Source organism: Ctenocephalides felis, unplaced genomic scaffold, assembly GCF_003426905.1.
Source record: "Ctenocephalides felis isolate EL2017-DRISC unplaced genomic scaffold, ASM342690v1 CF-g0.4_SCAFFOLD_01604, whole genome shotgun sequence".
In the NCBI taxonomy this organism is placed as follows: Eukaryota; Metazoa; Arthropoda; class Insecta; order Siphonaptera; family Pulicidae; genus Ctenocephalides; species Ctenocephalides felis.
The window spans coordinates 27,862,222-28,006,400 of record NW_020537758.1 but is presented as its reverse complement, the minus strand read 5'-3'; the positions used below and the strand labels follow the sequence as shown (position 1 = coordinate 28,006,400).

The window sequence follows — 144,179 nt, the reverse complement described above, 5'->3', positions numbered from 1 at the left end:
ATAAATATCAAAGAAAGCTCGCATAGGTACCTATATAGATATCAAGCCGTGCTGCCACCGCTTTAACTTAAGACTCCGGGATATAACGTCAGAAGAGGAAAAACGCTCGGGATGGGCGCGAACTTGATATAATTCTTTTTTACGAGATCCGGGCGTCTCTGCTAGAGATGGGAAATATTTACGATTTTCAAAGTATATATCGATTTGTAAAATTTTTGAGATAGAAAAAAAAAGTGAAATAATAAGAACCGGATTAAAACTGCTAAAAATGCTGTTTACAAGTTTGAAGAAAGTACCCATTGTAAAACAAATGTGCGCCGAGCAAAAGCAATAACAAAATTTAACAAAGTTTGTATATAAAATAAATTTATAAAATTAGTAAGTTTGCTGATAAAATCAAAAATAATGGAAAAAAAAGTTTTTGGTAACATGTGATATGTAAGTTTTTAGGTTTCGGTATTTGTAAAATGCCTATAAATACAATTATTTTTTTATCAAAGACTTGAGTCTAAATTGCCATAAGCACGCATTAAAATAGTAAACTATATTTACACTCATTATTATCAATTGTAGTAAACTTTTAAAATATAATCGTAATAACTGTTAATACCTACTTGAAGTTATTTTTAGTTCGCAATCATTGTTTTGTATATTCGTACAGAAAATATTGAAAAGTAAGTTATCTAATATAATACGAATACAAGTGAGCTTTAACTAAACCAATTGATATAATAAAACAAGAACATCGATCATTTTACCCTATTTGATCTGCCAACCCTATCTGATGCGCAAAGATTTCAAGCGCCTTAAGAAGTTTCTGCTGCATAAGAAAATACGACAATCACTAGAAACGAGAAAAGATATAGCTTAGAACATTGAATCGTCGCCATCGTTTTAACATAACAAAATTCTTTCAAAACTATCCTATTTACCTACATCTCATAAAGCCAATCCTTAGACTATAAACGGTGTAAGAACACAGAACAACAAATCATATCAACAAAAACAAAGCCAATCAACAATTAAAGTAAGCAATCACCTCGTGACAGCTAGAAGAAGAAATCTAATCAATTTTCCTAAAAAACCAAGATCAAATGAGTTTTTTTAAATTATCTATAATCTGTAATTGAATTTATCTATATAATACAAAGAAAATGCCGGAAGAACCGAACGAGCCTTCTATAACTTCACTACATTTTTGTTAATTTAATATCAACAGCAGTCAGAACACAACATGCTATAAGAAATTTGTGTCAATTCATTCTTTCACAAACATACACTCCAACTTATAACCATATGAAATTATTATGCTAAATCTTACAAGTCAATAGTTGTCACTCCAATGAGTGACCAAGTGATGCACCAATTCAGCTCTGCTCTCCAAAGTTGCAGTAATATTGAATTCCTCGTCTTTTTGATTCTTCTTCAGCCTTCTTGAAACTGGTGTCTTAAGAAGATGAGCGCCTACAGAATCAGTATGATCTTCAACTTGTACGAAATGTTTAACATTGCTTAACTTTATTTTTGTCATTATGAAATTTATATTCAGATAGTCATGTCCTATTAATGACAAACCAAGGAGCATCTATGATCTTTGATAAAATTTTAGACTGGGCGCGCTGCAATACAAAATTTAATTTCATCACAACCGTGTATATTAGTAGTTTGTTATCGGGAGGTAGTATTGATTTGAGTCCTAGAAGCCAGTATAGTTCAGCAGTTCGAATTCTTATAGATTTTCATTGAGGACGAATATGATCCCTCCACGTCTGCGACTAAATACCTAGGTATAAGCTTAAGTTATCTTGTTGGGCGTGAACTTTACATGATTCGACTTGCTCTCGTTGATTTTTATCTGCCAATGTTTTTGCTTCCGTAAAATAGTTGAGGTCACAAATTCATCAGTCCGTTTTGAAAGAACCAAATATATGTAAATCCACATCAAAATTGTCTCTATTTCATAAGCGTCAGAGTAAGTAAAAAGCTTGGAAAACATTCTATTATTGAAAAGATGAAGCTAACTTCATCAATTCAAAAGAACATTACCAAAATCCATCAAACCCGTAGCTCATAAAATAAAATGTTTTGAAAATGAATTTACGTCTGCAAAAAACTCGCACATCTGAAGATATAGCCAAAAAGCAACTGGAGGTTTCCTTATGTAACACAAGTGCTCCTAAAGTTTACGTTCGCGTTTGAAAAACGGATGACATAAAAAAAGTGGTATTTTGTCTTCACTAGCATATTTCCTTGCGCGTCCTAGAAGCCAGTACGATTCAGGGGACGAATTCTTGTAGATTTTCATTTCAGGCACAAAAATAATCCCTCCTGTCGTTTCGCGATCTAGATGAATAACTAAGTATTAGCTGGCCATAAAACTGCATTCCCGAGCATGTTGTTGTCGTGTTGATCGTGAACCTTACATGATTCGACTGGCTCTCGTTGATTTTTATCTGCCAATGTTTTTGTCCATTCTCAATAATTGGTAAGATGCTTCCGTAAAATAGTTGAAGTCATAAATTCATCAGTCCGTTTCGAAAGAACCAAATATATGTAAATTCACATCAAAATTGTCTCGCGCAAAAAACTCGCACATCTGAAGATATAATAGCTGCTTACGATTTCTTGAACTTTATTATCTTTAATAAAAAATAGTGTCCCAAAGTCCAAAAAGTTCACGTTCGCGTTTGAAAGACGGATGACATAACAAATAGTATTTTGGCTTCATTATAAAATGTATTCCAAAGTTTAGTATTATAAAAATACAAACTCTGAAATGACATTTTATAATGACTACATTATGGTTAAAAAACATGCAACTGGACTTACCCTCACGCCCATCTCAGCAACGATATCTTGAGTTGACCTACCTGTAACAAAGAATATAATTATGAAGTAAAAGAATATTATATACATTTTATATAAAAAATTATTAAATAAAATTCAATGGTTCATAGGATTATTTAGTTAATTTTTTTTTTTCAAAATTTATTATGCTTTCAAAATAATTTTTTAATAATTATTATGCAGGAGGAAATGCAAGTTATTCTCATAAATTATCTGACAATTATTTTGATATTGAAAATACTTTATTAATTCAGATAAATCTTCAGCCTCTTTCAAATGCCAATGGAGATGCAATCTTATACACAATCGTGGCAATAGCACTGCGGCGTTATAACCGAAATAGCTTAATAAAACCGATTTCAATCTCAAAAGGAAACAAAATAACACAAACATCGAAAAACTAAAAGCAATTAAGCGGCTCCTTTAGATGCTATCATCTTACACTCAGTAAATCCAAGTCGATATATAGATATACGAAAAGCGCACAAAAGCTCATCTCAGGAATTTCTTAATCCGTGATTCCGTTCGACCATTACATGAAATGAGTTTGAAATTCCCACATACAACTGACCGAGACCACTTAACTTTCCACACACCATTTCAGGAAACAAAACTTTATAATAGCAAAACTGGGCAGACTATAATGTAACGTTAAATGGAGTTATAAACGACTTTGTGGCGATATTGTAATGCAAATCCATGTATAATCAATTTAGTAATGTTATTTCTGTAATATCTATACACATATGCAACCACATATGAGCAGATTCATGCAAATATTCATGCGAGTTACATCAATAAAAAAAAGTATTGTACACATATGAAGTTTTCTGGAAAGTTATTGCTAATTATTATTTTTGAACTTCAGAACTTTTTATCAACATTTAGGGGATATGGATTGTCTTTCTTCAGAAGCTACTGATAAATTATTTACACTTGTTTAGTTATTATAAATATTTAAAAAAAGTCATTATTTACTTTATTGACACATTTAATTCAAATGCTTAACAAGTATTCAAACGCACTTGAAAAGTATGAAAACTCAACAATAAATTAATTTGTTTTTTATTACTTTTTTGAGGCACTACTCAGAAGAGTGACACTACTCACTTTCAATATCAGAAAGTGAAAGTTCATTAAATTACGTACAAACAAAAAAAAAAACCCTATGAAACGAGTTACCAATTTATAATAAATATTATATATATACTTAGTCTGTTTTCCTGATATCCACAAATATGCTACTCATTCCAAAAATCTATTTTGAAAATTTTTGCCCGAGTTCTAAACTCAAGTTGAAATTAATTTAACTCTAATATTGAGTTTGCAATAATCGAATCTAATGGCTTCACATAAAAATATACGATTTATCTGTGGGGTTGTGTATAATGCGGAATAGTGAAGCAAGGAACAAAAAGCTATTACAGGTTGCCATTACAGAGTTTGGAAAACTTTTCAAATTAACCACAAACGACATTTCACAATACGACTTCGGAAGGAGCGTGCGGATTTGTTTCAGTACGCTATGCGGATCCTAATAATTCATTTTGATAGTCTACATTTGATTCATCAAAATTAAGTGCAAAGCATGAAATAAATCCTATGAGAAGATTTTAGTAGTGTCGTGAATTCTCAGCTTAAAAATATACATTTTGCCTTAAGTAAAACGTACAAATGGTAGGGAGTTGTAGTAAAATTGCATTAAGTAAAAAAATATCACGTTAACAAACAGATGTTAGTAGTTGTTTTGTTACAAGAGAGCTTCACAGCTTCATGAAATATGAAGAAAGAAAATATAGTGACACTAAATATTTATGTATGAATTAAGAATATGATTTTTGTAAAATCAATATAGGATTAAAAGGATCTAAACAGAGCAATACCAATCAAATCACATACTACAACAATGTTGGGGATGATCTTGTCAAAAAATTTTAATAAATCGATACATACAAGAATAATACGATAAAAAACATCACCATAGTAAATTATACCCAGATGATTCGGTCATGTAATTGAAGACAGATGTTAATATCCAAAAAATTGCATGAAACATGAATAGTAATAAAATAATATAATTATAAGAAAAAACGATCAAAATAGCATTTAACTAAAGTTTGTAGCAGATCAGTTTAAGGCATATTAATAAGAAGAATATATTTTGCTAAACTATAATAAATAATTGAACTTACTTAAGAAAAATTAAAGAAAAAATTGTGGTAAAATTTAGGTCAAAGTTGTAAATAGTCATCGTTATGAAACGATACTAGAGCTCTGACACTGAAACTTCTTTTCCTAAGTATATTTTTATAATGAAAAAACTCCATATGATAAATCTCAATGCCATTATTAATACCATCACATTAGAATTGATTGAATTGTGTGATACAATTTTCTATCAAAAATCTAATTTGACGTGTTACAATCTATTGCATCAACAAAATAGGATTAATATCTAAATCTTTGAAGAAAAGGCCCAAAGCAATAACAAAAATAAAGAAATAAGATTTAGGCAAAAGTTTTAGACAAATTGATCAGAATAAAACATACTAGTTAATGTACATTTCGCCCAACATTGCAATACGCTTTTTATACAAATGCATTCCAAAGTATATTTTCATATGTAGGTAAAACTAACAAAAAACGTCCATATGACACCCATCAGGTCATTATCAGTATCATCATAATGGAATTGATTTAATTGCGAAATGCATACAATTTTTTACCAAAAGGCCAATTTGACGAGTTACACCCTACCACAGCAGCAATGCAATCGAACGCAGAAATATTAACATCGAATTCGCCTGAAGGGACAGTATAATGCAATTTACATTTTGAAATATAGTAAACGGTTATGGTATTATTGCGAGTCATATTTCAATGAATTTTAGCGAAACACAAAACACAATAGCGATACAGCACGCACAGCTCAAACGGCGTGACAAACGCGCAAAGTGATAAAATCAACCGCTGGACCGCCAGCGATAACCAGGGATGAAGAACATTGAGGATACAATCAATACTTTTAATTTGAACTAATTGAAGTGAAAATATTATTACAAATACTACAGTAGGGATGTCATAGCAAGGATCGCCAGCGTCAAAGCGGCTTTTAAAGAAAGAACACTAAATTGGTAAAACTAAGACTTGATTTGTGGAAAATGATATGTTTCTTAATGAGTTTATTTTGGATTTCATATTAAGTAAAAAATAGTGTTTTAAATATACTAGGAAAGTTTTAAAATGTAGTATTGAAAAGAAAGTAAATATGAAAACGTACAAAGAACGTGCAAAGAAACTAAGGAAAAAGTTCGTCAGAAAGAAAAAAACAACAAATATTAATCAAAAAGAAAACTGAATAGGGTAACTATTTGGAAAGAATGTCTGCTACACAACGTTAAAATTGAAAAACATTCAATAATTATGTATATTAATATCGAAAGGGTCAAAAAAACCAAAACAACTAAGGTTATATATTTAGCAAGCTTATCTTTCAACAAAATCTTAAGAAATCATGGATAGATAGAATTCACCAAAATCTCATCACGCCTTCAACAACAATAAAATATCAACAGAATAATTGCGGAACCCTAGTAAGTATACAACTGAAGTTCTACAATTAGCAATCAACTTATTTTTCAACAAAATCTTACGAAATCATGGATAGATAGAATTCAACAAAATCTTATCACGCCTTCAACAACAATAAAATATCAACAGAATAATTGCGGTCGATTTACAACAGAAGTTCTACCATTAGCAATCGACTTATTTTTAACAAAATCTCTTAAGAAATCATGAATAGATAGAACCTTCACCAAAATCTCATCAGGCCTTCAACAGCCGTAAAATATCAAGAGAATAATTGCGGAACCTTAGTCTAATCTTTGTAGAGAAAAAACATTTAAAAATTATATTGATATAGAAAAGATCAGAGAAAAAACAAAAATATGGACATTGGCATCTGTTAATGTACAACTAAAGTTTTACCATTAGCGATCAACTCGTTTCCCAACAAAATCTTAAGGAATCATGAATAGATAAAAACCTCAACAAAATCTCATTACATCTTCAACAGAACAATTGAACAGAAAAATAGCGGAATCCTAGCCTAATCTTTATAGAGCCTAACAAAATATCAATAAATGGTAATAGTAGAATCAAACAAAATCGCATACTAAAATTGTCCAATAAAAAAGATTTATAAAATAACACTTACCTTTATCGATCTGCCACTATGCTTTATTCTTGCTCGTACCAGCATTCTCAGCAACCAGCAACTAATAATCAGCAATACAGGATTACCAGCAATCAGCAACGCAGCCAATCAACATCAGTAAACCAGGAACATACACCTGTATTCAAATAACTCATTATAATATCTTATAAAAATAAAATAAAAATATTTGTAATGTTTTATTGATCAAATTGAAAATATTGAAAAAACAATAATGTGATTTTTTTTGAATGAGGAAAATTAAATTTTCAACTTAATGTTCCAAAATTGTATATATTTTATGTAATAAATTTTATGACTCAAAAATAATTTTAAAATTATATTACAAATTTTAATTCCATTATAAACTCACTACAACGTTTGAGATAAAAGGTAATATTGGCAATTGACTACAATTGAATTTCATTGTTGGAAAATGGGTACAAATATTTGAAACAATAATTAAAATTGAAACTATTAGAAAATACGAAGAGAAAGATCAATAATTTCGAGGGATCTAAGTATAAAATGCTACAGTCAATCAAATGTAATCATGATCGAATTTAACTCTTTTACATGAAGCATCAATTAGTAAACTGTTGCTTTCCCCTGCATTCAAAGTACTGAATCACATTCATGTTACAATGAAAGAGTGTCGGGGATAGTAGGAGGAGTAAATGTACCATTTGCTGATCAATAGATTAATACTTAATCGACTATGAGTCGTCGATTTGTATACATGCGCGATACAACGACATTGTTCAGTCAATAGTAGTGCATTTAATAGCTTCCAATTACAACACTATGCAATTTGCTGGCTTCCGCAAAATTAGACGTTATATTGGAATCAGAGGTTGATTCCAGGATTAAATGATATTTTACACATCGACTGGAACTATTTTAGATACTAGTAATGATATTTTATTGTAAAAATTGGAAATGTCAACCGCTATGGCAAGGAAAACGAGTTGTTAAGAATAATGTAAATATGAGAAAGACATACAACAAGATAACAAATGAGATAGTTACAAAAAAAAAGTATTTATTAAAATATTATAAATTAAAAAAGAACTTGAATAGGACCTCTTTTGGAAAAGAATGTTCACTACACCGATAAAGAAATCGAAGAATAAACCTCAACCATAAAGCTTAACGTAATCTCATTGTCAGATTTAAGTAGAAAAATTTAAATTGTTCCATTTAAATAATAATTCATACTAAAATTTTAGAATGAAAAAAAGATGATTAAATAACACTAACCTTTTAACAGCAGCAAGTAGCTATCAGTAATGCAGGATTACCTGCAGTCTACAGCCCATCATATCCAAAAGACAAGACCTGTATTAAATAAACTCATTATAATAAGATATAAAAATAGTATATGAAAAAAAATTATAGTTATTTTGATCAAATTGAAAACAGTGAAAAAACTCTAAATATAAAAAATTAATTATAAAAATGTAGGATAATTAGATTTTGACAAATATCTATTACAATAAAGCTATGTAATACTCAAACAAAAATGTGCTACATTCAGCAAAACTTTGAACTCTCAACCGACCAGAGACTAATATAATCTCAGAATGAAATATAACAAAATGAAATTTTTTCCAAGAAATTATTTTAAAATAATAATGCTTACTGAAATTTTCGAATAAAAAAGATTGATTAATTAATACTAACCTTTTATACCCAGCAATACAGGATTACAAACAATCTACAACCTGATACTAACATAGTCAAAAACCAGAACCTATATTAAATAAAATCATTATTATAAGATATGAAAATAATATGAAAAAAATAATTATATTGATCAAATTGAAAAATATGAAAAAAAATCTAAAATGCCAAATTAGTTATAAAAAATATAGGTAATTAAATTTTAACAAATGTATACAAGGTCTATTACAACTACTATATAAAAATAGCAAAATCAAATTCATGAAATAAATCTATTTTAAAACAAAAATATATACTAAAATTTTCAAATAAAGTTTGATAAAATGATACTAACCTTTTTAACCAGCAATACAGGATTACCAGCAATATACAACAGCAGGATCTATCCTAAATAAACTCATAACAAGATATAAAAACAATGATAAAAATATGTGAAAAAAAAATTGCCGAACTAAATAATGAAAATTAAACTGAAATTTAATTGAAGTTAAACTGATTAAAATGTATTATAAAAAAGTAATCATAATTGAAAATTTCGATTATATCCGCACGTAGCTTTGGACTGAGGGACACTTCTTGATATGTTATTCAACACTTCATTCACTATAATACACACTATGCACTGAAAACTTGTTGAATTAAATAAACTTAAAAAAACACCAATTCAAATACTCGAAACAAACTGTTTCAAAAAACGACATAAAATGAATAAAGTTTTGGCTTCATTATAAAATGCATTTCAAACTTTAGTATTAAAAAAATACAAACTTTGAAATAACATTTTATAATGATTTTATTATAATAAAGAAAACATGCAACTGGACTTACCCTCACGCCCATCTCAGCAACAATATCTTGAGTTGACCTACCTGTAACAAAAAAAAATTTGAACTAAAAGAATATTATATACAATTTATATATAATCATTCTAAAATTTTAAGATATTTAGAATATTTTGAGTCTATTCATCAGTAGCGTGTCCGACTTACACGACAGGAATCTCAGAACCGAATCCTGTCATTGACATAGAATTTAAAAAATATAGTTGAATTTTTTTAAAATAAAATTTGAATTGTTGAGTTGATTTTAGAGAAAATTAAAAGGTTGATGAGAATTTGAGAAGATCAGATTTTGAAGAAAAAAAAAGAAAAATTAAGATATCAGTTGTAAAGAGCAAAAAAATGTATAGAATAGGATTTATATATGAAGATAATATAGAATATATAAAAAATAGTGTGGAATATAAATGGATGTTGTATAGAATATAAATAGAAAATGTTGTCGGTGGCTAAATGCTCTAAGAATGCAAGGCCAATTAAAATAAATAAATAATTAAAAATAATAGATACAATTATTTTCTTTTTAGAGGAATGATAACCGCCTCAGTTCTTTTGAGGACAGCTGCTAAGTCTCAGATATTGGTTAGATATATATAACGATTCACGACAATAGTGGTGTGGTCTAAAATACCTTATTCAGCCATATTTCGTACAGAACATGGTTTGCAGTTGTCAGATAATATGCTATAGCTGGCGATACCCCATTATCGTTACTTTACCGGCTTCGGCCTGTAATTCTTGCATGCAATGGATGCAGTGATATCAAATAACGCGAGGTCATCAATTTTGTAAAATTACTACTTTAGTGGGTTTGAAATTTGCTACGATAATTAGAATTGTTCCCCATTGCAACCTAGTACAGAACTTGGATATTTTCAAAAAAGTTTATTTTTGTGGCATTAAATTGCCATAGGAAGTACAGTATTATATGATACAAGTATTGCTAAATTACTCAAGATGCCATAAGATCTCTAATTCTATATGGAAATTATATTTTTAAAACGTGTTATTTTTAGAGTAACTAGTTGAAATCTAAGTGCCTGGTAGAAGTTGTAGTTAAGATATCTAGAAACCTGTTCAAAAGATCGACTAAGAGCCTACGACAAGTGGAACTGGATCGTCGGAATTATTTTAACTATAACTATACATATTGTACATGTATACAACATGTTATAAAATGCTACTTCAAAGTTGCTTTCACCAATATCAAAAATATTAAATACCTGACTGATATTGTTTATAAAGTTTTTTACACATCAAATGTATCAAATAATAAATGTAATATGAAACTGTTTTTTCTACCAATATTCAAATAAATTCATATAAATCGTATAATACTATTCGTATGAAAAATTGTAATTAAAATAATTTAATCAATTATCAATTCAAATGCAATTTAGTAATTCATAAATAATGCTCAAATTGCATAGTTATTTGGGTCTAAAAGAGAATGAAGATTTGCGAAACAATATCGGTCATGGTCATATCATATTTTTCATAAAAATCTTTTGCAGTATCTAATAATATCCTATCACAATGCTGACCATTTTTGCTCATTTGTCATTGCCTTCATTGACAAATTGCCAGAATAAAAAAGTTTTAAAAATGTAAAATATGCATGTATATTTATTCAGCAATATACTCTTACGGTAAAATTGAACAACTATCTATGGGAATCACTTCCATATAGTTTCAGTTCATAAGGAGCTACTACTTATTTTGTCACATTTTACGTAATTTAGTCATAACCAAATTGATACACATCTCGCTAATAAATATATAAATTTACTATATTTTTAGAAGTATTTCCTAAAAGAGGACATTTGCTATCCCTGAGTTCTACCAAGAGGAACGGCGAACCGTGGTAGACGACAGTCTAATGGTCGTTTGCAAAGATGTGGACCATCTTGTAGAAATGTCTCCAAAGGTTATAATATTCTTGTAATATATTCTTAAACTTAATATTTTGTTTGACAGTTATATTTAAACATAATGCTGGACAGCAATAAGTGTTGTAAATAGATAATAAAAAATCATGAAGTGTTTATTTAGCATTTGAGTTTTGTACTGGTAAAATTATTGCTATATTAGTATAGATATAAATTACAAATTGAATGATTGTAAAATGATAAACAAGTTTTTCACAATTTTTTATAGAAACCGATATCAATAGGGTTATTACTAGACTACTCTCAGAATAATACAAAACTCAAGACACAATAAACTATTAAAGATAATTTTTATTGTGTCTTGAGTTTTGTATTATTATGAAAGTATATAAAACTAAACCAAATGAAAGTGATGCGCAAGACATTCTACAAAGCGTTCAAAAGATTTTCGTATTGATATAATCATACACGAATATAATTTAAATAAAACTTGAATGTGCAAATATTTACTTCAAAAGATATATTAAACAAACTATAATTATAGTAAAAGATATTTTGAATTTTACTTAGGATAGAAAAAACATAGAAAGAAGTACCAAATTGAAAAACAACTAATTATAAAATGCGAAAAGACATGGTAATGAAAAAACTTCCAAAACAATAAAGAAATGCAAAGTATAAAAAAATCTTGTAAGAAGACCTTAGTAGTGTCATGAATCCTTAATTTTAAAAATAAAGTAAAACGTATAAATGGTAAGAAGAAGTAGTAAAAATGATCTTATAAACAAGAGCATCCATGATTATGAACAAACGCCGACAGTTTTCTTATTATAACAAAAAACCTCACAACCTCAAGAAATATGCAAAAATGCAATAGAATATTTATGTATGAATTCGTACAGCAAATATTACATTAAATTAATAAAAATTAATAAAAAAAAATGTTAAATTTTGTATGATCATACATATCCAAATTGAGCAATTCAATCAATTCCATATTAATTATTTTACTGTAATCATGTATAATGCCTTTAACAATAGTGGAGCGCTCTTTTGTAATAATTTCATAAATAAAAAATTCCATGCACTCTAAAAAATTTAAAATAACAAAATATTGAACTATACCCTGATGCAACTATGTAATTGAAGACAAATGATATCTAAACAAAAACATGGAATAGCTTCGAATTAAATTACTAGCAGATCAATTTAAATCTTACTATTTAGAAGAATAAATTTACTACATTGTAATAAAAAAATAAATTTACTTCAAGTAAATGAAAGAAAAATATAAAGTGTGAATATAAAAAAAAAATACAAATCATGATGAAACATACTAGCTGAAAACCTATTTTACGCATAATATTGAACTGAAACATCTCCTACAAAGTATATTTGTATTACTAAAATTGACGAAAAAAGTTCATATGACAAAAATTAAGTTATTATCAGAATAATCAACATGGAATTGATTGAATTGCGTAATGCTTAAAATTTTTACCAAGAAGCCAATTTGACGTGCTACAGTCTATTATTAAAATGATTTTTTTTAGGAGAATGCATGAAGCAGTCTAATTTAAAAATATATGAGATTCAAGTCAAAGTTATAGATTGATTAGCTTAAAATATACTAAAATAAAAATGCATATTTCACTAACATATGGTAATGAAAAAACTGATTCACCAAGAAGGTGCAAAGAATAAAATTAATCAATTTCAATATAATCATAATTGAAATGATTTATGTGCGTAATGCATGAAAATGTTCACCAAAAAGTCAATTTCACAAGTTAACAACATTAAATACTCAGTCGATACTTTTGATATGAGCTAACTAAAATAAAATTAATTATAAGGCAGCTAGTACATGAGAGAAGTCAGAGCCTGATCAAAAAGGAAACTAAATAGGACCACTTTTGGACAAGAATGTCAAATTTTAGGTCATTATCATTGACACAATGGTATTAATTGATTTTTACCAAGAAGAAACTTGATACCAGGCTGCAGAAACGCAATCAAATGAACATCCAATTTTATTTTAAAAATGATAATTTGAAAATAAGATTTAGGTCAACGTTATAGATATACTCATCAGAATAAAACATGCTAGAGAAAAATGCATATTTTGCACAACATTGTATTAAACTACTTATACAAATATCCTCCAAAGTATATTACCAAAAAGGCAATTTAACTAATTAAAAACGTTGAATATTAAAATAAAATTAATTATAAGGCACCTAGTACATAAGAGAAGACAGAACGGTGTCTACGAAAATAAAACTGAATAGGACCACTACAGAAAAAGAACGTCAAATATTAAGTCATTATCATTATCACAATGGAATTAATTGATATTTATCAAGAAGCTAATTTGAAAACCCTCCAGCAGAAACGCTATCAAATTAACATCTAATTTTATTTTAAAAATAATAATTTGAAAATAAGTAAAAAATTTAGGTCAAAGTTATAGATATACTGATCAGAATGAAACATACTAGAGAAAAATGCATATTTTGCACAGCATTTTGAACTACTTATACAAATACCTTCCAAAGTATGTTACCAAAAAGCCAATTTAATGAGTTAAAAAGAATCATTATACTCAATCGAAATACATGCTGATTAAAATAAGAATAATTTCAAGGCTGCTAGTAGATAAGAGAAGGCGGAACATTATGCGAAAAAGAAACTGAATAGGACCAATATGAGAATAGAACGTCAAATTTTAAGTCATTATTATCACAATGGAATTAATTGATTTTTACCAAGTAGCCAATTTGACACCCTACTGCAACAACGCAATCGAATTAACATCTAGTTTTAGAAATAATTATTTGAAAATAGGTAAGATTTAAGCCAAAGTTGAAGAAATACTGATGGCAATAAAACATATTAGACAAAATGCATATTTTGCGCAATATTGCGCTAAACTATTTATACAAATGTCATCCAAAGTATATTAACATATTCAAAACTAACAAAAAAGCGTCCTTGTAACAACTCCAAGTCGTTATCAAACTAATCATAATCGAACTGATTTAAGTGCGTAATGCATAAAGCCAATTTGACAAGTTAAAAACATTCAATACTCAATCGGTACTTAATGATTAATGATATGAGCTAATTAAAATAAAATTAATTATAAGGCAGTTAGTACATGAGAAGTCGGAGCCTGATCTGCAAGAAGGAAACTAAATATGACCACTATTGGAAAAGAATGTGAAATTTTTAGTCATTATTATTATCACAATAGAATTAATTGATATTTACCAAGAAGCAATTTGATACCAGACTGCAGAAACGCAATCAAATGAACATCTAATTTTATTTTAAAAATAATCATTTGAAAATAAGTAAAATTTAGGTCAAAGTTATAGACATACTAATCAGAGTAAAACATACTAGAGAAAAATGCATATTTTGCATAACATTTGTATTAAACTACTTATACAAATATAATCCAAAGTATATTACCAAAAAGACAATTTAACGAGTTAAAAACAATGATTATACTCAATCGATATACGTGCTGATTAAAATAAGAATAATTTCAAGGCTGCTAGTAGATAAGAGAAGACGGAACGTTGTATGCGAAAAAGAAACTGAATAGAACCACTATGAGAAAAGAACGTCAAATTTTAAGTCATTATTGTCACAATGGAATTAATTGATTTTTACCAAGTAGACAATTTGACACGCTACTGCAACAACGCAATCGAATTAACATCTAGTTTTCGAAAGAATTATTTGAAAATAGGTAAGATTTAAGTCAAAGTTGAAGAAATACTGATGGCAATAAAACATACTAGACAAAATGCATATTTTGCGCAACATTGCCCTAAACTATTTATACAAATGTCATCCAAAATTATATTAACATATTCAAAACTAATAAAAAAGCGTCCTTGTGACAACTCCAAGTCGTTATCAAACTAATCATAATTGAGCTGATTTAAGTGCGGACCGCATATTTTTTTTTATCAAAACACCAATTTGGCATGTTCAAAACATTGATTATACTCAATCGATATTTTTGATACGACCTAATTAAAATGAAATTGATTTTAATACGGCTAGTACATAAGATAAGTAGTCAGAGCCTGACCTGCGAAACGGAATGTGAATAGGACCACTATTGGAAAAGAACATCAAATCTTAAGTCATTATCATTATCACAATGAAAATAGTTCATTTTTACCAAGAAGCCAATTTGACACCCTACTGCAACAACGTAATCGAATTAACATCTAGTTTTAAAAATAATTTGAAAATAAGTAAGATTTAGGTCAAAGTTGAAGAAATACTGATGGTAATAAAATATGCTAGACAAAATTCATAGTTTACGCAACATTGCCCTAGTTTAGAGATTAAGATATTTTTCATAACACACTAAAATATTACTATTTTTCAACAGAATCCTAATAACCAAATCAGTGATTGCACCTCAACAAAATCTCAATACGCCTCGAACAAAAATAAAATATCAATAGAACAACTGCGGAATCCTAGTGTCATCTTTGTGTAGCTCAACAAAATCTCAGATTAAAATAGCAAAATCAAATTTGTTCCGAAAAATTATTTATACAAATGTCATCCAAAGTATATGAACATATTGAAAACTAACAAAAAAAATGTCCTTGTGACAACTCGTTATCAAAATAATCATAATTGAACTGATATAGGATGCATTTTTTTACCAAAATACCAACTTGACATGTTAAAAACATTGCTTATACTCAATCGATACTTTTGATACAACCTAATTAAAATAAAATTAATTTTTAGTAGTACATAGAAGAAGCCTGCGCGTCGCATGCGCCAGAGCGGCTTAACAAAGAGGAATAACTCCGGACGGAAAGCAGCGCACGAGTTAGCCCGCTACGGTACGCAAAGAACGCGTCACCGTTGAACATTATTGTGAAAAAAGAAAAGAAGATTAAATTTGTGAAATTGAGACTTGATTTGTGAAAATAAAATTTGTGAAATGTAGTTTATTGTGGATTTGATATATTTTCAAAAAAAGTGCCAAAATACCACCATAATAGTTTTGTAATGTAGCATTGGGAATAAATAGTAAATATGAAGAAAAAGTAACAAATCAAAAAATTCTTCAAAATGTGAAACAAAGGAAACTAAATAGGGCTACTTATGGAAAATAATATCTGCTACACAGCATTAACGAAAGAAGATTTAAGAATTCTATTGGTATTGAAAAGATAAAAAAAAACTTAAAAATATTGATAGATATATTTTGATAACACACTAAAACATTACTATTTTTCAACAGAATCCTAATAACCAAATCAGTGAAAGCACCTCAACAAAATCTCGATACGTCTCGAACAAAAATCAATAGAACAACTGCGGAACCCTAGTGTCACCTTTGTGTAGCTCAACAAAATCTCAGATTAAAATAGCAAATTCAGAAAAAATGAACAATGAAAATAACACTAACCTTTATCGATCTGCCACTATGCTTTATTCTTGCTCGTACCAGCTTTCTCAGCAACCAGCAACTAATAATCAGCAATACAGGATTACCAGCAATCAGCAACTCAGTATATACCAGCTAGCATATCCAAAAACCAGGAACATACACCTATATTAAATAAACTCATTATAACAAGATATAAAAAAATTATGATGATTGAAAGTTATAATTTTACTGATTGCATTATAAAAATTAAAAATTTTAAAATGCCAAATTATGTATAAAAATATAGAAAATTAGATTTCAAACAAACATATGCAGGCCTATTACATTTACAGCTATGTACTGGAACAACTATGTGCTAAAATGTTTTAAAGTGCTAAGTTAAATAAAAATTGTAATTCTTAACCGGCCAGAGAAAGGCCGACGGGAGACTCAAATTGGGAAGAAATACACAGTGATATAAGTTCATGAATTGTGGAAAAAGTTAGTCACATCGGATGTATATTATCATAAAAATACCTACTGCACAATGCCATCGAAGGAAAAAAGTAAGACTAAAAGAAGTATGACAAAGTAAAATTATAATACATGTGATTAAAGGCAAAATATAAAATAAATTAAACGAAATTGAGTCTGAAAATTGAAAAGAGATTTTTTGAAAATGAGAGATAAAAATAGTTTACAAAAAATATTATTCAAAATAAAAGACTATGAATAAAACTTTCTACAAAAGTGCGATATATGTACATAACAACTTGTGTTACAACAAATAATAATGTGAATTGTAGCAAAAGATAACACTATTACTAAAGACGGGTTCTTAGATTTATATAATAGGACGTATTGAACAATGCCATAGAATGGCAAATGATAATGATAGACTATGAAATGTAGTTATTTTAAAATAAAGGAATATTAGAACAAAAGTTGGAAGCAGATTTTTGAAATAAGAGACCGAAACAGTTACACAAAAACATCAATATTAAAATAAAAGTACTTCGATTAGAAGACGGAATAATAAAAATTAAGACGTACTTATTAATTAAATAAGAGAGTAATACAACTTGTCTGTAATGTATGTACATGAATAAGTATTATGAAAAATTTGTAATGATGTGAATAGCGGTGAGATAAAATGACAACGAATAAAATAAAAATGTAAGAAATGAGAAATACATTAAAGCTATTATAAAAATTGTAAACATATGTAATAATTAAAAATTCACTGTACGTACCTTTGCACTAAGGGCCTATTGATTTTGGCATCTTAATCAGCCTTACACCCACTGACACTTTACACACTACATTAAAACTTAAACTTTAAAACTTAAAAACTTTAAATTAACTAAACTAAAAAAACACTTCCACCACCACTGGATCATGAATCTGAAAAAGAAACACAAAAATTAACTCTATGCTGTATAGTAATTAAGAGATTTATAAATCATTCACTAATATACTGATTTCATATTAATTAACTCTTACAGATTTTTGGGTATCTCCGCACTTTTGATAAGAAACTTGCATCATTCTCACACAATCAGTGGATCATATAACCTGTTAAAGAAATACTTAGATTAACTCTCTGATTTATGGAAAATTAGATATACTTATAAATCGTTCACAAATTAATATATAAATTTCTTATTGATAAACACTTACAGGCTTTGTGGTAGCACCGCACTTTTGATCCAAGATACGAAATAGATAAAATATATTTCTCATGCTGAAGAAACGCTTCACTATTCTTAGAGTACTGCTTCTCGAGTTTAGACAAGTTTATGCAAGTCTGGACCTGTCCAATATACAGCAATGACAAAATGATTAATTTTTAATATTAACAATAAAATACTTAGATGAAACTAACACATTGCGTGCAGCGTAAGAACTGAAATTTCTGTAAGAGTTGGAGCGATTACTCACTTATTACTTACATACTTACATACAGCTTATCTGAAGGAGAAATCTCACATATAGTTTACTGATAAGCTCGAGACCCTATTGAATTACATTGAATGGCTTAAAAAATAGAAAATCATATTTTCTGGTTGAAAACATGAACTTCTCCTTCGGGACGTTAATAAAAAAAAATCATTTCAAACAATTCAATTAAATCAAATATCTTAAAAGTGATGAGTCATTTTCAGCGAACGCATTGCAATGCCCAAATATGGTCATGTTCGACTCGGCGTCGTTATGATAAAAATGCTACATTTTACACAAAATCGTCGAAATTTTCGGAAAATAATAATCAATCTTTGCAAAATAACTGAATAGAAGCCGAAATAAAGCATTCATATGAGTGGATGCATTATCAGACCTCGGTATGAAATCCGACTTGAAAAATACACTTTTCTGTTGAAAATCTATCTAAAATACGATAAAGCATTAACGAATTAATTAAAATCATGATCATAATTAGATATACGTTGTTATAAATCAAGGATGTATCATGATTGTCTTAAGCGCAAGCAACACGATACGCAAGTTACACAATTTTGGAAAAATAATGTTATATAAATAATATTAAGTAAATAAATGAACAAACTCAGTGATAGTAGCACTCAAAAGCTATTGCAACTCAACACTATTCCATATAAGAACGATTTCAAAAACGCCGAGTCACGCTGAGCGTCTACTGCACGCAAAGCCTTTTCAAGGCGGCGTCATCAGAAAAATGCAAAATTTAACACAAAATCGTCAAAATTGTTGGAAAATAATAATTAATCTTTGTTAAATAAGTAATTAGAAGCCGTAATAAAGCATCCATATGAGCGGATGCATTATCAGACCTCGGTATGGAATATCCGACTTGAAAAATACACTTTTCTGTTGAAAATCTATCTAAAATACAATAAAGCATTAACGAATTAATTAAAATCATGATCATAATTAGTTATATGTTGTTATAAATCAAGGATGTATCATGACTGTCTTAAGCGCAAGCAACACGGCACGCAAGTTACACAATTTTGGAAAAATAATGTTATATAAATAATATTAAGTAAATAAATGAACAAACTCAGTGATAGTAGCACTCAAAAGCTATTGTAACTCAACACTATTCCAGATGAGAACGATTTCAAAAACGCCGAGTCACGCTGAGCGTCTACTGCACGCAAAGCCTTTTCAAGGCGGTGTCATCAGAAAAAGAAAAATGCAAAATTTTACACAAAATCGTCAAAATTGTTGGAAAATAATAATTAATCTTTGTTAAATAGGTAATTAGAAGCCGTAATAAAGCATTCATATGCGTGGATGACTTATATTTAGTCGCCACGTGCACATGGTACCAGATGCTAAAAATACACTTTTTTCTCACAAATATTTCTAAAATACGATAAAACTTTAAATAAATCACTGAAATCATTATTAAAATTAGTTATAAGTCGTTATAAATCAAGGATGCATCACGATTTCTTTTGATGCAAGCGTCGGATGCGTCGGATGCGTCACTTGGTTCACTTTTTCACTTTTCGGATAAATAACTTAATAATTATATTAATTCAAATCAAAATCTAGGTTGAATATATGATTAAACTAATTGATAACATCTAATTATCGAATATAGTTCAAATATATTCATGTATAGATTGATTTATAGTAATTAAAAATCCTACCTTGATAATCCAAAGCACTTTCTTCCATTGTTCTTATCACTGGGGAGGTCCGTCTCATACTAAAGACGATTGATAACTGAGGGTGTTCGGAGGTGGTGGGGGAGTGTTGCCACCACAAAAATTATTAACTAATTTGTGCAATATGTGAGCGAGCGGTGATGTCACATCGCGCGAGTTTTAAATTTGCAATTATACATTGTAAATTTAATTCAATAGGAGTTGATGCAGTGTGAAGTTGCTCAGCGATATGACGCGGCAATTTTAAAACGCTATTTGAACAAATTAGTATAAAGGAAGTTTATTAGCATATTAATTTGATTTGAATTTAATATTTTATCAACAAATATATAAGTTGTGTACTTAATTAAAACATATTAATTCATATAGCGTGGGAATTACGACCTAGTGTTATAATAATATTAAAAATGAGTTAATAATTATAATAATATTGAAAATGAGTTAATATATAATTAAATATAAAAAAAAATTATTGAAGCACATATAGTCAGAATAATTGAGTTAATTAATTAAACAACTTTAAAAACAAAATGGTACAAATGTATTCGAGGAAAAACAGATATTATTAAACGTTTTATCTTCGCTTTTATTATTTTCATCATTTTATCAATTTATTTCAATAGGAGCTAATATAGTATGAAGTTAATCAGTGAAATGACGCGGCAAATCTAAAACATTATTTGAACAAATTAGTAAATAGGTAGTCTATTATCATATAAGTTTGACTTGTGTTCAATATTTTATCAACAAATATGTAAGTTGTATACTTAATTGGTGCACTGAGAATTTTTCTCACTTTTAATTCATATAGCGTGGGAATTACGATCTAGTATTGTAATAATATTAAAAAATGAGTTAATAAGCTAATATAGAACGAAGTTGCTCAGTGATATTACGTGGTAATTTTAAAACATTATTTGAACAAATTAGTATAAAAGAAGTTTATTAGCATATTAATTTGATTTGAATTTAATATTTTATCAACAAATATGTAAGTTGTGTACTTAATTGGTGCACTGAGAATTTTTCGCACTTTTAATTCATATAGCGTGAGAATTACGATCTAGTATCATAATAATATTAAAAATGAGTTAATAAGCTAATATAGAATGAAGTTGCTCAGTGATATTACGTGGTAATTTTAAAACATTATTTGAACAAATTAGTATAAAGGAAGTTTATTAGCATATTAACTTGAATTGAATTTAATATTTTATCAACAAATATGTAAGTTGTATACTTAATTGGTGCACTGAGAATTTTTTTCACTTTTAATTCATATAGCGTGAGAATTACGATCTAGTATCATAATAATATTAAAAATGAGTTAATAAGCTAATATAGAATGAAGTTGCTCAGTGATATTACGTGGTAATTTTAAAACATTATTTGAACAAATTAGTATAAAGGAAGTTTATTAGCATATTAACTTGAATTGAATTTAATATTTTATCAACAAATATGTAAGTTGTATACTTAATTGGTGCACTGAGAATTTTTTTCACTTTTAATTCAAATAGTGTGGGTATTACGATCTTGTATTGTAATAATATTAAAAAATGAGTTAATAATCTAATATAGAATGACGTTGTTCAGTGATATTACGTTGTTATTTTAAAACATTATTTGAACAAATTAGTATAAAGGAAGTTTATTAGCATATTAATTTGATTTGAATTTAATATTTCATCAACAAATATGTAAGTTGTATACTTAATTGGTGCACTGAGAATTTTTCTCACTTTTAATTCAAATAGCGTGGATATTGCGATCTAGTATTGTAATAATATTAAAAAATGAGTTAATAAGCTAATATAGAATGAAGTTGCTCAGTGATATTACGTGGCAATTTTAAAACATTATTTGAACAAATTGGTATGAAGGAAGTCTATTAACATATAAATTGGATTTGAATTTAATATTTTATCAACAAATATGTAAGTTGTGTACTTAATTGGTGCACTGAGAATTTTTCGCACTTTTAATTCATATAGCGTGAGAATTACGATCTAGTATCATAATAATATTAAAAATGAGTTAATAAGCTAATATAGAATGAAGTTGCTCAGTGATATTACGTGGTAATTTTAAAACATTATTTGAACAAATTAGTATAAAGGAAGTTTATTAGCATATTAACTTGAATTGAATTTAATATTTTATCAACAAATATGTAAGTTGTATACTTAATTGGTGCACTGAGAATTTTTCGCACTTTTAATTCATATAGCGTGAGAATTACGATCTAGTATCATAATAATATTAAAAATGAGTTAATAAGCTAATATAGAATGAAGTTGCTCAGTGATATTACGTGGTAATTTTAAAACATTATTTGAACAAATTAGTATAAAGGAAGTTTATTAGCATATTAACTTGAATTGAATTTAATATTTTATCAACAAATATGTAAGTTGTATACTTAATTGGTGCACTGAGAATTTTTTTCACTTTTAATTCAAATAGTGTGGGTATTACGATCTTGTATTGTAATAATATTAAAAAATGAGTTAATAATCTAATATAGAATGACGTTGTTCAGTGATATTACGTTGTTATTTTAAAACATTATTTGAACAAATTAGTATAAAGGAAGTTTATTAGCATATTAATTTGATTTGAATTTAATATTTTATCAACAAATATGTAAGTTGTATACTTAATTGGTGCACTGAGAATTTTTCTCACTTTTAATTCAAATAGCGTGGATATTGCGATCTAGTATTGTAATAATATTAAAAAATGAGTTAATAAGCTAATATAGAATGAAATTGCTCAGTGATATTACGTGGCAATTTTAAAACATTATTTGAACAAATTGGTATGAAGGAAGTCTATTAACATATAAATTGGATTTGAATTTAATATTTTATCAACAAATATGTAAGTTGTGTACTTAATTGGTCCACTGAGAATTTTTCTCACTTTTAATTCATAAAGCGTGGATATTACGACCTCGTATTACAATAATATTAAAAATGAGTTAAATTGTATTCAATATTTTATAAACAAATATGTATTATTTAATTACACGCATTATAATATTATGAGTTCGGTATTACAAACTAGCATTTTATTATATTATAAATAAGTAAATAAATAATTATACAAAAATATAAAAACTAAAATAAAGCACATATAGTCTAAATAATAAAGTTAATTATTGATTAATTAAATCAATAATTAGTTAATTAATAAATAATAGGGATAACATGGTACAAAAGTAGCCGAATAAAAATATAGTTTTATTCAACGTTTTTATCATTTTGATCATCATTTTATGAATTTATTCTAATAATATAGAAATAATTGAATAATTTATAACAAAACATGTTGAATATGATATAATAATTACATTAGAGATCGTAATCTGAACTTATTTGTTAATTGTTGTAAAATCATTGATCATATATAGAGGATTTTGATTACGTCCGTATGAAGATAATAACACCAAATGTCAAATAATGTTATTATTAAACTTCTGGATTTTCTATGGATATTTAATAGTGATGCTGTATGGGCTTATAGTGTTATATATATATATATATATATATATATATATATATAAAGTTGTCAAATACCGTATTTCATTTGCTTTCATAATTTAAAAGTTTTTGTTTTTTAAGTGAGTTAATGTACACCAGAATACCCTAACAATAAGTATTATTAATCACATGACATTAATTTTTATTTCATGACTAAAGCTAGTTGCTGTAGGTTCTTATGATGTTAAAAAAATGTTAATATTATAATAATAAATTCAGAGTAGACCGAGTTACAACATAGTCCGTGTTCAAAAATCTTTTATATGAATATAATTCTACTAAACTGCAATTAATTTGACAGATCCTGTGTATACATGGACATCAATATACAGTCCTGGGAAGAAAGTTAAATAACTTCCTAATAATTGAATAATTCATGACAAAATAAGTTGAATATGATATAATAATTATATTAGAGTTTATATTTTGAAGCTATTTGTCTATTGGAGTAAAATTATTGATCTTTTATAAAGTCTTAATTTGACAGATCCTGTGTGTACATGGACATCAATATACAGTTCTGGGAAGAAAGTTAAATAACTTCCTAATAATTGAATAATTCATGACAAAATATGTCGAATATGATATAATAATTATACTAGAGTTTATATTTTGAAGCTATTTATCAATTGGAGTAAAATTATTGATCTTTTATAGAGGATTTTGATTGCGTCCGTATGACGATAAGTTAATAACACCAAGTGTCAAATAATGAATATTTCTCGTTTAGTTCAACCGGTACAGTAATTATTAAACTTCTGGATTTTCTATGGAAATTTAATAGTAATCCATGATGCTGTATGGGCTTATAATGTTAGATATTATATATATAAAGTTGCCAAGTACCCTATTTTATTTACTTTCATTATTTAAAAGATATAGCTTTTTAGGTGAGTTAATGTACACCAGAATAAACTAACAATGAGTATTATTTATCACATGACATTAATTTTTATTTCATGACTAAAGCTAGTTGCTGTAGGTTCTTATGATGTTAAAAAATGTTAATATTATAAGTCCTGGGAAAAAAGTTAAATAACTTCTAAAGAATGCAATAATTTATAACAAAACAAGTTGAATATATTATAATAATTACATAAAAGTTTATTAACTGAAGTTATTTGTTAATTGAAGTAAAATTATTGATCTTTTATAGAGGATTATTATGACGTCCGTCATTAACACCAAATGTCAAATAATGAATATTTAACGTTTAATTCAATCGGTGTAATAATAATTCAACTTTGAAAGTAGTCCTAATTTATGTATGGCAAAAACACTATTCAAATCCTATAATTAATTCAAATTTTGTGAATCATTTAGTAGATAAATATACTTAGCAGAAAATTTGCACACAAAAGTAACTTAAAGTTCATGTTAAATTAGAATTATTATGAAATATTCAATTTTGTACATATAATACAGCGAGTACACATAATACATTACATAGTTTGTAATTTACACATTATTTAACAAATAAATGTATTTAATTCTATACTATGTTGTAAGAAGAAATACACTATTTTCAACGAATGGTTCAAAAGTTATAAATTATTTGGTGAATAAATGTACTTATCAAGCAATAACCTTGAAACTAGAATAAGATTTATGTAGTGTAGAATATTTACTGTTCTGAAAAGAGCCTGAAATAATATTTAATATAACTGATTAATAGGCATAAATTGCTCATTCATAAGCAATAAGTAAATAAATAAATAAGCCGTATTGATAAATTGAAATTTATAGTAATTGTGAAATAGAATATATAAAAAAATCTAGATTTTGAACTAAAGTAGTGAGAAACTAATGTTATGCTGTGAATATATTATATGAGTAAAATTCCGCCAATGGTACTATTTCAAATAGCGGTATGAATGAATTCAAATATGAATGTAGTGGATTTAAATTTTATGTTTCACATATTCTGGATACAGGATTAGAAAAAATCATTACAGAAAACAAAATCTTCTAATTAAATTAATTACTGTAAAGTCTAAGCTCACGATATTAAGACTAACACTAATATTATAAATTGTTATTCATAATATTCGCTTTTTAAAATTTCAGGCATTAATAGTTTTTCTATGGCCTAGTTATAGAAAGTTCAGTATTCAAAATAGGGAAACGTCTTCAGATTCTTCTGACAATAAAAATTCCAATAAATATCCGTTGCGTTATTTTTTGAAGTCCCAAACCTGAAAATGATAAATCATGTCAGTATCAAGAACAGCATGATGTACGAAAGTAATTAAAATGGTAAAATTCAGAAAGTAGGTATATATAGTTCAAAATTTTGAATTGAGAGAAATAGGAATAAAGAGAAAAAATTGGAACTGCCGAACAAAGTGATATTGTTTGTAGAAACTTTATTAGCAAGATATTGTTTGATACCAAAATCGGCAAAAACCGAAATAACATAAAATCTTTGGGCTTTTATAAGTTGAACGATGATGTTTTGAAATTGAGACGATCGCTCAAGTTTATTTCCTGCAGTGGGAGTAGATGAAAAAGTTGCCATTTATGGTATTAAAAGATATATACATTTCGAACGCAAAATAAAGGCAAATCTGTTCACACTTGCTAATATCTTTTCAAACTCTACTTTCATGTTTCAAGTTTGGATTTAACTTAGTTCACGGACCTTCGGGCATATGTAAGTATGTCCCTATGTATGAATATATTATATATTTATGTAAGAAATAGGTTTGAGGAATGTATATATGTATGAGTGTGTATTTTTGAGCATATATAAATTCGTATATTTCCGCAATGGCAATGGCAATTTGATTGCAAATAAAGAATTGCAGAATTGGCGCAATTCCCATCACGTAGGTTTTACCTCTCCTGGCAAAGAAGCCGGATACTTCCGACCGTTGGTACATGACTAAGTCCGACAGACACCAGAGCAGTTGCCATTTCATCGTGCATGAACTAGAAATAGGTCTGACGTATGAAAAGTCCAACCAAAAGCTGGACCTGCTTGAAAAATACATACTAACCTTTCAAAGTAAATGCACTAAATACCAAAAATTAGGACAATTAATCATCATCAACGGTTTGCTGAATTTCATTTATCCTATATTATACATGTACGAGTATGTTTATGCAATTGGGTTCAAAATGGTTTCAAAATTATTGGCAACAAATTATAAATTTATAAGCATTTCAGGTAAGGCTTAACGGCCTCAGCTAAGCTTTACTTTGAATTAAGTAGTTATGAATTAGTATAGTATAAAAAATAATAGTTCTCAAATGAACTATTACAAAACAGAACCATATGTTTTTTTATTTTCAGAATAAGGTTGTACAGAGCGCAAATCATAGTTGCTTGAATGGTGTTATTTCAAATATATATATATATATATATATATATTATATATTTATATATATAAATATATATATATATATATATATATTATGATAAGGGATACTCTGGCGTATTATTGTATTATGTTTATTATCGACATAGAAAATGCTACATTTTATCTGTATTCACAATATGCCTTTTTATTTTGTTATAAATTTAATTATAATCTGTCATAATAGCATATTCAGTACATTATTCATTTAGTTTTCTGACGTTATTATATAGATTTTTTGAATGGATGGCAACCCAATTGTGACTGTTAAAATGTGCTAAAAGTATTTGTTGACATTTTATGAATTATATGCAGCGTTACCTAGGAGAAGCAATTTTCACTTAAGATTATATTTGGGATCTATTTGTTGTTATACGCGTTGTTTGTAGTTCACATTTCTAGTTCTCAAATTATTATTATCATGCTAGCAGGTTGTTGTAGACAGGTTGTTAAGAAATCTGATCGCTTTTCAGAAATAAAACAATTATTGCCAATACCAAATGTCAAATAATGTTATTATTAAACTTCTGGATTTTCTATGGATATTTAATAGTGATGCTGTATGGGCTTATAGTGTTATATATATATATATATATATATATATATATAAAGTTGTCAAATACCCTATTTCATTTGCTTTCATAATTTAAAAGTTTTTGTTTTTTAAGTGAGTTAATGTACACCAGAATACCCTAACAATAAGTATTATTAATCACATGACATTAATTTTTATTTCATGACTAAAGCTAGTTGCTGTAGGTTCTTATGATGTTAAAAAAATGTTAATATTATAATAATAAATTCAGAGTAGACCGAGTTACAACATAGTCCGTGTTCAAAAATCTTTTATATGAATATAATTCTACTAAACTGCAATTAATTTGACAGATCCTGTGTATACATGGACATCAATATACAGTCCTGGGAAGAAAGTTAAATAACTTCCTAATAATTGAATAATTCATGACAAAATAAGTTGAATATGATATAATAATTATATTAGAGTTTATATTTTGAAGCTATTTGTCTATTGGAGTAAAATTATTGATCTTTTATAAAGTCTTAATTTGACAGATCCTGTGTGTACATGGACATCAATATACAGTTCTGGGAAGAAAGTTAAATAACTTCCTAATAATTGAATAATTCATGACAAAATATGTCGAATATGATATAATAATTATACTAGAGTTTATATTTTGAAGCTATTTATCAATTGGAGTAAAATTATTGATCTTTTATAGAGGATTTTGATTGCGTCCGTATGACGATAAGTTAATAACACCAAGTGTCAAATAATGAATATTTCTCGTTTAGTTCAACCGGTACAGTAATTATTAAACTTCTGGATTTTCTATGGAAATTTAATAGTAATCCATGATGCTGTATGGGCTTATAATGTTAGATATTATATATATAAAGTTGCCAAGTACCCTATTTTATTTACTTTCATTATTTAAAAGATATAGCTTTTTAGGTGAGTTAATGTACACCAGAATAAACTAACAATGAGTATTATTTATCACATGACATTAATTTTTATTTCATGACTAAAGCTAGTTGCTGTAGGTTCTTATGATGTTAAAAAATGTTAATATTATAAGTCCTGGGAAAAAAGTTAAATAACTTCTATAGAATGCAATAATTTATAACAAAACAAGTTGAATATATTATAATAATTACATAAAAGTTTATTAACTGAAGTTATTTGTTAATTGAAGTAAAATTATTGATCTTTTATAGAGGATTATTATGACGTCCGTCATTAACACCAAATGTCAAATAATGAATATTTAACGTTTAATTCAATCGGTGTAATAATAATTCAACTTTGAAAGTAGTCCTAATTTATGTATGGCAAAAACACTATTCAAATCCTATAATTAATACAAATTTTGTGAATCATTTAGTAGATAAATATACTTAGCAGAAAATTTGCACACAAAAGTAACTTAAAGTTCATGTTAAATTAGAATTATTATGAAATATTCAATTTTGTACATATAATACAGCGAGTACACATAATACATTACATAGTTTGTAATTTACACATTATTTAACAAATAAATGTATTTAATTCTATACTATGTTGTAAGAAGAAATACACTATTTTCAACGAATGGTTCAAAAGTTATAAATTATTTGGTGAATAAATGTACTTATCAAGCAATAACCTTGAAACTAGAATAAGATTTATGTAGTGTAGAATATTTACTGTTCTGAAAAGAGCCTGAAATAATATTTAATATAACTGATTAATAGGCATAAATTGCTCATTCATAAGCAATAAGTAAATAAATAAATAAGCCGTATTGATAAATTGAAATTTATAGTAATTGTGAAATAGAATATATAAAAAAATCTAGATTTTGAACTAAAGTAGTGAGAAACTAATGTTATGCTGTGAATATATTATATGAGTAAAATTCCGCCAATGGTACTATTTCAAATAGCGGTATGAATGAATTCAAATATGAATGTAGTGGATTTAAATTTTATGTTTCACATATTCTGGATACAGGATTAGAAAAAATCATTACAGAAAACAAAATCTTCTAATTAAATTAATTACTGTAAAGTCTAAGCTCACGATATTAAGACTAACACTAATATTATAAATTGTTATTCATAATATTCGCTTTTTAAAATTTCAGGCATTAATAGTTTTTCTATGGCCTAGTTATAGAAAGTTCAGTATTCAAAATAGGGAAACGTCTTCAGATTCTTCTGACAATAAAAATTCCAATAAATATCCGTTGCGTTATTTTTTGAAGTCCCAAACCTGAAAATGATAAATCATGTCAGTATCAAGAACAGCATGATGTACGAAAGTAATTAAAATGGTAAAATTCAGAAAGTAGGTATATATAGTTCAAAATTTTGAATTGAGAGAAATAGGAATAAAGAGAAAAAATTGGAACTGCCGAACAAAGTGATATTGTTTGTAGAAACTTTATTAGCAAGATATTGTTTGATACCAAAATCGGCAAAAACCGAAATAACATAAAATCTTTGGGCTTTTATAAGTTGAACGATGATGTTTTGAAATTGAGACGATCGCTCAAGTTTATTTCCTGCAGTGGGAGTAGATGAAAAAGTTGCCATTTATGGTATTAAAAGATATATACATTTCGAACGCAAAATAAAGGCAAATCTGTTTACACTTGCTAATATCTTTTTAAACTCTACTTTCATGTTTCAAGTTTGAATTTAACTTAGTTCACGGACCTTCGGGCATATATAAGTATGTCCCTATGTATGAATATATTATATATTTATGTAAGAAATAGGTTTGAGGAATGCATATATGTGAATGTGTATTTTTGAGCATATATAAATTCGTATATTTCCGCAATGGCAATGGCAATTTGATTGCAAATAAAGAATTGCAGAATTGGCGCAATTCCCATCACGTAGGTTTACCTCTCCTGGCAAAGAAGCCGGATACTTCCGACCGTTGTTGGTACATGACCAAGTCCGACAGACACCAGAGCAGTTGCCGTTTCATCGTGCATAAACTAGAAATAGGTCTGACGTATGAAAAGTCCAACCAAAAGGCACGACCTGCATGGAAAATACATACTAACCTTTCATACTAAATACACTAAATACAAAAAATTAGGACAATTAATCATCATTAACGGTTTGCTGAATTTCATTTATCCTATATTATCCAAAATGGTTTCAAGATTATTGGCAACAAATTATAAATTTATAAGCATTTCAGGTAAGGCTTAACGGGCAAATCAACATCTGCATTGTTCTTAGCTCTGGTCCTATCCTTTCTCCCATTTTTTCTTTGATAAGTACAGACTATATATATGGTATATTTCAACTATGAAACCTAATCCAATTAGGTTCTAATTTTAATCCAAAACTCGTCTAAAATCCCTCCCAGTCATTTATTCAAATAAACATTTAGTAGACGCACGAATGCTCGTGCACAGCAAAAGTGTCACATGGAAGCATTCCGCCTTACTTATGTTCGACTGAAAAAAAAAACTTTAATATAAATAGGGTTGATATTTCATGTTTGAGACAGGTTGTTAAGAAATCTGATCGCTTTTCAGAAATAAAACAATTATAAGTGACATGTATATGCACGCAAATGCACAAAATAAAGTTAGGGTGTTGTACAATTAAATTATTCTCCAGTAAAAAACGAAAGATATTCAAACCGAGTAGTAAATTTTTTGTAAGATAAGGCTAAAATGTATTTAGTATCATAAAAAACTACTTAAGCAACCCAGTATCATAATTACTGCACAAGCTTGTGAAAATATACAAAAGCTTATTACATACTATTTAGGAAAGCTATTGTCTAAACAATAATACGGCTTTTATCAATATTTATAGATGCTTTTATGTTTGAATCTTTATCCACATCATATGAGTTAATACTGAGATTTTTACAAATTTGTTTTTACAAGTCGAGTTAAATGCATGCAATTTTCTGTATATCAAAGCTTTATTAATATTTTTACTTGAATCTTTGAGAATTTTGTATGTGTTAATATATTATGAATAAACAGCAATAAAAATTTCTATGATATACTGTAGAAATTTCACCAAAGTCAAAATACGACATTCGACTACTCTTTCTGAAATCAAATGTAAATTCTGCAGACTGTAAATACATTTTTGGGCGTAAATTAAAAATTAGGAAATAATACCAATTTCTTCCTTTGAGATACATTTACATTAGAATATCCACTAAATATAAGTACAGACATTTGTGCAGAAATTTGAACAGTACAGGATTTATTTTTAAAATGCGTGCTATTTGCAATAGATCATACCCCGACACTCACATATTCTTTAGGATGTATTTATATTTATTTTTGAACCCTTGACTATTTCATATGTGTACAGAGACCATGGGCGTTTGTGCAAATACGTGATGGTGCAAGTTTTCTTGTCACGTCCGCATCACCTTTAAAAATACCGTGTTGATCTAGCGCGATATGTCCGCTGCAATACGCCATATATCTCGACCATTACTCCGGAAGGAAATATATACGTTGGTATTTCGTAATATGACTTGCACAATTCATATTTTGTAAAAAAAATATTGTCAAAGAACAATGTTAGTACCATGAAATTATTTTATTAATTTTGTCCACGGTTAATTAATTATTGCACAGGAAACACTCAACAAGAAATACGAGTACATGTTGGATCCCTGATGTTTTATAATAGGACTTACAATTAATATTCTACAGAAAAAATGGTTGCTATTAGAACACAAGTTGAGTTGTATGATAAATTAAGTTTCTTAAGAAGATAAATATCTTCATAGCATGCGTACATATGAATCATTATTAGTCAAAGAAAACCGATTCATTTTTGTGATTATTTTTCATAAAATATTATATGAAGTAAATATACATTATCTTTTTCTCTCATTTGCTAATTAGATAAAAATGATCGTTTTTACTTTAATTTCATTCTAAATGCTAATAGCAACAGTCATACAATATACGAGATAAAAGCGTATAGTATAAAATCTATTTCGGTGTGTTTATTAATATTATGATTTGATAATCATTGTCATTGATCTAATAAAGTATATTTTACATAATTTTTATAATTTTTGCATGTAATGATTTATCGTGTAAATTAAAACAAGGCGAATCAAGTTGGAATGCAATATAAACATAAATATAAATACAGTTTAAAGAGTTCTAGACAAAACAATTATTTTTTAATATTCAATACCTTAACAATTTGAAAAATGCTAAATTTGAATCGCATAAAATAAAATAACATGAAAAAGATTGTATGAGGTAAGTACTAATTGTGACAAAAGTATAAAATGAAAATTGTTATAGTATAATTAATAGTAATATTTTGGAAATCGATGGCATTGATATAAGATAAAATAGTGATAGATATTAGGTTGTCAAATATCTCCCTTCCGCTTTTTTGCTCTTGGTTTATAATACAAAAAGGCGGAAGGGAGATATTTGACAACCTATTATTTACATAATTTTTATGATTAATACATGAAATGATTTACCGTATAAATCAAAGCAATGTAAATGAATTTAGAGTACGAACATGGTACTTAAGTCTTGCAGAGCACAAAATATAAATCGCATAAAATAATGTAATAAAAGTGAGTTCATAATGTGATATAAATCATGGGCCAAGTAGACTTCTACAAAAAGAACTTTAACGAGCACAACTAAGAACATTACAATAAAACTCCAAAGAGAGGTGTGTTGTGCGCTAAAAAAGTTGCATGCATGGCGACGCCTAATTGTCCCCTTGCTCAGGGGGGTTGGTTGTCAGAAGAGTCTGTTATAAAATCCCTTTGAGTACAATATAAAGTTATATATTTCGGAAAGTTGGTGCACGCTTAAAATTCAACTTGGAAAGCCTGTTGGGAAGATCGTGCTCGGAAACGACAATAACCCATGTAGTATGTGTACCTAACGCCTGTGCGCTCCTCTCCAGACTTCTCCTTTTGGTCCTGGATCGTCGGTAACATAGAAACTCATTTCATAGAGCTCGCGGTAATATGCGAAATGAATTCTGCATCGTGCAACTTTGCATTTGATGTTTTGTTTTACTGCAAATAATAATACCTCAATTCCTGCGATATTGTGTTTTTGCGCTATATTGAAAATACATATGCAGCCAACGTACGTACGTACGACTCGTTGTTCGCAATCGCGCTTTTTATCTGTGTGCCTTATATTGAAATGGAGAACAAAAAAAAATATGAAAGACTTCATTTCGCATATGCGAAAAACGCGGAGATCAAAATGATACAGGGAATGGATATGATGCATCCAGCAAATTTCACAAGACTTTCTACACGTAATCCATATAAATACTATCTACACTAATTTTAACATGATTTAGATTTTAGTGTACGCATTTAATAATACATACATTCATATTATATGTAGTTCTTATTCAATTTATTATTTTATTTAGAAGGTCTCAAGAAGACTAAAAAAGTTTTCAAAAAGACTATAATCGAGACCATTAGCATTACAACATTTTTGGAAAAATGAACATTAAAATTTATTACAATTTTGTGTGTGTTTATGATTATCCTGTATTCAGATTGCTGCTGAAAATGAAGGTACTACAACTTTCAGAATTTAAAATGATATTTATTAAATTTATTTCTATAAAAATTACACAAAAACAAATTACAAACAAAACTCAGCATATTTATCTACGTTATATGACATATTCTTTATAATTACCATATAAATCCTAGGACCGTTAAATATATTTTAAACTCGCCATAAAACTAGAATTTTTCTCGAACTTCTTTTACGAAAAGACATTAACCGTTCCACATAAATTTTCAACTGACTTGCATTGACCATTAATACGATTATCTATAGTTGAAGTTATGTCCGTAATTAATAACAAAATACAAAGAAGAGCAGTCAAGCGATCGTTTCAATGGCTGAAGTAAAAAAAAAGTTTCGACGTTAATATCATTGTAAAAGTATGAGATCGAATGAAATTGCAGTTAGATAGACATAAAAGTCTTGGTGCCAACTTTTGATGTTATGATTCCAAATTTTTCTGTAAATCTTGCAAAATTATTAATGGGTAAATAAAAACATATATATTAACTTAAATATTTATAAATTAAAATTTTAAAACTTCAAAGATAAATACTTAGTACTTGTATTCAGTATTTGTATTAGCAGAATAAATGCATATGTACATGCATTGGAAAATGTAATTAATATTTCAAAAGATTACATACCTAACTACTTCGGTGTTATATTAATTGTAATACTTTATTACCTTTAATTTTATGAAACGTTGATTAGATTTTCAGAATTGTCCCTACATAATTCGTTTAATTAATTCACTATAATAATAAGCGACTAACGTACTAGTTTACAAGGTGAATAAAACAATGAATAAAAAAAAGATGTAGCTACGCTACTCTAAGTGTATGTACCTTGTGTTTGCTTCTCATAAAAAGTTCAAAGAAATTACAAGACGGTTTTCACACATTGTCTAAGATATTCATAATTATAAATTTTTGTTTAACTCAGAAAAGACCTATCCGAATAATTTCTCAGCTCTCTGGAATATCTTGTCGTGTTATGTGAAGCATCGAACATTTACAGCACAGATCTTAATTCCCTGAATTTTCTTAAATCATTATCTAAGCATATTCAATCAATTATTAAACGATAAACTGTGCTAATATTGATGCTAAAATTATGATTTACGATAAATGGTGCTCATAGTTGTGGACAGTAAGGATAAATAAAAGAACTTTATTAGATTCTATTATCAAAATAAAATATTATATAAAAATAATTCCTTTCCTTTCCTCCTTGTTAAATTTGTTTAGAACCTCTGTAAACCATCCCATTGTCCCAGATACCCGTTACACACATTCGTGTACGTGCACTTTTATATTTATTCTCAAAGTTTCCGTGAACTCGCAATTACCGGATTTGGTGGGAGGTCGCCCAAGTAAGGGCGCGCTTTCCTAGGCCAACGCAACGCAGTCCGAACGAGCGCCCGCAGCCGAGTCGATGGTTTGGGTTACGTTGTCGTCGTTCGGGTGCGCGATTTCATAGCCGTGGAATGGGTAGAGTTAAACTTTTTATTTTGCAGAATCGCAGAAAAAGGAGCGAACGAGCAGTGCGAGAGAAAAAATGAGACAGCCGGCATAACGAATTGCCCGAAATAAAGTTAGAGCCAGAAAAACAGAGTAGGGCAATGTGGAGGTAATTCCCTGGGAAGCGCTAATAACGATGAATTCATTGTTATGTTGTAAACCATTAAGAAAATATAGTAGTGTTGAAATTTATTTTTGAAAAATGCATTGTAGTTAAATAAATTAATATAATAATTAATGAATTTTTTTATTATATATAAATCATTAAGTTTACCGATAACAATTTATTGGTAATTGAATAGTTTATATATAATTAAATAACCGGAATAAGTAATAATAATATAAATATTTTATTATATAATATATATATATATAATATATTAATATATAATTAAAAAGATTATTTTACGGAATAATTAAATTTTACATATAAATATATTACTTAATTGAACAACATAAATATAGATTACTAGAAAAAAAGAAAGAATGAATAATATTAATATAATAATGAAATATTTTAATATATATAAATATATATAAATCATTAAGTTCTTTATTTACATATCAATAGCCGATTTTTATAATTCTGAAATGCATTACACAGTTTCACAGTTAATTATATAAAAAATTAGAATAAATAACACACGAGTTTCATAAACATACGCTTTAATTAATGACATCTTAATTATTGTTTTACATAAAAAGTAGGATAACAAAAAACAGTAATGATGACAAAATGACAAAAAAATCTGTTTTTTTTTAACTCGTTTTATTTAGCAATCAGAAATACATAAAGATTCCTATGAGCTAAAATGACAATGTAAGAGCGATGCCTAAGAAGAGCTCCAATGAGATATTCTCAGTTTAACAATTACTATAATAATATTATATTAGACCTAATCTAAGACTAAGTCTAAAGGCCATTGTCGTTTCAATCTCCTTATACCATAAGGTTTAGTAATTTCAACTATAGATGGGTTCGAATGTGAGTTCAGTTTGCGTTTGTATTTTTCCTTGAATTCTTGGAAAGTTAAATGCACTTTTGACTGAGTTCTCTGCATTATAGCTATATTAGATTTGTAAGCACATCCCCAGAGCTCAATTCCGTAGGTCCAGAATCTAAATTTAAATCTGTTTAAACCAATATTTTGGTATTAATGAATTGTGAGACTTTCAAGTCATAGCGGTCTATAAGTTTAATTTAGATTGAAAAGCTTATCAAAGGTCGTGAATATTGATATTGGCTATCTCGACTACACTATAAATTTTTGATTCATGGATCATTTTACAAAAAGGCCATAATTATTTAGAACAATATCGGCAGATACATTAAACGTAGATCCAGTTAAAGAAGTGTCATATGATCTTCTACATAGCAAATATAAGAATTTGTTCTATTTTTGGGATGTTACAATGCAACTCTTTGGCTTAATTCACTTATTTACAATAAATATAAATATTACCTTCAATAATGATTTGTGTTTTTCTTAATAAAAAAGCTTAATAAAAGTTTATTTGTCAAACATCATTAGTATTATTTTCGAGGACACCTATCCGTTATCGGGCGGCGAGGCGCGCGGCTCGGCCGGAACATCTGCGGGTAATTAAGAGATTCCGCGCTAATCTTACTAATCGGGTTGATCCGCACTCACTTCTCAGTCTGAAGATAGATTATGGTCATATATCTGGTTTATTAGAACGAGCCGCCGGGCTTTCGGGTGCGGGAGAGCTTTAAGATCGATTGCCCCAGTGAAATTCGCGCTTTGTTGTTTTGCTTATTGTTATGGGAGGATAAAATGATAAAAGGAGTTCGCTGAAGAGAAGCAGAGATGAAGAGGGTTGTTCATTTGTTCAAGAGAATTACATAAAGACGTTGACGCGTTGTCGGAAATCATTTATTTTATGGCTTTGTTGTTCTCGAGGAAAACACTACAATTCGTACGATTCGAATGTATACTGATGTACTTCATTAGGTGGATATATCTGTAAAAGTGAAAAGTCATATTATTGTTTCATAGTATATTATAAAATAATAAAATTTTAATAGTGATAAATCAAAATTGTAATTGAAAAATAGTATGTAGGTATATGTAATATGTGCCGAACAGAGAAACTGACAAAGAAGGTTGTTGACTCGTTTGAGACAATTTCAAGAGAACCCTACAGATAATACTATATCATTGATACAATTCTTAATGCAAAATATACCATTGAGCCATATTTTATGTAATTAACAATCTTGGGACTGGAATTATGTGCACATATATATGTGGTTGATTACAAACATTTATCTTACCTTAATAAGTATTATAGAAATTGTGAGAATTTTGTTAATATGAACTATGGGTATAGTATCGAAAAAACAATTTGGAAATAAACGCGTTTAAAGTTTTGCGGAAGAGGAAAATCGATGAGAATTATTGTGATCATGTAGCATTCATCTCCGTAAGAAAAATAATTTTTAAAAAATTCATTCATACACATATTCTGAACAAATGAACATTGGAAATATGCAAAGAAACAAACTAATTTTTATCATATTTCTATACCAGAAAACCCTCCAAAAAATTTACGTTATCAAATTCTATTGATATCGTTCAAATGTAGATGTAGCAATTTCAACATCTGACTAGTCAAGAAAAGCAATAATTTTTTTTCAAAATGTATAATTAGTAGGCAAAGTGTGTTGTCATGTCATTTTTTACATATATTTAAACTTCATAAATATTTTAGAATTTAAAAATATTTTTGAAGTGTAAACCTTAATGATATTTGGTTTTCTTTTATTATTTTTCCTACCTATTCAAATACGAATTATAATTAATTTATAATTACTTGGAAGCTTATACAAATGAATATCCTAATAAGTCAGGGGGCAGAGATATTTGTCATCAGGGTACTCGAAATAAGAACAGCAGTTAAATTGTAATTAAGGCTAACGAGAGTGCAATTCAGATAGGATGGTAATGCGGTTTTCTGGGCATCGAATAAGCGGCATATATCACAGGAAGTTTTACCAGCGTTCAGAATCATTCTTGAAGATAATTTACTATCGCTGAGCGACCGAAATTATAGCAAAAAGGTTCATCTCAGAGAAATTTGCGCAAGCCACGTGCATAAACTACAGAAGATTACAATATACCTCGAGATGAAACTAATTTTATTCCAAATAATCAGAATATTGTAGGCAAGAAATGCCTACTTAAAGCATCCCACCTGATATCTGCTATGAGTTTGCAAAACCGTTTTACTACATGAACCAAGTAATTAATTTTAGTATTTGTCAACAACATATTAAGATTATAAAGTTGTACAACTAACATTGTATTCCATACAGCTCGTTAAATGTTTATTGCTTTTGCCACTTATTTGTTTTTTTTTTTTTTAATATGGTTATATAGCAAATCTCGTCATTTAACAAGAGAGCAACCATTATATTTCATTCTACAAAATGTTCATTACAATTTTTATATGAATTGTACCAACATGAGTACAAATAAATATAAGAATTTAATATTGGTAAAACAGTACCAATTAGGTTGTAAATAAGTAAAGTGGCACTTTGCATTGAGAAAAGTTGCTAAAATTTACCGATATGTGTTAATAATGAACATAACTTTATTATCCACACGTATAACTTAAAACAGTCTTCTAAATAAGTAAATTAAGAAATATTGAATAATTAAGAACAAAAATAATTTAATTCAGTGATCCAATTTATCCTCGACCGATATATTTTCATTCATTAAGAGGGAAACGAATTCTAAATTGGACTTGTTAAAAATAAATAAGACGGGTCGTAAATCTGTCAAGATAAGGAAACTTAATATAATTTCGCGATAATAAGAAAATCTTTAGCGTTCCATGATTTATTAATGCCCCACCACCATTCGCGCTGCAGTTACGGCGCCGATATTAGTCTTCGGAGACATATTGTTCGAGTACGTGATAACGAAAAGTATCGACCTGGTCTTATTTTATAATACCGGAAAACGCCATATGGTTACTTTCAGAAAACCACAGAAGCAATGAAGATTTAGGAACAGATATTTCATCTCCGAGTTATGGTATTTGAAGTTAACTTTATTTATAAATTTCATGCAAATTTGCACTTAATATTTAGGTATTATTATTTCGTCTCTAAATTATAGTAGAAAAGTATGGTTGTACGGAAGTGACAATTGTTATAAGAGAAAGATGAAGTATATTTGTTCGAACAAGTTTTGCTGTAAGTTGAACATTAGTAGTTAATTACCAGCAATTAGAATAATTTTATGCGAGATGCATATTTCGTGGCATGTTTTTTTTTAATTTTTTTTCTTACAAAGATTAAAAAGATCAAGAAAAATGTAACGTAAATAAAACAAAATACAAAAGAGAAATAGACAGGAAAACTCAATATAAGAACAAAACACACAAAGATTTCTTGTTTAAGTAATTATGTTATTATTGTTATATTATATTCCATATTATATTCATCAGTTTTGTTTGAATGATTATGTTGTATTGTGCTGTGTTACATAATTTTGACACCAAAAGTTGATGTAAACCATTTTAGTGTTCAAAGCTATTGTTCTTTAATAAATTTTTATGTCTGTCATAACTGGCCTGGGGCGGTTGTGACACTCGCTCTTTTCTTGTATGATTTGACTTTATGACTATCTATCGTATTTAAGGACAATATTTCAGTATTTACACATAAACAAATGCTCAAATTATAATTTAAATTACTTTTCTCACAGCTAACTGGTAAATTGACAAAACTATTGCCGATCGAAAAAAGTGGAACAAACAGGTTCCAGTCTGCTCTTTAATAAATTCGAGCCAATTAGGTATATGTAAATACCTAAAACCATTATTTGCGCTGCCTATTAAATAGATATTTCATCTTATTGTATGGATTTAAAGACATAAATCCCGTTAGTATATTTGTTAATTTGATACGTGTACAACCTGTTTTTGCACTACATATATAAGTATAGGAATTTGATCTCTGAATTATAGTTATGTAAGCATAGGTATTGTTTTGTAGTAGTTAACTACTACAAGAACTAGTTAATTTATAAATTTGATTTATATATACCATGTAGTTGCACATACTTGGGCATAGATATTTCTGCTCAGATATTTAGTATCCAAAATCATTAATTCGATACATAGACTAGTTGTTTAACTCCATATTTAAGGATATTTATTTCATCTCAGTTATTCAGAATAAAAATAAATTATATTTATGAATTGAATACATATATATCCAGCTACATTATCTACTCTTATAGGAAACGATAAAAATATCTTAGCTAATATTTGGGTGAAACCTTAAAAATATCAATGTCAACACTTTGTTAGTATATAAACACAGAATATCAATACTGTCAGTCTTCTTATATCGGTTGTGCACAATCCTGCTCCAACCATCGCGCCGATGTAATCCGCGCAAAACCGCACACTGTGCCAAATTGGCAAAGCTTTGCACTAATAAACTACATCGATATGATACGAAATCTCTATCGGAATACATATATAGTATTGTAATAATAATGGATAATTGTAGTATTGAATTCAATATAAATGCTTTGAGCATCAGCAGTAATTTCAAGAGGGATTTCGATATGAACATCACGTTTAACTTTTGTCGAGCATTTTAATTGATATATTAAATTGTAACTGTTTCATCACAATTTCTCTAACACCGAAATAATAGTAAAGTTACGTAATAGATATGTAAATCATACTCGGACGCCAATCAATGGACTGGCATTTGATTAAGAACTTTAGAGTACCACGAAAAATTTGCTGATATTCAGAATGGAATAGAGCTTAGATAGTATATTCTAACATTACATTTGAAATTTTGCAGCATGACCTTATTTTATTTGACATCATATTTTAGATTTTTAATCTCAAGTAACAATCCGATATCAATGATGTTTGGTGTAAAACTAACCGAAATAAGTATCGAACCCAGTATCAGCATGAAATATACATTGGTATCTGACAAGTGACAAGAAAGTATCTATAAAGTACATATGATAGTAGCTGGTAGTGATCGGGGTAATTAATTTTTGGTACGTTTTATTACTCATATTTAAAAAAAACTAATCGCATAGAGAGTTATCATTATTATTCAATTGAAAAAGTTTCTGAACAAATTGTATTTATTTGCTTAAAAAATACTACAAGCTGCACAAGTGCAAGTAGTTAAATTAAAATTACTCGAACCCATAGTTCAACTTTGTTGATCTTCTCTTAAGACCAAGTTAGTTCCTCGAAAACGTTGCCCGAAGCGTCGGTTAGGAAGAACGCGCCTGTCTGAACCGTCAGAATTCAGGAATAAACATCCTGCTCTGTTCGGACGCCTAACAGGATACGTTGTATTCAGGACACGTGTACGTTGTAATGAAATTAAATAGACGCGTGATCGTTGTATTTCGTCACATTCAAACGAAAAGCCGTAATTCCAGTTGAAAAACATACCCGGAATATATGAAAATGATAGCCATTCCATGTGCCAGAGATAGCGAACTTCAAATATTATTAAACAATTTGATTTGGCATTGTTGCGAGATGTATTCGTGTTTTTATGGAATTAAAAAGCTTATGTGCATGTTATTCTATTGCTTTTGCGTACATATATTAAAAGAATTATATTAATAGCCGAAGCTAACATTGAGAAGCATATTATTGAAGATAAATATTATTACTTTTATAAGTTTAATTGAAATTATCTTATTGAACAAATTATGAGACAGCGAACTATAGTGTGAATTTAAAGCTGTACACATCACATTATTTCACATATCAAAATTTGAAACACCTTATTAATCTGATGTAACTCACTCCGGAGTTATCACTCCGATACAACTCCTCCCTCGGAGTGAATCCGAGTGGAGTTGTCTCACAGGATTTGTCATAACCGACTTCTCTAAACTGGTACTAAATCTGTTAACACGTGCAGATATTTGCTTGAGATTTTTTACTAATACAAAGGTTTGGATTGAAAGAAGTGGTCTTTTTCTCGTCTTACACCCAGTTTTAAGACTTTCCAGATATATAATGTTTCAAAATATTATATATTTTGTATCCTATATTCTGTATATGATAATGTTTGTCCGTAAATGATCTCTTTCAATGGTGTACAATCAGTTAAAAAATATTTCGCATTGTGTTATAACTTTTATAACTTATAACTTAATAAAAATGATTTTATAATTGTTTAAAAGTAATAGTATGCTAATCAAACTACCAGATCTATAATTAATTCTCGAAAAAAAAAAGAATGTGAGGTATGATTATTTTGTGAAAAATATACAGAAAGATTTGTTCTTATTCCATATATAAGGTTCATTGAATTATTTTCATATTAAAATAAATATAATCAAAGAAATCTATATTTTCTCTTTAAAACTAATTACAAAATTGATTTTGATTCCCAAGTTTTTTATTAATTTGACATTTGTATGCATATTGAAATGTTTGAACCATTTGTAAAATATTTCCAAAGTCTTAATAAATCCTTAGATATGTTAACAACATATTAGAGAACACATTTGTGTCAAGTATTATGTTTCAAAGTTGTCGGATTTGTGGAGTTGGTAAGTGGATATAACGCCTCTCTGAAGCGGAGTCAAATCCAAATAATTCAGCAAATGTATCAAAAACGCGAGCCTCAAATATTAAAGTTCAAATTGGCAATTTGTACAATAATTTTGCGAATATGTATTAATCAAAGCTTTGTTTCTATGAAATTTCCCAAGCATCGAACAAAACCATGCATACCGACAAACGAACATGAAATAATATATGGGCTTTAGTAAATATAATCGCATTAGTTTTGTAGATAAAGTGGGATACTACACCGCCCGGGGCGTAAATGCGCACGATAGCAATAAACATAATTCATAAAATTATCTGAAACTATGTGAATTGCGAGAGAATATTTATAAGAGCTCATCCATGCAAATTCTCTATGGAATTATCACTAAATCAAATTAGCGGCAACGGCGCTCAAACTTGTGCGCTGAAATTTCGTGATGAATGAGAATTGTGCGCTGAAGTATTACTGATGGATAGTAATTGCAGTAATTTGAAAATATTGAGATTGCATTATTAGTTTAGATTCATTCTAATTAGCAACAAAATAATATTTTTGACGATTCAATTTTTAACCTAAAACTGATCATAAAGGAAGAGCAGATAACAAATAATAATATAAAAATAACAGCATCATATTTTTTAATTTATTGATATACAAGAGTAAAATTAATCTAAACTATATTACTAGATATTTCAAAATTACTAAAACTCATCACTTATGCATAATTTTAGTCAAAATTTAACCAAACTTTCAATTTACATTTCATTTATTTCACCTGCCAAATTTTTTAAACGTAAATTTATTAACTTCCCGTAGGGTAAGTTATTGTAATGGGCCGAAAATCGGAATTGAAAATTTTTACATTTCTCGACGTTTTGAAGGTTTCTGAACGTTTTGGCATACCTCAGAAAAAATGGATGTGTGTGTGTGTGTGTGTGTGTGTGTATGTATGTATGGATACAAATTTTCGCCCACGTTTTCGGGCGTACGGATTAACCGATTTGAATAATTTAAAAAACATTCGATTCCTATTGATAAGGAGAAGAGCTGATTAGTTTTTGGCCAAGGCAGGTCCAGCAGTTACGGAGATAAGGAGCAAAGAGTGCAGAAAATAGAAATCGAGTTTTTGAAAGAACGGAGCATCCGATTTGAATGATCTAAAAAACATTCAATTAGTAATGATTGGGAGAAGGGGTTATTAGTTTTTCGCAAAGGCAGGCCCAGCCATTTCGGAGATACAGAGCTAAATGTACAAAAAATGGCAGTTTCTGAGAGAATTAAGCGTCCGATTCAATTAATTCAAAGAACTTTCTGCTTGTCTTAACAAAATAATTGATTTTGGAAAAAAAAAATTTGTACCATTTTTTTTTTTTTTTTTTTTTAATTTTTTAAATTTTTTGTATATCGAAAATAATTCAGATTTTATTTTTAATTCTGACTATAGTTCTAATATACTTTAAACAAATAATTTCAACTCTGCAATTCAGTTTATATAATTTTTATAAATATTAGACAATGTTACAATATTTATAATAATCTATTTGAAAACATTCAATATTCCTCGAACATTTCGTTACGGTACGGGAAGTTCCAGCAATTTGCCTTAAGGCACGATGCCATACACCCCACTAGTTTAATAATTAAATCATGTAAAATAGTAGACTATTTGTTATAATAAAGTACAGCTATTTATACATATGCATACATTTATACCCTGAAAGGTCCCGGGCTAAGTGGAAAAAGACCTGGTCAATCATGACCAATTGTAGAGCTTTTGTTTCAAATATTGTGTTTTAAATTAAATATGTAGTCTCACCAATATATGAAAATATTTAATAAACCTTTTCACTGTTGTCTTTCTCGTTGTCAGTATCAGTTCTCAACTTTCGGAATTAACCACCCCGCGTCGTTACCGTTTCATTGTATGCACGTTGAACTTTTAGCTCTCTCTCGTAGTTGCACAACAACAATCTGCTAATTATCATCGGATTAAAATATAAAACACTAATCTCATGCATAAATGTTTGTAATGTATTCAGCATAGCACGTTTAGAGTTGTTTGTCTGCCAGAATAGCGTGAATATCCACTATCCGCCGGACTTACGAGTCAGGGGTAGCAAAGGTAGAATAGAAATCGAGTCATTGTCAATATTGCTTTCAAATATATATAATATATATATACATACATATATACATTTCCTGCAGAAACAGATCATATAATTGAGTTTCTGCTCTCACAATTTCACAACAACAAAATCAGCACATTATTAAATCCATAATGATGCAATGTTTCGCTTTTTAATAACTAGTTTTAATACCAAACGCTCGTATAAGAATACATTATTAAAATAACTATTTGATATGTGACACGTAATTTTAAAATTCGTGTCCTGAAACAAAATGTGCAATAAAAAACAGTGTCAACACAATAACCAGAGAAGTTAATTGGTATCGGGCTATTATAGTTTATTTGCATATAAAACGCACACGTGTATATCGTTTTTACTGACGCACTGCGTAATTCGGATAGATATCAAAATACGTGCCGCATTGTTATTCCGTAATAAAAAAACAACTGATTTTTTTTATCGGAATCAACCGCTACCAGATAAACAAAAACTGATGTGGAAATTGCAGGACAGTCAATGGAATTATAAATAAATTTGTCCAAATGTGCATCGGTTACGGGAACTGCGGATTTTATTTTGAAATGAGTGATTAGAGTACATGTGTTTGAACGTGCTTAAATTTAGCACTAGTACAGATTTTGTACAAATCTGTTAGCTATCTTTCAAGTTCATTATTTTAACAATTGTTATTAAAGTATTTTATAACCAATTTAATTATGAATGTATTCTGCTTCAGCGATTTTCATAGTGCAAAACCACTTGAAAATAACCTTATTTTGAATTTGTTTATATATATATATACTCGTATATATATATATATATATATATATATATATATTATACCATTATGTGGTCAAATATACCTTATATTTCATTTATATTTAAGTTAGTAGTCGAAATGATATCAAATGAATTTTAAAATTATATAGAAAAATAGTGAATTCGTTTGCACCATATATTTATTGACTGACACTGAGTTAAATCAGTGAATTTATTTAGTATTGCTGATTTTGATATTGATAATTTATTGTTCTAATATAAACACATCAATTCTGAAATCAAAATTACTATCACTAAATCAAATTATAATAATGGAATTAAAATTTACTAGTTAGATTGGCATAATTTCGGGCAAATCATAATTTAAATTCGACGCAAAACTCGATGCAAATGACTTGTTTGCATAATATATTATATCAGGCTCTGTTCATGGTGTTTCGCATAAACATAAAACGATTCTGCGTTATACGGATTTTTCAATTTTATTTATTTATTTTACGTGCAGTCGTCGATAATGAAACAAAGCCGAAAGCTTAATTAGATCAAGCGGGCGCTGGCTTGTTTAGATTGCCGATATAAAAATATTCATTTATTGATACTATAAGAGGATTATGTATAAGAATATAATGGTACAGTACAATTGAAGGAAAAATTGATAATATTTATAATTTTTATGACAAGCTGCATTACTAATTGCAAGTAGAAATGTAGTAAAAAAACAAAAAGGCCTATTTAGACCTGAGTGATGAGATAAAGGAAATATTACTTATGATATATATATATATATATATATATATATATATATATATATGTGTGTGTGTGTGTGTGTGTGTGTGTGTGTTATTTTCATAAAGTAAATGAAGACAATTCTATGTTAAGTAGATGCACAAAACTAATTCCTTTTAAGTGTGAAAAATGAATAAAGAACGATTAATAAATGATTCCTGGAACATATATTTATTCACGTTCGAATGTTAATCCAATGAGTATTTTTTTATAAAATGTTATAAGTTAATGACTTTTAGAATGCTTGGTGCATTGTTTTAGCTAACTTAAACATAACTTGTATGCCACCATATCTTATTGAGTGAATGTTCTATTCGGCGAAAAAAAACGTATTCGATAGCGTAAAGGATAAACTCGGTTCGGCATATTGTATCCGCGTTACATTCAAGGAAGTAAAATGTAAGCCCGTGTGTAATATAGCTGACGGGCTAAATAGAAACATTACCGCGTATATTCCCCTTTTATATGGCCAAAACTCAATACAGGCAATCGTGCGTGCAGAGTGCGATATAAGTTATAAGCTTAAATGCTCATGTGGGTTTTGTCGATCAATCCCGTTTTTTGCATACAAGCACATAGAAATAGGCACAAGCTTTCAGTTGAGCTATCAAGCACTTTAAAATATCGTTCGCCCTTGTCTTATTTGCATCGCAGCACTTTGCTAAAATGATTACTTTTCAGCTTCTATATAGAGGGATCTACCCAACTATTATTATTATTGCTTATTATCAGCATGGGATGATAATTTATATTTTCATGCTTTGACTTCAGAACCCATTTTTTTTTTCATTTTCCGCATCCACAATCTCAGCCACTCTTAGTCCTAGATCTATTAATAGTATGAATTAATTGCAATCATTATCTTTTTCTTGAATTATTAACTTATTTTTAAAAATACCTTATAGTCATAATTTAACTTCAAGCGCTTCTTTGTGCGCTTATTAGTTTTAATACATAACATATCAATAAACTAATTAAAAAAATGAGAATAAATTAAAGCATTTGAAAATATGAGTATTTCCAATTATTGTGAAAATCTAGGTCAAACACCATTCACAATTACCATTACCGTGTTTCACTTATAATTAGTAAAGCATACATTAATGAATTTTATGAATTAAAAAATAAAGACGAAATTCACAAGTAGTAAATTTAGCTTGATTTATATTGTTGCCTTGAAAGTTTGTTTCTCTTAATATTATCAAGAAGATTAATATATAATAGTTACATCTTTTAAAATAAACAAATAGTTATTAATATTGAGAAACTTGTAAAAGGTTCCACATTGAAACTGTCCTCCTCATTTAATACCTTAGATGGTCTGGGCATAATGTTTTACAATAAGCTGCCACTAGGTATTAGAGAAGTTGGAAATAGGAAATTTTATAAACTACTCAACACATTTTTTAAAGAGCAAGTTTTAAATCTATTGATAAGTATTTGAGTTATAACTTTCAGTAAATTATTCTGTGAAAATTAGAATAAGATTTTAAGTGAACATTTGTTTTTTTTTAAATCATATATCATTTTTATATTGTATGTATTATTATTTATTAATTTAAGTTTTATCTATAATTTACAATTGTGTATAATATCTATAATTGTACAATTGTGTTGTATAAATATAAATATAGATATAAATATATATAAAAAAAAATCATTTACCAGGTTAAAATTTTGAACTATAAATAACTTTCTATAAGGTCCAACATTTCAAAATAATGAAAGGAAGGTAACTGTAAACCGTCCTGCATATAATATCATGGCTACAGTCCTGAAGGCCTGTGAATTTAAAGAAAGATCAATATAAAAAAACTGTTACAGCAAGCTCTCGTATACCAATGGAGCTTTCACTGAAGTTCATGTTGCCAAAGTCCTACATTTATATTTCATTATTAATTATTTATGAAAACTAAATATTAGCAATTAATACCTATTTATTACAAATATCATGTCGAATATTTAGGCTATTAATAATATTCTGTTAAGTCCAATATGTCGCAATAACCAAACTGAGTTCACTTCAACTTCCTATTGCCTCTGGTTCATTGGCAGTTTATTTCTCTTAGTACATCATGTATCCGTTAGCTCTATATATGCACTGATCCCCAATTTCCAATCAATTTCCCAGGACTGTTATAAATAGGCATCAAGTGTATGCGATCGGGTGAGAGTTGGGGTCGCTATGTTGAAAAGCGATCGCAAACCGATAACCCCTCATCGGCACCTCAAATGCGAATACGCGAACTGGAACAGCCAAATCGAAACGATACAGGAAGCTTTTGTATTTCCTTCCTCTGTAAAATAACGAGCTTTCAGTTTAGGTGTGGATCAACTGTAACAGATATTTTTTCGAGCAGTCATTTAATGTTTTTCGTAGTGCTTGGATAGCTTTTCGACAACTTTTGTTCAATCAGACTATGCTCAGTAAAATTCCCAGTTAACTTCTAATTACCGAAATATTACCGAAATGAGTTTTTAACTAATTTTCAAAATCTTATCTGTCTCCTTCTGCAAGTATGATATTGAATATAACTTAAAAAGAAACAATACATCTTACAAAAGAAATAGCATTTACCTAAAAATTATATTCAAATATCACAAATTATATAGACGAGCTCAAAACCAAGGGCTTATCACAAAAATTCTTTTGGTATGAATATTGATCATTTTTGTTTATCTTCTGAATTAGGCAATATCCGCTAATATATCTTTTGCTTTCTACTTTAACATCCCATCTGAATAACGCTGATTGCTTTAATCCAAAGTTAAATTCGTTAACAATGCATTTTTTCTGTGAATCTCCATGGTATAATTTATTGTCGTTTTAGTATAAATGTAAAATTTATAGCATAATAAAAAATCTCTACAGGATAATCTAATATATATATGCAAATTATGATAATTATAGACCAAAATCAGTCTTGGAAAACATAACTCTTGCACTTGTAAGAAGGTTTTGCAGTAAACATATTAAGTAGGTATTGTGTAGGTTCGTTATGAATGTGTTCAAATAATATTAGTATTAAGTAGAAATAATCGTTATGAATGTGTTCAATATCCTTGTTGCTAATATCTACATCGGTGCATTATCTGAATATCTGATTGTGGGTGTTGGAGAATTCGGTTCGTATTGTATAGAGAATATCGTACAATGGTATGATATACGATGACATGCCTTTACACGTCCATGGCTTGTACGGTTAGGTAAATCACAGGATTAACAATAGATTTGTCTGCGACAATGGGATTTATATGGATCGTGGGTGTTTGTACTGATTAGTCGTACAATATCCGCGTGAAAATTATCGGAATGTGAAATATATATGCTAACTACATGTTGATGTCATTATGCGAGATCATAGCGAACGAGAGATTATCGATTTACTATTGAGTAATTGCAATGTATTATAAATGATTATGCTATCAAAATCTCTTGTAAAGTGTGCGTGTTTGTAAATATAACAATAAAAGAGTCCACAAATAGTTAAAAATCACAAAAAAAATTATAAGTTCGCTTTACTTCATTTGACATGATTTGACCAGTAGTAAATTGGCGATTAGAAGCCTTTACGAAAAATCAAGATTTAGCCCACATACCCACACAGAATTTTCCCAAATTTAGTGTCAAAAAATTCGAAATGACTTTTTTTATTTCATTAATGTGCAAATATACAGTAATCTGTATTAATATATTTCTAAATGCGCAAGCTATCTGTTTGAACATGTGAATTTAGCAAATTTAGAAATTTTAAATTTTTATAAGGAATGTACTAGCATTTGCATATCGTCCTTTGAAAAAAAAAAACAAAGCATATGTTTATTACTCCACATACTATGAAAATAAGGAAACAAAAGTTTTTTCAACATAAACCTATTTGAATAAATTACAACAGTGTACGTCCTCTCAGAGGCGTGTTAGCAGCGTTAAGGGTTGATATATGTGTACTTTACGCGCGAACGCAAATTGTTCAAGATTCACTGTTCGCCGCATTGTCGCATGTATCGATAATAAATTTAAAGATTTTATAATAATTCCCGTCTTTACGCTTTTATCATCATTGAGATGAAATATCTCTAAATAAATAAAAAATAAATATTCAATAGAAATGTTATTGCGTACAATTTTTATTATTGAAATGTTTATCTATATTCATACATACAAAACGGCAAAGATAAAGTATGTAAAGCAAACATATTTTACTCTCCAGTTTAATAATTTTTCAAAAAAAATTCACCGAATTTCATCGTACTGCTTTTTAATTCCCTGTAGTTTAATGCAAGTCGTCAATCATCTAAATCTTCATCATATTAGTATTTCATCTTAAATTTCACTTATGGTATCGTTCAAACTTTGTCAACAATATTCGATATTGAAGTATATACTAGTGACTGATAAGTCAATTTTCAATAATTTCGCATCAAAATTACACATGAGTATTGTTCTGTTAGATATTAGCCTTGTTATTTCGGAAGTGACATTTCCGAAACTAGCTTAAAATATGAAGCATCTGAAGACATTAATGTGCGATTATTCTAGTATGCCAGAGTACAACCGTTAAAATCATTAATTAACTAGATCAACTAACTAATCTAACTATTAAAATTGGGTTCTCCCGTGAAAAATAAGATGTAGAAGCGCCACCTTTTTTGATCTTCTACATTTTTTGTTTGTTTTAGTATATCAAATCCGAAATATAATGACTGTTCGTAGTCTACGGCTGATGAAAAATATTCCTAACTTTGGTCAGTATCTTTGAATCAAATTATTGCATTTTAAAAATTACCTAACGTTCTAGCAACCTTTTATCAAATTTTATCTTCTAAGCGACTCAAGAAAACAAAAACAAAATCTTGCAACAAAAATTTTCTGAGTTAACGAAGTTTTTAGGTTATCGGTATGACTTATCAATAATATTCATAACCGCCAAATTGGTCAGTGCGTTTTGAAAAATTCCTAGCGTTTGCTTCGAGTTTTTCCTCAAATCTTTGCTCGTTACATAAACGCCAAGTGTGCAACATTTGAAACCGTCAAAGTTAGAATATTACTTTTCCTGATCTTTAAGGGGAATTAAATAAATGTAACCATCACCGATGCCGGCGCCCGCTGTGCTATTCGTAGTCGCGCCGCGCCGGCTGTACAATGCGTCGTGTCGGGCGTAATATTACAAAAGTTTAGGCCAGCACATAATTCAGTGTATTGCTCGCCGTTTCTGTTGTGCAATGAATTCAATACCACGGCATCGTATATATAAGGTGCAAACAAACAATGCCAGGCCACAACAATAGTCTCTATAATTTAAATCATGTATATTTATCGATCTGATACCATATACTACGTAAATGAAAAATTTTGTATATTGGAGTCAACAAATAAAGTAAAGTTAGTCTGGATGCTCATTGATAACATTTGACTAGAAACCCACTTTTTTATACCTAAATATCTTATTGAATTCATAGTAATTAAGAGAAACAAAATTGACATAGCTTATCATTTAACATCGAATATATAGGAAAATTTGACCCCTGAAGGTAGACCTTTTTTACTAATGCATTTCTTTGCATTCAAATAAGATATTTAAATAATTTAACATTGATTTCATAAGTATCCTTTTTATAAAAAAATATTGTATCTACAATCCAGGTGATAAGAAAACGAAATTAACATGGCTCATGAAGTAAATTAGTTCAGTTCCGATATGAATGAAAATATATACTTTGAAAGTGACTTCTTTTTCCACCCATATAAAATAAAAGAACATAATTAACTTAAAATTGACATAGCTTATCACTTAACCTCGAATGTATAGGAAAATTTGACCCCTGATGGTGAACTTTTTTAAGAATGCATTTCTTTGTATTTAAATAAGATATTTAAATAATTTAACATTGATTTCATAAGTATCCTTTTATAAAAAAATATTGTATCTACAATCCAGGTGATAAGAAAACGAAATTAACATGGCTCATGAAGTAAATTAGTTCAGTTCCGATATCGATGAAAATATATACTTTGAAAGTGATTTCTTTTTCCACCCATATAAATAAAAGAACATAATTAACTTACAATTAGTACAATATTTCGCCTCTATTATTATTGAAAATATGCATTATGTGCAAAGAGATTCTGGAACAAAATTATTATAGCACATTATTTGGCCTTGAATATTGTTAAAATTATACACTTTTAAAGTGATTCCTCCTTCCAAAAATGTTCTTGCGTTGTATCCATAAAACAATATGAACGAAATTAACTTAGCTGCTTTCATACCAGTTTGCACAGTGTAATTTGTAATAATTATTTATCAGTAGTGGGAAAACAAAGTTAATTGAAAGCTTTGATCAATGCTTTGAATTGAAATAAATTTTGTTCAACTCACTGCCCCAAAGATTTTTTCTTGTATTTTTTTAAATGCTAAAAAAATCGATGTAGTAAACATAAAAAAATGACATATCCACGCCAACAATTCCATTATCTCTGCTCGACTTAAATTTTGATTTTATTTATTAGAGTATAATTAAAACATAAGAAGGTAATTCAGTGAAAATATTTTTCTCAATAACTTAAATATGTTTCAAATGCAATAAAGTTATGCTATGTAGTTTTGAGATATAAAAATAAACGTTTTACTTCGAGCAATAAAATCATCATTACAGTGAGATGATATAAAAAAATGAAATGAGAAACGGTGCCGTAAAAGTAATTTAAATAATGGTTTTCTTTTCAGTGGACACGGATCGATTTAAATATGAGTAACTTTAACGTTTTAAAAGTCAGGATGAGAAATAAAACAAAAACCGAAGTGCTTCAGTCAATAAATCTTGAAATTCGAAGAGTTATTGCTTTCCACATTCTGAGAGATATTTTTTTCAACTCTGGTAGGAATCAAACACTTGTTTTTATTAATTTTTATTTTATAATAAAACAAGTAGTACAATAATTTATGCAATTGTAATAAAATCATTTCAAGATTTAGAAAGCATTTTTAACAATTTTATGACTATTAACGCCTGAAGGTTATTTTTATTTTACCAGGAAGTCAGGAAAACAGTATATGTACATGACATATTTAGTAGAATGTCAAAAAAATATATATTTTCAACAAAATAAATATGGCAATTAAATATTGAATTTTATACAAGTGCTGAAAATATTAGTAGCCAATTTGTATTCAATGCACAATGCAAAAATCTCATCAGTCTGTTTTAAAAATCTTCCAGGGTATTCCCTAAACGAACAATCGACGTTTTATATGGAAGCTCCGGTCATGATGGAATTTTCTGAATGCACCAAAGCAGAAAACTACCATCACAAATCCAATTTTACGCTTTGCTTACTGTTAAGTAAGACATGACCACATATCTCTCGCCAAATACGACCAAGAGCTTCTGAAACAGACCAAACCTTAATCATTTTGACTATTTTATGATAAACTAGTACATAAATCTGATAAAAACTGATAACGGAAGCGATTGTGTATTATATATAAAATAATGAATATAATTGTTCATTAAAATTAATATGATAAAATCGCGTTTCTGATTTAATTTAGTTAATCCCATTACATGTTTAACAGCAGCAGCTATTACTAGCTACAAGATTCTAAACCAGAAAGCATAATATTTTAGGAAATTTTATGAAAAAAAATAATGGTTCCATCATAACCGTATGAGATGGCATTACCAAATAATACATAATGTATAACAAACTAAAATAAATGAATTCATTTTTTATAAACTATCATCTAATCATTTAAGACAAGTGATCCAATTTTACCTCTTATATAGAAATCTTGAAATAGGCCACACAAAATAATTTTTATAGAACCTTTTTGAAAATTTGATGACAAATTTATTGACTCCAATTTAACCAGAAATGATTAATCCTTAACTATCAAAAGATGAAAGAAATTGAATAAAATACTTAGCGTAAAATATACACTGATTGTGAGAATGAATTAAACCTAGTCTCTAAACGTCTGTAAAATTAAAATTATTTAATATATCTGATTGCTAAATAAAACAAGTTAAAAAAAATTAATATATACATAAGTGCAAAAAGGTATATATATATATATTAATACATAAATACATACATCCATAGTAAGTGCATGAAAATCAATATAATCAATTAAAAGGCTAGATTCAACTTGCTATCTATATAATAAGTCCTACAAAGTCTAATTTTCTCAATAGAGCAACAAGAATGAAACCAGTAGGTAATTAATTTTTGATGATAAAATATTACATTACAATGTTGATCACGTTTTCCCACAGTTTAGAAATTACATGGGCTATAAAGTTTAGAACAGTTGCCCGTGACATGAAGCAGCGCCCAACAATTTCTATAATGCAAATTTCATGCATCCATTGTTCAGAATAATGTGACCAAAAATAAAATTTAGAAAAATATTAAATGCAAAAATAAAGCACTAACTTTTGAATGGGTCGTATAAATAAAAAAGTGATAAAGTTATTTTATACGATGGCTAATTGACTAGATAACAAAATCAGAGTTATTCCTTTATTTCAGAAAATTGAGCCATATATATTCAAAATATTATTATAAGATCTATATTAGTTTTAAAATCTAAATATTATACTAAGGTTATATATTGCATTATTGACAACATATCTTTTTTGAGATTTTCTCACTTGGCAATGCAATATTTGAGTTTTATGGTTTTATTATGTCCGAAATGCAATTTCTTAGATATCGTTGACATGTAGTGGTTGAATTTATGCCTCCGTTATATCATAGAGCTTTGTAATATCATCTTTGCTCAAGTACGAGGACCTAATAAATTTGGTAAACACTTCTGGAATGCCTCCAAATGGTATCCAGCTCGCTTGTCAGTTGTTTACGACCTTCTGGAAGTGTTAGTCACAAGCAAACCGCCGCAGATGGCAACTGTATTGAACTTAAAGCTCCGTTCAAGATATACAGCCGGAATAAGATTTTGGATATATATATATATATATATATATACATACATATATATATATATATATATATATATATATATATATCATTGAGAGCGTTTGATTAAAGAAGAACTCGAAATAAAAACAAGTGGCTTTTCAATGATAGATAGATAGATAGATTTGTTTGAGGCGCTTGACAACTATTTATGTTCCATCATTTTTATTAATTTATGATGTGATCCTGGTACATTCAGTGGGTAAAAGAAAGGTTTTTTGAATGTAAGTACATAATTCGCTTGGTTGTGTCGGTGTTCGAATATGAAGTCCAAATAAGTGTTTCGTGTAATCATTAATTTAATTTTGTCTTATCTTCTCATATCGACATCTCAGATGTTTCATGAGGAAATAATTCAAAAACAAATTACCTATATATTGTAAAATACAATATAATAGGAAAAAATAAGAATTAGTTTTATTTATTATTTCCTCAGTTATAAATTATTAATTTCTAAGAAATTTTTCTAATTCCGAAAGTTAGAAAATTAAAACTTTGTTTTTACTTGGAGTATTAGATATACAAGGTGATCCAGACCTTGACTTCCAGTCGAAACAGGGTGATATTGTAGACCTTAACTGTCTTGAGAAAAAAATATAACACGTTGTTCTAAAATTATGAGCTTTTAAGCGCAGCCAAGAGCTGTGGTGAAATTATGACCGTTTCTGTTAATGTGGTTAACTTTTATTAATTTTGTTCATTTAAACTTTGGGACCAAAACCGTGAATAACATTTCTAAGACCACTGTGAAATAAAATACCACAATTGTCTAGAATTGTCAAGTTTTCAAGAATTAAGACTTTTTGTTAAACTATGAATTTTTTATTTTAAATTCGTCGACTTTGAGAAGTCTTTCTTTCTTATCTTTGAAAATATATCATAAAGTCTATTGGCAAGTTTTAGAAAATTTGACTAAATGAATTATTTCTTGACAATTTATATTGGTCAATACTTGGTAAATGTAGAAACAGTAATTATAAATAAATTAATAAAATAGTTTTTGGTTCATTATATGCGAGAATAAAAGTATCATGTTGACAGCCCATAGTCCTTGCAGGGACAAATAGCAATTATCATTAGCTTATGTTATTTATAGCTCTTGTAAAGTTATAACAATATATTAAATGGTTTTCATACTTATGACTTTGTTTTGTTATTTTATTTGGCATGAGAATATGCAACCATCGTGGCATGCATACATAACATATGTAAATGTATTTTTGAATTCGTTTATGCAATTCATATGATATAAAATTTTATCACATAGCGTACAGGTTAATGAAAACTCGAAGCTATTGATTTTATTATTACTTAACAAACAATTAATTATTCAAATCAGAATCCAAGGAACGTATTTCATCCAAATTGTTCTAGACGCAAAATTTCTGTTTTTAATGAAACGTATATTTTAGAACATTGGCAATTCAATTCGTTTGCCAAAAACACTTTGTCTTCCGCAGTACACAGTTGTACTGCCTACATTTGCATTCGAATGTATGCAATTATGCTAATGAACGAATAAAGTTAATGACAGAAAGCTTTTCGTAAAATGGAAATGAATTAAAAATTCTCATTTACCATGGTAAATGATGTAGCACAAATACGATGTAATATTATGAGTAATAATAAATGAAAAAATATAAAATAAATGGTTTTGCGGAAAATTAAAATTTGCGAATAAGCCAATAAAAATTATGTTGTAAAGTTTACGTAAATTAAAAATGATTAAAATGAATGCATGATATCTAAATAAATGATGGAATAGTGCTTGGAAATAAACTTGGTAGCGGTAAAGGCTTTTATAAATATATCTATATTTATAAATTACGTAGTTTTTATATAATAATTGCATCGATTTTAGTCCATGAAAACTATATGTCTTTATCAACGCTCTATTCATACGCTGCAGAAAAAAAATTATACCTAAAACGTATGAAATTTCCAGCTGATGAGATTTATTTAATGGAATCGTGCGGAATACTGAATAGGACTCACTCTAAAACTTAATTAAAAGCAAAAAAGTAACATTAAAACGGCATTATGAATGCGAAATTACATGAATAAATTATACACGCTTGATTCTTTTTTAATATAGCCCAAAAGATAAAAAAGTGTTTGATTAATGTTTGATTTGCTAAATATTCTGTGGGTCTGGAATTTATAAAATAAGATTGCGAAATTATTATAATGATATTTTTAACTAGTTTTTTAAGAGTCACATATTTGTTATTTGAAATAGAGTAGAGTGGGGCTTAAAGGTCCGCGGGTAAAAAAGTTTATCACCATTATCTCAAAAACAAATAAAATTAGAGATTTTTTAACAACAATATTTGAAAGTAGAACTTATAACCAGCCAATACGTTGATTCTGGCGACTTTGTTATCAGAAGATAAACGGGGATGTTTGGAAATCCATCACAAATATATTTTCTTTCGTTGTTAGTTTTTTGGTTGTGAGCACAATTGTTTAATTTACGAGGCTCTTCAATCATCAATTATTTTATTTTAAGGCAGATTCAACAGTTTTTTTATAACCTCTGTAAAAGTTTACTTACTTAAGAATTCACTTAATAATAATAATGCCATTAATTTAATTGATTGATTATACAGCCCAGTAAAAAAATAACTTAAGCAATAATTATAAAACGCTTTTTCTAAATTATATTCTGGGTTAACTCCTTCGTATATTCAGGTTATTAATGTTCAAAGCCATTACAGCTCGGAAAATGTCTCAAAATCTGAATTATTCAGAGCACGGATTTTGATAATCGTCGAAAGATTACAGATGACCCGAAGGAATCGTCAATAACTCTCGCGTACTGAAACATCTCCTGTATACTGATGAACTTACATGGTGTATCAGAATTATACTTCTAGTAACATATTATACTTAGAATGAGAAATAAAAGTATCTATGTAAATTTTGCTCATGACTAATGGTTGTTTCTGTTATGTAATTATCTATCAATTTTAGCATATGTAAATATGTTTACCTTTTATTTAAATTAAAAAAAAGTCTGAAAAAATATTTTAATCAACTATTTGTTTTTTTCTTCATTAACATTAAATTTAGTCGCATTTCGTTTGTGTAACGCGATTTTTTATTTTTAGTTGTTGTTTTATATGTGAGAAAAATTAGAATAATTAAAAATATTTTTGACGATTGTTTAGAATTTTTTTTTCCAATATGTATCATATTCTTTTTTATCATAATATTATTTGTGGATTTATCCACGAAAGATTAGTAAAATTGGGTCCCCAAAACGTATAGAAGTTTTGGGTTAGCATAGAAGTTTTATTTAGAAACGTAATCTAGTTTTATTTCTATTATATTGATAGCTAGCTCAAAAGTATATTTGTTATATATATATATATATATATATATATGTATGTATGTGCATGTGTATTGATATTATAGAATTTATAACAACTAAATAGTGATTTTTAAAAGTACAAACTAGATTAATGCGTTTCAACAGACATTCTTTCACATATTATACCGAAAAACTAAAATAGGGCTATACCTACATATGTTATTTTTTTAAGTTTATAGGCTTCCATACTTTTTGAGTTCAGTTCACAATTTTTCAGTGGGAAAAACACAAATTATTCTAAGAAAAAATCACGAAGTCCATACACATAGAATAAATGACTTGATTAACAGTAGTATTTGTAGAAATAATTCAAAATTTAATTTTGAAAAATTGAGATAAACATAAATCTAATAACCATTTTGCAGTGATATGTGATATAAACCCATGTATGATAGTACTACCATGAACTCATGTATGTAGATATATATATATATATATATATATATATATATATATATATATATACAAGGCCCAAATTGCAATTAATTTATTGTAAGATTTTTTATTTGGTAGTGCTAAAGTTAATTCTAGATCAGTTCGTAATTAATTCTAGCAATGGATTTATAATGAGAATATTAAACTTAACATTAAATAAAGTACATGGTGTTAGACTCATAGTAATAAACAAAACATAAATTTCAAAAAACAAATATCATCGGTAAGACTTCAAATAAAATTGGTTCATCCAAATTCTATGCATATTTAAAGCCTGCTACAAAATTTCAGATATATATTTCATTTAGAGACCTCCTGTGTCTGATAACAAGAAACATGGCCGCTAGTCTAAAGCTTTCGGATACAGGGCGTTCCCGCGAAGATTCGTCTTGAGCCATTATCACAAGCGAAACATTCGGGGCACGCGCGCCTAGGTAACTGCATTTACGTGGCCGTGTGCGTTTTCTTAAGGGTTCTAACATTTCGGGCTCGAACTTCTCCCATAACTCATAACCCTTTGATAGATTGTAATAAAGATTAGAATTCTTATCGCGCAGGAAAATTATAGGTCATTGATGTAAAGGATAGTCATTGACTTTTGCCAACAGGAAGTCGAAAAGAAAAATTAGGTAAAAGTAAATCAGTTTTGCAAAAATTTTCTGAGTTTTTAATACTAAACTAATTAGACGAGTTTTTCATAATATAATAATTTTTGTATTTTTGGTGAATAGCAGTGATAACTTAAAGAGCAAGAAAATATAGATAAAAATTATGTTTCCAATTAAAAATGTGAAATGGAAATCTCATGCTATTCTTCCCTGAATCGAGTTAGTGTTTTTTAACTCAGCTCACAGACCTGCTCTAGTAAAGTACTACCGATTATTTATTATGAGCAATGATGACAATATTCCTTAAGGGAATGCGTTACTAGAAGGCTACCGAATGATTAATCTATTCTTTTTTATTAATATTTTTTGTATTGATAGTTTTAATTCGATGCAGCAATGTCGAGAAAAAACTATTTTATCTTCTAAACCTATTTTTGATCTATATCTTAGTTTCATAAAATCGTCTAACACAATATAGTTTTTTTTAATGTTTATTATTCTCATTATGAATCCATTGCTAGATTTATTTGCGAACTGATTCAGAATCAACTTTAGCACTACCTAATTAAATATTACTATAAATTAATTGCTATTTGTGTTTGTCTGTTTTGATTACAATTATGCATTTAAATGATTCTCATCGTTTGTATATTTATGTACATACATTCGTTTATTATGTACCTGCATACATGAGTTTGTATTAGATTTATGCTTATGTCAATTTTTTTAAATTAGATTTTGAATTATTTTCAACAAATACTAATGTTAAGTGATTTTCTCTACGTGAATGGACTTGGTGTTTTTTTCCTAAAATAAAATCGATATCACTTACCACATTTGGCCAGTATTTTTTTAAACAAAACGGCCATTTTATATTCTTACGATTAAAAAAAAATTACAACTGAACTGATATTACATTGTAGACTTATCTTTGAGAGTGGATCAATTTACCTACTAAATCAATATTTCTATCAGAAACAATGACTATTTTTTTCTATATTGGCAGAATAGACAAGATTTTGCAAGAGAAACTCTTTTATATTTGTGATGACAGAGCAGTTTGCCAATATGGTATACTACGTGTGTGATGCTTCAGTAGATACTCGAGCCATAATAAAGCGCCAAATAAATCATATCCAGAAAAATCATATCCGATCTAAGAGATAATTTAAAATAAAGTTTTGATGCAGAAGATAGAATATTAGATGAGAGAAAAAGAAAGAAGACTGGAGTACATTATGCCGAAGTTTTTTTCATTGAGTATGAGTTTTGTTATGTGGAATATTCATATTAATAAAATATATGATATTATGAAATACGTATCTATAAACAGCATATCTTTAGTTAATATATACGTATATAATTAAATTTTCTGAACAAAAAGCGTTCTATTTTCAAAATCAAGTTATTAATTTAATTTGTATATATTTTAATATACGATTAGAGGATATATTAAGTCGTTTTCTTCAAGATCAACTAGAAACAAATATAATATATTTTATTTATTTATCACTTCTCTAATTACTTCACAATTAAATGAACTGTTTTAGCTATATGATATATATATAATCTATAAATGTATTTTTAAATACAGTGCCTCGATGTTCTTTACATCCGCACTTCCATGAAGTATCTGAAAAAATGACAATTACATATGAATCCATCTAACGAAAGTGAAATTCAATCTGAATATGCAAATATTTATGTCGATGGGGTTTCGATGTGCCAATCTTGAAACGCCGAATTGGAGAATTTACATAATACTGGCGTTATATTATGGATATCTATACATCTCTGTCACATCTCTGCAATATTTTAAAAAGTTATGTCTTACTGTAAAGAGGTTTTTTAAAGCGATTCTCCAAATCAGGTCATTCGAGATTCGCGAAGCGGTAAATAGCACAAGGAGAGGAGAATTCGAAATCGAAGCCGGAGTCGAAAATGTGATGGGAGGAATGATATTGAAGACTGGGAGAACTATATAAATTTAGATTCTAGTACAATTGCTTTTGATATTAGAAATGATCAGTATATCTTATTTTTTTTCATTCACAAAATTTTATATATATGTGAGATACACTAGTATTATACTGTAAGAATCAATCCATCGACCGATTATATAAAAACTGATTTGTCACTACAAAAATGCAATAATTTTATAAATTATTAAATTAGTTATCTGAATAAAACCGAAAGTCAAAAATGTAGTGGGATAATAAATATAATATCAATATCATCGATTGAGACAATAATTTATGCATATATTTTATGTTTTATTCTGTGAAGAATGATAAAAGCAAATAAACGTTAATGTTATTTGTGAGTTCTTTTGATATCCCTCGCTAAACCCATCTGTAATTATACTGGTCAATAGTGATAAGTCTTTAATTGTCATCAAGAAATGTACTATGTAAATTTCAATTTATATACAGCATTTTTTTATTGTATGGCTGTATGATGAAAATATATTATTAAACGCGTTAATTTAATAACTTCAATCAATAAAAAATATAAATTTGTAAACGTAGGTAAACGTTTTGGAAGAAACATTAACACAAACATTGTCTCAACTTCAAGGTTGTACAACTTAAAAATTTAGGTGTTAAGCAACCGATTTGGTAAAAAATATCATTATTACAAATCAACATCTCTTGAACTAGGAAAGCTTCAACTCGACGTTCTTTGGGCGTGCAATAAAGCATCGAAGCTGTCTCAAGCAGGCGTTCCACGAAAGCTCGAAAGCTCAATTCATCGGTCTATGACAGTGGTTTCCAAACTTAAAAAATCAACGATTCATAGTAATTCAATTTATATTTATATATATATATATATATATATATATATATATACATATATGTGTGTGTGTGTGTGTGAGATTAATAAAAATAATTTCAAATAAAGCTTAGTTCTGTACCTTGCATTTTCTCAGTAAACTTAATTTGCATATTAAATCATTGATACAAATTTTCTGTTTTTCTGTCTTAATATTATTTATTAACAACAACTAATTATATTTTACGAAAGGGAACACGGTGAGAGCACTAACTAGAAACTACAAGCAGAAATTTTTCTGGAGAATTGATATGATATATTTTAAAGACTCTTTATACAAAATGATTCTATTATATATATTTTTAATATATTGAACAGAAGGTTCATAGGTATGAACAATTTTAATATAAAAATTGAAGAAACTGTGTATGAATTACTGTATGTCAAGGTTTTCATAAGTAAATTTAATATGTTATTAGATAATTTGATTTGAGATTTATTTGATAATTTTAATAGTGATCAGGGGCAAATCATTCTGAAATGATCAACTAATAAACTCTGATATAACGTTTACTAGGGTTAAAAAATCTGCGCAATTATTAGTGAGTTATTAAATCAATTACAATTGTTGTACTACCATGTTGTACATCAGGTCAATCATTGAAGTAATACTAGCATTAAAAAACAGTTAATGCTAGTAATGCCTACTTTATACGTTATGGAACAACATTAATCACTTACTTTATATAATTTGTTATGATTCTTTGTAAGAAACACGTTATAAATAGTCCCATATTAAATTATATACGCCGTTAATGGAGTTAGAGATGTCTGCATTACGGTTACATTATAAATAATGAAACATATAAAAAATGTTGTTTTCAGAATTTTGAGTCCAGTGCGCAATTTATATATAAGTAATATTTTATCATCATGATTTGCTGTTAAACTGCGTCCCTATATTTGGAAACCTCTGGTCGTCGTCAATTCTGTTATAAATATTCTTTCTCTGCGACGTAGGTGGCGTTGCGGCGCACACACACCAGACTCCGAACATTTCGCACTGTCGGATATAAAGTGTCTGTTTTATTCACGCGATGCTGCACTACATTTACATGAATCCACCGCTTGATCCACAGGTATTAGAGATGTAGGTAACAGTGCATCGTAACGTACATGAAATATTGAATCAGATAAGGATGCACTAGATTAATATTGTATTTACACTCTAAATCAGTAAGGGTTGAATTACAATTTAAAATGAATAAAATTATTTAAGTCCATATACAAGTAATAATCCAAACGTGAAAGCACAAGTTTTTATCAATGTGCAGTTTCATTTTCTAATAGCATAATGTCATTCATCATATGTCACATATAGCATATTAGTAAATATGATAGCTGCATAATTTAAATTTTGGCCACAAATGCGTGCAGGTGATGTATTTGACTACGTTATTAACCAACCATAAATAGTTCATAATGTCCATATTGTGGGCAATGAAATTTTGCTTCAATGTCATTTGTTATTTATGACAAACATTCGGTAATAATAAGTATTATATATATATATATATATATATATATATATATATATATCGGAAACATAAAATAGTTTTTTTTTATCGATTTAAAACAGTATATTTGGCACAATCATAATGACAAAAATATTTCATACTAAACTTAACCAATTTGATTTGGAGTTTACAAACACGGTTTTGTATGGTCTTTATGATATATTAATGATTATTATAATTATGTTAATATTCTTTTTTGTTTAGACATAGCATTTGAAAACTAGTAAATTAATATATAATATACTAGATTAATATATTTTATATAAATTAACTTCATAGAGAAATAATATAGTCAACAAACTTTATTCTCATTGCTGACTATTAATCTGATTAGAGTTTTCAAACGAATATGCATATGCGAATTTTGAACTTAATTTACAAATATACTTTTCAGCAATGAAACGTAATATTAAAATAAACAGCAAAAGTTGTTTATAGATAAATGTATATCTAACGATAACAATAGTGCATTTAAATTGAAGGTATTACTTAAGATCTCATACATGAATTTATTTAAAATATAACCTAGGAAGAAGTATGTTTAGGGATGGGTGACTGATGTATTAGATAAAAAATCCTCGTCTACCATCTTAACAAAACTTGAACCAACTTAAGCCCATTACCTCTAACCTTTTGCAATAATGCGGACACAGATAAATAGCAAAAACCGGATTGTTCGTATCAGACATGACGAAAGATAAAAAAAACTTTCCCGAATACATATACACACGACACAAATTCGTTTTAGGATGAAATGGCAACGCATCACGAATAGCTCGTTTCGTGGACGCGGCCTGAATAATATCGCAAAGTCGTCGAGTCGAGTCGAGTCGATTCCTTTTTCCTTCCTAACCCGTCGTATTTGAAATACAGGACAAAGTCGTAAGAAATAACCAAAGCGAGATTATCCTAGGGCTGGATGATAAAGAAGTAGAAAATCAGCTTTCCGAAAAAAACAAAGCGAATGGAAATGTTCTTCGGACGATTGTTTCCAATTATGTAACCCAAACTCGCCTTCGTATTATTTAAATATATCAGAAAATGCAAATCCAAACAATATAAATATTTTAGGCATTATACATATACAGCGAGTTTTAGAAGTCAACGTAAAATAATGAGCTTTTAAGTGCAACCTGAAGCTTTGGTGAATTTGTGGCTATTTTTTGGTTATAGCGGTTAGTTTTTGTTGTTTTTTCATTCCAACTTTGGAACCGTATCCGTGAATAACGTGTCCAAGATCACAGTCAAAAATAAGTTCATAAATGCCCTTTGAGAGTCCTTTTTTACAAAAGGGAAGCGAACAAAAATGTACTGGAATGTGTTGAACAGTTTCACCAATATTTGGTACATTTAATCAGCATAAAAAATCAATGACTTAGTAGTAATAACATAAAATATAAATACTCATTTGTCACATAATAAAAATTTCGAGTAAATAAATAAAAACCTACAAATACACAAATATATTATTTAAAATGATAATATAATAAAATAATTAAATTTTGTGACAAAAACTTTAACTTATTTTTGTCTAAGTTATACAATAAATAAAATTTAATCAGCTACCGAAATATAATTATAGCAAAAATTGAATTGCATCATCACCATCACCCACACCAAGATCAAATAACACCTATAACCATGAAAATCAACAATAAATTATTATTGCATATAAATAAAATCGTAGTTTTAGTGCATTTATGAGATAGTATTTTATCAATTTCCCAAATTGATCTCACCGAACAACTATCCTAATTCTAAACAATAGCATCGGTAGTTGCTCTATATGATACACTAATCCAGTGCCGGCGCGCTGACGAGATATGTGAGGGGCTTATAACGGATTACAGATCGGACGAATGGGCCCCATTAACGCTAACCCCATGGAACTGTCGAATCGGCGGAGACCGAACGCCGAACGCGGATCGCGTTTTGGCGGTGAGAGCGGAAAACAGGGCGTTGGATAGACATTTTACATATTTGTTATATTCTTGTTGAAACTGGTAGTGCATGGCATCGTGCGTTAAGGCAAGTTTCTAGAACTTTTCGTACCCAAGAAACTAATTATTTCTTCTCACTGTCAACAAACACAATCATTAGAATAGGATTCTACATTTCATCAAAAACTGTAATTTTTAGTTCTATTTGTCGCGTACTAAACCTGCCATTGCCAAAAACTAATCAACACGTCTATTAATAGAATTCGAATATTTTTTAATAATTCAAATCGGTTGATCCGTGCACTTGGAATCAGGTGCAAAGTTGTATCCATACATACGCACATACACACGCACACCAAATGCATGCCAAAGGGTGGGGTAATGTATGCCAAAATGTTCTGAAACCTTCAAATTTAACCTAAAAAACAAAAATACTTTTCTGTTAGATGAAAATCGTTCTAACATTAATACTTTAGGAACAGGATACGCAACAAAAAACAGAACGTGAATGAATATTATACACATTTATAATATATATATATATATATATATATATATATATATATATACGATATAATATTCATTCATTCATCATAATGAATATTATACACATTAATATGTGTATAATATTCATTCATTCATCATAGTGAATATTATACACATTTATAATATATATTATAAATGTGTATAATATTCATTCATTCATAAAAATAATATACAAATATTTATAATGAAAATATTTTCATTATAAATATTTGTATATTATTTTTATAAAAAGTGACGTTGAATAAGCATTGTAGATATCTCTAATATTTAAAAAAAATGACGGATGTACATTCTACATATTTATGGCATTCTACAATAAATAAAACGCTATTTGATTGACATTTCTCATTGTTATAATATTTATGTTATCCACGCTGTTTTATTTTACACATCACTAGATAGTGTATAAAATATCAATCATACTACAACTTTAGAGCAAATACATTTTTGAATAGTATTTGTCTAGGAATAGTTACAATATAAGAGTGTTTTTTTATTTATTATGAATTACATATAGGTACAAATATTTTTTTACATATTTTTTGTTTTTTTTTCAAATATTATCAAAAACATTTTTCAATTTTGATATATTTAATAATTAGGTCAAATGTTAACAAATGTTAACATTTTATTATTATATATATAATAATAACACTTATTACACTTATTACGCTTATGATAAACGATATTAGTAATAAAAATATTACAAAATTCTCTGTAATCATTAAATAAAAACATATATAAGTAACTGAGAAGTGACTAACTGATTTCCCATACGATATAAGCTCTAATTTGACTCATATTTAATATTATATTAATTATGCGTATTTTATTCAGATGTCATAGATTTTGAAGTTTGTGCGACAGTTGGTGTTTAAAACAGTTACAACTTCATTAATACAAAGTATAAAAGTGTACAAATATTTCCTTCCTAAAACTATTATGTCTAAAAATTTTTTTCTGCATTTTAATTTTTTTCTTGGATTAGGAATCAATATAGTTATTTCTTAGAACACCGTCATCATTAAGTAAATATATGTGAATTTAATAAATATAATGATAAAAAAGTTAATAAAAATTTATTGTGATCAACTAAATAATGTTCCCGGCTCGTCTATTAGAATCAAAGCCCATCAGCCAAACGTTCCGCCTAAATCGGCTTAAGATCAGGAAAGAGACCCCTGCGCGCTAGATAATACTAATTAATGTTGTGTGCACAAAATTCTCGTGTGTTCAACGGATCGCAATTGATTTAAGACAAGATTTGATCGGTCAATGCTAGAATTTATTCAATTACAAGCCTGATATATACACAGCTTCTAGTATTGTTTATTATGTGCTTCGGTTCTGCAAGCAAATATAAATTGATTGCGGCGAATGATTAATATGCGCTCTTGTTAGTAAAATCATCCAATTAGTTTTATTTCGCACCATTTTCGGAAAATATTACATAAACTGATATGTCTATATATTTTTATCCATATAGATTTTCAGATATTATTAGAGTTATGCATAAAAAGTCGTGATACAAGTGCCTCAACCATATAGGAATATCATTATAAATAAATAATTTTGTCGTGGTATAAAAAAAAAAATATAATTCCCTGATTGTAATTCTATTCCATTAAAATTATTCTCATATGACATGCGTAATTTGCTCATAAACACGAAGTTGAATCACTTCAATATTATTTGGTTTTTGAAAGAATTATAAATAAAGTATATTAATATAAAGCTAATCGAATGCAATTTTGATGGCTAAAAAATTAATAAAATATGCATATTAATTTGATCTTTATCATATAAATTTGATAACAATAGATAAATTATATATCTAATATTAGTCACAACGAAATTTAATACACTATTCATAACCTCTCGCCAAGTGCATGCTTTGAAATATTCTCCATAATTTGATTATAATAATAACATAGATTGGGTGGCAATAATTTTGATATGATTCATTCATGTTTAGGTATTGATTTTGAATTTGTACGAGTACTTGATAATAAATATTAGATAATTTAAATATTTGCGTTCATTATATGCAAAATATAGAATTTAAATATTTATACAATTCAAAATAAATGTATTATTAAATTACAATTTTGAGCAATTAGTAGTTAAGCTACTACTAACAGATTATTGTGAAGTATCAATTAACAAAGTAATTTTGTCAATGGGTTCAGAAATGTAGTACTTTATTTTTTTATTTTTTATTTAGAAATAAATAATAAATAATTAAAAATGCTATTGTATTTGCCTACCCAATTTGTGAATTAAATTTTAATTAGTTCCTGGCACTCTTTTTATGCATATAAATTTACCTCTGGAAATGCGAGAATAGAATGCCAGTAGATATTTCGCTCACTGTTGCAATGGAATTTTCATTAGCTATAAGATGTGAATAATGATATATGATCAAAGAGAATTAATTTCAGAGCCCCTGTAACACCTAATGCCCAAGTGAAGAGGTAATTCTATCATTCGATTTGCATTTATGAAAAGTCGAAAAAATAAATATAATTTTAAAATGGCTTCAGTTCATGTTACATCAATTTTTATCAGTATAATATGACATAACTTGATATATTACATTAATTACCTTGTTAGTGAATAACTTACTGTGAATTTCAATTATTGAAAGCTTTGATTGAAAACATTTTTAATTCAAGTATTATTATAACGATGCTTACAAAAATGTTCCGTACGTAGATTCACATTTTGGATTAGAGATTCCGACGAGCATTTTGAATTAAATTACAACATTACAAAGGTGTTGTAGTATGTAATAAAATAAGTTCCCGTATCGAAATAAACACATATAGCTAGCAAAACTTGTAGCACAGATCCATTAAACTTATATGACAGTGATGGCTCGCCGACCCTTTCACGTCATGTCGTTTTCAAATAACTTCCGACATATTAAAACAACACCTGGTCCATGCATCGGGGGTGTTTCTCGAACAAGTATATGTATGTACACAACTTGAGAAGTTACTTCAAGAGTTTAGGGTTCGAATGGAAATGCAGGACATGAGCTGATCTTTCTGAATTTTTTCGAGTATTTTGTCAAACATTGCTTGAACTTGACTGTATACTTTGAAGTAAAAACGTTCAACTTATATGCTTCAATGCCGTGTCTTAGATTTCGGTTCCCCACCTTTTTACATTTTTTCATCTTTTCTTCATTACACTTTCAGTGACAAATTTAACTATAATATATAAATGTACTGCAAGATTATAGAAAATTTATCTTTCTTTTCTTTTTTCTAATTTTCCTACATTGTTTTGTTCAGAAATTCAGTAGCTAAATGCCATATTGTTGGTCCACGTCTTCAAAAAAAAAACTGAATTATAAAATTTCTAAAACAGATGAAGAAATATTGTGATATAATTAGTTTTTGGTAAAGACCATTATAAAATGTTAAATAAATGGTGACGTTTTTAACAAAATTAAATAGTACGATATAGCACATAGTCTAAACAAAGATCCTCAAATATTATATTTCTTTAAAATATGGTTAAATTATATAAATTTATTACAATTCCGAATAATTGGCCGTTTTTGTGAATTTTAATTATTGGTATTACATATAATATAAATCTGTTCAAAATATCAATTTTGTGTTATATTTAAATTCACATCTTTATTTTTGAAATTAACCTTGGAAAATTTCTTCCGATTAGCTATACCTTAATTAGCTGCACACATTGGTGTAAATACAATTATTTTAAAATATCGGAAGTTTTTTCTAACTAGCCTTGGCAGAATAACTTCCATAACTAATTTAAAATCTTGATTACTCAATAATTATAGATTTGTTTTCATATTGTTTAATATTATATTATAAATTAATTTGTTTAATCTTGCAAAGTGCAAGTGAATTAAATTAAAAAATATCATGGTAATTAATATAATGCAGTTTTTTCGATTTTAGTATACGGAAGCTGCGTTTACTCTTAGCCAAAAAGTTAACAAATAACGTACGAGAAAACATGAAAATAATATATAGAGAAGTGTTACAAGAAGATATCTACTCCAACCGTTTATCCCTTCTTATATTAACTATCCCTTAATGTTCAATCTCGTACAAAAATCCTTCAATGTCAGCTCATGACACTCAAGAAATACATCTCGGACTTAGCACACTCACAGAGGCAAAAGCTCTCGTCAAGGGTAACACGTTAATGCTTTGTATATGAGAACTCGAGTGAAAGCTGTGGATAGTGGAATAGTAGTAATTAAATAATATTTGTACGATTACAGTAGTCGAAATTATATTACAGTCATAATTTAATTACATGTTTCATAAATATAAATTTCATACACACTTGTTGTATATGCACAGTGCAGATAAATCAATTGTAGTAACTTCACACGGATTGCTGTAGAATATGTCATAAATATGTTTCCAAAAATAATATTTATAATATTTATTTTTACTATTTGCCGAAGGAAATATTGTACTGCTACAACTTTGTTGCAAATTATGACTAAACAACCCTTTAATTTGTACGACTTTTTCCGCATTTCGTCTTCGTAAAATTCGTTCAAGCTCTTTACCTTGATCACCTCAATCAAATCATACGTCATGAATGGCGCATACGTATTTGTCTTTTTGCGGACAGAGTAAGCTCGTAAAAGCACGTAAAACGCATTACGTTACAGAGACCTACCCAGTCATTCGCAATGAAACTCACCGACATTGTAACATATCCCCAAAAGACGTAAACCCTAGAAGGTGTATGAGAAAACTTGTCCTCACAAAAGATGAGAGACAATAACAGGGTTGGATTTCATACTCAGACACAAAAAGACAATAACATATGTACACACAACACATACATGACACTTAAAATAAAATTATTTGCTGGTATTTAATTTGTGGTAATAGTGATCCATCTGTATAGAAGTAATTATTACAGAATTCACACAAAAAACTTACTTTTGTTTTTCTAAAAGCAATGTGGTGTACAGATCATGTTAATGTAGGACGCTAACTCAATGCAATAATAAAAATTTGTTTGACAGAAATACTCATCTTTCTCCTTCTGTACCCTATCTCAAATTCAGTACAGTTTAGTTGTTATGACGACTGTCACTACCGTAACTTGGCACAACTGTGCTCAGTCTCCCCTACATATATTAAGTTAATTTCAAAATTTGAGTTATTGGGTTATTGGAATAAACTTTTAAAAAGCATAACATCATTCCATACGTTCCTAACGTGTTACCCTTATAGACTGCCATTTTTAGGTTTTTATTTTTTTACTCTAAAATTTTGAAAAATAAAATTATCAAATATTATACCATTCTACAATGATTTGCACTTTAGTGTATTTTTTTCGAAGTGGACCGATTTTGGGAAATTTTAATTTATAATTAAATAAGATGTCTTAATTTTTGTAAACTTGAGGCATTTGTGGAATATAGTTTTAGTGTAGTACTGAAAATGTTATTCACCACTACGGTTCCAAAGTTCATTTGAATAAAATTAATAAAAGTTAACCACATTAAGCAAAAAATTGTCATAATCTCATCAAAGCTCTAGGCTGCACTTAAAAGCCTATAATTTTCGAAGGTCTGCAACACTCTGTATATATACACTTACATAAGTAAAAGTATTAATATTTATGAAGTTGCCGCGTAATATTGCCAAGCTAATTAGGTTTATTTTATTAAACGATTATTGGAATATAATAAAACTTATTAATTCTAGAGGAAAACTTTATACATTTTGTTCGAATCTAATTCCGCTCGGCTAGCGGCTCGGAAGAAATACGATAGTTTTCCAACCTCTGGATTAATACTTCCGGCCAGCTGTCGCCGACGGCTTAGAAAAGAAATAACGATGAACACCAAGCCGGAACGCCTCGGCAAAACTCTGTGAAAAAGTTTAAATAAAATCCCAGTAAAATAATAATAAAGTTTTGGAGCTCCAAGTCCGGAGTGCGAGCATGCTGCTGCATTGTCGACCGTCCCTTTTTTGCGGAACATTTAGGGAAAGGTCTAGGACAAAATTTACTCAAATCAACACTATAAACCATAAAATGGACCACTGATGGACTGTTCAAGCAACTGCTATGATTAATATATTTAAATTATTTCTTTAATAGCCAAGAATATTTTCACATATATGGTAGACTGGATACAGTTGTGCCAGAGCGCGGTTTCGATTTGAGATGCACAGTATGTGCAGCATATTCATTCAGCCTGACCCCAACATTAACGTGACCTATAGACTGAAATCCATCGTATTTAAGTAATTTAAATATTTAGTATTTCCAGATAGACAATGTTTGAATTACCATTTTATTTGTAACTTCTCTTCCAGCAATTCGTGAATTAATAAAATTATGGCTAATTTTAAAAAAGTGGCACAACCGTACGCAGTGTCCCATACTCAACACAAATATTTGTAACACACATGTTATAATTATAAGCTTTTGTCCGCAAATTATAGACAAAATTTCGTATCAAACTTTTTTCACTTTGTTAAGTAGTATGCGTAACTTCACCATATTGCAAATTTGATATTAGTTCAAATAACTGAACACATATCGATTTACCGAGAAAAGCATTACAACAAAAGTTGTAAGTTAAAGTTGAACAAGTAATAAAATCTGTAATTGCTTTATGAATTGAGATAATACCAAACTTTTTAGTAAATATATAGTATTATTTAATTGGATAAAAAATAAGCTTATCAATATATAAACCAACACTTTACTAATATATGACATTATTTGTATTATATTGCAACATTACGTTTTGAGTACCATTCAGAAATAAAGAACTAAACTAATTAAAACCTTGATTGTTTCATAAAATGAGATATTAGCAAACTTTTGAAATTAAGTATGCTCGAGATACTTAAAGTTTATTGAATTGTATTGAATGATATAGAATAATAATCATTATAAGATAATTATAATAATAGAAATAAAACCTGAAGAAAAGTAATGGAAATAAAATGTATTATTAATTAATTAGTAGTATCACTATTGCATAAAAATAATTGTTTAAATGCGAAATAAAAGTGTACTGAATTGTAAATTATGGTGAAGACCTTTTAAATAAATATGAATGAATTATAGTTTCTATGCGTAAGAGGTATTATACAAGCGCCCCCTTGTTTCTTAAAATAGTTGGTAGTTTAGAATTTATATAAAAAAGTCCTATAAAAGAACAATGGAATAAATTGTTTTTCCAGCGCCCACTCTATTACTATGAGTGGGCACGTGCGTCGTGCAATCTTTTGTGCTGTCAAAGCTGATGGTTCTCCACGTCCCCGGATGTCGACGACTTTGCAATTTGTCTAATGATTAATATGCCGTAATGATCGTGAGTTCCCAGAGTTCTTAGATTTACTGCAATAAGATGTTTATTTGATTTTCGGATTGCCGAAATAAATTCACAAACAAATTCTTTAGACGTTGGCTAGTAAAAGATATAGTGATAATCCAAATGTTTTTCCATAATTAAGAAAATCAATATTTAAATTGTGCCACTATTTTTTGATCGCCAATAATTTTGTTAATATACCAGTCAGCTGAGAAAAAAAATTAAACGGTAGTTTGAACATTTTTCCACAAGAAAATACTGAAAGCTTATCGGAGCGAATTAGTTCCAATATAAACTAAGTCTGCTATGACTTTTTATACATAAACAGCAAAGTGCAACAAAAATGTTGATGTCTAATCAAATCCGCCGAATTAATGAAAACTAAACCGAAATTAAATTAAAATATTAATAAATGCGTTGCAAGCACAACCGTGAAGTTGAATATAGATATATTTATGAAAAAGCTATCCAACTGTCTTTAAATACGATACGATTAGTCATAAAATCAAATCATACCGAAAAAAGCAAGTGTTACAAGCGCGATCAAACAAAATGATCTATCTATATACAATTAACAACAATATTATTGAAAGAATTCGAACAAGAGCATAGTTTTTCAGGCTCTTCAACAGCAATGGGGTCTACAAATCACGTTAATGTAGGACGCTGACTCGATATAATAATGGAAACTTGTTCAAAGAAACATACGTCATCTTTTTCGTGGCACCTAGACTATTTGAACAGTTATTTATTTAAAATTTCTCAATGCCTATACCAATTTAAAAAAATGATTCTATTACAAAGTAGCATTAATAACAATAATACACTTCTACATGGAAAACAATAATGTCAATACAATATAAGAAGCTATAAGAGACAAGTAAAATTACTCGAGACTTATTAACCGTATATTATTTTTAACTACGGTCTCATAAATTTTATTCGTAGTTGATCAATATTTGATTATTGCCATATGCTCATAATGGATGCGCATTAAATTAAAGATTAAGGAACCACACTATTTATAAAATAATAAATAAATTCAAATAGCCATTTTCCGGAATCATAAAACTAAGTTAAGAAAATAGCGATGATTTATAAGTATTAACAGTATTAACTAACGAATAGAAAATATTACCTTTCACACAAATTGTATAAAGTATAACAAAAGGTAATAATTAATAGCTAGTATGTAAATATTTGACTATTTACTATATATTTTGACTATCATCTAATCATTGTCAATGTGCTCGTATCCTTTGCGCATTTAATTGAACATAAAACAAGCCACCCGTCAAATAATTAACGAATTTGAATGCAAGACGCCGTCTGGCACCAAGCCACTCTACTGTAACGAAGTAACCACAAACGGAACCACATAATTTATACTCGACTAACATGTCTCATGAGCTGTTCTATCTGCAACGTTATTATTCAACGCATTTACAACAAACATCGGGAGGTTTGCCTTGTATAACGTGCACCATCGCTAATTCAAGCACGTTGTGCATCCTCGGATCCTTGTATTAACGCAAGATATTTGAATATATTAGGAGATGTCGGCATCTTCGAGTGCCGATAATACATGGCAGGGATGTCTTTGTACGGAGCCACTTATCTATGAAATATGGGGTTAAACTTGCTATGATAGCGATATCAATTACACCATAATATTGCTCGGATAGACCAAAATAGATATATAATCAATTTCAAGATTAACAATGTTAACTAAAGTCAGAGCATTTACAGGATTTCAACCTAACCTCCAAACGTTTTATTTGCTCAATTAAAACATGCAGTTTGTACGGTATGTGCAAAATCACTAGTATGTGCTGAATAAAAAATATATTAAGAATATTATTTACGAAAATATCTAAAAGTTATGAAATATTGTTTTAATTTTCAAATCACGTGGCTGACTTGATCGCCATAATAATTGGGTGCGTGCAGAACTTTTCATAAAACTATAATTATTATTTCAGAATTGATAGATACACGATACATTTGAATATAACTTTTTATTTTATATTGAATTTTTCAAATTAAAATGGCAAAATAAAATGGAAGTAAGCGGTAAAATTTAAGAAAAAAATCGGAATTGATAGAATTACGATATATTTGAATATCACTTTTTTATTATAAATTTAATTTTTTTAAGTCAAATATTTTTTTTTATTACACAGTTTTATTTAGCAATCAGAAATACAAAGATTCGTATGAGCTAAAATGACAATATTTTAAGAGCGATGCCTAAGAAGAATTCCAATGAGAACTTCTCAGAATTATATGATATTATATTAGACCTAATCGAAGACTAAGTCTAAAGGCCATTGTCGTTTCAATCTCCTCATTCCAAAAGGTTGAGTAATGTCAACTATAGAAGGGTTCGAATGTGAGTCCAGTTTGCGCATGTATTTTTCCTTGAATTCTTTGAACGTTAATTGCACCGTTTTCATATTGAAGTTGTTGTGAATGGTTTCATTTGTCACGTACCACGGAGAATTAAGAATTGTACGTAAAATTTTTGACTGAGTTCTCTGCATTATAGCTATATTAGATTTGTAAGCACATCGCCAGAGCTCAATTCCGTAGGTCCAGATTGGCTTAATAATTGATTTATATAGCAGCAACTTATTTTCGACAGAGAGCTTAGACTTTTTACGCAGTAGCCAATCAAATTCTTTCATTTCGATCATTATTTGCTGCTTTTTTGTTTTTATGTGGCTTTTCCAAGTAAGTCTGCTATCTAAATGGAGACCAAGATATTTCACTATGTTCTGTTTCGGAATATTGACGTTATTTAAATAAATTGGAGGACACGTACCCTCTCTCAGGGTAAATGTGATATGAGCTGATTTGGTTTCATTTGCAAATCTTCCATTTGGCAAGTCAAATATAAATACAAAACTGGCAATCAAATCTTACGAAAAACAAAACCCGTACGTTATTTTTATTTATCTCACTTACGCTTACTTTCATTTTTATTTTACTCTGGCACGACCTGCTAAACTCCCACAATTTCTTGAAGTTTTGGTAAGTAAAATGAGACATAGATCAGTTAAAGTAACGTATTCTGGCAATCGTTTACTATTTATCCTCTGCGTTAGATTAAACAGCGCCCGTGTAACTTTGTTCAATCCCAAGTAGCAAATATCCTACGACGATTTCATTTCATTTCGCGTTCCGGCACATGTACATGTCATCGTGCAAAGCTCGAGATCCACTCCGTCGTCCTGCGGGTGCGTTCCGGCGTGTGATGTCGGGTGCGGTAAGGAGAATATTTAATCCGGGGTGTTTAAGCCGGAGCGGCCCAAATTAAACGGTCCTTAGAGCTCGGCATTCGGCAAATATGCGACAGATACAGGGTGTCGTCGACGCACGGACATTAATTTCAAACGTAATCGCTTGTTACACTTTATTCAGAGTAATCCCGTCTACCAGGTCGGAGGAGGCCACGCAACGCCGGCACGCCGCTAGCCTGGCTTCCGTCAATTTTCAAAGAGAGAGTTATTTAATGCGATACTAAAATACGGATTCCAAAAATATTTATTGTTTGGGACACCCGGGTGTTATGGAAGTCAACCTAGGTTAATCCAAATGATAAATATGCATAAAGCTACAAAGGTACTCACATATTACACCGATATTAAAACTTTCATAAGATAAAGGTCAATATTTGTACAATATTGAAGTATACTCGTGTTAATATAAATATAAGTAACATAAAGCTATTTAAATTTTATTTAAAGCAAAATCATAATGCATTTATTCAAAAAACCAAGTGTTAATTGAGTTTCCTTATATTGAAGTTATTTTGAAGTAAACCGCTTTTTCATTATTGTTAATATAAGGAAATTCAGAGGGTAATTAACGTAATCCTTCGTCTCAGCTTCTCTTAACTATCCTACCGCAGGCGCTCTTGCCAGCGGCAACTATTAAAAGACGTGACTGGTAATATAATCTAGGTTGAAAACAATATATGGAAAATAGTTATGGAATAATTAAACAGACATATTTATCGGAAAGTTTGTTAAGAATTCTATAAATTTCTATCACAGTTCGCGTTATTCGTTAAATATATAATGATCTCGTGTCCATGCTTTTGTCATTAAATTCTTCTAAACATTAGAAGTTATTTTTGCGACTTTTAAGTTCATTCTAGAACAGTTTTTGTATAAAATTGCATTTGCTTTTTCAAAATTTAAATCGTGGAAAATAATGCATTTACCAGCGAATCCAATGAGCTCATTTCGTGTTTCTCGCCGTTTCAAGTCATTCAGAACCTACATCAAAATTTGAAAACTCATGCATGTGTATAAATCAATATTAGACCTGAAAAATGACTCCACTAATTTCGAGTATTTATTTTTAAGCAATTCGATAAAACTCGATGGTTAGTTATCTGAAACGATCGACCAAGCCGTTTCTTTAAAATTAGTTGATAAGTGCAAAATTTTACAGAGTTTGAGCAATAAATTCTGCACCGATTTTAATAATTCAGTTGCAAATAATTAATTTTAAATGTTGATTATCCGGATCATGTCTTTATGATTTGTTTTTTTTAAAGATTTTGATACAATTCTGAATACAAAATTCATGGTATTTGATCATTCTAAAACATTAAGAGTCTACAAAAAATTAAATATTTGATTGTCACAATTTTTCAAAATCTCAATTCCTATTGATTCAATACATTATTTCCACATACATAAAAGTTTTTGGTATTTGATCATTCTAAAAAACATTAAGTAAATTCATGGTATTTGATCATTCTAAACATTAAGAGTCTACAAAAAATTAAATATTTGATTGTCACAATTTTTCAAAATCTCAATTCCTATTGATTCAATACATTATTTCCACATACATAAAAGTTTTGCTTCTTGCCTTAAGGCACTATGCCACATTAGTAAATAATTTTTGACTAATTTTGAACTAGGAAATAATTTAAGCTCATAAATTTATTGGCATTTTATGAACGATTAAATCCAATGTAGTTCAGTTTATCCTAAATAACATATTCAAATAAAAAAGACTAGCTCGTCACATTGTTCGCAATGTTCTGCTAGAAAAACGATCCCCCCGTAATTGCAGCCAGATATGGAGTCGACCTAACGAAGCCCCACCGACTGGCTGACTGCACGTTGTCATGTCCGCCGCGTTCTCTCTAGTATCGTTTCGCAGGATCTGGGATTTAAATTAAATTCCCGACTATATCTAACGGAATTCTGTCAAAGTACACAGATACATATAAGCGAACAAGCATTTCTAAATATATATCTAGTTAGTTCAAATAACAAGAGCCCGCGGGGAAACGTTGGATTAATCTATTGATCCGATCTGATAATGTATGATCTATATGTAACGCAGATTACTTACGTAATATCGAGTGTGCAAACTGAAACTATGTGATTGATAAGTGGACATATATCGACCAGTAGCAATTTCTTAATAATAAATAATAAATTATATTTTAACTAGGACAATTATTGGCTGAACAATCTGAGAACATTAATTCGTTTAAGCTGTAAGTCGACGTATATTTGCCAAATTTGTTGATTTCACATTTCAACAAAGAGATACAAAATGATTCTCGAGCTAATGAAGATGAAACCATCAGACCCCAATAATGTAATTAAAATAAATTCTGTACTTTATGCATTTAATATCAACTATGTGTGTAATAACATATAGGTCAGGGCCGGGCACACAGGTCCAATTTCATCCTCGTACTGTCTAAACCAAATGAACTATATCATTTAACACCAAACTATCAAACTACGCTCTAGTGAATTCCTAATTATGTAAAATCGCATTTTTAACATTTTTCTAAAATAGTCTTCCTGGGGGCAAACAGATTCAGTGCGAAACTTTTAATTTTGAATGATTTTAATAAATAATTCAGTCAACGCAATATATGAATTTCATGGGCAAGTTATTACAAAGATCACTCTATCTGACCTTAACCAAAAAAATACCAACGAAAAAAAAACTTTAGTTAGGAATATTGACTGTTTTTTACATACATAAGTTTTGGGATAATGGTGGAGCTTTTAAGCCGCGGAGATTGAAGTTTTTTATCCGCTCTAGCATATTTAGCACTTTCTAATAAACATTCGCTGGTTTAGATAATTTTAGCAGAATAGTTTATAATAATTGATTTCAGATATTGACTAAGTTCGTTAGTTGTTATTAGGAAACAGTGGCCCAATTTAATTTAAATTTATGACAAAGTAAGTAACACAATGTTTTAAAATTGTTTTTACTATTTTCTTTACAATATTAACAAAGTTCTCTAAATGCTAATCCCGTTGTTACTTTTTGTTATTGTTTTTTCCTCCTTGCTTATCTTGAAAACTTGACGATAACGTTTTATACGTTGAAGTTCTGGTCTCAAGGATTTGTCAACAAGAACTTTAGCAATATCGGACTTGGATGCAGTTCCGCAAAATAGCCGGAGAACAACATTGGCTCAATGAACGAAAAAAAATATTAGTAAAATAAGAAAGTTTAGATGAAATAAAATAATGAGCAAGATTGCTTCACTGTGAAAGTTTAATATGAATGAAAACAAAATAGATTCAAAGTAATAATAAAATGTAAGCAAAGCTTACATAGTAATAATATTTTATCTACGACCTTGAGTAGATACATTGTATGATAAATTAGTTAATCTTAAGTTCTGTGTAAAAATACCTAATTATTAAACCGTACCAATGTACGTTAAAGAATTATATAAAAAATATATATTTAAATGATATCTAGTTTTAATAAATAGTGCTGTATTTTACCGTTTTATTGGCAAATATAAAATATTGAACTTAAAGCAACTAATTTTTAATACGTGTTATAATATTAAATTTTAATTGTAGTTGTATTACTTTTTATTGAAAATTTCATGTAAAAGGGATTGATATCATCAGCAAGCAAATAATTAGCATGCTATTATATAAATATATACACACACACACACATATATATATATATATATATATATATATATATATATATATTATAGTTCATAAGCAAAAACAAAAGCAAAACTACAGATTAGTTATTTATTGCTACTAGTAAGTTTTTATTCTAGGAAATAGCGTCATTTCTATCATCTGTCATAGAACTTTATACGAGAAGATAAAGGTACTGCAAACTTCTGTCGCGCCAAACGTCTGTGATTTTGAAACTTTTGTAATTCAATATCGTTATACAAAGACTAACAACGATCGGGATACAAAACTTGTATTTTCACAGAGAATAATACATGACTGATTTTACTTTAGTATTAATCCAAGATACGTCAATTATTTGGTGGGTCTTGAAAACATTAAAAAAAATATATATGGTGGAGAAAATGTCAATATGTTTCTTGAATGAAACTTAGAAACAAATATTATGATTCAGAAATTTCATTTTAGACAAATCACAGCTTTACTCATATTACAAAATTAAACATCAGATTTTATAACATTTTAAATACTTGATTTTAATAAATTTTTTGTATAGAAAAATAAAAAATCGGCGAGTAACAAGTAAGTAAGTAAGCTCATTTTAGACACGCCCATAGATGATAACATGAAGAAATAGAGTTAAAAATAAACAATTCCGACACTAAAATTAATAATTTGACTCACCATTATGAAACTATTGTAAATTCAAGAAGGGTGTGATCGAGCAAGCCTGCAACAATAATTAAATATTATTATTTTAAAATAAAATTGCATTATAACACCAGATATTTATATATAAATTATATAAAGGTTTCAAAATATAAATAAGGTTTTAAATACTACATAAAGTTTCTTTTATGCACGATATATAGAAACTAAAAAATTAAAGAAATTTAGGAAATACAAATTATTTACAAAACTAATCATTATATCTGGTCCTTCGAGGTAATAGAATGGATGTGTATAGTAGTGCAATTAATTACTTCTAATAAACATTGCGCCGGGCGTCTACGGAATATTTGTAGCTGCTATTAATAAATTATTCAAGAACATCGATAAAATTATTTAATTAAATAACTAAAATCTAAATAGAAATGAACTTATATATCTATATTTTTAAATAATTAACAATTTTTATATAAATTCTTAAAGAAAGTTTTCACTTATATCCATAAATGTGACGTAAGAATGTGATTTGCGATTTATGTTATCAGATGGCATTAATGAATTTTCTAATGTCAGATACTAATGGAAGTAATTTTTTGTTGTATTGTAAGACATATCATTTGTCATGCTTGGTTGGAAATTGATAAACTTTGTCGTCCATCCGCCCGTCTGCACGTCAATGTAACGAAAATTGCGGTTGCCCCTCAGACACCGCAAACCGTGGTAGATGCACGGAAGTCCATTTCAAGCATACAATGCTCTCTGCTTACAATTCACCATTAATTAAGAGGCCGATCCGGCATTGTATCCGGGGGGACCTTGTGACAAGGGACATCATCCCCACGGCGACGAGGTTTGGGGCTTCGAGGACGATAAATATATACAATTCCAGCGAGAAGAGAGCACTGTGTTATTCTAAAAGTAGGATAGGGCATTGAAGGGATGTCCTTCGAGGTAATAGAATGGATGTTGTATAGTAGTGCAATTAATTACTTCTAATAAACATTGCGCCGGCGTCTACGGAATATTTGTAGCTGCTATTAATAAATTATTCAAGAACATCGATAAAATTATTTAATTAATAACTAAAACTAAATAGAAATGAACTTATATATCTATATTTTTTAAATAATTAACAATTTTTATATAAATTCTTAAAGAAAGTTTTTACTTATATCTCTAAATGTGACGTAAGAATGTGATTTGCGATTTATGTTATCAGATGGCATTTATGAATTTTCTAATGTCAGATACTAATGAAGTAATTTTTTGTTGTATTGTAAGACATATCATTTGTCATGCTTGGTTGGAAATTGAAAACTTTGTCGTCCATCCGCCCGTCTGCACGTCAAGTAACGAAAATTGCGGTTGCCCCTCAGACACCGCAACCGTGGTAGATGCCGGAAGTCCATTTCAAGCATACAATGCTCTCTGCTTACAATTCACCATTAATTAAGAGGCCGATCCGGCATTGTATCCGGGGGGCCTTGTGACAAGGGACATCATCCCCGCGGCGACCAGGTTTGGGCTTCGAGGACGATAAATATATACAATTCCAGTGAGAAGAGAGCACTGTGTTATTCTAAAAGTAGGATAGGCATTGAAGGGATAGCGGCAGATAGCGCGTAAGACGAATCGTTCTTCTTGCGAAAGGTTTTATCGCGACAAAAGGGTATACGCCGACGAAAGAACTAGGAAAATAAAAGGAAAACTGCGCTTAAAGGAAAAGAGGCGCGCGACCCAGCGATTCTCTCGTCGACGGGAAAATGGCACAATGCGAATGAGACGATGCGATGCCGGAGTCTGGGGAATGAAAAAGGAGAACGATTGTACATCTACAAGCAGGAAGAATGCTGCTGAGGGAATGAAATAAATGAAATAGAACCCGTAGACCAAGAATTGGCATGCTGTTAGATAGTATACGACAACTTTAAATCATTGTGTGCGTCGCGCACGACTACCTTCGACGGGCGTTTTGCTCCCACATTTATTTTGAATAATTTCTGTTGGATGCTGGAATTCTAGAAATAAAATATCAACCCACTGCAGTTTGAAATTATAAACGTATTCCTTTATTTGTAGATTTTCACAATTTTTCATTTATTCATTTCTATGTTTCATTGTTATCTAACAGAAATAGCAGAATCAATTGTATTAGAAAAATATTTCTATTAACACAGGAATATAAAGATACACAAATACGAACACGAATCTGCATACATATACAAACTATAATTAACTATAAAGGGGTATTCTGGTCTAGAATTAAAAAAAAATATTTTGGAAAATTTTCAATAGTTGATTCAAGAATGTGTATACAATTTTTTTTTAATTTATATTATTTTCGGAGATTTAACTGCTTAGCCACGACAATCCACCTCTGCGCCTTTCGTCGCGTTTTTTTCATACGATTCCCACGATTTTTCAATTTCTACTGAACTGATTCACTCGCAAATTCTTGTTCTTACTATCTATAGAAAAATCTGGAATATTGAAAAAAGTTATAAAAACGATTTTTTCGGGCAGTCCCTATTTTATGTTAATTTTTTTGACTTTGATTCTAGAATAAGTGTATATAAAATCAATCAAAAATCATAACAAATTTAAATCAATCAATACAATACATTAAAGCTTGGGAATATTGTAAATGCAAATACAATTTGTAGTTAATTTAAAATAAACATTGATATTACAATTACATTGTTTTACAAATCATTGGTGTTTCAAAAAAAATCAATCAAACCAAACAAACAATATATTTCCATATGTGCGAAACCTATATTTGAGTATTTTTAGTACAGTTTAATCCTAACCAAAGCCAACCTTTCGTGTTGTATGAACACCAAAAATATGTTATATCTAAAGTAATTGAAGTGCACTTCACTTATAGACTGATCAGATTACGGTAAAAGACGGTATTTACATAACAGACGGTAAAATAGTCAATGGATGACCTCTACAATATTTTTACCTACAGGAGGAGCATATAAAGGAGTAAAAAACAATACAAAGTAGTTAGAGGAGTTAGATAAGTATCAATTTCAATGGCAATATAGCACATGAAAAGTGCTGTAGAAAATTAAAATAATATGAGTTGTCACGGAGAAAAAATAGTAAAAGTGAAATATTGAACAAACATGAAAAATGAGAAAATATACAAATAACCGTTAAAGCCCGTTGAAGCAAAAAATTTGGACGTGAATAATGACATATGAATTTTTTTTTTAACTCAGTTTATTTAGCAATCAGAAATACATAAAGATTCCTATGAGCTAAAATGACAATATTTTAAGAGCGATGCCTAAGAAGAACTCCAATGAAAATTTCTCAGTTTTACAATTATATGATATTATATTAGACCTAATCGAAGACTAAGTCTAAAGGCCATTTTCGTTTCAATCTCCTCATTCCAAAAGGTTGAGTAATGTCAACTATAGAAGGGTTCGAATGTGAGTCCAGTTTGCGCTTGTATATTTTCCTTGAATTCTTTGAACGTTAATTGCACCGTTTTCATATTGAGGTCGCTGTGAATGGTTTCATTTGTCACGTACCACGCAGAATTAAGAATTGTACGTAAAATTTTTGACTGAGTGAAAATATATATATATATATATATATAATATATAAAATATATGAAAATTAAATAAAGAAAAATTAAATGCGATGCTCGTAATTAAATCGTATCTCAAACTATCACCAGAAAAATGTCACTCAAATTCTTTGCTTCGTTATTACTATAAACTTGTTACAATCATCATCATATCAAACAAAATCCTTCGTAATTATTCATTTATTCACGCACCTGTAACGTTGGCGCTTCATTCCTTAGATCCGGGCGTGTGCCGGGAATATCGGGAACCGTAGTTCGCGGTAATGCATTCCGAATGTCGCGGCGTCTTTCGGGTCGGGTTATATACAATGGGGTTAGTGTGTAGCTTTTGTTCGAACAAAGTACGAGGTCAGGGGCTTATGGGACGGTAACAAACTCCGGGCTGCTTAAGGATATCGAACCCGCCAACCGGAACGGATTTCAATGTCAATAGTGGAGGAAGACGGTCTTAAGATGTCAGCCCTACCCGGGCGGAGTTTGAAAAAACTATGTCAATTTCATTGTATGCGGCTTGTAGGACATTTAAAAAAAAATTGCTCAATTTGGATAAAAAAAAGTACCTTACTTAATTTTAAATTATACCTATTTGTAAATTTGTGCATATAAATAGTACAATATCATTTGTTTTAATATAGGTAATATAGTAGTATAGCTCAGGATTTTCAGAGATTGAAAAGACACAGAATTCAAAATTTCCAGACTCTACATACTAAATAGAACAAGTTATTTTAAACAAACAAACAAATATATATATATATATATATATATATATATATATACACCTAAGTCTGTTATTACACGGTAGATTGGTTCCAGAAGAAGCCGTGTAAAAAAAAACGTGTAAAAAAAGACATTGATCTTATACAAAAATTGGGTGATTTGTTCCTAATCTCTAAGTTCCTATTAAAATCAGTGAAAAACAAGAATTTTTAAGAACAAGAATTCATGTTTATATTATTAAATCAAATATATAATGCTTATTTTCACAAGCATAGTAATTAATGATAAAAAAGATATGCACTCTAATCTTAAAAGTGATATAAATTAAATGTATGGCAAGTTCAGAAACTAAAAAACTATGTTGTGAACGAAAAAAATAGGTAACTATCGATACTATCGATGGTTTCAGACCTTTTTCTTTCATAAATACTTTTTTTGTGATATGAACATACTTCGCAAAAATTAAATTTGACAAAAAAATTTAAGTACATAAAATTTCAAATCGTGCTAAATGGGATAAAATCGTGTAAAAAAATAAAAATATTCAATTTTCAAACCGTGTTATATCAAAACCGTGTACAAAAAGACCGTGTAAAACAGACTTAGGTGTATATATATGATAAAGTAGTATAAATATAATCTAATGAGTAATAAATGGAATAATTTCGATTCTCATATGATATAAATAATATTTTTTTAAACATAAATAGATACTTGTATTATGTTCTAGTAATTTGATATTTACTGCAGTAATTTCTATGTTTTCGTTCCATTGTCGATTTATTTTAAGTGCCTTCAATCATTAATTATGCTTTCGATAGCGACATTTCTTTTGCTTAGCAAATGAACGCGCAAGTTTTTCCAAGCCCTCAAACAAACAAAAGAGCGATACGCAGAAGTTCTATTTATTAGTCTTCCGAGAACTTTGAGTGATAATTCTTTTGATCATTGCAACTTTTTGTGCAGACGACGTCAAAGAAAACGGAGAAAAAGTTACATTAATTTAACGAAGACGTTGGCTGCTGGCAAACAATCGCTGATTGATTGCAGCTTTATATACAATAACATAGATGCAGAGTATATACAATGTTTTTGAGCAAAAGATCTTTTGTGATTTAATTATGCATTTGCTTTGTGAATATTTGCGTTTGGTTCATGTGCATCTGCATATGAAAGCTAATCGGTAAAAAATACTCAGTTTATATGCACGGTTGCCAAGCTAAATTTAAAAACCATTCCTATGACATCAATAAGTCAGTTTTGTTATTAAATTAAATAAGCAGTTGAAAATTGTATCTAAATAGTGTGCACAAGTTGGTAAGATTGTGCAAATTGTCTTAAGGCAAAATGGCACTTGCATCTAGCAATGTATATTTCTTAATATATTAGAGTATACATACATATTAAACGTTGTGGGACTATTTCCTTATCCCATATAATAACAAGAGGCTCTGTAATTTAATTAGATCACTTTTGTGCTGTGTTTTGAACTATGTATATGTATATATAATCCTTAAATTTTCTTGCAAGTACTCTATTCCAAAGCACCACTCCAGTCACTATATACCAAGAATATCTATCAAGTCAAAAGTTTCTCAGTTCTAAAGCATATTGCAACCCACTTGCATAAGAGTGGTGGTGGTGGCACTAGTGCAGTTTGTGTGCCCATGACGTTCAGAAACCCTCCCTCTAATAGTAATCTAAAACTAATTTCTTTAGAGTGAAAACTTGAACTTTCTAATGCATTCCACATGTGTGCGAACACCTAAACTCACATCCTTCCCAACAGAATCGTAGTGAAATGTCTGAAGAACCATATGCAAATTGCACATAAACCGTGGGATGAAACTTAAATTACTTCGTAAACAAATATAAAAATTATTAAGATTGAGATTGCATATTGCTATATAGATCGTAATTAGCCCTAATAATTTATTTTATTTTAGATATTTATCGAATCATTTTGTAACGTAATAGCATTTTTCATTTTATATTATTGTAATATGTTTTATGATATTACCCACAGAATTGAGAAATTAAAAACAACTGCAATATTGTTTACATATATAGGGTGACCTAAAACGTAACTACCGCAAAAAAATTATAACAAAATTATCTCATGCTGATGAGCTTTTAAATGCAACCTAAAGCTTTGGTCGAACTGCGACCATTTTTTGGTTACTGTGGTTAATTATAATTATTTTTAATCACTTGAATTTTTGAAATGTAACAGTAAATGATATTTTTAGGACCACAGTCAACTACCCTAAGTTTTCTAAAAATAAAACTATATGTTGAGCTATGAATTTAAATTTTTCGAAGTTGGAGTATAACGTACTAAAGTGGCTTGGTAGATTCCATTAAAGATTTGTGCATTTAATCAGGAATGCAAAATGATACAAATCATGTATGTGCTAGATCAATTTACTCACAATCAGTTCAAATGTATTTTACTTGCATAAGGGAGAGAGAGGCGTTTGAACTGATCTAGCAAATATGTTTCTTCTTTAGGTTTTTATACTGATTTTACTGTTTTTTCGGCATGTTACAAATTTATTTTTAGCTTTGATATGAATTATAATATTTATTTAGTATATATTTTCTTAGTCACATCATTAACCACATCATCGTGGCATAATTGAAATAATTAGTTAGAATGTACTTTATATAAAATATTTCGTTTTAATTAATTGGCTAAATTACAAAGGCTTCAATCTCAATCACAATCTATCATAATAAAATAATAATGATCAAAAAAGATTCGTATAAAAATAGTTTTACAATCCTGGTGCTATCCTTATGCAAAACGCCTAAACTACTAAGAAAGTGTCCTCTGTCATTCAAGAAAGTTGGTGTAACGACAGTAAAGGGGTAAACAGTAAGCAAAGACCCTAAAACTGAACTATAGTCCTTGGACATAGTAAACTTTGTACATCGCTCATTCCTTCCATGAGACACTAGGGAATTCGAAATGTCTACGACATTGTAGTACAGATATATTACCTTGTCTTGATTTGAATAAGAACCATTTTTGTCAAGATATGTTTGAACTCTATATCTAAAAATCTGTTCTGTGGTCTATAAAATCGATAAATCGACATAAACTTTATTAACTTTCAAATAGCACTCAGAATAAATTACAATGTTATGAAGTCATTGTGATTAAATGCCAATAAAATTTAATTTGTATTTACACAACAGTTTAAAGTAAAAGATATTCAGCAAGGAACTAAACTAAAAATGTAAATAAGACTTAATTGTTAATCTCAACAACTTACCCTAGCAGCAATTGGCATAATCCTACATTCAGTATTAACTTTTTATGTAGTAAATAAAATCACGCATCCAAGTCTTACCTACTTGACATCCGTTTTGACTTTATAATGTAAAGAGCAGCAGGCAAATCTCTATTCTATGAAATCTCAAAGCTTCGGTGCTATAAAGATTATTTGCATTGCAAATTATTCACTAGTCATATTTAATTAAACTTTAACTAGTTTTCCAAGTTTTGCACTCGCATGTTTTACTGATTACGTAGGTGCTCGCGCCATTTGCAATCAGATTGGGTATTATTTTTAGAGAATGTGGAATTAGAAATTATGGAAGAAATATTATGCAAGTTTCATGTACTTGAAAATATAATTATGAGAAAATGGTCAAAAATTGATATTCTCCAAATAGCTTTTTCAATTTTTTTTTTCAACAGCTAAGACTGACAAACAATGTGTTTTTTATTTCTGCAAATTATTAATCTGTATCATGAGAAAGTTGATTAGTTATTCATATTGTTTAAACATAATATATATATATATATATATATATATATATATATATGAACTTATTTGTATAGTTTTTTTTTCATTTATCACTTTATTTATGACGTTCTAAAAAATATTATACTTAAATCATAAATATTCTATCTCTCATATCATTTCAGTATTTATGCCCGTTAATATTAATATGTGAAATGCTCATGTATTTCTTGAGAGTTTATATATATACAAGCTAATATAAAATGCACCTCATTGTCAATATACATTTCAATTTAGTATTTAAACCAAAATATTTTTATTTTCTCCAAATAAATTAATAAGCATTTTTTTTTAATTTAATTTGTATAATAATTTACAGTATGTGCGCAGTATAAGTTCAATTTCTTAATATATTTAATAATTGACTATTTCTAATTTTGTTAGATAACTGAAAAATATATGCTAACATTGTCTTTGTTGATGTGCTTTTTCTAAATCTGTGTCATTTTTCGTTTGAAGTAGATCCGCGTTTAAAGTTAAAATTCATATTTCGAACACTGTTCAATAAGATATAAAATGCAGATATAAAATATAAAGTGAAGGATCTCAATTCATAAAGTTTTCCAAATACGCTCTTCCTAACACATTCCTATGAAACAAGACGAATGCACTATAAAATAATAGTCAGTGAACTAAATAGATGAAAATATATTTTGTATTTACACACCTATGAGAATAAATCTGTTGAATTTAATCAAATTTTATTTCACAAAAATATCATCGAACTTCTATTTTTTATATTCCAATGTTATTTAATAAATATTGTTTATATGGAAAAATAAATTTGCTGTAGTTAAACTTGGCACATAATTGTGTCAGTAATTATTAGTAATTTAAATTTAAATGGAGAAACTGATATGATGTCTGAAGTCCTCACAGATCAGAGCAAATGTCAAAATAATAGTCGTATTTAATAAATTTACTCAATATATCTGTAATAAATTGAGCAAATTCGAGTGCTTGAGTATTTATATCTGTTTCTTCATGAACAAACTATTTGATAAGATGCATTATATTATATACTATTTTATATGTAATCAATTTACAAAACTTTTTATTCTCAATATCATTAAACCAAATTTAGATTGGATTCGATTCAATCAACCTCACTAATTTAGCAATCATTGTCACTTATTTAGATTCTAAAACTGACTCAGTTTTTATGTAATCTCTGATGTCGAGGGAAAGACAACATAAAATAATAGTCGTACCAAATATATTGAGTCAGTCAGCCAGTCGGTGAATTGAATCGATGTGAATATCTTTGTATTTATACAGTTCTTTCAATAAACAAACTTTTCTATTTAATCTCACTTCTATTTTCTTACTGCTGGATACGACATCAGAATTCTAATAAACTCTCCTCTTTTGCTGGCATACTTCAGCGAATTGCCACAAAAATCAAATATATCACATACACATATTATACATATATATATAATATTTTTATACATATGTATAAATCACATGCGATTGCATTAGATACTAAATTTTGTTCTATTGGATGCGGGCCCGTCGGCATATATTTGCTTAGATGAGAGTTTTCGAGAATTTCCTACTGACAACGTTTAAGTAAAAGAAAAATATATATGGAGTGACGAAACCATAATAAAAGGACCGACAATTCAGCAAATGTCAGATATATTTCTGCTTAAACTTTAATTTATTTAGTTTCATTTTTCGCAATATTATTAAAAACAGTTCAGATTAAAGTGGAGACCATGTGAGAAAACGATATTGAACATGTCGGGAACAACAAATCAAAGAACACTTAAAAATAACATTTGTACGTATATATATATATATATATATATATATATATACATCGTTTTACATTGAATTAGATATAATTATTTTCATGTAATTTTAACAAAATACGAGCGCGACATAAAAATATTGCCCATTACCATGCATTGCATGAAATAAATTCTGTAAAAAGAATAAAATTCAAATATACAGCTAGCCATTACCGGTTATAATTCCGAATGAAATAATAATTCTTTCGTTTGAAAATTTGAATTTGCAATATTCCACACCTGAGAGCCGTTTAAAGTGCGCGCGATGAATTGTGTTCGCACTATTACTCTGGAATGGTCCTTGCTGAAAGGCAACTAGGAGGATATATTATATGTGACTTTAGAAAGCCGGATTTTGGAGACGTAAAATAAAAGTGGTAGTAAAAGTTCAAGTAAATACATCGTGAGACTATTGTCACACTATGTATATTTCAGAATGAACACGAATAAATGGTTATCATCATTAACTTTCAATATTATTTGATAATCCTTTAAGGATGAAATCTGCGCATACATCATAAAAAAATAATCAATTAAAAATTAGAATACTTCTACCTTCCTTGAGGGCACTTCCAGTTATTGTAATTAACACTACTACATTTCGACATAGAATTAAATGTGATTACCACTAACTTATATTTTTAAGTCTTAAATATTATATTTTTATAACTTGCTTTGATATTATTATAATGTTAACCAAAATACTTTGTATCTTTACAATAACTTTACTATGTTATAATTTTTACAAGTAACTCCCATAGCTACATTTTCACCACAAACTAATAAAAATGTACAATTTTGACCACGAATTTCTAAATTTCCTTAATGCTCTTAAACTTTTCTATTATTGAAACTTATTAATTAACTTAAGAAATTGCTAGATTTTAGTCATAATATTCAATAACATTAATATATTATATACATAAATTATATATTACATGAATAATCAAAAAACTGGCTGAATGAATTTAGAAATTTTATATAATGGAAATGTTTTTGGTTAAATGATATTTACTATTTTAAAGGCCTGTTGAAAACATGACTTTCAAGATATCTCAAATAACTGGCCATTTTATCTTACTACTTTTTAACAAGTATAAAAAAATGTATCTCGTATTTGTCAAGTATTAAAGCATGTTTCCAAGTAATTCATATTGACAATACATACTAATTAAATGTATATATAGGTTGTCAAATATCTCCCTTCCGCTTTTTTGCTCTTGGTTTATAATACAAAAAGGCGGAAGGGAGATACTTGACAACCTAATATATGCAGCCATGCATTAAAGATTTTGCATACATTTGTTAGCTTGTAATGTTCCAAACCCTTTCGGCGAAGTCATGAAGATGACTTTTCAACACTAATTATTTTTAACTGAATGACTGAATATTTTTTTTAAATCGGTTTAAATATATCAGATAGAACCAAAGTTTGCCCTTCATACATCCTTTACCATTGCACCTAATTCTCAGTGCATTTAAATCTCTCCATTTTAATCCTTTCATAGAACGATGAGAATTTAAGTAACAAATTATCTCATATTTTTACTCCGCATTTGAATATTCACACAAGCAGTCACCGTGGAAACTCATCCGGTGAATTTAAAGTTGAATAAAATTATAAAAGTTATATGACAGAATATATTTTTCGGCGATCCTTTTATTTTCTAAACGCGTCACGTAAACGTGAGAGGCGAGAGATCAAGCTCGCGTTAAGAGAACTCGAACTGCAAGTTTCGAAGAGATCGCGGAGATTAATAATAAAACATCTGAAGTGAAAATCCTACCGCAGACACCGCGCTTTTTATCATTGAGGCGAGGCGCACGTGTTGCTTCTTAGCTCCTAACTGCCGAAGGTGTAGAATAAAATGTTCAAAGGCTACTGGAAAAAATCGTATCATTCTAGACTTTTAAATTATAGTTTGTTTAAATATATTTCACAATTAAACATGAATCAAACTGATACAATCCTAATTGAACAAGTTACCGACCAGTTAACTAAGGTGCGCTTACTGAACAGTGAGTAAGGTAGAGTTTTGTATCGTCAAAATCGATCCTCGACGAGTACATTCGTCAATCACAGAGCAGATAAACTTGGTAAAATTTCGGATGAAAGATATGGGTTCATTTATAAATTTAAAGATGTATATAATTTCTGTCCTTGGATAACATAAGCGCAATTGTTTTACTAAAAACGAAATAGATTCAATTCACTATTATACATATGGAAGTACTAATACAAGCTGTATAGTAAAAAGAAACATTCTTAAATATCATAGGCCGACAAAAATTATTTTAATTGTAAAAACTCATTTACCTGCATTGTATACATATATGTTTTGCATTGATTACCGTTGACTTGAATCATTCAAGAAAGTGCAGAAAATGGGAATTCTATATTTGAAAGATCGAAGCATCATATTAGATTCAAAAACAGAATTGATTTGTTTTTAGGGCGAGACTCGCTGGTTAGTTTCTGACAAAGAGAGGCTCACTCGTTGATAGATAGAGATCGCTAAATAACTCACTTCCAAAAAAATGTCGAAAATGATACGTATTTTAATTTTACTTTCAGCTAAAATTCTAAAGCTTACTTATGTATTTGAAATAAATAATTTCAACTTTGCTATTCAGTTTATATAATTTTTTAAAAATAATGGAATGAGCTTCATTCTAACTCTGCTTCATTAAGTTTTGTTTATTTAACTTTTATGTAAATATATATAAACATCGCCGTTTGTTTTATAATATTTTGTCTATAAAATATAAATGATAGAAGTTACAGTATTTATAGTATACAGTATTAAAAACATTTAGAATTTGTTGAATATTTTTTTACGCTAGGCAAGTTCCAGCGATTTGCCTTAAGGCTTGATGCCACACATCAGAAGTTTTTGTTTATGGATAAATTGCAATAAGACAATGTAAATGCTAAGAATAATAATTTCTATTTGAAGAAAAAAATTTAGTATATTTGCATTTTAATCCAAAATATGAGTTTTATGGATAAATATGCACCTCACGGATTCACTTTACATTTACTTCAAATTCCATCATCGATCACTTTTCGACGATTCAACAATTCCCATTTTCTTCTATAATCTTTCCGTGCGGTCATCTATAAAACATCCCTCTTTGAAAATATAAATTTACAACATGCAACATTCATCATTCTAAACCCCCGGAGATAGGAAACACCGCAATACCTAACAAAAAATCCTTATTTTGCTTTGTCCGATAAATATAAATATTGAAGAGTTATAGCAATCGTGGTCTAAGCACCTAGATATGATATTTCACAAATGGAATTTTGCGTTTTTTGCTGCCTGTTTTATATGTACCCCTTTTGGAAAATAAGAAAAACCTGTGTAGAGGATGTCTTGGTTATATATAAATAAAATATTTCACAGTCTATCTACGCTGAACCGAAGACCGGCGTCCCTCAGTATGTCCAAGATTTAATATTGATGTATTTATTCCAGGATGACGATATTTTGTTCGCCTCTTGTTTTCTTTAATGCAATATCGCACTGGGACATAGGGTTCAGAAGAAAGCTCTGAAACTTTCGAATAGTAAAAGAAAAAACTTTTGGCTAACAATATTGATGTTCAAAAAGATATTTCTTTATAATAATTATAATAAAGCAAAACTTTATTATACAAAATTAAAGATTTAATAGGCGTTTTACATGGTGCTCATGTTTTTTTAACTTCATATTCGCATTCGAACGTATTTCGACCAAAATCATTAAACACGTTTATTTTATAAAATAAATTTCATTAGATAATCATTCACCAAAAACACTTGATTTTGTGGATGATTCAGACCCAATAATAAATACAGCGAGAGTAAATTGATACAAAGCTGTGGCCAGAGGCCTATCAGGCGCACGCGTTTAAAACAAAGTGCGGCGGCCGGGGATCGCGTTAATATGAAGTTCGTTGCTCAATTAATTAGTTGAAATTTGCAACTTGTAATTGAATTCCGATAGTCGGTATTTGTGAAATCAATGTGCTCATTTACATTGATGGACCAAAAAATGATCGAAATAATTTTCTTGAATATCACAATAAAAAGCATTATTTCAATTTCACATCGAAAATTTACTAATAACATACTTCAATGATATTGTAAACTAGTTGTATGTGCCATTAAGTCCCTTACCTATCTAAATGAATAGCTGAGTACCTGTCTACATAAATAACAGGTATAACAGCCAACCTTCTTACCAGTCTACTTTTGTTCTTTTTAACTTTTCTACCTGTCCTATCTATTGTATACGTATACGTGTCAACCTAGTTACCAATAATTTTATTTGTAATTACAAGTTTTATATTTTTATAAAATAGTATAGTCCAACGATATGATATTTATAATAAAAAAACGATTTTTGTATCATTTATTTTTTTAGGGTAGGGCGGGGCTAGTTGAGCATATTTTTACTTAAGCGGATGTAGCTCCTCAATGAAAAGTCTCAATAAATTGCTATACGGCTTAATGGATTTGTTGTTTATCGCTTAACAAAAGTGTTAATACTATTTTTTGGTAATAAGAAAAATTTAAAAGCTACAGCTGTTTAAATGCAAAAAGTCAAGTATGCTCAATGTACCCCATAGGTGGGGCAAGTTGAGCACTAAGAAAGTATAATAATATTATAGGTTCAAAGTCGATTAGTGATGAAACAAAATAAGTTTTTAATAATCAGTTCTATATTTAAAGTCTTTATTGACAGAGAAAACAAAACTTATAGTAATTTGCTTTGAATAATTAACGAAAAGTAGAATCAACAAAACAATATTGTATCTAAGGAATTATTTTACCATTATATTCAGTATTTTTGTTTAAAATACTTATTTCTTTATATTATTACTCATAGACTTAGCTTAAATCTTAAAAATAATAATCTCTGGAAGTTAATAATAATTGTCTTAGTGACAGAACAAGTTTAGCAACTATGCTCAAATAACCCCAACTCGGAATTTCAAAATAAAAGTGAGTTTATAAAAAAACTATGAGAATTATACTCAGAATCTCTGTGCATATTAAAAGTACTATAATTACATGGAAGAATAACATTTACCTGATTAAAAATAAATAACATTTGACTAAACCAGACAAAAACTCGTGATGAATTACTTTTTTACTTTTTGGTCTGAAAATAAACAAAACGGCCGTGAGCCTCACTCATTTGTCCAGCGGGCACTAGCGCGCTATGTTTATTTCTTACAAATCTCTATCTTTCCGCCATATAATGCCTAAATGGACGGTGAATAGTTTTCGAGATATTTCGATTGCTCAACTTGCCCCTATGCTCAACTAGCCCCGCTCTAAACTACTTATAAATTATAGATCGTCATCTTTATGCTAGAATAAATAATTAACTGAGAGACCAAATTTGCTTACATCATTTAAATTATTTAAATCAAAGAATATGAAATATCAGCTTCATAAAGTTAAAAATCTATAAAAATAACCAAATAACTTAAGCTTTAATTAAACACCACCACCTATCATTGCTGCAGGTATGAAACAGTAATACTTTTTTTGTTTTACAAAAAGTACTTTTGAAATGTCTTTTACCCTTTTTATCTTTAAATGAAGTCACAAATCAGTAAAATAGCTCTCGACGACTCGTGAGCGATCACTGCGTCCAATTAAGCCGCGCGCGATGAACAAAGTTCATTCTCGTATAGAACAACAGGGTAGTGACCAGTGCTGGATTTACAGTAGGGGCAATCGGGGCTACTGCCCAGGGCGGCAAATTTTGGGGGGCGGCAAAATTTGGATAGTGAGAAAAAAATTCTATACTTTTATATTTTATTTCAAGAAATATAATTAAGAAAACAATGCAATTGCAATGCAAAATTTGGGTTGAAATAAACAATAACTAAAATTTCTTATTTTGCCTTGCCTCCTCTCCGAACGTAATTATCAAATTGGTTAATAAGTTATCAAATTTGGCAATTTGGCTAATATAAAGATCCGTAAACAAGCTGAAAGTTTAAGAAAAATATGTTCTTCAGTTCTCGAGCCCTCTTAAAATGATTAGAATTCCAAGCTTATAGCGTCGAAAAAAATTTAAACTAGTGACTCATGGCATTGTGTCTTAAGACAAATTATTGAAACATCCCGTACTGAAAATTACATTTTATAAATAGCTTTAAAATTTCTGTTTCAGAGAAGAAATATTGAAACTTAATTACCATTTTTCGTAATTGCATGTATCAAAAGCTAATCAGCACGTCTCCCCATCAAAACAAATCTAATATTTTTTAATTATTCAAGTCGATTTCGAGAATACGGATCAGCCGATTTATGATTAAAATTCCTATTGATAAGGAGACGTGTTGATTAATTATTGGTCAAGCAAGGTCCATATGTTTTGAAGATACGGTCCAAAATGCCAAAAATGATAATTCAATTTTTGAGAAAAAAGCGTCCAATAACATTCAAAAAAATTTACAGAATAAATAACTGCTTAAATTTGTGTGGGGGCGGTTTCGATGATCTAATAAAAAAATTGAAAAAGAAACATTTGGCGGACAAATGTGATCATAAGACATATGCACATTAAATTATCAGATATTTTAAAGATATTATAATAATAAGTATAAATTTTGTTTACATTTATATAAGTTCTGTAACATTCTTTATCCGTTAGGCTGCGACGCGGCACTTACGCGCTTCTATATTTTATCCCTCGCAGCTGAAGCAGCGCGATTGCTTTAAAAAAAAAGTTCGAAAGTTCGTAAAATTTCAGGGATGGGGCGGCATTTTTGTCAGTGCCCCGGGGCGCCAAATTTCTAAATCCGGCCCTGGTAGTGACGTACATTCTCTCTTTGGCGGCGTTGACAAAACGTTCCGGGCATAAATCGCGCTAAGCAAACACCCGGACTTTATAGTACGAGATACAAAGACCAAAAAGAAAATTTACAAAGCTGTAAAAATTAATATAAGAATTTATTAAATACTATTACAACTGTCAACATACGATCAATATGTATGGAAACTCCTCAAGTTAGGCGGACACATTTAATTGTCGATGCTGTTGTGTAAAAAGCTTCTATGTACACGTATATCACCTATAGTTCCATCACCATATAGTTGTGATGGATAATTTTTTATTACCACAATAATCTATTATTCAAACTTAACTATTGAATAAGAATAAGTTCATTAAAAAATGTAAATTGGTAAGCAAAACGTCTATCGGCTGACAGAATAAAGTTAATCATATCGAATACAAAGGCACTCTTTATTTATATTAATAAACAATGAAATTAACAATTTCATTGTTTATTAATATAAATAAATGTCGGTTTTGTTTTCTTGTGTACTCTTCAAGATCAAGTTTCATACAGACGTAATACAGATACAAATTACATAGTCTCTAAATGTCTCTGATTAGGCTATGTTTGTTTATCTGCCAAAACCGATAAAATATGCATATACTAATTTTTTAAGAAAAAAAGCTATATAAAACAAAATTTTTTTTTTTTAATAATAGGTAATATATTCTTTCTAATAGAGAATCAGGGTGCTTGATTCTAGAAAACAATACTGTCATTTTTGATAGTGGTCCTAGAAATGCTATTTACGGTTACGGGTCTAAAGTTTGAGGAGCCAGTTCTCTAATAAAATAAAAATGTTACGGTCCAATCTTCACATAAATTGGTAGTAAAAACGGAGAAACGGCCCCTAAATGAATAAAGGCTGTGCCTAAAAATTTATAATTTTCAAACCACACGAGATATTTTTTTATCTACTTTTTTCCAGTTACGATGTATAGTGATACTCCGTTTCGGCTTGACGTTGAGTTCTGAGACAGCAAGTATATATCAAGTATAAGCAGATCAGGCCGATATTCCATAGATCGCCGAAAAACGCGTCTTAAACGTATTATGCGGAAAATCCTAATAAGACATGATCATTCTAACGGAGCAATTTATGAATTTTTTTGTATGAAATTTAATTAGTATTATGTGTCATTGGATCTCGTACTACTCCGGTCAACTGTACAACTCTCTCTACTAGCTAAATTCTACAATGGTCCGTGAATAATCACATGCATTAATTAGTGCGATTGTCGTACTCGTCGCGATAAGGCGTTTCGTTCTCACGTCTTCGCGCACGCCGTCACTGATAATGAGAAAGCTGACGAAAGACGAAAAAAAAACGAGATCGTCATTAGCGTACATTATTTTTCTTTGGATTTTCACTACCCTCAAATCCTGGCATTTTAAAAAAATGCCGCGTGAAGTTGAAAAGAAAAATTTTGTTAATTAAGTCGAGATAAGATTGAAGAAAATTTATGGGTTAAAGTTATTAGTTGGACTAACTAAAAATTATTTCTTACTGTTTTATAATATGTGCTTTAATAGAAATTACAATATATCTTGCAAAACAATTAAATAACGTATACCTAAAAATTATATTCAGGTATCACAAACTTAATAGAAGAGCTCAAAACCAAAAGTACTATCAATGAAAAACGAACTGTTCGTGTGTATATTCACTTCCATTTATCTCCTGATAGCGACGTCGTAAAAATCAAGATGATTATGTTCTAGTTCAAAATAGTACTACTTGAACATGTAATACACTTCCTAAGTTTGCTTATTTTTGAGATAATAATGCTGGATCTTCCTACCCGCGGATTTTTGAACCCCGCCTTACCCCACATTACTTATTGGCCTAAGAAAGATTATTTCATTGTACTGCAATATACATTATAATCAAGGTAGTATTGCCCAAAGCATCTTAGATGATATTAACAAATGAGAGTTCAAAATAATAATAATATCACGCGCATTCATACCACTTACTATACTAATAATGGTAGAACTTATTCAGACATTTTTTTTTTAATTTTATTTGAACAGCGATCAGAACTTATGGGTTCTATGAGCTGTTGTGATCAAGATCTTATAAACTACGTTTGTTTTATTACAGATGGCAACCCAAACAGTTGTCACATCTCTGTATGATAAATTTTTATTACAATCTCTGTAATAGGGCAAGTATGGTGCAACAATGCCGGGGGAGGGCTATTTTCACTTGGAAATATATTGCTATCTATATTTCCAAGTGAAAATCGTTGTCAATGTTGCCTGACAACAGGCTGCTCGAAGTGGGTATCGAACCCGGGAGCTCTGAAACAAGTCTCGTCGCTCTTAACCGCTTACCTACGGGCGACCCATTTAGACAAAATGAAGGCAATTAAACCAGTTAACTGTGGCGCTCTTATTGAACCGTACTCACAGTTTTGTCAGAATCGAAGTAAAATATTGTTTTGAAGTGAAATACCACTCTCACAGCTTATAATAGCCTCAGAGTAATCAAAAAAATATTATAAACCTATAATCAGGTAGAAAATGAAAATATATTCAACACAAATTATAAATAATCTTCTTAGTTTTTTACTGAAAAAACTTTCCAAGTGAAAATTTTATCCAGCATAAATTCCATTGTGTAAATAATTCGATAGTGAAATAAATATTCGTTTGAAGTCAAATCGATGAGTCACATGGCATCGTTATTCAGAAAGCCATTCTTCAAATACAATCCCGTACCTTGGCAAAAGGGGTTTATGTAAATCTTCGGGAACAATGTCTCAATGCATAATGTAATTCTTTAACCGAAGAAAACGCATTTATTCCGCGCTTTATATTTCCGATGATATATTCTGATCCCGTTCATGGCTAGAAAGCTCGCTCCTTCTACGCGACCAGTCTGCAGAACTTCGATAGAAAGATAATAATACATGATTCTGGGATACATTTATTTATTTTGTTTTGTTTCAGTGGCGTGTCAACGATAAAAATGCAATAAAGTGTGTATTCGATTATCGTCTAGTTTTGATTTAGTAGTAGCACTCGTGTCCTGAACATATGTTTATTGTTTCATCTGCATAGCATATTTATAGATTTGATATATAATAATTTCACGTAAAGATTGAACAAAGTTTCTTACGACACTTGAAATATTACGAGATTAAATTGCCTTAATAAAAAAAAGTCTACGACTGATTTTTTGGTATAACTACTACATTTACTACACTACAACTACATTTTAATGACGTTTCAATGTCTGTAGTCGCAACTACATAGCACATTTAATTTGTTTTTCATTGATAAAATGATTATCAAATTATAACTGCATCTAATAATATGTGAAAATTGAGCAAGTCTCCATAGGGAATTGGCGAACAAATAACCCACTGGAATTGCTTAATGGCATTTATGATTAATCTAATTCACTTCAAAAAATCATAAATGGTGAATTATATTTATAGACATTTATTTTGATCTGAAATCTAAACCATTATTTAATAGTCAATTATGAGCTTTTCATCACAAGGGCAAATGAGAAAGAAACATTAATGGTGTTATAATATACCTAATTGTTATAATTATTATTTTATGTATTACATATATTAAAAATCTTTTCATAGCTCATTAACCCTTTAAATAAAATTGTTTAAAATAAGTATACAGGCATTCATAATGTTTTGCAAATTATGTTTACCATCAATACAAAATCTAATTTGGTATAATTACACGTAGCCAAAATCTTTGTTACCAGTTTTCAAAGCTCCAATAATTACACTAGACTCTATTATACTAGGGCGGTATGGTAATTAGGTTGTGTTCAATTAGTGTATGTTAATATCATATTTAATTTAAATTATTATTTCGTGATTTACATGAATTTGTGTACGTTCGTCCGCAATTTCGATGCAGCAACTGTATTAATTTGAGGTTACCCGAACGGCATACAAATTGGAATTGTTATCTATCATCGGTTGGTATGTTGTGTATGGATATTTTAATCACTCTAATTGCGCTCATTATGATTATGTTAAGAAGAATTAATTAACATTTATAATTAGATAATGATGAGTTTGTAGCTCGAAATTGAGTTATTTGTATTCTCTGAGTCTACTTGAAATTTCTATTTAGGGATGCTATAAAAATTATTTATTGCTATTACATTTTAAATACACACACATATATAAAATTATATATATATATATATATATATATATAATTTTTCTGAACTATCCATATTTTCTACGGATCACAGATATGCGGTGTTACCCTTTCTTGAGAGAACATCCAATATTTCTGGAACCTCGAATAAAAAAACTGAAAAAAACTAGAAAAATTAGAAAATCGTTTTTCATAAAAGCTATCTAAAAAACTCAAAATTTAACATGGGTTCATGCTATATCAGATAAGCAGAAATCTAATATCAAATTATGCATATGCCTTCCAGATCGGAAGTCATGTTTTGTTAATTATGAAGAAATGCCAAATACTGTCTATAATTAAAATTATTTAGCGCGATTTTCAATTTAATTTCAAACAAATATTTATTGAACTCTAAACCTATTTAGTTTATAAAATCATCGTCATAAAATTTTATATTGAACAATAAAACTGAAGCATGCATTAGTTTCATAAACCACTAGACTCAATTTCAAATGTTTAACATAAATGTTTATATTAAGTGAATGAAATTAAACTGCATTATGCCACTACGTTTAAATTTTATTTTCTACAATAACAATATAGCATTTACAACCCGATGTTTACTCTTTCAAACATCGCATTCAACAGACGAGCAAAATAAAGCGCCACTAAATGGCACGAAGCCATTCGGGTATCTGTACAGCTCGCGTTTCGCAATTTCTGCAGCTTCCGCAAAACCATCCACAATCCCGGGAAACATAATTGCAGTATTGTATTTCACAGTCATTAACTTAATTTTCCTAACAAAAAAGAAAACACTTACATTATGTGACGAAGTCGAGAATTTGGAATGCAAATTCGGCGCCAAGGAAGAGAAAAAAAGGAAACGACCAGGGCGGGCGAAGGAAAGGCGATCAGGGCGGGCGACCGCGTGCGAAGGAAAAAATAAAAATTAATGGTGCGTATGATCACTCGAACAAACAAATATGGCGGTAGTGCCCGCATAGAGATTTAGGGGATGAAGTTAATAGTAATTAGTCGAGGGACCTTTTATAAATTCGAGGGTTAGTCAGCAAAAAATATAAAGTTTTCTCGGGGAGTTTTCGTGATTTCTATTCTACTTCATTTCCATTGTCCCTTGGAAAGGAAGAAGCAAAGTAGTTTCTTAATAATAACAGAACGGCAAAGAGAAAAGCTTTATTAATCGACATTTCTAACAATAAGACTTCTGAATAGTATATGATGTTAAAATTACAAGGTAATAATGATGCCATAATATGGAAGCTGAGATCTACCTCGGAATGTGTTTGATATTAATTATTTTTACACACATTTTTTTATAATTTGTTCTATAAATATTCAACTTAGACTTAATTATTGTTAGAACTTATTTATAAGCTTTGTAAACTAGTACATTACTTTTTATACTTTCGAGTAGATAATATTTTATATTATACAATGTTAAGGGCATAGATAAACAAGTTTATAATTTTCTGTATAAATATTCTGATTTGCACAGAAAACTTATTTTTATTCAACAACTCTTTTATAGTAGTTTTATATTGACACGTACAATTTACTCAATTTTTGCTTATATATTATTTTTAAGTAATATTTTTCGAGTCTACATAAAATTATTTTTGTTTGCTATACTGGACTATGATTTAATCTGCGAGTCGAATATCCAACATTGTTGAAAATTAATTGGCAACTATCTTTTAAACTTAACTTTTAGATTTAAATATGACAGTCTAATATTTTCCGTATTTATAATGACTATTAGTGTAATAAGTGAAATACGAATTGTGAACCTGCAACACTTGCAAATAAATAATTTCAGTAAAAATATGTTATTCTTATTGTATTTGTTCAGCAATCAGAACCATATGTTTTGTAAGGTGTTATCTATATTACTTTTTTTCTAATGGGATTATATTAGATATATTTGTAACACTTATGCGATTATTTATTGCAGTAATGTCCATAAAAACTATAATTTTATTCTAGATATATTATAAATGCTTGATAACCTGATCAAATCCGAAACCATCGGTAAAGATCAATGGAAACACCAATTATCAAGTTATAATCATCGAAGATGCAAAAAGAATCAAATTACTGGAGATCAAATTAATACTTCAGAAGTTTATTTTCGTAAGAATATTAAATAACAGATCAGATTTTTTAAAGTAAAATTGTGAAGTACAAAAATCTAATACAAATAAAACTGAAATATATATGTGATAAGCTGTTTATTTCAATAACAATTTCCTGACTAATATTGTCAGCTAACCGTGTCCGATTGTATATGTTGATCCGTTCAGTATGAAACATAATATTAAAACACTTTACACAATTTCGCATGAAATTACAAAATTAAGAATATATAATCCGCCAACACATGTTGCTTTTAGTAACGCATCAGGAAACAAACAGGCCGGCTATTATAATAGGCCATTTTGATAACAATATTCGGAATAGGTTTGCATCACATTCATTATACACATCATAATCAATTCTAGCACAAAACCGCTCGACCGCACATAATATATTTATGACATGTTATATTTATGCAACATTAATTCAGTTGTTTAAATATATAGCCATATGTATATATGTATATGCGGAAATAATTCACGAGCCCTATCTGAAAGTTTTCACATCGCCCATTTGTAAACATATTCATGAAATGTAAAATAAATAGTCGAATGATATATGTATCATAGGCCGTGATAAAGAAAGTTTTGATGTTTATTAAAAATATACACGAAAAACAACCCAAGGAAAAAATAACTATCAGATTATGTATGCTTGGTGGAACTGGGTCAAACAATGATCGAAAAAAATAATAGTGAAGAAAATCATAAAAGTTATCAGAATTCTAAACATATACATTATGCTCAAACATATGTATATGATGTAAATCATATTATGTATGTAGATATATTTTAATTTATATCCGTACTGAGAACTAACACAAAAATATATTTATTGTGTAGCTTAAATACATAACGATATATTGGTTTTTACCATTGACCGTATGATGTATTTCAAAACGAGTAAAAATAGATAATTTGAATAGTAATAAACGGAAATGTTTAATAACGATATTCAAAAATGAAAATAATTGGAAATATGCGCAGTTGTAACTAACAGTTGGAACATTTTTCAAATATTTGCCAATGATTAAATAAATGCAATAGAAATTTATAATAATTATCAACTTATTCCTCTAATCTTTAAAAACAACTGTTCACTATTTGGTAACAAGCAAAAAAGGCAATTTTATTGTTGTTTGTGAGATACACATACCATTCGAGATATCTGAAATATCATAGAAAGCATATATAAAAATAACTAATAATATGAATCAAGTTTCTGGAGTCTATAATTGGCAATAAAAAATCAACGTATGGTAATGGGAAAACGTTCATCTGAAAAATATTTCATGTATTCGTTTCATATAATCTTTGGACGAACAAAGGGTAACGATAAATGAATTGGTTTTGCATTATATATATATATATATATATATATATATATATATATTCTTGCAGATTACAATAGCCAACTGATATATTGCCGTCTGATCATTTAAGGACTACAAAAGACCATTATTTCCTCTTCCTTCAATATACTGACAGATAATTATTTTTCGTGACTTTCATAAAAACGTAATTCTTTCCGAATTTGTTTCCAAAAGACTTAAGATTCATGCCATCGTTTCTTCCTTAGCAGCAAGATGAAATAAAGCAGTGCTTTCATTTGCATAATGTTATTTCGAAGCCAATTTCAAAGGTCATTGTGTTTTAATAAAGCTTCATTGTTTCATTTTTAATTCTTTAGTGAATATGGTTTTAATATTCTTTGAGGGTAGGAAATGGTATAAGAAATCGGGAGAAACTTTATACTTGATATTAAAATTTAAACCATCTATCACACCGTAAAATATAAATGAGTTTCTTTGAAGAAGGATACGATTCGTCTGCATGGTGCTATATATAGTAATATATTTTTAAAATATATTTAAATTTATGCACGTTTGAGTAGATATAAAATAGTAGGAATTTTGGTATTCATATGCCTTGACGCATACCAGACTAGGTCTTTTGTCTGGGTATGTTGAACCCAATAAATAATACTAACTAAAACCTCCGCTTATCTTTTACCACTTGTACGCACGGTAACTGATTTTAGGCATTACTTTATGGAAGGAGGCTCTAGAATTTTATAATATCTACTCCTAATTAAAATTAAACAAAAACAGGCACATATAGTGTGATATTACATCTGGGTCCACCTGGCTATAAATTATTAGTAATGTTATTGCAATTATTTACTAGTACATTCAAAATTCCATTCCATTGACCTAATTTTTATTAAAAAGTGAATTTATTTTCTAAGTCACTTCTATTAATATCTACCAATTCTAATCGAAATAAATCCAGGTACCGAAAATTGGACTCTCGGTTCGATGGCGATGTATCCGATGGAGCACGTGTAAGATAGCGAAAGAACTGCAAGGAACATCAGTTCAAAGGAATCAAATAAGCGTTCGAAAAGCCAGAAGAAAAACCAATCATCGAATGCGCTGAGAAATATGAGGTCAATAATGAAATTACACGGTTCGTAACCGACGGACGAGGTCACACGTCTTTACCGAAATAAGTTTGAGAGGATTTATAGATTTTTCTCAAACTCAAAATGAAGAGTACTTCAGTGAAGGAAAAAAATATTTCATGTATTTGCTATTATTGACTTTATATAATATGGAGAAAACACTGGGAACGGTTCCGCCACGGTTTTTTATCATCCAGGAAGAAAAGTAAATTAAATGGTAAACTAATCATTTGTCCACGTGCAATATTGTTCTTAAATACGATGTATTTAAGAACAATATTGATTTTATTAGTCATAAAATCAAAACTAACAAGAAAAGGGCGAGTGTCACAACCGTCAACAATCGAGGGACGATTGTGACAGGCATAAAAATAAGGTAAGAAATAATATGATATATGTAACGCAAAACAACATTTTTTGTTTTCATCATTTTTTGCAACTATCATTCATATACATATGAATAACAATAACAAAATTTAGAATATAGAACACAGAAATGATTATAGAACATTTCTTTTAACAGAAATAAATAAAATTAACAGCTTAGAGCCAATGTAAAGAAAACTAATGTTTTTTTTAGATCTTTTTAACCGTAATGTTTCCAAGTTAAACCCATCAAACCGTAAATAAATATCATCAGATTAAAAATCCATGACACGTAGAATAGACATCTGAAAAAATCTGACCGATGTACGTAGAATGCAGTCTAATTATTAGAAACACGTTCTAGTACGTGACCCAAGAACACAATGCAAGAAGGTTGTAAGAATAGCACTCTTAACTGGAATGCTGAACAGAGGATCCGTAAAGTAATGGAATTATGTGTTGGCGGAAAATTTAATTTAAAGTGAAATTTAAACGAAAATTGCTCCAACAAGTTTCTCTAACGAAATTCGATGCGTTGTTTAAGACAGTTTATAGTGTGCAGGCTAATTCAATGAACAGGTCAGACCAATTTTTAATGAAGAACTGAATGGACATTCGCAATATCCAAGAGCAATTAGTTAAGGAGGTTCACCTGATTATCTTGTTTAAATAAATTGCAACTTTATAATTATTTACAATTATCTACGTTTTTTATAAATATCTGTCCAATACTTTATATTTTCTAAAATCCTATTTCTGGCAGAGATATAATAGTAAATAATATTGTGGTTGCTAGAGATAAGTTTGTAAACTTTATTTATCTAATTAGAGTATATATAAAACTGTTATATATATATATATATATATATATATATATATGATAAATATCTGAATAGTTTACTTTAAATGGCATATCCTTACCATCATATATTATACTATGTTACTTTACCGCCCCAGCCAACAATAACAAATTTATCTACCCACCCATTGAACCAATTTCGGCAGTGGGTTTTCTCAAAGATAATCCTATTTACAAGTATGTACGTTATCTTTGCAAAGGTTATAAATACCTACACATAATATAAACGAACGACAATTTCGTACGAATTGTAAGCACATAACATCGGCTCAAACAAGAGTCATAAACATTTTTATTGTTTCGGTGGAGTGAATTATGTTTTATGAACGAATAAAAATGTTATGTAAACCTACTAATGAAGATTGGTTACAAGGGATTATATTGCATGGATATAATTCAAGAAGATACAACTCGACATTAAAATTGCAACAGTAGTATTTTGACAGAAATTAAACCAAATATAGATAAATGAAATAATGAATGCGATTTTGAAGGTACAATAATAAGTTTTGAAATAAGTGATTTAGAATACGTAATAATAAAGTTCAATAAAGTACTCAATATACAAATATAGATGAATGAAATAATAAATGCGATTTTGATGGTACAATAATAAGTTTTGAAATAAGTGATTTAAAATACGTAATAATGAAGTTGGAGAAAGTGCTCAATATAAGCTATGCATATCACTATCAAAATAAAGTATGTATGAAAACATTATGCATATATTATATATGTATGTATATGTGTATGCCGAATAAAGGGTGTCTCAGACCTTGACGTCAAGCCAAAACGGGGGTAATAGTATTGACCCTATCTGTCCTCAAAAAAATCGAAAAAAAATATCTTACGTTGTTTGGAAATTATGATTATTAAGTGCAACTTAGAGCTTCCGTAAAGTTATGAGTATTTTTCGGTTCTGTGTGGGTTATTTTATCCATAGACGACGTAAAATGGTAGGTAAAGAGTAGCAATGTCCTGTATTCAATTTTAAAAGAATATCACGAAATATTAGCTATATTCTTGAACCTATTCAGAACACTATCAGAAAAACTAACAACAAATAAAAATATTTTACTTATGGATTTTCAAACATTGCCGTTTATCTCCTGATAACGTCTTAATAAGAATCCAGGTAATGACTGGTTATACATCTTTTGCTCTCTACTTTCCTTATTTTAATTGTTTCTGAAATATTGGCAGTAACCCCGTTTACCCGCGGATGTTTAGGCCCTCCTCTACCCTATACCACCAGAAAACCTATTATATATAGGTATATGTCTAACTAAATACGAGCATGTGTTCGGATATCCAGTTCTAAAAGCTTCACTAAATTACCAAGTTTATGGAATGTTCAATTCAGTTTGCTCTCTCGTCCCATGTTTTCTTCGTGTTTACTTGCATCGTCTAATTTTTTCTTTTTGTTTTTCGTAACTTTTAATTCTATTTTTTCTTCTCGTTCATTTATCTTTTGAAAGAAACGAATGTACAAGAAAAATTCAGTACCGGTACAAAAGGCAAGAAAGAAAATAAATAATAGAAATGCACATCGGAAAGAGTTGCGATTCAAAAGGAAGTTTTGCAGTTCATATATTTGTATCGTCACGAATGATTGAATATATAGAGTGTAGTTTTAGTTTGTCTTTCAAGATATCCTTAGTAAACTTCAATAAGTTTATGACAAATAATAGATTCTTTGATACAGTAAAAATAAAATTGAAGGTTTCATGAAGTAGCTGAAGCTTGTTTCAAAATTATTTCTGGGTGACATCATATATAGACGCAAAATCCTTCGAATCAGGATACAGTCGTATGTATTTATAAATTAAGCATTATGAAAAAATTAAATTGAATGAAAATTGGACCCTCGATTAAAATGAATGGATTTTTTGAAGAATAACAAAAAATGATTTAAAGTTGAGTGCAAAACTGAAAGAGCTGAAAAATGATACGATTACTAGAATAAACTTTTAAAAACAGGTTTAGGGTAAAAAAAAATAATAAAAAAAAATTAGTTCCAAAATACCAAACGTATAGGGACAACCCCGTTAAAAAGTTAAATTTAAGCTTTATCACAAGTTAACAAAAATCTAATCAAAATTTTGCGAAAAATATTTATTGAGTCAAATGAAAAATTATTCGATTACTAAGGGTGAAAATTTAGTGCTGCATATATTTGAATTACAAATTATAAAAAAAATAAAATAAAAAAATTAGTCTTACAAATAAAAGTCTTAAGCGTGACTAACCCTTACTAAGTAAGTGTATGAAAAATAGGTATATGTACACGAAGTATTTTTTTATATATCTATAGAATCTCAGTTTTCTGAACAATTAGATTAAACGATATTTAAAGAAATAGGGTTTCCTTCCTATTAAATAAAAATGTTCGTTACACTGAGAATTGTTTCAATGTTTGTACAATGTCTGTGAATGCATTTTCTTTTATGTTAGGAAACGCCCGCATGGAATCTGAAGAGCTCAGAAATGCAGCGTCTACGTGCTGTAGCTCTAAGAGCTAATTTTATTATATATAATAGTAGATTATGAGATAGCAGAAGGTGTTATGGCATTTTTGTGAGAAAAAAATGTCGTTAAATGCGAGTATTTCACCGCCATTAGTATTTACTTTTACTAATAGAAACTATTGGGATTTTTTATATAATACCAATATATTATCAAATTTTGAATTCGGACTATCATTGGCTTCAAACAAAATTATTTCCAAGCATTCACTATACAATAAAATTAGCTTCAAGTACAGCAGCATATAGAATTATTTCTTTGAATTCAGCGCGAGTTTTTTTTTTATAAAATAAGAACGCCTTCATAGACATCGCGCAAACAGTGAAACAATTCTCACTCGCTCTATTCTTTCTTTTTGAAATTTATAAACACGTCCGAGCAAAGTGCTTCTGTCTTTTCCTCGAGCTTCAGCGTAATTAAATTTTTTAATTAACAAATCTCCACGGCCGCGTCTTGAATCGCGTTTCTCGCATTAAAGAATATGTAATTATAAAGGAAAAGGCTTTTACAGAAGTGTTAAAACAATCAGACTCATTACGGTATGACCGCTTTGACAGAACATAATCTTTGTAATTTGTATACGTTTGCATAAAAATGTTCTTTGATACAAATCAAGTTAAAAAAAATTAAATTCATTAAATACATACGTATCCAAATATATGCATATATATATATATATATATACGTGTGTGTGTTTGTGTGTGTGTATGTTTGTATTCATATATGCTAAATATAAAATCTCAAATGCATTACGTTAAATTAGAAAAAAATCAAGAGATCTTTTCTCGTCATCAGCGGTTATGTAAAATTGGTGTACCAAATTTTAATTTTTATACTAACAAATGAATAGCACACACAAGTATCTTCAGACTAGGGGGCTTATTGTAAGATAATTAGTCGGTGATTTGTGAAAATATGACGTTTTCTCAAGAGAATAGACAGCTTGCCATGTCTCAGATAAACTGAATTTCAATTTTAGTTACCTTGTTTATTATTCATATAATATCAGTTATAAGCCTTGAGCAAACAAATTATAACACATATATGTTATTGTATTAAATCTAGTTCACTAAAACCGTGCTGGTTATTCATAATTATTACGATTTTGGTCTTATATATCCTAAAATATTATGGCTTTTACATTTTTAAAATTTGCTAACTTTTAATTTCCGATTATATCTATTATTTCCATTAATGTAATACTATCAGTTTTCAATATGCTGAATGTTTTTAAATTATACTGTAGAAATTACTTAATTTTTTTTTAATGATTTGAGTTCAAGAATTTTCAACTACGCTTAAGTTTTGTATATTAATTTCATTCAATAAAATATTAATCAATAACATATGCTTTGAGAATAGTAAAACAAAATATCTAATCTTTTAAGAATCAGTTCCAACTATCACAAACTTTTCCTTTGCACAACTTTCCATCCAACGCGCCACTCGACACAAGCTTTCTCATAAACCGGTGAAAAACTTCATTCAAATAAATATATTTTACAAAAATTTTATGGGCAATATATCAAGTGTCGTATTCTCAGCATCCTCGCCACATTCACGAACGAAGTAACCAAAATCCCATTTGCATCCGTATTATATCCTGCTAGGTAAAGTGGCGCTAGGCTGCTTTTGTGAGCTGGAAGTTTCTACAGTTTCCACAGTTTCACATAGGCCACGGTTGTCGCAAGGCGGCCATTTGGGATGACGTATTGTTCCCAAAGCGCATTGCGGGTTCAACAGTGTTACAAATGTTTCCGGTATTAATCATCCAATAAAAACATCCAAAGACGACCCTGCTAACCCGGACGAACAAGTTTGAATTGCTGCGAAGCCGAGATGAGGCACCGAAAACAAAAACTGCACGAGCCGAGAGCAGGGAAGCGCCGCCGTAAAAAAGTTACATATCATTAGTTGCTACAGTAACTAATGATATGTAACCAGCACCATAGTATTAATTTTACTATACTGTTTGGAGTTGGTTGAAAGTTATATAGAAATTTCATTTTTTAAATTAGCATCATGCTGCAATAGTAGTAGTGCAAAGTATTAATAACTTTTAAATAGCATAATATGAAGACAAATAATTTATATGAAAATAAATAATTTTAACGAAGATATATATATATATATATATATATATATATATACAGTAGAATCCGATTAGTATGACGCCGGATATATTGACAACCGCTTATAATAACGTAATCGCACTAGGAAGTTTGGTTTCCATATAAAATTCCTTAAAAAAACAGCTGTCTAGGATCGGATATATTGACATCGCTTACATTGACATGTCGCTTATAATGACCCATTTTCGCAAAAAATTATGTCCAATTATAATGACCGACATGATTTTACATGATGTGGTCAAGTCTATGAAAGCAATTGTTGTCTGTTTTTACAATAAAATTATGTAAAGAAATCAATCAAAAATTACTGATTACTTACATTAGAAAATCACATTTGTATGTTTATGGGTAGGGTAGACCAATTATTAATGGTCCACCACGGATATCTCGTAAACAAATAAAATTAGATTTTTTTTAACAAAAAATATTTGATAGTGGAGGGCAAAAAATGTATAAATTCATAACCAGCTATCATTTTTATTTTTATGACTTTGCTATCAGAAGATAATCACCACATGAGTGGGATAAAAAGGACCAGCAGAACCTTTACTTTGGCAAAGGTGTAAGCAATAAAATAGTAAAGTTTAAAAAAAAAGCAATTTTACAAGAGATTAATTAAGTAAATTGTTATTCCGGCTCGTTTGATGAATATTTCTGACCAATAGCAGTTCAATGTAATATTCTGTATTATCTTTGTAACGAATGTACCCACAGAATTAATATTTTGCATTGGTTCAATGATGTAGGGTTATATCCCTTTAAAATTTAATAGAAGAAATTGCATCTGTTTGCCCCTGGTTGTCCCACTTTACCCCGTATGTGAGGTAAAATGGATCAGATATCAAATTTAAAAAAAAAATGGTAAAAAAAATAATATTTATATAATTATGAATTATGTGAAATTCTTTCTGTACATAATTCGATAGATGCTTGTTTGATGTGTGTTAGGTGTGGCAAAGTTATTCATTGGGTTTAGACAGTATAATTACTGAAAGTCAAATTGGACCTTTATGCCCTGCCCTACCCTATGTCGATTTTATTTTATATTAAATTTTGATGTGTCATTTTTATTTTTAATTAAAATGTATGTATAGGCTTTTCTTTTAAATTACTGAAACATGTGACATATTTAAATATTAAAAAGTTTTTCTTCTTCAGTATGCTTTGTATGACGACCGGTTAGTATGACGAGATTTCGGCGTCCCTTCGATGTCATACTAAGCGGATTCTACTGTATATATATATATATATATATATATATATATATATATATATATATTAGTTTTATCATAGGGCTCTGTAATTATAGAGCTAAATCACAAAAAGGCATTCATAAGAACGTACCATCTCAGTTGCTGCTGCCTTGAAGCTACTCGAACAAAAACTGGTATGAGCGCGGACATGAATACGAAAACATTTCCAATATCGAAAGTTTGCCGTAATGGGACTACAGTGTCTATATATGGTAAGTTTTATTTCAAATACGTACTTGCAAAACTTAGTTCAAACCTCCCTTGAAGAAATGAGCCGCCGGAACACTTAAGAAACGAAGTATTGCGCGTATTGCAAGAAAAGTTTGGTACTATTCCAGTCGGTAGAAAAAATAAGAGGGAATGATGGCCAATGAAAAATAAATGGTTTGGGGTATATTGCTTATACGTATATTTTTGGATATATATATATATATATATATATATATATATATATGTGCACAGTCAGCGGGAGGATAAACCGAAGGCAAGTAGTTGCGTTATTGAACAATGTAATTATTAAATATTATTAAATAAAGTATAAGGTGATGTTTAAAGATTTACGTTTAAAGACCAAATTTGAATAATTTTCTGTGCGGTACAAATGGTTCAAACATAAAAGGTAATAAGCAAAAACAAAGTTGCAGTTGCAACACAAAATATAAATTACAACATATGCATTTTCTGTTTTATAACTACGCTAGTTATTTTTATAATTTATAGTTTGTTTTACTTTGTCTAATTATTTGTATGTAACTAGGATAATTTTAGTTATACCATTTAGTTTAATTACAGTCATTTTACTTGTTCTTAGTAGTATGTACTCGGTGGAAAATGTTTTTGCGAAATCATATGTATGATATTATATGCAGTGTAATTTTATAGAAAAATCATTATTTATGACTATTCTAAATATTGGAAAATTATTTGATATAACGTTAACAAGACTAGAATTTATTTAATTGGTATTAATAATATTTTGAATAATGTACACCAATTAAATTAAATTCGATACTAATGTACTGTATGTGTCACAAATTCTTGAACATAATGCGTATGAAGAATACCCTTATCTATCACATTTTAACTTAGTTGTAGCTTGATTTCTATGACGAATGAAAGTTTATTGAAGGACTAAAATATCTATTCAGTTTGGACTAAAATATTCATTAAATTTCACTAGTATATCTAACAATTCTTGAATGTTATCCATATATAAACGGCTTAGCTATTATTAAAAAGTCAACTCCGACTCGACGTGTCCGGAGCCATAAAATGCAGACCGCTGCAGTTAATACCAGCGATGCATTTTACTGACTGTAGAAAATGATTTGTCTATTTTATGGCTTCAATGTTGTTCTGAAAAATCGCACAATTCAAAAATCATTCAGAGAAATGCAGAATATCCGCATGAACAGTAAAATAATGTATACAAACAAATCATGTGCTTTTCATATAAATCGGGGTCAACAAAAAAATATTAACTATTTTTATATTTAGCAAATTTATGAAATACCTATCTCCATTTTAGTAAATAGTTTATTTGATATTGTTCATAAAAATACATTACATTTTCTGGTTTAATTATTAAGTGATTATCCGTTATTTTTTCATTTTCAATTTTTTGGCAATTTTTTTAAAATTTTGAAAGAAATTATTGAATCCTGACATTTATGCAAAATTTAATTCCTATTTAATTTATTATTTAGGCATTTTATCAACGCAAGATATATTCATGTTTTAAAATAAAAGGAGAGCTGAGTTGGTTGCAAATCATTATTAATAATGAAAACTGCAATAGATTAATATGTTCAAGCAAAATGCTCAGACTGAATTTATATTTTATATTTTGTGCAAACAAATATAAGTATATCTAGGATATTGTCAGAAAAAATAATCAAATGTATTATTTTCCATTTCTTTATTAATTAACCCCACATGAAATTTAATAATGTTATAAATTAAATTAATTAAGGCCATGTGATACCAAAACTTGATAAATGCTTCTAATATCTGAATCATTCATTTAGGTATTCTACTCACCTAAATAAGCAACGATAAGTAATAGCATATCGGTCAAAGTAGAAAATTTAATTGCAAATAGTCACGCAATAAATCTGCAATCGATAATGCACGAAAAGATTTATTATACGGCACTGTGGCATGAGTTCTCGAAATAGAACAAAACTGATATTTATTTGAAACAGATATTAAAACACAGATGGTACGAGAGGTAAAAATAATGCAAAATATTACACGACAGATTTTATTAATATAACCTAGCGTGAAAGCCAATTAAAATTGTGAAAGTTCGAATATATTGCTCCTCATTTTTACTTTAGAAAATCTAACAGTATTCGGTTCATTTTTGTGAACATAAGCACCCAGGTATGACCCAAAATTGCTACTACATTAGAGAAGAAATTAAAAACTAATCGATCAAACCTAAAGAAGATATTGATTCTTATAGCAATGCCAAAATACATGATGCAACTTTCAAATTTAGGGCCAATTCTCGGGTCTATAATGATCAGGCTTTTTGCAAGGCCTGACAAAGGGCACATCGATGAAATTGCTATTTGATGTTTGTGCGCTTTGTAGGTTATTTATAGTAATTTTTTCATGAAGATATTTAATTCACCACCTAATTTGAAATATACCATTTTGTAACTATTCTTTGCTAAATACATTTACTCACTTCTACTTGTAGCATAATATATCTGCAGGTGCATATATTTGTATGTATGTGTGTGTATTTTATTTATATATAGTATGTATATATATATATATATATATATATATATATATATATATATGTGTGTGTGTGTGTGTGTGTATCCTGGTAATTGCTTTTGATCGATGGACACGGTCAACATACAGGGGTTTCTGATGTTTGTTAGCAATGTCCCTTTTCTATGAAATACTACATCGCGAATAAAGAAAGAACGCGCTCGAGAAAAGATACGAACATTTGTCATCGTTTATTTCTAAATGAAAATGTTGCTCGTTTATGAAGGTACGCTCATATACAGAAAAATGGGAGTATTGATGGAGGAATTCCTTGTATTCTAACAAAGAAACAGTGCATTGAACGATGTAGTACAAGACTAAATAGCTCCATGATCAAATTTATATAGTTTTGTTTTATTATTTGACATTAACCTGTTATATATTTGCCTTTGCAGTTACTGATACATTACTAAAAGCTGTGTTCAATTACAGATTTTGGACGAATTGTTGTAATTAATTATAAGAATTTATTTCAGCGTCAAATATCCCAATTCACGCACACACACGTATATATATATATGATATCAGTTACTTATTATAAGTTACTTATAATTAATGTCAACCGGCCCTTAGCTTTTCTATTATATTACTTATAATGAATAAATCACAATATTTGAGTTTCGCCACCTAAATTCTTTTGTAAACTTTACAGGTAGAAAAGAGTATTATATACTGGTATACAATTTTATTTTTACACGTAGTTTTTATGGCAATCAGAACTATTATATTCATTATTAAATATCTGAATTTATTTATCGATTTATCTGAAGTATCAACAAAATGATCGTCTTGTAAAGATTTACGAACTCTTTATTATTTGTAAATTTATTTTTTTAAACTGTATTATAAAAATATGCCTTTATTATTGCTAACACATAACCAGAACAGAAGCAATATCTTTCCCTCTATACCAATATAAAATTTTATATATCGTAGCAGAAGCAATGTGCAAACAAGCTAATCTTCCGGTGGATCGTGACTCCACGACATGGTGTGCGACTTTAGAACAGAGAATTGCGAAAAAAAAAGGTTCGAGGATAAATAAAATATGGTTTAATAGAAAATATTATACAAGCTAATTTAGCAAAATAAAATAAAATCATATTGATATAAACAAAGCATTTAATTCTTAAGCAATGAAATTAAAATCCAATGCGATTTTTGTTATATTGTTCAAAAATTGTATTTGGAATCTACAATTGTCGCAAAATTTGTAGTCATTATTTAATAAGACTCTTAATTTAGTTTTAGCAGATGAATCTGAAGCATCATAAAGTATTTTACTAAATAAACAAAAAAACTCATTAATTCGATAACCATATATAGTCGGTTATAATAGGTAACAATTTTGAATGATTGATTAATTAAATAAACATAATCAAAAATTGTAAAGAAAAACTGAAGTCTGCACTAATCTATCAATGTATAAATTTACTGATATAAATGTTAAGAATTCTTTAAAAAAATTTCAATATTATTTTTTGTTAAAAATTTGTCTTAGATACTTTTATGATCACTATATTATTCACTTTAAATAGGTACCGTATATTGGTATAAATTTATTCTTTCTATACAAAAAGATGCAAATTAGTGCACATCTTGGTTATAAATTCATTTAACCTTTCGAGGAAATTCACTCACATTCGTATTAATACGGATTAGTGTAAATCCAACATAGTGTTTGTAAATGTAATAATAGTTCATATTGTGACTGCTCCTTCCCAGATAGAGTTTCATTCATCATTCGTCATTTTTGGACCTGAATCAGAGGTCCCGGGTTCGATACCCACTTCGAGCAGCCTGTTGTCAGGCAGCAGTGACAACGATTTTCACTTGTAAATATAGATAGCAATATATTTCCAAGTGAAAATAGCCCTTGCCCGGCATTGCTGCACCAATAAAAAGTCAGCCCTATTAGATTAAATCTAAAAACAAAAAATCATCAAATATGGATGGATTAACCATTGGGTTACCATATAAAAAATACGAAGTAAGGAGAAGTTTCAGCCCAACAGCTCATAGGACGTAAGGTTCTGATTGCTGTTAAAATATATACACAAAAAAAGTCGTCATTTTCATGTTATTTTTTAAATTTATAAGATAGTATTCATTTAGTCACAATACTAGGATTTATTGAATATTGTATAATTAACTACTAAATCATTTCTATACTGGCACCAAAAAATTGAAATTATATTTGAGTTTATATTGTTAAATTAAATTGTTTCATCAACTACTAATATGCTTAAATTTGCTTTCGCAGAAAAAATGATAACAATATTGTTTTTTTAATCGTTGATAATGAATGTAGTTGATAGCATGATATGGAGATATCTAAATATCTATTCGACTATATGTGTGTACGATCACATACTAATAATTAGGACTAATCAACGTATTATACATTCTCAGCTGAATTTGACACCAATTCATACCCAATACACTGAAAGTATGCGGACAAAATAATATGAAGCGCGTATCGTCGTTTGAGTATTGGTAATTATTAAGAGAAAGTTTGTCTTTGATCAACTGTTTCGGTCAAAGTATTTAAAGTATCAGCGGCTCAATGGTCTAGGGGTATGATTCTCGCTTTGGGTGCGAGAGGTCCCGGGTTCAAATCCCGGTTGAGCCCAATTTTTGCCAAAACTAACTGATAATAATATATAGTGAAATTGCCATTAAAATTTTTGGTCTCCATATCTTTAAACTACAATTTCAAATTTCTGTTTTACAATCTTTCTTATTTTGCAATAAAATATTTTAAAAACACTAACAAATCTATTTAAGCAAATCCTCCCGCAGATCACGGTTGCTAGTATAAATGTCTCCAATGCAGAAAAGAAAAATAAATAAATACTCTGGTTCAAGATATCTAATTTGTAACCAACTTGAATTACTTGCTAATAAATTGAAATTTCTTAATAGATAGATTCAATAAAAAATAGTTTTAATTATTCTAGCTCAATATATCTGATGAATAGCCACATTATATCTTGCACAGGTTGGAAATAAAAAGCAAAACACTGCAAATTGCTAAAAAATAGCAAGAGTTTACCCATAATCCATTGACATTGACTGAATCTCAGCGTGAATCTCAGAGATATCTGTGAAATAGTAAATTTAATGTTTATATGAAAGGCTAACGAAAAACGAAGTGTGCCAATGATTCACTGACATTGACTGCGAGAACTTCAGAAAATCTTCATAAAATAGTTAACGTAAGGTGTGTAAACCTAATTTAGGAACATAATCTCATATTAACAAAACTTCACTTAGAAGAAATTCGTATAAATTGTTAAAAAAATAGACAAGGTGTACTGGGGATGTCATCTCATCGCCTTTAATCATTGCAACATCATAATAAAGTTTATCGGTAAGAGCATGGGCTAGCAGCACCTAGTCCCGAGTTTGCTGGTTCGATTCCCGCTACAGACGTAGCCCGACATCAGGCAGCTTTGATGTCAAATTTCCACTTGGGGTTATGGATCACAATATAATTCCAAGTGGAAATCGTCCTTCGTGGACATAGCTGCAACATCCAATCATATGTTAACTATTAGAAGAAAGAGCTAATATCAAAAATATCACACTGAAGAGAATGGTAAATCAATGGATTGCCTCTCATGAAATACATAAGTAGTCATAAGTCCTTAACAAACAAACAGATTATAGAACATATAAGAGTTCTGATTGCTGTTCAAAAACAATAAAAAAAATAATAATAAAGTTACATCGGTTTCATAGTGATCTACTACACCACATTTCCACCGTGATGCCATTATATACTACCGTCCTGAAGATGCACCATCTATATTGGTTCGATGATAAAATTATCTGTCCATGATTTAATGTTCTATAGTAAAATATCAAAACACGTAAATGCCAATAATGCTATATGTTCGATTGGTACGCGGGGGGCAGTGGACTGGCCTCGAAATCTCATATCCGACCCCGTAGGATATACCTTCGTATAAAAACAACTACTAATGTGGGGGTGGGGGCATAGTATCACAACCCCCAACAAGTTTATGACATCGTAAAACATGCGACGTAAAATACGACGAGCAAGCAACTTGGTCATAATCAATCGTGTCCGACGATCTCCCGGAAGAAAACAAGTGATAACTTGTAACTTGCATCAGCAAAAAGGAAATTAGATGATTTAAGTTGATTTTTTTATATCTTACTTCCAGATAGATAAAAATTGTAGAAATTGTATAAACAATCGCATAAACAACTACTCTATACTAAAGAATATAACATATCAGCTAAAAATAAACCAGTTGCAATTGGCATTTTGTCTTGTGGAACGCATGATCTTCCCGATATGTGTAAGTAATCGTTTAACAATAGTTTTTTAGTTTAAATATTGTCTACCTGTCTAACTTGTCCACATGTCTACTTTTCTACATTTAGTCCAGTCTGTCTATTTATCTCTCTAACTGTCTACATGTTTACCTATCTTCCTTCCCACGTATTTACCTGTCTACCTGTACAACTGTTTACTTGTATACCAATTTACTAGTTTGTCTTTGTTTACCACCTGACCTCTCTATCAGTTCATAATTCTGCCTGTCGAATGAATTGAGAAAAAATTAGGTGATATTTTTCAAGTAAAAGAAACAAAATTTATCTTAAGGTAAAAAATCTTTGAAATAACAAAACCAAGTACCTACTCAAAAGGAGAAACAACACTGTCAAATATTATTCAATGAAAACATCAATTCTTTTTATTTATTTTTATTGCACATACGGTCCATAACACTTTGACTTGTGAAAATATAGTTTTTCATAAAATGAAAATATGATATGTGTTCAACGCACGCATATATGTGCAAAACGTGAAACATGAAAACTGGATACTAAAAACCAACGATGTATATTTCACGGTAAATAAACGCTTCAGAATTGCTACAGTTCAACTTATGGACGACTAGTTCAAATAAAATAAGTTTGAGTTTTACTATTGAATATTATTTTACATTTACAGGTTTATGACCAGATTTATCTATCCAGATGATTCAGTAAAATAATATTTTTTTTATTAAGAATTGCCATTCATTTTATAGATATTCTGAGGTTTTAAGATTTAGTGAGTTTGATATCCAAATTTAAAATTGCAATACGTTTTAGCCAAATATAGTATGTATATCAGATTTTTCAAACTTCTAAAAAAGCTACTAACTTCTAATAAAGATAAAATTTATTCTAGCAAAATCAAAAACTCTGCAGCATCTCCATAAACCGCTACATGTCTATATCATCATATTTCTTATGCATAAAATATATTCATATCTAGTATTAATAAAGAAAAATATTTTTATAGCATCAATAAAAAATAAGTATAGTAAATCTACGTTATTCCACAGTCCCAACTTTCCATATAAGAGTAACCTTTTTTAATCTGCCGTATAAACAGCAAACCCTGTATGCATCATACATACGTATATAAATATAAAATATTTTATATGGTCAGGTTATAAATCTTCAATTCGTTTTTTGGAATTTTTTAGTCGAGTATCTTTTTATGAACAGCTTTTCACTAGCTTTTTATACTGACGGTTGTGTAGGGAGTTAAAATATGATATTTCGAATAACTTAAGTAAAGGTTTTATTATAGTGATAAAAAATAGAACTATTGTTCACAAAGAAACAACTCAGTCCATCTATAATAATAACAAATCACACTAAGCCCCTACTAATATCTTTCCAAAAAATTCAACTTTTTAGAATCTGTGAAGCATTGTAAGTAAACAGTTCTTTATCAATAATCGACGTAGGGCCTTATATTAAATATTTTCAATATAATACAAAAATTTGTATTGTGTGACTCTTCAAACATATCGATACCCTTATCAGTACCCACATTTATTATAATTATGTAATATTATTTGCAACGCCGCCGACGGCTTCGCCCGGCTCAAATAACATTGATATCGAGTTTAAAAACATTTAATTAAAAATTTCGATGTTATGTACGTTTCGTTAAATCTCTCATTCCAAAATTCGAGGCATTGTTTTGCTGGAACGCTAGGAGGATCCCGTTGTTTGTTTTCTGCATGATTTATCGGAATTGAATTCGAAATATCGCAACGGCGACGATTTATCGCACAGGCAGACGCCGCGGTGGGCGGTTTTGTGATCGCGCAAAATAACGACCGAACGAATTTTGTTTTGTGGGTTAAATTAATAGGGTGTTACGCTTTTATTCTTAGAACAAACAATGATTATGCTTGTATTTGTTGTACATTTGTATTGAACCAATGGTTATTATTCGAGCAACTGTAACAAGTTATTAAAACGATAGATATCAATGTATAACTTGATGCTAGTAGCATCAAATAATAAGAAATAATAATCATTTAAAACTTAATTTCTAGGAACGTATTGTATATATATATACAATATATATATATATATATATATATATATATATATATATATATATATATATATATATATATATATATATATATATATATGGTTTGGTTTTTCCTAGTTTGATTTTTGGATGCACACATTAAGTGTCTGAACGTATATATTAGAATTGCAATAAAGAACATTTTGCTCGTCTACCATATTTGTTGTAGTTGATAAATTTACCAAAATTGGAGTCATAATTTCAAGAACTAAATAAATTCATATAAAGTGCAGGAGGTATTTGTGGTTTGCAGTTCGATCCTAAATATATTGCCACGTAAAAATAACCCTTCTCGGTCATTGTTGCATCAAATTGAATAACAAGTCAGCCTTATTAGATAAATCCTAATAAGAAACTAATCAAATGGATGAATCAACCGTTGGGTTGCCATCTAAAAATACAACGTAAGGATGAGTTTTAGTCCAAAAGCATACAAGACGTAAGGTTTTGATTGCTGTTAATATGAGGTTATAAACAAATATATAAATAACAAGTATATCTCAGCAAAGAAGGTATTATTTGCACCACTAACTCTTGTTTAGTTTATGGATATTCAAAGTCAAACACGGTAATATAATTTTGTTTAACCATTTATTTAGGAAGTATTGATCAAATTAAGAAATAATCTCCTACCGCTTTATGTTATTATGAAAAAGTTACATTGCAAAGTAATTAAAATTTTGCATCGCTGCTTATTTGATTATTTAGTATGTAATCCAAAATCAATAAAGCAGAAAATCTTTAACTTCAGCGAAATAGCGGCCATTAAATTCACACTACGAATGCATTCTAATGTCTTATCAAATATATAATCCTGAAACACTGTAGCGAGTTCTATTATTGAAAATCTTTTATTTTGTATCCGTTAGCTAGATTATCTTTCGCTTCATTGACTGCACAGTTTGGTAACTTTGTTTCGTACGGATGGGGACGAAGCGAACATCCATAACAGTTGAACTGGAAGTATATTCTTTATTCGTTTTATTAATATCTAAGATTTTATCTAAAATAGAAAATATTGTTGATTCGTTATAGATGACGCGATTCAATTTATTTTATTGCTTTTGCGTATTTAATAGCGCCATAACTCTTTGCGACTTCGATTTCGGTTGAAAATCATTTTCGGTTGCCGATTGAATTTCGAAAATGCTGGTTTCCGTAAATAACTACTTCAAATATGTAGCATCTAAAATATTTATGAAGATAAACAGTTTTCAAAATAACCGGAACATTCTATTGCGATAGAACGTAAACGTAAATGAAATTATAGATTATCAGTTTGTTGTTAGCTAATTCAAACTAATTGTCTGTTGCAAATTGTGTTCAAAGTAAACAAACACTACAGTATTATAGACAATATTTTATTATATGATAAACAAATTCTACATTATAATCGAAAATTTGTAATCAAAATATTTTATTTGCCCTTGGTTTCAACGTCAAAATTTATTCATTATTGCATACAGAACTAAGGATATGGACTGATTTTGTGAAACTAAAAAAAAATTGATTACATAAATAGTAGTCAATAGTTTCAGTATAAAAACTCATTTAATTATAAATGAACTAATTCATGCGTTTTTTGCGTTTATATTATTATATAATATTTTGTAAATATTTGATTTGTTAAAAGTCTTTTATGGTTGCAAATAGAATTTATTAAAAACAAATACTACAATATTATTGAAAATATTCCATAATTAGGTATATTATTCTTAAATTTGAATATAATAGTTAACCGTCAGATGTAATCACAATATAATGTATAAACATTTCGAGAATTATTTTAATACTTGAAACTCATTTAGAACATTTTTAAGTACTGAACTATTAGAAATTTTTAAGGAAAATATTGTTGGCCCAAATATTCAAGTATTTAGTAGAAGCTGGTGTTCTGTGAGAAAAGTGTATTTTCAAATTCAAATGAGTTGTTTACTATAATAAGCACTATAAGTATGATCAAAGGCACTAAAGAATTTTTACAAAATGATATCAATTAGCTATAATAGTATTATAATACATAGACATTGCACAAATTATTTATTTATTATTATGTACTTATTATTTATATATTTATGCTACAATCAGAATAGTAACAATTTTTTATCAGTTTTATATATTTTTATACTTTTGAGAAATAAGTGGATTTTAGGTATAAGAAAATTATTGCATAATCATGTAGTATAGGACAGTCTATCCACAGATAGAATATGCTAAATCATGAAATCAAATAATATTTGTCTACGATGCGATACAAAATAAACAAAATCCAACTATATATTTAAGTTAGGATTTGAACCTGCATGCTCCATGTATGTTTATTTAACACAACGAAGTCCAATATTGGCTGTGTTTCAAAGCCAGTTTTCAAAACGGATCCCCCGTATTCCCAATTCAATATAACTTGACGTATTTGCTCCACATATGATGTTACATAGAAATTTATTACATTCATACTACTCGGGAGGTACTTGGGGGGACCCATAACGGTCGCATACAACGTCGGAGTCAGGACAATGCATGTAATGTAATTTTGTGTGTGCAAGACGAAGAATGTACATCATTCAAATTTTTTAATATAACGACAAAGAATGCATGGAAATTTTTCTAGAAACAGAAAACACCAGAGATCTGGTAATATAAATTCATACTCTTATTTCATTTGAATTAAGAAAATTGCAAAAGTTGATAGTTAATTTAAGTTATAAAGTTCGATTGCATAAAATACATAATTTTATATGTATATTTTTATATTTGCGAAATTATACAAACTTAGTTTTTAAATTTCGTTTTGATGTTTGTTGGTATAATTCACGTAAATGTGATGAAAAACTACCGTATTCCCGGAACGTTGAATGAAATAAAATAATTTATTTTTTAACTATGAGAGCATGATTTTAGTCCTCAAATTAAGAAACATATATATATATATATATATATATATATATATATATATACATAATCGGTCGTTACATCAATAAAAGTTGTGTGATTCAATATAAGTTCATTTAGTAGAAAATTACTATAATTATTTAAAACAAGCAAATAATCTGTATCAATATAAGTAAATAAAATAGCTAACCTACTGTTTCATATCCATTCATTAAATATAACAGCACGAATAGGCCATGGTATGAGGATGCACTATGGCAATATACATTTTTGACATGTCAAAAACCGAACAACACAAATTAACAAGAATAGCAAGTATTAAATTGATTGTATACTGACTCTTCTGTGACTATGATAAAAAGATCACACTTTTATTAAAAAATATTTACGCCAATAAACTGTTCACAAATGTACCACTAATTGTGAGAGTTCAGGGCTTCTTGGTTATTCGTATCGATCAGTAATAAAGTGTACGGACAAGTTTGATGCTTATAAAGAAATAAACTCGTATAATCAATTCAATGAGTTTTACTGACATCTGTTGTGCACTATCATAAATAGTTTTTCTGCAAAATTACCTGATGTACAACAAATGTGCACCATTTTTCTTGATCAGGCAATACTTTTCAAGATTTTTGATAATGCCATGATCAGTTAGTGAATTTGTACGCGTTAGTAAGCGTCATGATTCGTAGCGTGGTTTTTCGGTAAAAGTGTTTTATAGTAATATAAAAGTGTTTTTTTAATCTGTGCAATACTAATAATACATCATTGCTGTTTTTATTATGAGTAAGTAAGCTAATACTTTCAATTTCTCCGATAATTGTTGTTTATTATTTATTATATAATTGCAGTTTCAATGAAATTGGAACTTCAACAAAACTGTCATTTCTTCCAAATCTAGTACACAGATTCATTTTGCAATATATTTTATATGAATCTAAATAATATTCTTGGTCTCTTAGTTATTTATATATTGAATGGAAAACTTTTAATTACTCAATGACCTTTGAAACATGTAAATCTACAACTTATGGTATTGTAGATTTATTTATTTTATTCTTACTTCGAATATAATATTTTGGAATTTAAAAAAATTATGACGAACATTTTTATTGATTTTGTTTGGCTTAAGCCATCCTACAGCCATTTGCATTTTTTGATCTTCTAAAATTTCTTACTATTTATAGAAAATAATATAATATTTCGGTACTTATATTATGATGTATGAGCTATAATGTATATATATATATATATATATATATATATATATATATAGAAACATTTATTTCAAAATATATAAAAATTGAAATATGTCTGGAAAATATTACAAGTTGCTGAAATCGTAAGTTTATCATGACTGTAGCTTAAACAGATTTCAGAATTATTCCATCAAAAACAATTTTTGAGGATTTGAGTGTTTACATCTGAAGTAAAACAATGTGTTTTGTTTTGATGATTTTGCTCCAAGCGTTTACTGTTTTCTTCTAATTTTCATTTATTGAAAATAGGCTACACGTTTTGTACATTAATTTCTTTAGATATTTTTTATATATATTTTTAAATTTTTATAAATTCTATGCCCGCCTAAGTAACTAACGATTCATAATTAGGTACTGCTCCTGAAAAATACTGAATTTTAGTGATAATGTTTTATTTACATTAGTTTATAGTAAGATTGTTTGCATATTATCTTTATTGAGTTTATATTAATACAATATTTGAATAATATTTTGTTTATATGCTCAGAAATATTTTTTTGTTATCTACTAATTGTGTTTTTGTACATAGATAGAAAAATTATCTTTTTTATTAATTTTGTAATGAAATAGAAATTATGCTGTACTAATAGAAAATACTTTTTATAGATAGCTGCAAGTTTTAACAAAGTGATGAATGCCCCAGAGTTTTCTATCCGGAGCCATTAGCATTTATGGTTGCAGATCATACCTTGTTCCTGAAATAGGTATTATACTTTTTTCAGTTTTCAATTAAATATTTGCAATAGAATCCAATTAAATATTTGCATAGCAGCTTTATATAAACGTTTTATGAAAACACTGCTATGAAAAAATAGATTAAAATTATACTTTCATCGCTTTTTTGGATGTTTTCCATAAAACAACGTGGTTTTTTAACATCTTAATGAATGCACCCAGTGCAAATGAAATGGATAGGAACGATGCAAATATTTAATTTGAGGAGCATGTGTTCGAATGCATGAAATGTATGCATGTTTATTATTTTTTATGTAATTATAAAACAATTTCATATTAAGGCTTACCGATATCGATGTTTTCTCGACGTTTCAAATCATTCTAAATCTTTCGTGATAATTGTTATTTCATAGGTTTTAATCAATGCATATTATGCACGGCTTTAAAGTTTACAAATACATATTATATACTATCTGAATAATATAAGTGCTACTATAACAATAATCATAGTAAAGATAAAAGTGCACATTATTCGCCTAATTCGATTCTGCTCGCATATATCCTCATATCACGTTCTCGGAATCGCAATAAATATACAGAAAATGACAAAATATCTACAACCCCAACCCCCTCAACCATCCTAAATATATTTCTGAGAAAAAACAGCTACATCTTTTAGTAACATACAAAAGGCCTCCTCATGTGATATCTGCGTGCTTTCATTTGCATGCGTCTTGTGTTTTTGATATTACATGACTTTTATATTCATTTTTTACCCGGAGTTTTTGGCTCGATCGCCAGTTTTATTGTTATACCTAAAATATTAGATATAAAGATACCCATAGAACATACATATGAAATTCCCAAGATTGAAGAGTTGAGGAATCACTGATTTTAACTCGAATACATAGATAACCAGAACATATTTTATAACAGTAATAATAATTAAAAGGATTTGTTTAGTTTAAAAAATATTCAATGAATCAGAAATAAAAAAAAAATTAATGTGATAATTATAATTTTTTTTTTCAAAAACTTCGAACTTCAATTAAAATTAGAAAAAAAAATTAATAACTATTTTATAAAATATACATATATGTATATAAATACACATTAGATTGAATTAGATATTCATAATTCTGAAAATAATTATTTAATATCAGAATTCAACTCTAGGCTTCAATTTTACTAGCTTAATGTTGTTTTGAAAATCAATTATGAATTATGTATTATAGGAAATGTTTATTTTATGGCAGCTTCAAGAGTACTTGTCGATTTACATATGCAAATTCAATGATAACGTGTACTAAGCAAGAACTTCAATAACTGATTATATTGTGCCATAACTGAAAATTATACATGGTAATAATATATTATGGTTATATTGACCAATCGAGACCATAGCCATATCCATACCTAATGGATACAATGATAAATATATTATTTTTAATTTGCAAATAATTCTTGTTATTTAAAAAAAAATAAATAGGTTTCAGTCACCAAAGAATTTTTGGCTTAAACAATTTGTCTAAATTTCATTTTATATTTCAAGTTTTGTGTTTAATATTTATTTTTGCTGACCTGATATCGTAAAATATTGCAGTTTTTTTTTTAAATTTTATTCAAATGTTGTGAGGTATTCTTATAACTCTTCTATCAAATATAAATATTCAATCTTATACGTTTTTAACATAAATTTTATTATTATTACACAAAGTTTATTAATGATACCAACAGATTGCATCAATAAAAGCATGCTAAAACATATATAAAAATTTCATGTTCTGCTGTTCTTTGATCAAATGGACCATAGTAGTTTATTTATGCAATGCTTGTTCCAAATCTCAGAAATGAGATTAATCTACAATGAAAAGCAATGAGTACTTTTTGACATATGCATATATACAAACATGTTTTACGTTAACAAAAATAAATATAAATGATAATGTTTTCTGTTGTTCAAAATCAATATTAAATATAAGGTACAATCTTAAATAAAATCTCATGTGTCTATTTATTTAATAATATTTAATAACTTTCCATTTTCTCGTTCAAAACTCTGGTAAACAAAAAATACACCCGCCCAGATCTCCACATAAAGAAAATAAAGCGTTTTCTTTATGCGCCCTCGGGTCATTCTTCATTTGAACTGTCAAGATCATCCCAAGTGGGCATTGTTGTCCCATTTAAAAAAATCTAAACGTTCTAAAACATTTTTATAAGATGAATAATATAAAAAAAAAACATATATTTTACTAAAAACTAAAATTATCAGTCATTGAAGTGATAATTAGGATTTTACTCCCTTTTTATTTACTTAAATCCATCTGCATGAAGTTTTGATATTAGATTCATTTTATGTGAGCTGATTGCAACAGTTTTTTTTCTTATGACCTACGGATTAAATTACTTCAAAATAATGCTAGATAGATGCTTTAACTATACCTCTACCAAAAGTTTAGTTCATCTACTTAACCTTTGTTTGGTGCAAGGTGAATCATCTATCGGGCAAAGTAGTAACGACAATAAACACGGGTAACTAGGCTCCTAGCTTCTATACATATGATGTAATCATAACTATGTGCTGTTGATGTTGTATTTTTGTTTTGCGATTATGTTTATTATACATATAATTAACTTCCCGTAGGGTAAGTTATTGTAATGGGCCGAAAATCGAAATTGAAAATATTTACATTTCTCGACGTTTTAAAGGTTTCTGAACATTTTGGCATACCTCAGAAGAAATGGATGTGTGTGTATGTATGTTTTGAATGGTTCAAAAAACATTCGATTCCCATTGATAGGGAGATGAGCTGATTAGTTTTTGCAGAAGCAGGTCTAGCAGTGACGGAGATAAAGAGCAAACAGTGCAAAAAATAGAAATCGAGTTTTTGAGAGAACGGAGCATCCGATTTGAATGATCTAAAAAACATTCAGTTAGAAATGATTGGGAGAGGTGTTTATTAGTTTTAGGCAAAGGCAGGCCCAGCCATTTCAAATATACCGAGCTAAATGTGTAAAAAATTGCAGTTTTTGAGAGAACTAAGCGTCCGATTTAAATGATTCAAAGATCTTTCTGCTTGTCTCAAAAAATAATTGATTTTAGAAAAAAAAAATTGTTTCAACTTTTTTTTTTCAAAGAAAAAAATTTTTGTTTATCGAAAATAATTCAGTTTTTTTTGTATAATTCTGACTATAGTTCTAATATACTTTAAACAAATAATTTGAACTTTGCAATTCAGTTTATATAATTCTTATAAATATTAGACAATGTTACAATATTAATAATAATCTATTTGAAAACAATCAGTATTCCTCGAACATTTCGTTACGGTACGGGAAGTTCCAGCAATTTGCCTTAAGGCACGATGCCATACACCCCACTAGTTAGTTTATTGGTTTTATATTGAATGTATTCACACCAAATTGAATGATACAATAATTCAAAATGATTTATGAAAAATAATTTTACTTAACTTAATCCTACTCATTTAATAACTGAATGGATGCCTAAATTAAAAATAAATAATTATATATTTAAACACATACCCATTGGGTTAAAACAGAATAGTTACTAGTCTTATTGCTTTACAATACGATTTACAATGACAAAATGAATGCAAACAATTTTGTAGCCAATACAATAGAATTAAAGTAAATATATATATATATATATATATATATATTAGTATGAAATGGGTTTTTTCTTCTTCCGCGCCTGATTTTTGAGAAGTCCTCGCGGTAGGCGCAGCGTATTCCATTCACGCAACAGTCCATGGGCGAGAAAGCAATCACAAGCCCCGAGGGTGCGTTTACAATACGTTCGCGCAGAATAAATAAGCGCATCTTAACAATTTATAGTATACACTTCCAGAGTACCTACTATAATGTACTATATCTAGAATCATTTACGATGTACATCAGCAGTTCTTAATCTAGCCCGAATTTTTGATGATAAGAATGTACTTAGACATAAGAATTTTTGAACTCTTTTAGGAAAATTTGGGATTCAAAGGTTTCATAATATATCCGAATACGATGTCTTTATTTTAGTAATTATTTACTTTACAATATTCTATATAGGTTATATTTATAGAAAATAATTGAAAATATGTTTTATCATTTAATCATTATTTTACAATGATCTGAAAGGGAATTACATTCTATCATTTGCTATGCAAGATGATGATTTCAATAGTAAAATATTATAAATATATTACACAGAGAAAAAAATTACCATTACTTACAAATTCTGATGATTTCTGATTATGATTCCATTACTTATATTCATTGAGTTTTTGTTATGCCATGTGATGTTCCAAGTATTTGTGCAACTATTTAATAAAAAACATGAATTAATGAAATCACGCAGACATTTTTTGACTTTTATACATATCAGTACCAGTTATAACGCCCAACCTGCTTTTTTGTCATTTGTACCAACAAATGTCTGTTTTGCAATTTATTTACTGCATCTTAAAAACCGCTTAACCTGCTTTTGATGAATTAAAAATTTATATATTATTATTACTCTTTTTTTGCAATATTTTTTTGACAGCAATCAGAACCTTACGTCCTATGAGCTGTTAGTCTGAAACTTCTCCTTATTTCGTCTTTTTTAGATAGTAACCCAATGGTTAATCCATCCACATTTGATGATTTTGTTATTAGAATTAATCTAATAGGGCTGACATTTTATTGGTGCAGCAATACTGGGTGAAGGCTATTTTCACTTGGAAACATATTTCTATCTATATTTCCAAGTGAAAAGCGTTGTCACTGCTACCTGACAACAGGCTGCTCGAAGTGGGTATCGAACCCGAGGCCTCTGATTCAGGTCCCGTCGCTCTTAACCGCTTACCTACGGGCGAGCTCTAATTTATATATTATATATTCAGTCAAATAGGTCTGTTTTTTGCTTAAACTATCATTTTTTCACTTTTTACCTCGTATCTTCAACACTATATCAATATCAATATAATGCAATTCCCCGTTCTCGCAAAAACTCTATTACCATTTTCTGCACTTTATGCCCCATCTTCGAAACGGGTAGACCGGCCTTTTCCAAAATCTAAACAACACTTCTCTTAACGAATGGAAATCAAAAGTTTCTTGAATTATACAAATTGGTTCATTTGTGCGACCGAAATCACCGAGGAAAATTTGTACCCACACAAAAGACAAAAATACACATACATCAATTTATTCTAAAGTATGTCAAAATGTTGAGGAGGCTTTGAATCATAATGATATCTGAAGAATTTAATTTGCCTTTAACTAACCTCCCAGGAAGTTAAAAAATAAGAAATTAAAAAATTAGTTAAAAAATCACTCCGTATAGCACTCGAACAGTTTTTCTATTGAGATTTATTTTATTAGCTCTTAAACCATATGTTTCTGCACATTATTTGAGCAAATAATAAATGTAGAAGCAATACATGTAGATGCTGCTGGGTATCTAGTTTAAACGACTATTCTTTGAACATCACATTTGTTTTTTTCCAAAACTTTTTTGAGTAACCAATATTTGAGGACTTATGATCTATAGAAAAGGGGTACTCAAGATTCTAAAGTCTCGTTTACTCCTTCAAAAATTCTTCAGCAACAATAGTATCAGACAGCGTGAGTTATTGCTCCAGCGGGCGAGAAAGGGCGATAAAATAAACGAAACGATATCATCGATTGATTTATATCGTGCGAACATCTGCGACCATTCGCGATATATCGGATTTTGGAAGCGATTTTCGGTGGCAACGCAGGTATGCAAATTGTTTTTTCATATTTATGTCAGACGTGAGCAGTATATTTGATTATATTGGTTCAATTTATCTAAAAGCACTAATTGAAATTTCAAATAATAATGAAATAAAAATCTATTAGATTAAAAGAGGATAAAATGAATTAACAAAGTGGAGCGAAAAGTGGTGGGAGATGACAGTACTTTTTTCATTGGAACTTTACTGGACACAACAATGAATCAAAATTTGGGCTCATCTTAAAAAAACAATAGTTAATATATTATGATATCAACGTAGAAACAGGACTGAATTAATTAGGCTGAAAAAATGCAAGAATGATGTTATCAATAACAAATACAAGAAGTTAAAATTGAATAACTGGATATGACAGTTTAAATTGAAATTCTAGTTCAACAGACAAATAACTATTTTTTTTACTTCAGTTTTTTTGTTATTAACTCTCTTAAGAAATTTACGTTTTTGCCAGAAAATCTAGTTTGCAAATTTTCTATTATCTTGAAGATCCTAGTCAATTTCGTATTTGACACCAAAATTGAAAAACGTATATGTGCGTGTGTAAATGTGCGTGAACAAATCGCTTGTTTAGAAATAGCTGAATAACAATGTTATTTAACATTTCAAAATTATATCATGACAATGTAAATGTTTATAGAACTGAATTCATATCGATTTAGTTGATGTTTTATATTTTATGTTGATGCTGATAGGTAAAATATTTTTTACTCCTATTTTTCTTGAAATGTTTGCCTTCGTCAACTGATAATTTATTAACAAACCAACTACTTACATGATAAAAAAAATCAAATAACTAGTTCAGATTGCTAAAACAGCATTAAGAAAGCGGAAACCGCAAATGGTATTTTCTTACACTTGTAATACATTGCAACCTTCTATAACATTCTCAAAGAGCATTAAGAAAATGAAAAAAATCCTTAATATCACTCTCTACTTTAGTTCATTTCATTCGGGAGATCTAAAAATCCTCTATTTACATATCGTCGACTTTATTGCGCTTTAACATGACTACTTTTAGAACACAGTTTACCTATATCAAATCCTTTTTTACGACAATCGACACGGGTAAACAAAAAGTCTATTCGAAATTTCTTAACGGGATATATAGAAATCTAGAGTTTTGCGGCAAAGAAACACTTACAAAAATTACTACCAAACTCGGAGAAAAACTGCGTTGTTGCCAAGCTACGAGATTGGAAATTTGACGTGATCAAAAAGTTGGCACGATTTTAACTGCAAAGTACTAGTCATAAATAAAAAAGGATAGCTGGAAACTATAGATATGGCCATGATTTTTGAACTTAAAAGAACATGAATTTTATTTAATAATCTTTATATGTTGTTTGCAACTACAAAACCGAAAAAAAAATTGCATTTAAATTTTATATCAATTTATGACAAAAACATATTCTTTAATGTTTTCAATTAGATATGTTGCTATTATTTTTATATATTACTATCTTTATTTATTACAATATGTCATCTGTCAACCCTGACTTTACATTTTACTTTAATATTTAATTCAGTAGAAATATAAAATTAGTAGAATGAGTATTTACATAGAAAACATAAGCAACAGAAGACAATAATCAATTACCTATTTTCAATCTTCTTATCTTGTAATGATTCTGGAAATATCGACTCTTCGATAAAACATTTGATATTTTTCTGAAGTATAGTTCAGTAGAAATATGAAATGAATAGATGATATATTTACATGACAAAACTTGAAGATAAATATTAAATATAGCTATAACATATTATATTATTCAAATAAGATTTTTCTGTATCATTTTACATCAATGATAAAATGTGTCAAATATACTTACCCACAAATATAAGGAAATAGGTTGAACTTTTCGTTTTTTTCATTTCATAAATATCATCATAAATCATAATCATAAATTTATCATAAATGATCTCCAAAAATAAAACGATACAAAAAGTTTGTTTTTAGAATTTTTTATTGCACAGCTAAAGAATCCAGCAAAACGTCCAAGTATTTATTACATATTTTAAGATTTAAAATTGAAAATGACACTTCAAAAAATGATCATAACAAATAAGAATTCTTAATAATTTTACGAAAAGTGATAAATATTGGAGCAATCTTCGACACAGGCTCATGCCATAAATCGAAAAAGCCGCTGGACCTGTCTCTGTCAAAAACTAATCAGTACGACTTCTCATCAATAGGAATTGAATGTTCCATAAACCATTCAAGTCGGTTAATTTGTACGCCCAAAATCATCGTCGAAAATTTGTCTCCACACATACGCACACACACATATGCATTTTTCCTGAAGTATGCCAAAACGTTCAAAAACCTCTGAAACGTAAAATAATTCATTTTCAATTTTTGTCCCATTACTTTAACATGCCCTTCGGAAAATTAATAAATAGTAATCAAATACCTGATATAGTTGATTAGTAGTATGTACTATAACATAGACATGGCATAATTGATTTCAATCATTTTTTTTTCTTTTTTTTAACTCGTTTTATTTAGCAATCAGAAATACATAAAGATTCCTATGAACTAAAATGACAATGTAAGAGCGATGCCTAAGAAGAGCTCCAATGAGATCTTCTCAGTTTAACAATTACTATAATAATATTATATTAGACCTAATCTAAGTCTAAAGGCCATTGTCGTTTCAATATCCTTGTACCATAAGGTTTAGTAATTTCAACTATAGAGGGGTTCGAATGTGAGTCCAGTTTGCGTTTGTATTTTTCCTTGAATTCTTGGAAAGTTAAATGCACCGTTTTCATCTTTAGGTCGCTGTGAATGGTTTCATTTGTTACGTACCATGGAGAATTAAGAATTGTACGTAAAATTTTTGACTGAGTTCTCTGCATTATAGCTATATTAGATTTGTAAGCACATCCCCAGAGCTCAATTCCGTAGGTCCAGATTGGTTTGATAATTGATTTATATAGCAGCAACTTATTTTCAACAGTGAGCTTAGACTTTTTACGCAGAAGCCAATCAAATTCTTTCATTTTGATTATTATTTGCTGCTTTTTTGTTTTTATGTGGCTTTTCCAAGTAGGTCTGCTATCTAAATGAAGACCAAGATATTTCACTATGTTCTGTTTCGGAATCTGGACGTTGTTTAAATAAATTTAAAATAGATTTCAATCATAAAAGCGCATTTTTACTTGATGCATTTAGTTATTTTTGATGGCTTTTAAAAGCTTCCTGAAGTTTTGGCATTGATCTAAATTAATAAATATTTCTATTTTTTTATCAAAATTGCTTTCCCTCTTGTCCATAATAAATCATATCTTGTTCGGAAGCACAGTAGCGGCGGCGACTGCAACACATGCCCCGACTTTCGAAATGACATCGTAAAACACCGAGAAACGGCGTCCAGTGCGTGACCCGGAAACATTTGCGATCCACGGACGATAAAGTAAACACTTTAACCCGAATGGAAGCCGGACGAACGCATAACTCTCGTCCTGGATGATATTAAAAAAATGTGTCATTCATACACACACTCGACACACATTATTATGAATGCGGGATTTATGAGATACGAGTACACGCTCGCATATGTGTAGAAAGCAGGGTGTGGTGAGGTACATATAGTTGGTCCTTTGGAGGAAACTGCCTATCGAAACGTTAACTTGGTGTTTTGGTCAAGAATATGAAATATATTTTGCTACACTTTTGTTCTTAGAATCATTTTAGTGCTTAACTTGATATACATGTTGTGCATGAATACTAATGCTAAATAATTAATGACTCGTTTTCACTTCTAAATTTCTTACATGAAAGTTTTAATTGGTTATTAAGAGTGTTATACTACAAACATTTATTTATTAACTTCTCGAAGGAGAAGTTTATGTTTTCATCAAAAAATCCGAATTGCTAATTTTATGTTTACTCGAAGTTTCAAGCCATTCTGAATCGAATGAGACCAAATTTGGAAAAAGTATGTGTGTGTGTGTGCGTGTATTTTTTTTGTAACTCAGTTTTATTTAGCAATCAGAAATACATAAAGATTCCTATGAGCTAAAAAGACAATATTTATGAGTGATGCCTAAGAAGAACTCCAATGAGAACTTCTCAGTTTTACAATTAATATGATATATTAGACCTAATCTAAGACTAAGTCTAAGGGCCATTGTCGTTTCAACCTCCTAATGCCAAAAGGTTGAGTAATGTCAACTATAGAAGGGTTCAAATGTGAGTCCAGTTTGCGCTTATATTTTTCCTTAACTTCTTTAAACGTTAATTGCACCGTTTTCATGTTGAGGTCGCTGTGAATGGTTTCATTTGTTACGTACCACGGAGAATTAAGAATTGTACGTAAAATTTTTGATTGAGTGCGTGTATTTGAACAGGTTTTTTTGCCGTAAATCGACGTTTTATCAAAAATGGTTGGACCGATTTCAAAAATTTAAAAGCCGTTCGATGTATTTTGATGAGGACTAGCGTTTCTCAGTTTTGTGTGACGATCGGCCGAGACGTTTCTTTGTAAATCGCAGAAAAGTGAAATTTTTTTCATCGACGTTTTAGCCCGCAATTTTAATCGATTTTGAAAATTCAAAAACCGTTCGAAAGATATTGGTTGGGAGTCGTGCTGATTAGTTTTTGGTAAAGATCGGCCGGGCCGTTTTCTTGTAATAAAGTTTAAAAAAAATCGACAATTTTTATTATTATTTTTTTGACGGTAGATACCATAGTCTTCTAGATCATACTGAAATATTACGGCCATACGAAACTCGTTTAGCTTTAAAAATTTATCAAAGTTTGCAAAAATTAGTATCGTTGTTTTGGCATTTGTCAAAATTAGACCTTTGATCGACATTTTCTCAGAAACGCCTGAACCGATTTCTGAAATTTAAAAGACATTTGATGTATCTCAATGAGGACTATCGTTTGTCAGTTATGTGAGACAATCTGCCAAACTGTTCCTTTTAATTTGAAAAAAAGTGTTAAACTTTTCGTACACATTTAAGCTCAAACTACCGAATCGATTTCAAAAAATCAAAAACTGTTCAAAAAATATTAGTTGGGAATGCTACTGATTAGTTTTAGGTGAAAATCTACCGAACCGTTTTCTTATAATTAACTGTTAAAAAAAAATTAAGCCGATTTTTATGGTACATTTTTTGGCGATATATATCAAGGTTTTATAGAACTTACTGAAATATTACGGCCTTACGACAAGTAGTATAATTTTAAAAATTTATCAAAGTTTGAGAAAATGAGTAGTTTTTTGACAATTGTTAATATTACAATTAGAGGATTTACTTGGTATAACGATAATAGTACTTGGTCTTAATAAACATACTAAACCATTAAAGTCCTACGGAAACTGGTTTAATTATAAAATATCTTAGTTTGTGAAAATTTGATTTAAGGGAATAGGTACTCCGAGTTAACGTATTCGTTCGTTCATTTTCAATTATGTGTAATAAATCCACTCTAAACACTTTTAATCACTCATAAATTAATCTATTTCTTATTGATTAAGTCAATTATTTACACATATCCGGAAGTTCATGTAACTTGCTTCAAGGCTAAATACCAGTACCAACTAGTATCATATTCAACTTGTTTTGTTATAAATTATTCAATTATTCGGCTTCTTTTGTACCATTTTATTTCTATTATTAATTAATTAATTAATTTTTTATTTAATTATACAATAATTAACTTAATTAATTTGACTATATGTGCTTCATTTTAGTTATTATATTTTTGTATAATTATTTATTTACTTATTTATAATATAATAAAAATACTATTTTGTAATACCCAACTCATAATATTATAATGCTTCATCAATCGAAAGTGAAAAAAATCACACTGCACCAGTTAAGTATACAACTTACATATTTATTTATAAAATATTGAATACAAGTCAAATTTATATGATGATAATAGATTACTTATATACTAATTTGTTCAAATAATGTTTTAAAATTGCCGCGTCGTTTCACTAAGCAACTTCACAATATATTAGCTCCTATTGAAATAAATTGATAAATTGACGATGAAAATAATAAAAACGAAGATAAAACGTTTAATGAAAACTGTTTTTTCTTTGAATACATTTGTAACATTTTGTTCAAGTAGTTGTTTAATTAATTAAATTAATTATTCTGACTATATGTGCTTCCTTTATTTTTTTATATTTAATTATATATTTACTCATTTTCAATAATAAAATAATTATTAACTCATTTTTAATATTATTATAATACTAGGTCGTAATCCCCGCACTATATGAATTAATATTCTTTTAATTGAGTACACAACTTATATATTTGTTGATAAAATATTAAATACAAATCAAATTAATATGCTAATAAACTTCCTTTATACTAATTTGTTCAAATAGCGTTTTAAAATTGCCGCGTCATATCACTGAGTAACTTCACACTGCATCAACTCCTATTGAATTAAATTTACAATGTATAATTGCAAATTTAAAACTCGCGCGATGTGACATCACCGCTCGCTCACATATTGCACAAATTAGTTAATAATTTTTGTGGTGGCAACACTCCCCCACCACCTCCGAACACCCTCAGGTATCAATCGTCTTTAGTATGAGACGGACCTCCCCAGTGATAAGAACAATGGTAGAAAGTGCTTTGGATTATCAAGGTAGGATTTTTAATTACTATAAATCAATCTATACATGAATATATTTGAACTATATTCGATAATTAGATGTTATCAATTAGTTTAATCATATATTCAACCTAGATTTTGATTTGAATTAATATAATTATTAAGTTATTTATCCGAAAAGTGAATGTCATTTTCGTGCTGAACCAAGTGACGCTTGCGTCAAAAGATATCGTGATGCATCCTTGATTTATAACGACTTATAACTAATTTTAATAATGATTTCAGTTATTTATTTAAAGTTTTATCGTATTTTAGAAATATTTGTGATAAAAAAGTATATTTTTAGCATCTAGTACCATGTGCACGTGGCGACTAAATATAAGGCATCCAAGCATATGAATACTTTATTACGACTTCTAATTACCTATTTAACAGAGATTAATTATTATTTTCCAACAATTTTGACGATTTTGTGTAAAATTTTGCATTTTTCTGATGACGCCGCCTTCATAAAGGTTTTGCGTGCAGTGGACGCTCAGCGTGACTCGGCGTTTTTGAAATCGTTTATCTGGAATAATGTTGAGTTGCAATAGCTTTTGAGTGATGCTATCAAAAAGTTTGTTCATTTATTTAGTTTATATTATTTATATAACCTTATTTTTCCAAAATTATGAAACTTGCGTGCCGTGTTGCTTGCGTTTAAGACAATCATGATACATCCTTGATTTATAACAACGTATAACTAACTATGATCATGATTTTAATTAATTCGTTAATGCTTTATCGTATTTTAGATTTTCAACAGAAAAGTGTATTTTTCGGATTCCATACCGAGGTCTGATAATGCATCCACTCATATGAATGCATTGTTTCGGCTTCCTTTCAGTTATTTTGCAAAGATTGATTATTATTTTCTGAAAATTTCGACGATTTTGTGTAAAATGTAGCATTTTTATCATAACGACGCCGAGTCGAACATGACCATATTTGGTCATTGCAATGCGTTCGCTAAAAATGACTTATCACTTTTAAGATATTTGATTTAATTGAATTGTTTGAAATGTTAAATAAATTTTTTTTTTATTAACTTCCCGGAGGAGAGGTTCATATTTTCAACCAGAAAATATGATTTTCTATTTTTTTAAGCCATTCAATGTAATTCAATAGGGTCTCGAGCTTATCAGTAAACTATAAGTGAGATTTCTCCTTCAGATAAGCTGTATGAATGAGCGAGTAATCGACCCATCTCTTACAGAAATTTCAGTTCTTACGCTGCACGCAATGTGTTAGTTTCATCTAAGTATTTTATTGTTAATATTAAAAATTAAACATTTTGTCATTGATGTATATTGGACAGGTCCAGACTTGCATAAACTTGTCTAAACTCGAGAAGCAGTACTCTAAGAATAGTGAAGCGCTTGTTCAGCATGAGAAATATATTTTATCTATTTCGTATCTTGGATCAAAAGTGCGGTGCTACCACAAAGCCTGTAAGTGTTCATCAATAAGAATTCTATATATTAATTTGTGAATGATTTATAAGTATATCTAATTTCCATAAAGCAGAGTTAATTCGAGTGTTTCTTTAACAGGTTTATGATCCACTGATTGTGTGAGAATGATGCAAGTTTCTTATCAAAAGTGCGGAGATACCAAAAAATCTGTAAGAGTTATTAGTGAATGATTTATAAGTCTCCTAATTACTATACAGCAGAGAGTTAATTTTTGTGTTTCTTTTTCAGATTCGTGATCCAGTGGTGGTGGAAGTGTTTTTTTTTAGTTTAGTTAATTTAAAGTTTTTAAGTTTTAAAGTTTAAGTTTTAAAAATGTAGTGTGTAAAGTATTAGTGAGTGTAAGGCTGATTAAGATGCCATAATCAATAAGTGCTTAGTGCAAAGGTACGTACAGTTAATTTTTATTACATATGTTTATAATTTTTATAATAGCTTCAATGTATTTCTTACATTTTTATTCGTTGTCATTTTATTTTACCGCTATTCACATCATTACAATTTTTTTATATTACTTATTCATGTACATACATTACAGACAAGTTGTGTTACTCTCTTTTAAATTTTTATTATTTCGTCTTCTAATCGAAGTACTTTTATTTTAATATTGATGTTTTTGTGTAACTGTTTCGGTCTCTTATTTCAAAAATCTGCTTCCAACTTTTGGTCTAATATTCCTTGATTTTAAAATATCTACATTTTATAGTCTATCATTATCATTTGCCATTCAATGGCATTGTTCAATACGTCCTATTATATATTTAAGAACCCGTCTTTAGTAATAAAGTGTTATCTTTTGCTACAATTCACATTATTATTTGTTGTAACACAAGTTGTTATGTACATATATCGTACGAAACTTTTGTAAAAAGTTTTATTCTTTTCTTTATTCTTTTCAGACTCAGTTTCGTTTGATTTCTTTTTCTATATTTTGCTTTTAATCACATGTATTATAATTTTACTTTGTCATACTTCTTTTAGTCTTACTTTTTTCCTTCGATGGTATTGTGCAGTAGGTATATTTTATGATAAAATAT

General features: G+C 29.0%; 1 long non-coding RNA gene and 1 other non-coding gene across 2 annotated transcripts; one reads left to right on the top strand and one right to left on the bottom strand.

The window, feature by feature from the left end:
• Positions 1–54,569: 54,569 nt before the first annotated feature.
• On the bottom strand, positions 54,570–127,767 carry LOC113373187. The gene is made up of 3 exons (XR_003366879.1): positions 127,513–127,767; positions 82,573–82,618; positions 54,570–54,751 (listed from the first exon to the last, which is right to left on the bottom strand). It is a non-coding gene; the product is annotated as an uncharacterized LOC113373187 (long non-coding RNA).
• Trnap-ugg lies at positions 120,570–120,641 on the top strand. Its single transcript has one exon. It is a non-coding gene; the product is annotated as a tRNA-Pro (tRNA).
• Positions 127,768–144,179: the final 16,412 nt, after the last annotated feature.